This window comes from Apteryx mantelli, chromosome 1, assembly GCF_036417845.1.
Source record: "Apteryx mantelli isolate bAptMan1 chromosome 1, bAptMan1.hap1, whole genome shotgun sequence".
Classification (NCBI taxonomy): Eukaryota; Metazoa; Chordata; class Aves; order Apterygiformes; family Apterygidae; genus Apteryx; species Apteryx mantelli.
Window position 1 is genome coordinate 73,336,801 of NC_089978.1, and position 144,179 is coordinate 73,480,979.

The following is a 144,179-nucleotide window of genomic DNA, read 5'->3' on the forward strand; positions in this document are numbered from 1 at the left end:
AAGATTCCAGACTTTCTCTGGTGCCCATGAAGGATGAAAATATCTTCTGAAAGTTGAGCTTCTTGCATCATCGTATGATTCTTGCAATTGGTGTTTTAAGGGATACCAAATAGGTTGTATAATAATGATAATACTGCAGTAATTGGCAATACATTTTTCAAAGGCAGGGGCTATGATTAGTCATCAGTCTTCATAAAAGCAATGGAAAAGCTAATAAGCAGAATTTATTTCTTCCTCTGCAGTCAAATAGAGTATTGTTAAGCTCTGAAACTCTGACACCAGCCAGAGCTCTTAGGGGTGAAATCAGCTCTGACGATGTTGATAATTAAGGCTCTTGGTGCACAGTACAGAGCTGAGTAGGGAGTTAAACCTAAGTCAGAGCTGTGTTACAGGACAGTTGAGTTGCCTTCACTCACAACCTGCTTTTCCAATCTCTTGGCCCAAATTGTTGCTGCTGCCCCTCTGCTCCATTTGCCCAAGGTCCTTGGGCGATGGGATCAACATAAATATGGATCTGCTGCTCCTCCCTTTCCCACCTCCCCTCAGTCTCCCAGTCTACAGACTGCGAGAGGCTGGAAGAAGCGTCCTTGCTCTGCGCAGCCGCAGCAAAAGTTACAGCTAGTGGGTCTCTGCCGAAACCGTAGCCAAGAGCTTTGATGAAGGCCCACCAGGACAAGCTTCACCCACCATCAGTATGGATAAACAAATACATACATTGAAAAAAGAAAAAAAATGCTCCTTGCAAACAAAAAAAACACTGTGCAGTTCCCTGGGCATATGTGATCTGTAATTTAGATGAGGGTCCGCTGCTTCTGTAGCCTTGTTGCCTACTAGATATCTGCGTAACTGATAACTTGCCTGGTTTCTCTTATGTTGCCTCTCCCTGTGTATTTTTCCCCGTGAGAGGAGAATATTAGCTTGCAGTCCTGAGCAAAGTCCAGCATGGGCAATTATATTTTGCCAGCATAAATTACCCTGGCAGTGGGACTCTCTATTCTGCGCTGCTTGCTCTGAGCTGCGGGGTGGTGCTGCCATGGGCCCTGGTCAGGATCTGGTGTTTAAATATAAAATTGAGATTATGCTGCAGAGTCAAGCCATTCAGCAGCAATATTCTGAATTGCAAGACTATACAAAAGATCAGTTTTAACCTTTGAATAGAGTTCAAAAGACATCCCTCAGCACATTTTCACTTTCAAATAAGCAGGAGAATCAAGGGCCCTGACATTTCCAAAGCTCAAAACACGGGTTTGTTTTCTTTACAGAAATACACTGAATCTTAGCAACTGTCTACAAAAGATTATGATAGAATTTATCATAATAAAATGTGTTCTGCTGATAGACCTAGCTTGCAGTTTTACAGCACCTTTGGGTGGTTCTGATCCACTGAATAGGAGAATTTGGATGTATTTTGAGCTCTAAGGACACGTTCTTCCCCTCAATGTTCTTTGTAAATGTCATTGAAGATGCAGCAGTCATGCAGCAAGTGAGAAAAGCAGCTGTGTTACCGTCAGGCTGAATTAGAATCATTGTGCAAATATACTTAAGTGACTCAGCAGTAACTAATTGAGTATTTGGGATGTATTCTCCCCTGGTGGCAGTCATGTAATTCCCCTTTGTGGACATGGGAATCAAGCATATGCTTTAAGCAGAACCTATATGACCTGTGGGGATGTATACCCTTTCAGAACCAGATTTTGGGGGGAGAAAAAGCATGTTAACATTGCTTTCAGCATTTTAAAGTTATCTTAATCACAAGTTGAGAAATTTTCTGAAAGTTGTTATTAAGATGAACATTTTTTTCAGATTAGAAAGAATTAAAAGCTACCTTGTTTTTTCCAGGGTACCTAGTGCTTCTTTATCTCTCCATATTCTTAGTGGCAGAGAATTACAACACCACATATATGAATTGAGTTTATTATAATATCAACTTCTTTTAAAAGCAGTTTTGAAAAGCAGGAATAACAATTACTAAAATAAGTTAATTTAGATTTACGTATATTTTCTCTTCAGTGAACTAACATGCAGAGACAAAATATCTTCGCTGTCAATCTCTGAACTGGACAGTGCTGTTTTCCAGAACTCAGAAGGATGTTCTGGATCCTCCTTCTCAAACTGGCCTAACGGAGCCTGTATTAACTCATATGCTAGATAGAGCTGCTGCTGCTGCTAAAAAAAAAAAAAGTATCTGGATAAAGGCAAAGGTATTTGTGAAGAACAGGGAAGGAGTCCCACCTCAGAGGTGGCGATCATGCCCCAGCCACTGTGAGGTGTAAACATATCAGCGTTTCTTAGATCTGTAAGGCTGCAACCTGTGGCAGAGAGGGCAGCTGCATTGCCTTCCATGAGCAATCTACCGTTCCTCTGGGCACACAGTAAAGCACAGGTAGCATTACATATGAAACAGAAAACAGGTTGTCATAAAAAAAGGTAAAGATAAATAGGAAATAAAAGCCAAAAGAAAATACAAATTTTCAACCTCTTGTACAAGTTATGGGTAACAAAATGAACTGACTGCCTTTATGCAGTCATGGAGTAAGTCTGTCACACAACCTTTAGATTTGTTGTTTGATTGTAACCCTATTCTAGGCAGGAGTATGCAGTCGACTGCTTCTTTAACAAAGATGAAGAGAGATCTTTCTATTGCCTAACCATTTTCTCTTTTATTTTTACTATCCAGTTATAGCCTTAGGCTGGGAGAAATATTCATGCTGTTCTCTGCTGTGTATATATTTTCTAAGGACTGCACCAGTCTTATGCATATGCAAAAGTATATACTTTGCATATTTACTTTCTTTATACAAAATACTGTGCCCACTACATTATGTACTGCTTTCACTTCTATGCAGATTCCCCCAAGTTTGTCATCTGCTCATATTTAGAATTTAATTCTAATTCAGATCTTTTAAATAACAGATATTCCAGAGACAACAGCTAATTATGATATTTCAAAAAGTGTACATTAATATTTCAGTAGGCTCAACATTTTGAAATACTAGTCAAAGCAGCACGTTAGTCTTTTTTGCTGGTGAAACATACTTTCAGTAGAAAGGCAGTTAAAACACCTTCCAAAATACCATTCCAAACCCTTTTTACAGTATCTTTTGTTTGTCACAAGCAATAGCTTGGAAAACCATCTGTAATGGATCATTCCTTAATATAATTAAATATATTTAACAACAGCAAGCTTCAGGGTTCTTAAATTAGTTCTTTGCATGAAGACAACGTGTTCATTTAAATCACTCCTTAAAACATTCTTCTTCAATAAATCCTATTAGCATGAATCTGCTAAAGCTAGGTGTACTTTTTAATTTTTTTTCAGATACCTAGAAAGCTTTGAGATCGATTGATCGTTTGGTGTCTTATATTTCTGAACCCTTTCAGAGATCTAATTTAGATTGTAAACTCTTTGTAGCCATGTCATCTTCCTCTGTGCATCCTCAGCACAACGGTGCAGCAGAAAAAAACAATGAAGCAGAAGATTTCTGTATGATGAAGTTAGCAGGGAGTGGCAAGAAGGGACAAAACTGAAACTGGAAACTAACTGTATCTTATAAATGTAAAGTACAGCAGGGATAATTCATCTTTCCATTATTGCTCCCCACAGTATATTTTGTTCTGGCAACCACAGAGACTTATTCCTGAAAATCCTTGAGCAAACACTCCCATTTAAATTCAGAGTTTGCGCTTGCAGGCTCCAGCCTTAAGGGAGGCTTGAGCGAGGAGGCCTCACCCCGCAGCGAGGCAGCCCCCACCTGCGTGAAGGGGGAGCACAGCAGAATCTTAGATGCCATTCCTGGAACCCCAAATATTTTCTAAGCCTAAAAAAAGTGTTGTCCAATTATTGTTCAGAAAGGGAGATTAACACCTCTCAGACTCAAAGTCAAATGTGTTCAGGAAAAGGCTTGAAAGGAAAGGGGCTTTCTGTTCTTCCCTGAGGGGCATGCAAAGTCTTCCTCGGAGGAAACAAGGGACCACATTTTTCTTTCAGTTTTTTCTAAAAGGCATGCAAAAGGCAATTAGGTCTTCTGAAACCATCAATTAAATGTTGTAGGAATAAGTAAAAACTAACAAGGGGAAGAGGGAATTATTCAATGTCTTATCAACTATTAAAACAGGAACACAAAAATCCTCAGAAGAAGTAGTATTTTTTTTAAAACTGGAATGTTTAAGAGTTAAACATCTGCACACTAAGTTCTGCCCACTATTTTTTCCTTGGTCAGGGAAAATAAGACAGTGGTGTCTCAGTACTGCTGAATTTACTTTGGATTTAGAAAAGGTGGCATTGCATATTATTGCCTCCAAAGCCAGGAAAAAGACCTGAAAAAAAGACTAAAGCGGTACTGGTAAAGCACAAGTCTCTTCTTCAGAATAGGCATGTGTTGAAACTGGTTAATTGATTGCAAGTTTTAGGCTGTTTCGAAGTGACTTCCTTTCGTAGCATTGATTTATTTTCTAAACTCTCCAATTTACTCCACAAGGACAATTTTTTTCCCTTCCCCTAGAGCTCAATGACACTAAACCCTGCCAGAGGATCGCCTGTGAGAAGAGGAAGCCTGGTTCCTGGAAGCACGGCCAGAAACTGTGCCCTGCACCGTAACCTTTCTGCGCCTGGCAACCACACAAATAGGGTTGATCCGTTCCACGACAGATTTCATTCTCAAGGGCTGCTTTATTTTATTTTTTATTTTTTGGTCTTCTTCAACCATTTGCGGGAAACTCCTTTTTTGGCCACTCGTGGAAAATTCTTTCAGCGCCGACTGCGCCACCGGCACGGAAGGCGGTGGCGTTTTGAGAGGGGACGGAGTTTGCGGACAGAAGCCCCCGGCCAGGAGCACACCGCAACCCCGCGCGGCCTGCGCGCTGCCCGGGGGCGCGCCCGCGGTGCGGCTCCCCCGCGGCCCCGGGAGCCGCGCCAGCCACGCGCCTGCGGGACGGTGCTTTCGGAAGGAAACGCCGCTCCGGCGGGTTTCCGCGTTTAAGGATGCCCTTTCCTTAGGGGGAAAACACCTGGGCGGCTGCGTAATAATTGCGGTAAATACCGACCCCACTGATAAACCGGGCCGGAAGGCTGAAAGTTTACAGTGGGGCAGAAGGGGGCAAAAAATAATAAAAAAATCAGGCAGCAGGAGAGGGGCCCGCAGACGCTCGGCACCGCCGCGGGGAAGGACCGGGGCCGCGCACTGCGCTCCGCTCCGCGCCGGCCCGCGCCATTCCCGCGGTGACGTCACGGGCCGCGGCCAATGGGCGGCGGGGGCGCCCTGCTGCCAGGGCGGAAAGTTCCCCGCGCGGCGGCAGCGGCCTCGCGGGGGCGGCGCTGCCGCAGCGCCAGTTCGGTGCCCCGGCCAGGCGTCCCCGGCCCAGCCCGGGAAGCGCTGCCTTCTGCCACCACCCCCCTCCGTTTCCTATAAGCCTCTCGCCGGTACTTTCCCTGGGCGCTTCCGCTACCAAGAGGGCAGCCGAGGGGGATTTTCACTGGGGATGCCGGGTTTCCTGGGGTTTGGGGGATGTGGGGGGCGGTTCCCCCCACCCCCTCGGGCGCGGAGTTCCGCCCGGCGGGGAGCCCGCAGCGGCGGCGGGGGGCCGCGGGCCGGCGGAGGCGGCGGCGGCGCTCCCGGAGTGTGAGGGAGAGTTCAGGGAGCTCCTCCCGCGCGATCCCGGCAGCGGCAGCGGCAGGAAGGGCAGGGCGGGGGCGGGGGCTGTGCCGGGGGGGGCGGGCGGTTGGCGGGGGAGGGGCCGCCGCCGCCGCCGCCGGGCGCAGCAGGCTGAGGGGAGGCAGGAGCGGAGCAGCCGCCGAGGGCCGGGGCCTTGGACGCGTCCGGCGCGGAGCGGCGCGGCGGAGGAAGAGGAAGGGGGGGAGCTGGCCCCTCTCGGAGGACGCAGCCCGCATCCGCCCGGGGAAGGGAAGAGGGAAGGGAAGGAAAGGGGGGAGTGAGCGGGCACCGCCGCCGCGGAGACAAAGAAGCGGAGCCCGCCTGGGCTGGGAGCCTCCCCGCCGCTGCCATTACTGAGCGCCCCGCTGCCCGCCCGCCGGCCGAGGTAAGCGTGGCCGCGGGCGGGGCGGGGCGGGACGGGACCCGCCGCAAACTTGTGGTGGCCGCCGCGGACCGTTGGGGCGGCCGGAGCGGGGCGCGGGGGGGGAACGGCCGTGGGCGGGGCGGAGCGGGCGGGCGGGGGGAGGAGGCTCGCGCCCCCCCCTCCCCGGGGAGGGGGGGCATTTACCTGCCGTGGGGGGAGGGCGTTTGCGGTGCCACGTCCAGCCGCGGGAGGGGGCGGGGGGGGATGGAGGAGCAGCAGCGGCTCCTCCTCATCCTCGCTGAGTTGTGTGTGTGTGTGTGTGAGTGACAGCCGCCGCTTTGTGTCACCCGCCGTCCTGGGGTGAGGGCTGGGGCAGGGCGGGCCCGGGCGCCCCCCTCTGCGGGGGAAGGGGGGGCGGCAAGGGGGTGTCGGGGCCGGCCTGGCCCGGCCAGGGGCGGCTGCTGCCCGGGGCCAAAGATTAGGGAGATAAAAAAAAAAAAAAAAACGCCTAGAGGTTGGCACGGAATAACCTCGGCCAGTAAATAAAGTTGGCTTCGCCCGTGGGCTCGCGTCGGACATGGGTAAATCCAGGGGAAATGCCTTTTATTATTATTATTATTATCCTCACGACGTGCGTTGCCCCAGGAGGAGGGCAGGCAGGCAGCACCGTGCGGTACCGCCGTCAAAAAGCCCGTGTTTTAAAGAACTTTTCTGGAGAATTATCCATGGCATTCGGGGCACGGACAAAAGTGCTCTGTGTTCAAGAGCTGCTGCTGCGGCTCGGCCCGGGGGAGTGGGCCGTGCGCGCTAGAAAAGCGGTAGGTCGTTTCCACTAGTTAAATAAGAGAGACCGAGCGCCTGACACCGTCGGAACAAAATACGGGAAACAAATGAGCTTCACCTCCTGCAAGGTGGGAATATTCTGGTAACCACTATGCCACTATACTGTTGTTGCCTTTTTTGTTTTTTTCCTCCTCCTTTCCATTCATTGCTTTAGGCTTCAATAGATCTAAAAACTTTTTTTCCTTTTTTTTTCGATTTTTTTTGAGAAATAGACTGAACATTGGTATAATAAACCACCAGTCGACATTGATGCTAACATAGGTAAATGACAAAAAGCTAAAGCAGCACAACATGGGTAAATTACACCGTTTGTTCAAAAAGCGCCTCCCCTTTGGGGGTTTTGGGAGAAAAAATATTTAAGTTTTTGAATCTTCTTACCCTGGTTTTAATTAAAAGTGTGACCACACAAATAGATACCCTTCACTGGCAGGTTGGGCATAGTGGCCCACCTCCGATAAAGTTGTTAGATGAGGATTTGGGTCTGTAATTCAGGTTTAACTTGTGACCAGTTAATCATGTGTGCCTCTGTACTGTAGTTTGTATGCTAAGATATGGCCTTCTGTGTATATCAGAGTTATATTGTGAACGAGAAATAGTTTAACTCCACATTGTCTTGGGTTTTTTTTGTTAGTTTAAAACTTGAATGCTAATTAAAGCTCAACATAATTTAAAACATTTTTCCTCTTACTGGATTCTGTTTCTTTTAGTTACTCTGAAGCAATATTTGTTTCTGAGGAACATACTCGTGTAACTGCTTCATGTGGGAGAATTGGACTTCTCTTTAATGAAACATGGTAATGCCCTTATAAAAACAAATCTGCATGGCCTGACCACGCATGGTTTATATCATCAAGAGTTTGGCCTGGTGACTTAACATGGAGGAATTTGAAAGGGCTTACTGGGTAGGAGCTTACTAAGAACTTTTTTTTAAGAGTGCTAGTCCTGCCACTGCTTTTTAGGAATCCTAAGCAGTCAATACCTTGTAGATAATGGTATTGTGTTTTTGTTTTTAGGATTATAACTTATAAATGACTTTACTTCTTAGAAATACTGTTTTTAAAACTCTGGAAATTGAAATCTTCTGTCTGACCCAAGTAATAACAACTTAAGCTTTATTAACCCAAGGAGAGATCGTTTTGTCTTCATAACTTTGTCTTCTTGAAGCTTTGACAGAGGATGTCACTTTTGGGAACTGTGAATAAATGTAGAGATAGAAGGCACTTGTGCCAGTCAAGGCTGTAATTAGAAAATATTTTAATACAGGCCATGAAATGCATATAGACTGTAGTTCTCTCACAGCAATGTTAGCTGTTATATTAGCCTTTTACCTCTAATAGATGGTATTTCCAATTGCTGTTATGATATAGTGGTATACAAAATCTCCTTTTCTATATTTCTTCAAAAACAGGAGTGGAACTAGTCACTGACTGTCTGCGTGGTCCCCTACATTGTGTTCTCTCTACTGAATATCTGATTAATTCAAAACTCCAGCCCCTGGCTTGTTACTGCAATGAAAAGGGAACTTACTGTCCCTTTTCTCTTCTTGCACTGTTTTCTTCCATAGTTTCCTGGCTAGCTGTGTGAGAGTGTAAGGTATTTGCTATCTCGAGTCACCTCACATCTACTGTCTGCTACAGACAAGGGACGAGGTCAGCGGAGTCTCTTTCTTTTCCATCCTTTGTTTTTTGTATCCTCTGCTGTTGTTGGTATGCTATTCCTTTGCAGTACTCATGGCTTTCCTCAGTAGCAACTGTAACAGTAGCAAGTCAAAAAGTGATGTTCAGATAGCTTTGTTTGCTGGTTGTGATCTTGAGCTGCAGCAAAACTGGCTGGAATATCCTTGTTTTTCATACTACTTAGGCATAAGAGCAGCTTCCAGGCTCATGAGGACAGTGCTGTATCGCTTTGCTTGCTTTGGGTTCAAAATCAAAACCAAGAAATCTTTGAATCCGGAGCTTATGCTCTAGAAAATATTTTCCATTTGCATTGAGGGACTGATTGTTTTGAAGTCATGGCTATTTTTTTTTCCCCCCCACCTCTGTGTTAGGAGAAAGCAGGGTTGCTGCTGGGGCATTAATCAGGATGATTGAAGGAATTTTCAGGTAACTGTCTATGAAACCAGGATGCTGCCATGTTTCAGCCAGCTCAGTCTGAGTTGTGATGAAAGGTGCTGGACACGCTTCACTGGACATGTTGCTCAGCTGAAGTAGGTCATCTTTCATGTTCGGAAGGCGGTCCGGCTGTGTGGAGAGCAAGTTGAGGTGCTCTGTGGGAAAGCTGCTTTTTACTTCTACTGAAATAATAAACTTGAAGGCAATACACATTATTGTTGTATTTACTAGGTATACAGAAATGTTGCAAAACGTTAGCTTCCACAGAGTGATACCTCTCTCTGAAAGTCAAGAAGTCCTTATTAATTCCTGGATTGGAAGATCTTCATAGAAAATTGGGATAGGGTTTGTAATGTGGGAAATAGTATTGTTTCTTCTTCCTAAGGGATTTAAATGAGGCCTATGCTATTAATTCAGCTACTGCACTGTTGTCCAGTGTTCTGAAAGAGATACTATATGAGATCCTGGTGACTTCTGCCTTTTGAAAAATGACTTTTTTGCTTGTTTTTATTTGCAAATCTGTAAATGTTGGCCCAGGTATCCTAAGATAATTTCTATTTAAGGTAGTTCCATTCCATTTAAGTTTTTCTTGCAGATTCAATCAGACCCATTAGTTGCCTCGTCGTAACTTAGTCTGCTGTGTTCTGCCCAATTAAACCGTTGCTCTGTTCAGTGGTGGGTGAAGTAATTCTTTCAAGTGTTTTTTGTCTTTTCTTGGAGTAATCTTTTTCCCCATTATAAGGATTCTTAATTGTTTCATAAATGCTAATGAAATGAGTAAATTTGAAGTGTTGAAATATGAAATATATATTTTTATGTTCTATTAAACATATATGACACAACAAATGAGTTTGTTTCTCACTGCTAACAAAGTGAGATCATATTTTAGAACCAGCATAAATTACTTGGTGTGCAGTGAGGTGGCTTGGCAGAGTATATTTTTAAGGTTTAATAGAGTATTGTAAATGTTATAAATTCAGATGCAGAGGAATAAATCTTGATTAGAGAATAGCAACCCATTACATTTTAAATTATTACAAACACGCACAATAAGCCAGTGTTAGCAAAGTTTTAGAAATGCTTGTGTTCAGAAAAATGTCTCTTACAGTGGAAAATCAGATATGCTACTATATCCAGTATGTTTGAAATGGTAGAAACAAACTTTGTGGCTTTTAAGGCTTTCCCTTTTTAAGACCTCTGTAGGTTGGTTGTGTTGGTTTTGGTCCTGATTGCATTAACAAGTATTAATATGGTGACAAGTAACTAATACTGATTATTCTGTGGAGCAGATGGTGAGGTGAACATATTGATACCTGTATTCTTAAAAATGCTGCTTCTCTATGTTATAGTTGTGGCAGAATACAGGTGCAAAATACAATGCAATACAGATGCATTTTTAATCTAAGCTGCAGAAATGAGCCAGTTTTAACTCCTCCAAGTAATTATCTGCAGAGTACACAAAACTGCATCTGTAGTTATTGAGATAGGTATTAAGATACTTTGCAGACAGAGTATAGCTGAAACTTTTTTATTAAAGAAAACCTGTTGTGTTTAATATGTTTATGAAAGTGGGTAGCAACCTTCTGAGGCAGCCTTCTTTTCTAAATCAGATAAAGTATAAACATCTTTATTATTAAGATAGTGTTGGAAAGAAAGTAGTTGGAGGATCACGCATTACCACAGTGTTTCAACAAGCTGCTCTGTTTTGATAGTCGGGGCATTTTCTTCTGTTGCTCCTGAGGCTCACACTCTAGAAAACTGCTGATGTGCAAAGAGTGTGTTTGCTGTGCCAGGGCTGGGCAGTGTCCCGGCTTGTTCAGCTGAAGTAGATCAATAACAAAAAAGGCACAAGCAGGCCGTCAGGTTATTATTTCTTTGGTCAAAAGGCAGATTTTAGCTTTTCCTCTGACCTGTTTAATGTTTTTGACTTCTGGAAATGTTTAGAATTGTGGGTGCCTTTAATGAAGACAAAAATACAGCGATATGAAGGCAAATCTCAAAGTTTTGTGAGAGGGTAGAGGTTGAGGACTCTCTTTGTAAAGCAGGCGTACTAAGTTTCATCCTGTTACGATGTGAGTAGGTGCTTTTAGCTGAGTGCTGCAGGCTTCTCTTGGCTGTCTCTTTTTACAGGTTACACTGGATCAGCTTGATGCAAATAAGGAGCAGCAGTCCAACTCTGCAAATATACTGGAGGAGGGTTAGCAAAAACAGGTGCTTTGCTACTTATGCTGGGGCAAGATCCTGGGTTCTGTTAGCAGTTTACTATTAAAAGAAATACTATGCCTAGTATTAAAAAAAAAAAAAAAAACTGTTGTAAAAAATGAATCCAGTTCTCTTCCAACTTAGCTATATTGTCCTTGTTTATTTATAAAACTGGTCATAAAATGTAGTTTTAGACCCTGTCCTTCAAAATTAAAATAGGTCATTGCAGAGTGGAAAGGCTTTAGAAATTAATGGTGTTGCTTGTTAGTGATACAAAATATAAATTAAATGTGCTGGTATAAATATGAGATTTCCTAACTTGTCCTTCTTGTCAAATTTCAGTTGGCTAAAGTAATCCTTTTTGTATACTAATTCAGTTTTAGTTAATTATATAGTAAAAGGAAGCCGTTTTAACAGTTTGATTAGTCCTTTCACAGCAGTTTAGGACAGAAGAGGAACACTAAATCTAGTTGAAACTTATTTTACATATGGAGAATTAAATTGATATATTACTGTGAATTTCTTTAGGGCATTCTGGACTAATAAAACATTTCAAGGAACATCAATAAATTAAGACTCCCATTTGGCAAGCCCTGGCACCAATAACAGTGGAGAGGAATCTCAAGTATTGATCAAAATGACTTCTTAGTTTTTGTTATAATAAGAACACCCTCAGTGCAGTGTAGCAGGGTTATAAGGTCGGTCTTTCTGTTCTTTGAATAGCAGCGTATTCCATTTGTTTTCTCTCACATCCATTGTGCGTCTTAGTTGGCTATCAGTGCCAGCCTAGACTAGTGTTCTTCCACAGGGATTCACGTCTTGTTTGACATCCTAACGATGTTTTGGATGGCGACCAGGAAAGTATTTTTGAACTTTTTGATGCAAAAGGAAAGACGCGTGGTTGTATGATATGTTTGCGGGCTGAATTTGCATAGCTGTCCTGACGGCAAATCACATGTTCATTTCCCTGAACGGATGGTGTACCTCCAACATACAGTGTCATCAGATTTGACAGATCTTGAGTGATGACATGCCAAGGATGCTACATTCTATATTGACTGCTGAAAATGAATCTTGCCACCTGACTTAACAAAATTTGTTGTAGGTTTTTCTTGGTTTTGAGTTCAGGTAGAGAAACAGGTGCGCTTTGTAAAACCAGATTTAGTATTTGTTGAAAAATTAATTTGTAGTTTTAGATTGAAAGCTTGTTTTCCAGTGTAACAGAAGAGGAAAAATGTACTTAGACTTCATCCAGTCACTTTAGAGACCTACACGTTTCAGGTGCTTTCAATGTTTTTAGCAACAAGCTCAACAAAATGAGGAGGAGAAAAGTGTTGAGTATATTTTGGGCCAGAAGCAGGCATTTATTTACTGATTTTTCATTTTGTGTCAGTGCTGTCAGTCAGTAAGAATACGACTACCCCTCTGTTAGTTCTGCTGTGGAAAGCGGGGAAGGGAGCCGACACCTGGAGATGGGCTGGGAACAGGGGCAGTGGCACAGATGGTTTGTTTGTTTGTTTTATTTTTAGCCTTGGCTGTTGTTTATTAGTAAAGTTGTAGTTTCAGTTGGACAGCTGTTTTTGGTTTAACCAAACCCCAGAAGTCTTGTAAAGTCAGATAAAAACCTGTAAAAACTAACTGTGTATTTTGTATGGGAATGTTATGTTGAGTTAAAGTCCTTCAGTATCTAGCACTCTGTGACAACACTCTTGACTTGGACGACATGCAGACAGTATTTGTAAATGAGGATTTTTTGAGTTGTGCATTATTTTTTGTCAGCAGTAGTTTCTGGCTATTCCTTTAGCATAAGTGAATTAAAAATTAGTACCATTTAACTGCTGAAAAAAGGTATTATTTTGGTATCTTTAAATAATCCTTTCTAGAAGAACTTCTTGTAATCCTGTGAACGTAGTATCTTTGGTAATATAAGTTTATACATACCATTTTTCCCAGTGAGTGTTGAAATTTTGTAAAAGTCCATGCTATTTTTGTGGCTTGATAATTTTAATTAAAAATGTTTATGTTGCAGTTGTAAAAGAAATTGGCTACAGTATACTGTAGCCAAAATTTGTTTTCCTTTAATTATTATATGTTGGGGAAAAAAAAGAGAGCGAGAGAGAGATGGGATTTATGGGTATAAGAATTTATATTTTTATACTGAAAAAGAGTTAAAACCATTTAGAGTATAAACATATTGAGCTTCACCTTTTCTATCTTTCCAAAAAGGATTAAAATAAAAATTGATGATCAGTATCGCTCCTTTACATTTTCAGTTTTGTAGTCCGTCTTTCTGCTAGTGCTGCAGGGTAATATAGAAATAATTATATTGTGGAATCTTCATAAATTCACACTGTTTTGAATTCCATTTAATTCAAATAGAGAAAGAAATTAATGCTAATATCCCAAATAATTAATGCTATAATAAAGGATCTGCCTTCCACTTGACACTGAATGACTTATGTTCCGTTACATCAAAAGACTTAAATCATTCCAAGCCCTGAATATTAAAATTCTAGTTCATGAATATTAGAAATTTAATCAGATATCTCAGTAAGGACTGTGCAGATTGTATTGGGTTTAAAAATGGGTGATAATAAAGCTTGTGTTTAGTACAAGTATCAAAATATGACACATCATTTTTATGAGCTCTGAGGCTCTCTTAAGGGATGCATGGGGAATCATAATGAACAGAAATGTTATAGACCTCCTATGACAGAAATCTATTAGTCTATGTAATTTTATTATTAAGGCTTTGTGTGTCTTTCCATTAGTACCATTTTGTAATACTGTTGGTTGTATTCCTTTAGGATCTTTTCCATTATTGCTGGCCTGAGATCCTGGATTTTTATTCTGTTCAGCTGTTCCTTTTGTCCGTCTGGAATTTCAGGAAGAAACAATGTCATGGTAGTTTTAAAGCTTTGTTGAGGTGTTCTTGCTTTATTGCATATCCTAACATTCCTTTTGTTGCTGTGGTCCTGGGAAAACACAAGCATGTGCTTAACGAGTACTGGTAGTCTTACTGAAATGAATGCTTCTATTTACAAAACATAAAGCTGAGCCCATAAGTATGTCTTTTAAAGACAAGAACCAAAATTACATCGCAGATCAACTATTTTTTAGTTATACATTCTTTAACTGATCAAGACATGTATGTTAAATTACATGTTGAACTTCTGGCTGCAGTGTCACATAGCCAGCTTATTTTTACAGGCAGACCTTGCACCTATACATTGCATATTGAGTTAACTATAAACAGTCCAGTAAAATTGGTGGGACTGCTAGTTTAATGCTGTTAAATGTTAAATGTTAAATGCTGTTTAATGGATGCTAATATTGAGATATTAAAGACTAAGAATGGACCAGGCAGTGCTTGATGTAATGTCTGCTTAAGTTGGCGAAGAAAGGAAGTTGTTCACTGGGAAAACAAAGAATAGTTTAGTTTGGTGTTTAATTTTAAAATAATGTAAATCTAGAATTTAAACTAGAAAATTGTAACTATATGAAAGCAGAAAAAAGTTAAAAAATAAAATATTGCGCAAGAAACTCCCTTAAATACACGAAGGTTTATAATATCTTCATACCTCAATTCCTCCAAAATAGATAAGTGGATTAATGCAGACTGCTGAAATAATGAGTTTTTAAAACACTTTCCCCCATATTTTAATTGTAACATTGTTAATTTGTGCACTGTTTAATAGTGTAACTAGAGTTAGTTTCAATCTCCCATGATAAGATTTCTTTTCAGCTTATCCGTGTGATTTACCTGTTCTGTTCTCTGATTTTCTTCTTTCTGCATAGATAATTCTAGTGGTTAAATAGTTGGGCATTTGGATTCTTTTGAGATAATATAAGCAACATACTGATGGTTAGAAGTAGATACTTTAACTGCAAATTATGGTATCTGGGTTAATGGACATTGCCTTAATACTTGTGCAGAAATGACATACAATTTTGAAGTATACACAGCATTAGAAGCAGCTTGGTATTCAGCAGATTGTAATGCGCTTGCAAAGTAGGCAGTATAATTTCAGAAGTTTGATTCTTCAAAGATAAATAGTGATTGAGTGATGTGAGGGAATCATGAAGGCATGTGAGTTAAGGGGGAGATGGTGATAGTTCAGCTAGAGCACCTATTGCTATATTATCAAGCTACTTCAGTGATAGAAGAAACTGGGAGAAATTTGGTGTGTTGTGGCAAGTGCATCCAATAAAAATGGTTTCTGTTTCTAAATGTTCATGTCTCCAATGTACGTAAGCATTTTAAAATACAATCCATTGGTGAATTTATAAGGTAGGAATATGAAAGTGCTACGTATTTGCAATTTGGTAATATTATTTCTCTAGTTTTCACTAAACCTTTGTAAAAATACTTAAGTTGTGATTTACAAACATTCATATGATGTTTTCATAACCACCCACTATATCTTGTTTAACAGTAATATTTAAAAATGGAGCTAAAATGTGTTTTAGATGTAACTTCTTAGATCTTGTCTGGAAACGTACTTGCATATTTAAAATGCTGTTATCTTACTTTACATATATTTTCTATATCTGCTGTTAACTATAAAACAAGCACAGGTTTTTGAGATGCCAATACCAGCAGGAGAAGACATACTGTCTTCTATAAATCAACAAGATGATTCTCAACTAACTTATAATTGTAAAACCTTTCTTGCTATTGATTAGAACAACTTGGCATTTCTAATTCCAGATGCAGTTGGCAGTTTAAAAATGGCTTTTCAATATGTAAGCTACATGTATTTGATGAAGGAACTGCTAAGGATGAGTAATTATGTCTGTCATCTTGGGTCTTCTGTGCTCTCTAGTCACGTAGGAGGTGTTTGTAGAAGTTCAGGGCAGGGCCCGTCAACTGTTTGCAGCTCAAAAACAAAGAAAATGTAGCATCAAAGAGCTTCGGTCACGTCCTCCAGTCAGGTGTCACCACTAGCCCTTATCCCAGACTGACGGGGAAAGAAATCAGTTTTTGCCTTTTGAGCACCAGCCTTCAGGTAGAGCTTTCCTCACCTGCAGATGAGTCTGCGCTACATTTTCCCGTGCTATTGAAAATACAAAGGGGCAGGACTGACAGCTGAGAACTGCTGTCTTCTCTGTCACCCAGCTAGTCAGTGCTGCCTGCCTGCTGCCGTCTGGACTGGCAGTGGCCTTTGGGTCCAGGTTCTGTCCTATTTTCCTAGGACTGGCTTTTTGAACGTAAGAGATGTGTGCAATTTGCAAGAAGCCATGCCTGGTTTTAAACAGCTAGATTTCAGTGGGTCACTTAAATTGGTGACACTGTCAGTGAAATATTGTAATTTAGTTGATCTAAAAAAAATAACAAGCAGTAAGAATACTTGCATCTAGTATCAGTCCAATTCATAGTTTTGCTTATTGTGTAGGTGCCCATTTGGATTTTCTCAGGGAAGTACCATTTCATCTACTTCATTTTATGAATTTTGTAAATACCTGATCTTGACTTTAGAAAATCTTTAATTTAGTTAACACATCTTGATCTTTTTACCTGGACAAACAGTGATCAGCTCTGCTTTATGACTTGACTAGTCTTTTCCTTCTTTCTCTTTTGTTTTACAGTATTTTGTACATGGTTGTGGTTGGGAATAGCATCAATTGTGAGTGGATATTTTTTGAATTGTCTGTAATCCATTCATATGATAGAAATGTGTTTCAGCAATTAAAAAAAAATCATTAAACTAAAAAATTACTGTCTTTTCTGGACTAATGACATTCATTTGGGAGTAAAATGAGCAAGATTCAACTCAAACCTTCAAGTTAACAATGTGTTCAAAAATAAAATAGATGAGGCTTGTGAAATAAGGATAGTTTAAGCCACGCTTTTGAACCCTCATATACAGCATTTGTGTATAAGTGTTTTAAACTCTTCTTCCATTAATGTGTTCTAGCATTGCATTAGGATATTGGGTTGAGCTCAGCTGGGAGGTTGATTCCCATGTGTTTTAGTCAACAAATGCTTTCCACTAAATAAAAAGAAGCATTTCCATATTGAGAAAAATTGTTTTACGTTGTTTTTGTAACCTTTCCAATGTGATTGTTTTAAAACATTGTAAATTTACAGAAAGTTGAATGCTGTGTTTTGTGACAGTCCTGTGGAGAATATCATATGTTTCTGTAGCTGTTGTGTGAGAGCAATGATAATATATTGTCTTTTATTTTCCCCCCACTCCCCTCTCTTAAATTTCACAACCCCTTACTTTAATCCCTCTTCCAAAGCATCTGATTCAGTCTCCTTTTCCAGGCCCCCCCCTTGTGCTGCCGTTGCAGTGGTGACTGGAGGCCAGTACTGTGTGGGCGCTGTTAGGGGCCGTAGAGTTGCCTGTGTTCTAGGTAAGGCCCTTTCCAAGCAGTGCAGAGGCCGTCAGGCAGCTGAATGTCATCCTGCTGGTGTGCTGGGAAGCCCCTTGTGTAACAGTCCACTGGCAAAGTTACTGTAGAGGCTGTTCCTCATGAATTCTTCATGTTGAAAGAGACATTCCTTTAAATTAACAACTGTGAATAGGATTTGGAGGAAGATATTTTTATTCTCGGATTGTTGGCTCACTATTTGAAGCATGTAGTAGCACACCACTAGTCATAGAAATTAGGTTGTCTGCTTGCCTTATCTGTTTAGGCTGGAAGTAAGTATGTAGTGTCTTACAGACTGTTCTGTTGAATATTGTACTTTCATTTTCTACCTACCTACCTACATGCCTGCAACCTAATTTGTTAAATCTGTATTTACTAATATCACTGCAGTCCACACTGGGATAGGATTTACCAGTGTGAACTGGATTTTGACTAAAATAAATCATAAAAATAACACCATACTTTCCCTCCCTATGCAACATCCTACTCCTGCTTGTTCAGTCTTTATCATGGGAGGGGGGAATTGCCATAACAAGAAATTTTTGAGGTCCAGCTTTGGATATCAGTGTGTTTGGGAGCTGGGGGAATGACAAAAATCATATTTAAGTTTTTCTGTGTTCCAGTAGCTGGATATCTCTCTTTTTAGTAACTTTTCTTTCTTGAACATTGTTGGTATTAAAAGTCTTTGTTCTTTTGTACTCAAATGTAGCCTGGGGTTTTCAGCCTGTAGATGTGTTTTAACATACTTAGTGAAAATTGCTGATTCTGGGGCTTTTATATGCAACACTGATCTGAAACTTATAAATTTCTAAGGGTAGGTAACAGTAAGTAAGTTGGAGAATAGGAACCCTGGGTTTAAGTGCCTCATAGGAGAGTGAAACAAGGGATATGTGACTTACATTCAGTAGTATTAAATGCATGTATAGTTTATTTGGGCATACTTCTTAGAATTTATGATTAAAGTTGATTCTTGGTGTTTATCTGCTTGCTTTTGGTGGGAAGTGCACCTAATGCAGGTTGCTGAATCATTGACCCTTATAATCAACAGTTTATGTATCTTCAGCTTGTTTAGCTTCATACCAAGAAAGAGTAGAAAAGTGATTTTATATAAAAATCACCAGGTGAATAAATTGTTCATGAAGGAAGGGCTTTAATTTTTCTCTGGTATGTCTAATTTTTTATTACTATGTGTGGACTTAGAGAATGTGCTCAGCTGAGATTGATCACTGGTGTGTGAAATGACCAAATTATAACAATGGAGAGTTTTCTGAAGTGGGTAATATATTTTCATATGTAGCTTCCAGCAATGAGTTTAATACCTTGAAGGCCACATTTTCTATGCTTCTGTTATTGAAATGTAGTGCTCTGATCATTTTTCTGCTGAACTTCAATTTAGAGCTTTATCTGGAAAACATCCAAGGAAAAAAGCATCAAAGCAAAATAACAAGAATTGTCTTGGAATGCAAGAATATCTAAAAAAATAAAATATGCAGTGAGAGTTTAAAAAATGTGTAGAACACCTACTATCTTAAAGGCTAAATCTGTGAATAAAGAAAGAAAATAGCTTTACTGACATGTACCTTGAAGTTGTAATAGTTTGCTAACCCAAGTACAGGAAGTAAACTTTTACCTTCTTAATGTTTATCCCTTCATCTCCATCATGAATCTCGTGGACTTGCTTCAGCTAAAGGACTGTCACCAATTTAATCATAGGTGCCTGAGGAGTATATTCTTATTATCTACACAGCTCTGGTTCATTACTCTGCTTCAGTTCAAAACCATCAGTTGAACTCTTCCAAACATCCAACTGAGTTATGATACCCAAGCCACCTATGTATGAATATATTTAGTTAACTTTTTTTAAACTTGGATTTGTGACTTCAGCAAGAAAAATGCATCCTTGAGGAAGAAAACCATGCTTAAAAGGAGTATACATAATTAAGAATCCTTCTTCTATCTGTTAAACCTTTAAGTTCTGACAATGTGAGAACTGCTATCCTGGATAGTCCTGCCTGTCTAGGATAGATTGTTAGGAGCTATGCAAATCCTAGATTGCTATCCTAGACTTAGCTGCATTACTATCCTGTTATTGGCAGTGTTTTTTGTTGTGTTTTTTTCTTTTCTTTTTTAATCTTTTGCTTCAAAGGAAAGAAATCCTCCAGACTAAAACCTCCTTGTAATAGTAATCTGCATACTAGACGAGGGTGCTCTACTAATGTATTCATTAAATGTTTGTTAATACTGCTGTCAAAACTTTTGTTTTTTAAAAATCTTGTTCTGTAACTTCTTTTGGACTTGCCACTTTGGTTACTTTATGGAGCATTAGTATAGACAAGTAGCACTGACTTCTAGGTTAATTCTTGGCAAAATTAGTCGAGAGCATGGTTGAAACATTTGGTTCTAGTTACATGAACGTTCCTATGTGAGCAGCTAGAGCTCTATTGTTGTCAGTGTAGTATGGGCAGTGGGAAGAGGATAGGGTGTGTGTAACAATAGCATTTTTTTTCCTATTTTGTAGATCCAGATGTAAGAATAGGAGATGTAAGAATAGATGTTCAATTGCAAACTGATGGCCAGTAAGTTTTCCATAACAGTAATTAGAGAAGAAATTTCTTCTGATCTAGAAGCACCTCGATATGTCATGCTAAAGTCTTTCTCTCATTTAGGTTTCCCATTCTTGAAGTGGGATTTTCCTTTCTTTGCAGCAGGTCTGTACCTGTCAGAGATAGGCTTAGGTTCTTCTTGAATTGTTCTGGCAGCATCAGCAGGTGGTTTCCATGTAACCTACAAAACATATAGAAAGTTCTGTAAAGTGTGGCTTTTTTAGGTTATTTGTTCTTTCTTGCAAGGAATCTTAAAATCCTCAGTAAATCTAATATTCTTTACTTGTCTGCTGGGCACAGTAAAATTTTGCTGTAGCATGTGAAAACAGCTTTTCATCCCAACCACAAGCTCACTGTACCTAAAAAGCCCAGTTATTTGGGGGTGGGGAAGAGGTCTACACATCAACCAGATTAGCAGACATGACAATATTCTTCACTTCTTTTATTACAGAAGACTCACTTACTTTAGTTTCTACATTGTCTCTTCATCTCAGCCCACGTATTTTTCTTTCTTGTCTAGGAACAGATTCCCTAGATGGCAACATCAGCAGCTGGCAGCTCTGTGCATGTTATGCCTGGGGAAAAGCACTGGCTTTCTTAAACCCACTGTCTCTAGCAGCAGTACAGAAAACTAGTAGATACACTGTCATTGTTAGGAGAGGTAAGTGGCAGATACACAGTAATCTTCTCTGGACAGCTGGAACACTGGTCAGCTGGATGCAACAGCTGGATGGATCCCGGTTTTGGATGAACATGATTTAATATGAACATTGATTATTATGTTGTTCCAGTGTGCTGTCTATGTTAAATTTCTCTCCATTGCTGCTGCCATAGGTTGTCTTGGGCGCTCATCAGTATTTTCCCTCAGTGAGGGTGGAAGTGCTTTTATTTGGTAGCATCTTCCCCTTTTTCCCGTATGCATAGAAACCTTGCAGTAGTTCCTAATTTGATTCTGATTTTATGATAGAATCACCTGTAGTCTCTTTCAGTCTTTCCAATCACCTACACATTTTGTAAAAATTGTATAGATATTCTGTTTTCAAAACAAGTTTTGCTATGGAATATGCACACAGGAAGTTCTTTAGAAACTCTAGTAAGATTTTTCTTAATTCCTTTGTGTAAAGGGAGGGATGTTTGCCAAAACTGAGTACCATCGCCAAAGCAGATTTTTTTTTTTTTCCACCAACAGTTATTACTGCTAGTTTTCGTCCTTGAGATAAAAAGCTTTTTGCTAAGATGAGAACTTAGTTTCAAGAGGCAACATAAGGCGAAAGGAGAGGAAGATAAAACTGTGTGCCCAGCAGAAAGTTTGATAAGTCTATGTTTCTCTTTATCTTCATCTGTGTCAGAAAATACCATGATCTGTGATTCCAGCCTTGAAGGAAGAAAGCTAGGAAGAAACTCATTTCAGTCATGGACTGTAATTTGATTGCTGCTTGCTAATCTGCATTTTTTTAAGGGGGAGGGGGAAAAGGATCATTTCATCACAAATTACAAATAGTGGAAAGTAGATTCTCTGTAAAATAGGAACTGTAGTGGGAAGATGAATTAGTCGCTTTCTGCATGTGGCATAGGACTTGCTCATTTTGTCAACAGCAAAATGTTTTGCTCAGCTCAGCCAATTTTTTTTGAAACCTCACCCTAAATTGCTGAGTTTGGAGACTGCGCAATTGCTTCAGCCAGCAGGAGAGCCTCATTTCTTTTTTATGTTTAAAAAATATGTATGCTAATTGTTCTCTAATTTTTTTGAATGTTTACTTTATAATGTGCACCAGCGAACTACATATGCAGGAATGGGAAGAAGTAACTATTTCTTCTTCACTCAGTTCACACTGAAATAGCCGTGAAACTCTTGCTCCTGATTCTCCACTGTTCTGCAGCTTGTGAATCATTTACTTTGTGCTGTAAGTGCAACATATGTATATAATTCTAGTATTTTTTTAAATGTATTATTTCTGCTTCACTCTCATTTAAGTCAAGTGTAAATAACTTTATACAGTTGCAAAATACTAGGGAAATGAGCCTCCACAAGCTAATGCATTGGATTTATTTTCAGGGACAAATGAAGCCTAATCAAAGCCCGAGCTCTCCAATTGTGTGTAGTATAAACTATAAAGTTGGTGGTGTCTGAATAGAATCTGTTGGATTTAGGACTTTTTTTTAATTGGGGTTTGTATCTCTGGAACCCATATTCAACATATTTCTGGAAATGACAAATGCACTGCCATATGGTACACCAGATTTCAAGCCGCTCTGAGGTGCATGTGTGAATTTTAGAGTGCCTGGAAGAAATGAATGAAAACCACATTCTCAATTTTATCCATTGCTGAGCTCTGTAGGCAGACTGGGGTGAGGGGAGCGGAGGCTTTGAAGTAAATTTTGCTAGAGGGATTGCATGCTTATTTCCAAACTCCAGTCCTAATGCAGCAAGGTGTAGATGTAATTTATGGTTCAGAATACACACTGATTTTAGTAGGACTATCAGTTTACGTGCCTCGATGTTTATTGTTGGAGATGCTAATAAATACTGAACTGGGCCTTGTGCTTCCTTTTGCTACTGGTAACTCTGTTACCATTTTCAATCATCCATTTTCAACTATTTTTATGATTAAACCTCCCTTTCAGGCTTTAATGACTGAACTTAATTCTTATGTATTCTTGAACTGTTCTTTTTATAGATTATGATATTTCTCCTTAAAAAGTTCTGTATTGATTGTACTTCTTGAGTAGATTTCTTAAGCATTTGTTGGTTAGTAAAAGCTGAAGAAGCATTACTGGAGACATTTTTACCAGGGTTATTTTTATCCCTGAAGACTCTATGGAAAACTTATTTTAAATGTAAAGAAAGGATGTTTGGGGGGATTGATGTTACCATGTTTCTTGTTAGAAAAATAATCTCATTCTTGTGGAAGACAAACTAATAAGAGTTCATTATTAAGACTGGTTGCATAAATTTACACAAACTCTAGGAATTTTCTTCAGAATCAAAGACAATGAATTTTGAAATTTTGTTTTTATACTAAGAGGAAAAAACTCACTTCTTGTGACGTGCAACTTGAGTGATTAATATTTTGTCACACAACATGCTTAGCTGGTAGAATTAAAATTAATTCTGTCTGCCTGTATCAATAAGAGGCTGCTTGTTGGGGAAATTGTGTTGCTGTGCTAAATTGTCTCACAAACCTTAGAAAAAGTGCTGTAACTTTATACAGTAATTGTTCATAACCCATTTCAACACAGGACCTTTACACTCTTTGATTTCTATGAAATCCAAAGGCTTTTGTTAAGATGCTGAGTTTACCTTCATGTGTTAGTTTGACAGCTCATCTCCTTATTTCAGTTCAACTTGCTGTGTGCCAGTTAATTGCTGTTTCTGACCTTGAATGAAAGTGTGTTTCATGCACTCCAGCTGCAATAAAAATGTGACTGTGAAGGGATGGTATTTAGTGATGTAAAAGGTAATCGCATACACATGTAAAGCTATTCAACAGTCTTGCTGTTCTTATGGTTCATAGTGTTGTGATGGGAAAAATGTTTTCCTTCCTCCTGGAAAGCATCAATTCATTAAGCTTATGTTAATTAATAAAATGGTTTGATGAGGATGGGACTTCTGGTCAGAGTCAGAAAGGAGGAAGATGCGGTTGCCATTTGCTGCAGTGTAGGCAGGAGCCTCTTTTGGGGACATGCTCTGTGAACGGGGGAATTTGGTGTCTGCTTTCTTGCTCCGGACCACAGAGCACGTCTCCTCCATTAAGGATTGTAGTCTGGACTCTGGACATCTTGTATAGAAGTATGAATTGACACACAATTTGGTCTTCCTGATGGCACAAATGTGCTCTGTTGTGAGGTGCAATGGGACATTTTTTTCTGAAAACTCAGAGCTGTTTATAGGAGGGGAAGACTCTGTGCTTTTACTTGCTGATTGATTTCTGAATGGACTTTTATTTATCTATTTGTTTTTGAGTGAAATCCTTCAAATGTTCATGTTTTCTTACAAGTGAAGGATTTTTTTATTATTATTATTAAAACAAACTCTTTTAAAGGGTCTCAGTTCATATCTGTACCACACACAAAGGCTTGATCTTAATTGTAAATTCTAGGTACTGCTGTAATGTAAATTAAGAAAGTAATAAAACATTGCTGGTCTTTGCTTTGCTTTTGAAATTCTGTGAAACAATAGATAGTATTAAGCATGTATTCAGTGTAACGTTTATTTGTGATCAGTCGTTTCGTATTTCTGAAATGCAATCTTGATTTTTTCCATAGGAATAAACAAATTGTTAAAGATGTTAGAATTTTTGGCAGAATGCCTTTTGCACCCAAACCTTTTTAAGTGTGGTTAGTGGTCTGTGTAAGAATGAGATATTCCTCAAATTTCCATCAGAACAGAAAGTCTGGTTTTAGGAAATACTAATCCCTTGTGGATTTGTTAGTAAGGTCTCTTCCTTCATATCTTCTCTTTGAAAACTCTTCTCTTATTTTTTATTTATTCTTTATTTTTAGAACTACTGTGTAAACTTTTTAAAATAAAATTTTGAAATTTCTTCTGAAGGAAAATGTAAAGTGTTTGAAAATCACGAAATGAAGAGGTAGTCAGGCACTTTTGGAATTTGTGTATGCTGAATCCTTTCATCTTGTGTCATTGGTGGAAAAAGAGCAACAATCCTCACAACACTTCTTGTTCTGGAAGGTTGGCTTGAATTCATTAGCATTTTATGTTATAACTTTAAGGACTATATTTTAAGTTGTCAGGTACAAAGGCTTAACTAAAACCTGAGCTCTTTCGGTGTAATATTCAGTGTAGATGGATCATTTGGGTTTTCTTTATTGTTAATAAATTTATTTAAATTTACCAAGCGTGAAATTTCAGTGAATCAAAAACGATGTACATACCTAGGCTATTACCAGCCAACCTTATTTTTTATGAAAGTGACAATGACACTGAGTGACTTTGTTTCAATTACGGTGCTTTGTCATCAGCTTGATTAAGAAAATTAAACTCTGCATAGCTCCTCTATATGTATTTTTTTCTTCCCTGTCCGTACTGTGCTTATTGTGTCAAGTCTTTCTGCATCTTTTTCAATGTCCTTTTTTTTTTTTTTTTTTTTTGTTCTTTTTCCTTCTTACATTTTGCCTGGTTTTGTCCTGTTTCTTCCTCGGTTCTTGCAGCATGCTACCTTCTTGCTTACGTTATCTCCCCAGTCTCTAGAGCTCCCACTCTTTATTGTAGGCAAGGCCTGGAATCTTTACCAGTTGCTTATTAAAAGACTAAATCTGTTATCCAAGCACTCATTTTGAAGACATCAGTGAGAAGCAATTTGGCAAATCTCTCTGCAATAAAATTAAGATGTGATTGCATGCCCATCCACGCTTTAATCTCGATATTGCAGGTAATGGCAGTAATGAAGATGCGATAGCACAGTCTAGCAACCAGAATATATCCCCAGTAGACTTGAAATCTGGTTTACACTTTGGTGCTATTTGGAGAAGCTCCCCAGACCTGAAGCAAAACTCATGCTGCCTTCAGGCAGTCCATTGATTTACAGATAGTTTTAGTCCTGGAAGAGTTTTCTTTGAAGACATAGTTGCGGGATTTTTTTTTTTTTTTTAATGAAGAATTCTTTCGTATCATTTGGTGGTGACTAGCCTTAGTCAGTCTTTAAAGTTATGGGGGAAAATCCTGCCCTACTGAGAACTACAGAACTTTTGTGATTGATTTTAGGGGGACCCTGTGGTCTCATTCTGTTTTTCTGTGGGTTTATAATGGTTTGGTATAGGTATACAAGATACCTTCAAAGTTTACTGATGCATATTTATTAGCCTGACTGCTGACTCTTTAATTTAACATAATAAATCTGGCTGAATAATAGATGCCTCGAACTTTTAAAGCTTTTGTTTATGTTGGATTCCATACTTTCCTGCTTGCTGGTGCCTATGTTCTTTCCATAGCTTTCTAGGAAGTCCTCCAACCTCAGGAACTCTCAGGAAAGTACTAGTGTGAAAGGGGGTTTTTCACCTGTGGATATTTTGAAAGGACTGAGGAAGAAACAATACTGTTTTGCAAACAGTTTTTTTCTGCAAAATGCAGAACAGAGATGTCAGGTCATTGCTGATGTTTTACTAGGAACCTTTACTCTGTATTTATCAAGAAAAAAAGGACTTGTAGCCTCAGACGTCTGCGATATTGCTGATTTAAATGGAAGCCTGTTCTGGAACGAAAACTGTGTGTATGCTTTAATAGTCGACAGTGGGTTTCTGAGACTGCTACTCCAAGTTTCATGGCAATAGGCTTTGTGTTCTGAAGAACAGCAGATGTCTGTGCTCTTTTGCAGCTGGAGAGGTGTAACTTCCCAAGAGAGTAAGCGCCTGTTACAGGATCAGTATTTACCATCATAGGTTACAAAACGGAAGGGTAAAATAAAATGAAAGCAAATATAGTTAACATCCTGTAGAAATGAGAGGAACTCATTCCTCCCCTTTAAAAGGAAACCAGAGTTTCCAGAATTGTTAAAATGTACAAGTACCTTAAACTTGGTGCTTTCAGTTCTTTGTTATTAGATTTAAGAACTAGAAGGTAATACCCTTAGCTTCATTTTCAGGCAAAGACATTTGGCTCACAAAGTTGCCATCCTCATGTTGCTGTAAATGAAACTTAATGTTCATTAAGGCCTATAGTGTTGCTCAAAGTTGCAGGCAGAGTAGCACATTAATTCAGGGTCTGTGGCCTTCAGCTCTTGTCATGAGATTCCCTATTGTCACGTTCTTCTTCTGTAAGCCTGGCCATGGTTTTAAATATGAAGGGAAGGTAAGTGAGAGCGACTTAAATGGAAGCCAAAAAAACAGGCAATGGGGGGAAAAAATAGGCATTTTAAAAAGCATGCAGAAGAAACATGGAAATACGCTGGAAAAGACCACTTGATTCAGTAACATACATGGGAAGAATACCTTTGCCTTTTTTCCATTATTTTGACAATTTCAGCAAAGGTGAAAATCTGTAATGTCACTGCCTTTAGTCTCCTCTGCACAGGGAGAGCTCTGGCCCACATCTTTTGATTCTGATTGCAAAATTGGGGCATGAACCCTGAAATGACATAGAAACTCTCCCCCCCACCCCCGTTGCTATCCTCTCGGTCAGCATGGAACTTAGGTATTTCTCATGGTTTTAATGACTATTGATGGTAGGCATGTAATGGACAAAATTCCATAAAATCATTGCTAAAATTTGTTTGAGATTATCACTGAAGATTATCACTGTTCTTGAAACTTTGAAGCTTTCTGCCCTAGAAACAAAGTGTCTAGAGCTATGGAGTATGTTTAAAAGTGGACAGCACCTGATTGTTGTGTTTTAACAACAGATCATGAGCGTAAATGTCAACATGACATTTGCTTTGTAGCCTGCGCGAGGAAGATGATTTAGTCAAGTCAGCTATCAGGAAACAGCTATTCAACAAGTCTCCTGTGCACTCTTTTGAGAGAGCTTTGAACGTAGCAGCTGCTTACTGCTAGATGATGTTAAGTTTTTTGCTACGCTCCCAAAAGAAAGGGCAGACCTGTGCACGTCTAAAAAGAGTAGTCTCAGGACCTGTTAAGTATTGTAATGAAAGTAGAGGGATACGTGATTATAATATATGTATGAATTAAGTACACTTTAATTAAGTGAAATTTTCAAAGCTTCTGAAAGGTCTACAGATCTACTGTGTAACATTTAGTAGTGATATTTATTTATATCCAGGTAAGATAAGAGCTTACACTTAAAAACAAAAACAAAACAAAAACAACAAAAAAAAACCCTTTTCAGTACCCTTCAGATCTGTGTGATTTTGTTTTTGTACCCCCACCTCCCCTAAACCTGAAGTTACTTTGCGTCAAAGTGGTTCCTTACCCAGGAAAGTTAAACAGAAACAGTGACGCCTTTGGAATAAATGTTGAATTCACTAGGTTATGGTTTGGTAGGGTTTGGACTTGTTTTTAGAACTGCAAAACAGAATTGAGCCCTGTGACAAACTTCTCTGAGACAAACAGAATGGTCAACCATAAAATAGAATAGCCACCTGGTTTGTTAAGGGACCGGGGGTGGGGCAGAAATATTGTTTCTTAAGTCTTCCTGAAATGCATGGTAGGTAACTCAGGTAACTCTGAACTCTCTTTATAAATGAAATCTTATTAAGCAGTGGTTGCCACCTATTTCTTACTGTAAAGATGGCTGAAAAACGTGCTGAAGTTTTTGTTCAGTATATTGTCATAAAGTATGGGACTTAAATGAGACCTAATAGAGTAGTAATTGGATTTGTAGTGCATGTATGGCATAAAGCAGGATTCGTGATACTGCTGCTCTGTGTATTATAGACAGCAGATGCAGAAATGAAATCTCTTGTAATAAAGAACTGGCAACAAATTGATTCTTTCAGTATATTCTTGTTCTTTTTTAAAAAAAAAAATGAAAAAAAAGAAGCTGAGGCAATTTGTTCTTCAGGCTTTGCCAAAACATTTCTGAAAGCTCAGTAATTGCATGGTTAAATTGCAAGCTATTTTTAAATAAATTCTCTAGATTTTTCATTTTAAAATTAACTTTCTTCAAATATTTTCTTAACTTGTTAATAAGATAACATGTCTGATATTCTAAGTTTTGCCGTAATACCAGAAAATGTGGTAGGTCACTGGTTTGAATTTGGTCCAAGCTGGTAATACCCAAAATTGGCGTCTTGCAAAAGGATCTCTATTCATGCCTCTAAGAATGAATTGGGATTAAATGTGCTGAGCAGGTGAAGATCATAGTTGGTATTTATGGGCACTGATCTGAATTAAGCTTATGTGCAGTTCAAAAGCACAATTGTATCTTTGTGTAGTATGCATTTCTCTGAATTACTTTTTGAATTAGCTGAACACTCCAGGATTTAGCAGATTTTGACAGAAATAACTTCATGTTTTCAGACTTCTCTAAATATCTCTTATGAAGATGCTCGGGAAATGCTTTAAAAAACCCCTTTATCTACATGAGTTTTGGTGTAATAAGCACATCATGGAATGTGCAATTCTAAATATAGGCCCATCCATAATGAATGCTTTACTGTCCCCTGAATTTGGTATATTGATATGCAGAAGCACTCAAAATATAAATAGTGAGATAAATTTTTACTTTTGGAAGAGCTTCCTCCTGTATACAGACTGATCAGGGTTAGAAACTATGTCTAAATTGCAATCTGGTATTTTTCATCATCATTCACTTATTTAAAGGTTTATTTATCTATTTGTAATTGATATAAAGGTTTTGAGTTAGAATTTTGTTATATTTTGTTATATTGCTTCAGTTATTTGTCACCTGCTCATGTATTCCGGAAGGTACTTTAGAAGCCAATCTCTGAATAGTTTTATTTAAACAACAGCTAAACTTGTACTTATTAAAGTAATTGCTTATAAAAATACAGATATCTGTAAAGAAAGGAAAAATAAATCCTTTTAACTCTTTATTTGTTGAATTAAAAGGCTGTAGCTCTTCCAACTTGATAGTTGGATGTTCTAAACCCAAAAATAAACAGAATTCTTGGCAAAGTTCAACAAGGTGAAATTGCCGCGTAATTGAGTGGTAACATGGACTCTTTCAAGGTAAAAGGGAAATCAGTGGTTAGAGTAGTTTAAGGAAAGAAGGAGCAAAAGCAGCAAGAAATTGTACCCTTTGATTAAAAACCCTGGATGCTGCTGTCACTGCAGCTTAATATTTGAGTATGACAAAATACTATTTTCTTTCAGGTAAGTTTTAGATAAACTTAGTTTGTATTTCTGACAAGTTGATTACAATTAATATTCTACTACTAGTGTTTTTGCTGTTTATACTGTATCAAAACTTTTACTGTCTACTACAGAGCTTTCTAAAAATCTGACATATTACAAATCATTACTACAAATAGTTCTAAATAACAGCTTTGAAGAACACTGAACTGCATTGGTTGCACCTGTAGACTGAAGAATCGTATTTTGTTGGGAAAAAAGTTTGAAAAAATACACTGGTAATGAAGGATGCAAAAGTAAGCAGAAATTCTTTAATTATTGTAATCAACACACCTTGTTTCTGGAAAGTGAACCTGGAAGCTGTTATCCTGAGGGGACAAATTTGAACACAGTGATTGGCTTTGACCTTTTGCTAGATGTGTAACAGATTTTTTTTTTTTTTTTCTCTCTCTCCCTTGTGTCCAGATAAATGTCATGTGTGTTTAGATTTTAGTTTTCTTTTCTGGCTTCAGGTTTGGAGCTACATATATAGCTGCACTTAAAATGATTTCCGCTTCTAACCCTGGTAGGACTCTCTTTTGGAGTATTCAGACAGAAATGACATGATTGAATTTCTGCCCAGATACTGTATTCAGATAGCTTTGGAGATCTCATTAATTTGACAGCTGCCATAGGCAATCTTGTTTTTGAGAATTGTTATAGGGTTTACCGTATATCTAACTCTTGTCTTCGACACTGACTTAGCGTGATAAAGTAAGTCAAATAAGATGCCATCAAATGTGTACAAGACAAATGAAAGGGAAAAAATTCAGTGCTGAAAAGATCAGAAGTAAGGCTGTTGCCAAGTTTTGTTTGGGTATTATGAGATTCTGGAATATTTAGTTATCTTGCAAACAGCAATAATAGCAATGCCTATAGCCAAGGCTGCTGTGTGCTGCAGCTGAACCCAAACTATGTTAACATTTCTATTCTTGCTGTCAACCTGAAGCAAAGTTTCTGTGGCAATTCAGGCAAAAACTGGTTCAACTGTTTCGGAGTAGTTTTGGAAGAAGAAAGCAGGTGTTCTTAAGGACTCTGTGTTCTTTGGGAAATAGTGACTCAAGCATTAGTTACTTTTCTTGGATCTGAGGAACCTGGCAGTTTTGTTGTGACCTGCAAATTCAAGATGCTGACTTACGGACTACCCTTCTGCAATACCCAAAGACGAGGGTTATAGTATCCTACATCGCTGCGGTTAGTATGTATCACCAAAGTTGTGTATGAACCAAAGTAATTTCCAAGTTCCAAGGGTTTATCTTCCAAGTAACCTTGGCTGTTAGGCAAATTGTAAATCCCTAGTTACAGTAGTTTTGTACTTGAAACACTTGAAGTTCTTTGCTTTCCTTCAATTGGCTCATCAAAGGAGATTCAGAGAAACTTTAAATCTGGAATGTCAGTTTTTCCCAGCCTTTGATTTACAGATACGTCAGGACAGAAATAATCTTCTTCCTCACAAGGAAGATGATTTTTCGGTGTGTTACTGGAGTTTAACACCAGATGGTAATTGAGCATATTCCAATTTAAGGTAAAGTTTTTTGTGTTGTGTTCTTGTTTTCTCTTCCCTCAATTTTATTAATGGGCTCCAGTTTAATGTCTATATGTGCAAGTTTGTCAGCCTTGGAATTTGCATTATTGCAAAGCAAATACAGAGTTTGAGTAAACAATATATCATTGCCTAAACTACTCTTTCTGGTGGTAGCAGTTCTGAGAGAGATTTCTTCAACTTGCAGCTCCTTCAGCTGAGATCATTATAGATTTCTGAAGTCCGGGGACCTTGGCCCCAGGTTCTTTCTGCCGTCTCTTCAAATGGCTTTTTTTTGCTAACACTTTTTCAGATGTAGTTTGTCTGAACAGAGAAGGGCCAAGCTTGCATACTCTTCAGAAAGAAACATTCAACTTGGACAGTAATGCCTGCAGCATTGTCACATACCCAGTAGCTGTGCACCTGGAGGAAGGGAGAGTGCAGCAAATCAGACTTCCTCAGTAAAAAGGCTCAGGCTCAGCAAGAGTGATTGCTGCAGCTGTCAGTGATCAGCTGCTTTTATAGCAGGTGGGGTGTGCCAAAATCAGACCTTATGCTATCAAAATTACATATCAAGTTTCTCCTTTACTGTTTGAAAGTTATCAAGAAATTTCTGACAAAGTTTTCCTTGAAGGCATCGGTCAGGATCTGCTCTGTCCGTTTCCTCCAGTTCCCTTAGTCTGCCTGGTGGTTTCCAACATAACCATTGACCTGTCCCTTTTAACATCACCTTATCTGTATGTTTTAGCATTGAGACAGTAGTCTCTCTGCTATTTCAAATTCAGATGGTGCTGTTATAGCACAGACAGCTACTTTCTTGAATGTATACATATGGAAATAGGAAAGATTTTCTTTGGACTAAGGAAGAATGCATAATTTAGCAGAACAGGGGCTCTAATAAGGGCTACAATTAACTTTGAATTGCCAGTGGGCTAAGTGTGCCTTACTTGAGTCTACCATAATAATGATGTGAAGCCCTTCTGTAACCCTTGCTATAGTCCCTTTTCTGTTACATCTCAGTCCAAAGAAAATCTCTAATTGTGTAAATGTGATGTTAATTTGCTTATTTTAGATATATGTGTTCTGAACGAAGAGTAGTATCAAGGAGTCTCTGCTTCTTATTTCTCTGATACTCTGTCAGCAACTTAGCTACTGAGACAGATGCAACTTTAATTCATCCAATTCTGTGGTTTTCAGCTTTTCAAAAGGCATCTGTGTATGCCTTTTTCCAGTGGAGGTGTGCATTTTTTAGTAATTTATATGTGCACAGTACTGTAAAGATGACTACTGTTGTGGTCATCTTTCAAAGACCTGTAATCCACAGATACTGAATTAAAAGCTAGTGACATAGAGGATGGTGGTTGTGGAAGCAAATGTAAAAAGGCTCTCTCTTCCCCCTTCACCCCCCCCTTTCTTTTTTCCCCCCAAAACATGTCATGTACATACTAGAGTCTACAGAAAACATGCATTTGACTGCCAGAGTCAAACAAGAATACAAGTCAGCATAGTTTCCTTGATAGCCTGTAGACCAAGTGTGACCCAGTGTATGCTTTCTCTGTCTGTATTATTTTTTTTCTTCTTTTCCCCTCTGGAAAAGTATATCTATAAAAAACAAAAAAGTTGTTTGAGCAACAAGTAATACCTAAATACCTCATCATAAATACCATGGACAGGAGCTCTACTACAGCCTTTGTACTCCAGATAGAAATGCAGGGAAGATATTCATCCTTGTACCTGTGCTCTGTTCAGAAGAGACCAGAATTTCTGATGCTAGTCTTTACAGGCTTTGGTGATAGCTCCAAACCTGGAACCTTAAATAAACTATCTTTAAAACACAGAATTTTACCTTTGCTTCAAGAGTTGGTCTCATTTTCATAGCTGGCATACAGACTTAAATCCTTCCAGCATTTTAAGTATCTAGCCATCTTTTTTGCATGCAAAGTAGTGAATGCAGTTCTCCCCCCCCCCCCCAAATGTCATTTGCTTCCTTGCTGTTAAGGAAGTATTAGGGAGGAAAAGCTTAATTGTGTAGAGTATATAGTACGACTGGATTTAATGTTGTACAGATTGTAATGCAATGTGGCAATTTTCTGTTTTTTATTTGGAACCTTAAATACCATGTGAATGAAGCCTTGCTTTCCGTTTTCTGTTTGTGTCCTATGCTTGGTTTTCAAATTTAGTATTCAGTAAATGTATTGACTTATTTTGTTTAAAGAATATTTGCATTTCTTAACTTTACCATTTTCTTAGTTTTAGAAAGAGGTAATATTAAATGAGTTCTGTGAGGATATATAAATAGGAAATTAAAATATTAAGCATTTATTAGTGTCTTGAATAAGCTGTGTGGGTTTCTTTTCCCTTTAACCAAATTCAGGTTTTGTGCTCTTTTGAGTGGTCGCTGCTGATCTGTCTGCTGCTTTGTGGAACGGGATTGTGCTTGCCCAAGTGTCTGTGTAGTTAAAGTATTTTAAACGTAGAATATTTAGAGATAACTTAATTTGAAGTATCTGCCTAATGGAGCAGTCTTAATGGAATACTTTAATAGCCCAAAGTGGTTACCTGCAATTGCTCTAGTGTATTTCAGTCAATTACAAAGGAGGCAATATTTAATGTTGAAGAAGTTGAGCTAGATGGTGTAATGAACTGGCAGATTGCCAATATGATCATCTCTGCAGCAGAATTTGCATTAATGTGATGCTTTTTGTTTGTTCTCCAGAAGGTCACCATTCATACGTCAATTGTTGAATTTTATCATAGTTATCAGTCACCTGAAAGACATATCCTTTGAGTTAAAATCCCTAGTCTGTGCAATATAGGTTTATGGGCAGGTCATTGTTGTGTATTAGCATATTAAGTATCAAAGAGATTATTTTAGCTATTTCATGTCAGAATTTAATTCAGAGATGGTCTGAAGAGAGTCTGAGAGAATTGCCATTGCATACTCATTGTAAGACTGAATCTGGATTTTAGCCACAGGGATAAATAAATGGGGCAGATTTTAGAACTGTTAATGGAAAAAAGGCGGTTAATAACTTTCAATGTTACTTTTGAAATAATCATTACAAGAGCTCTAATATCTTACAGTTGTAATCTTTAAAGATTATTTTAACAAGGTCTACAGTTTCCTCTGTTACAGTTACATATAAGGTGTTTATTGATATTTTTTCATAGTGCTTTTGTTCAGGCACAAATTCAAACTCCTATTTTTAAGCTGTTTGACTGTTCAAAAGTGTTTTTGATTCTGAGACTTAAATAATCCTTGTGTCCTGAAGATTTTGGTCTAGAAAAACAAATGAGACAGACTGAGATTGCAGTTTGAAAGTGGATGAATGTGTCTTTCTACCTTGCATGTTTGTAATCACCTTTTCGTCTGATTCCTATACTCTGTATTTCTTATTCCTTATTGTCTTCTCCTATTCCTCTGTTCTGGATCTCATAATGAATATTAGCATCAGCTGATAGTTCATTTGTAAGGAACTTTGACATATTGCATGTATTAACATTGACACTGTTGCGGCTGTGAATGTATTAGTATTAAAACTGAGATAGTACAGATGTACATAACACCAAATGGAACTGGTATTAGGCACTGATACTATTGGATATGATTCCAGTCCAACTCTGTTTGGCAGCTATGGCAGTGGCTTGCTGCCTTTTAAAAAAACTTGGTAACTTTTTTTGTTTTTTATAAATTCTCTAGTGTTGCACTGATTTATCTTTTGTGTGGACAGTAAGTGTTTACCGTAAATGTTCTAAACCTTTTGGAGGTTTAGGGGGATTGTTCTATACTCTCAGGGTTTTCATGCCCCATCCTGTCTTTATTATGAAATATAGCCTTCTAGAGTTCTGACTGCTTAAAATTAAAATATAATTAAAAAAAAAATGCCCACAGTGCAAGACCTTTGACTCAGTGGCAGATAGTCTCCAGTCTTAACTGATGCTTCCGTTTACTGTAGTATGAGAAAGATTTTGAACTTCTAGAATTGAATGTTGTTTCACTGAACATATTTAACATATAACCTACTTCTCTGAGGTCCAGGTTTCCATCCGGAGTTTGAGTCACTTCCCTAGTCACAGTGTGGCCTGTTAGCTGTGGGGAGGTGTGATGGAAATTGAGTCGTGTTCTGCGGGGGAGGATTCTCAATACGACTCTACTCGTAGGAGAAAACATCTTTTGGCTATTCCATAGCAAGGTGACAGGAGAAAAGTAGAAATGCAACAGAATTGAGCCCAGAGGAAACAGAAGCCAGGCTACATTTTGTGCATCTGTGTCTGTTCATTTGTGTTTTATTTCAATTTTACTATCAAACTGTGGGTAGGAATGAGTTTTTTTGTGTGTATTTTTTTCCTGTGATTTTTTGCACTGTCAGCTTTAATGTTCTGAGTTGTTGTTAATGTATGTTAATTGAGCTGTGAAAATGAAACCTTTCTTGCTGTACAAAATGAAGTTAGAGTTCTTTTACTGAAATAAATACAAGTCTTTATCTTATGTGTTTAGATGGAATTTGGACTTTTATTCTCCCCAACAATACTTCCTCACCAATTGACTAATAAATGCTAAGATTTATTTTTCAGGTATTGATGATTAGCAATACTGTTTTTCTGCTCAATTTCAATGACAAGATATCATTAATATGCCTTTGTGAAAACGAGTTTTTCTTTAAAAAAAAAAAAAACAACCAATATCAACAAAACAGAGTCAGAAGCTTGGCATAATACTTTACTGAAGGATGTTAACGGTCAGTAGATGATTTAGATTTTGTGAAGTAGGATGGGAACAATAGTACTGTTTAGAAGAAGGTCTTGCAACAAAAAAACTGATTTTTATTTTCCTTCTGACTTCCCCCCATATTATTCAAAATTTCCTTGTATTGTTGCTAGAAGAGAAATGTACTACAAAACATTTAGCCAGTAGAGAAACAGATCTGCCCTCCCTCAGGGCTTTAATGTTGCTTAATTTCTTGAGGTATCCTTTCCATTTACCGTAGAACTGTCCTGTAATGTAGAATGTAGAGTCATTTTCACTGAGAATATAGTTATGGTCTTTAACTGGGTAGAAGAATTGATTCAGCAAAGTGTAGTTGTGCCTGCAGTCTGTATCTACTGAAAACTCTGAACTTGAAGCAGGCCTTTTAACAGGGCAAATGTTTTGTAATGCCTTGTAACAGGCATTTTGACTAGCACTTTCTCACAAAAAGAAAAAGAGGAGGGGATAGGCTCTTCTCTAGTCCCATCTGCTCTCTGCTGTCACAGGTGTATTTTCATTCATGCAGTGAACTGGCTCAGAAAACTCTTCTGTTTCTTCCCAATTTCCCTTCTTCCGCTCTTTTCCTTGCGTATTTTTAGGTGTTAGTGCTGGTTGGGTTTACCTGGCAGCTGCTGGGGCAGGGCTGAGCAGCCGGGGGAACTGAGGAGCAGCGATTCTCTCTCTCCTGTCACAGTTCTGGCTAAAATGTTTGTCCAACTGTGTCTTTTGTAGTTCTGTCACCCCATTTGTTAAAGGGTGGAAGTCTAAATCTTGCTTTTAAATGTCTAAGGTATTTATAATACTTTTACTGAAGTGTAGATAATCTGCATTTCCTTCATTATAATGCACTGGTTTATTAGATGAATGGCTCTTTTTCATGGAGTTGCCTCACAGGATGCTTTTCTAAATATAGCAACTGATTTGAAACTGTTCTGAGAAGATTTTGGTCAGAAATACTTGTACATGAGTGGCTTCAGTTGAATAAAAGTTGTAATGTTTCATTTTTGAGCCAAGGGTTACGTCACAAAAAGAAGCTCAGAAGAATTTTCTTCCTTCTTTGCATCCAGATAGAATTTCCCTTTGTGCAAATCTCTCCTTTTCCTGCTGTCTTTTTGCCGTACACCGTGGAGGTGAGCCTGTCTGCGTGGCCGCCTCCCACGCACGCCCTTGGCAGTGGGGAGTTGCTGAATGCCACCTTATTTCTTCTCCCAGCCTTCTCCAGCCCTCCCACCACCTTCGTGGCCTCCTTCGGACTCGCTCTTATTTCGTCACTCTTGTGTCAGGAGGCCCAAAACTAGATGCAGCATCCAGGTGGAGGCCAGTGGCTCATGCCTTGTGGATGGAAATAATCATGTCCCTCAAAGTGCTGGCTGTGCTGTTTCTAATGTACCTCAGTTTTCCAGGTGTAATGGCATTTTCCTTTTATCTAAGGACATATATATAAGTTAAGCTTATTAATGTAAGGGTGAAGGGAATATTACATAACTGTGCTTTTTTAAATGTCTTTTTTTAAACTGGCTTGAATTTGTAGTTCAGTTTACTGGCTGATTTCTCTCTTAGGTGGTGACGGCTAGTTTTGTTGTTGATTTTGGTTTTCTCCTAGACAGTCTGGATGGTCCCCAGTTAAATTGCCCCCCCACACACAAAAAAAAAAACAACAAACAAAATACCAATATTTTGTCTGTATTCATCAAGAAAAGTTAAATACAAAGAAGAATTCTTTTTATCCTAAAAAGGTGGATCAAATCAAAGCAATTTTGCCTTCCTTTCAAAATTTCCTAGGAGAGTTTGACATTAGGAAATCTGAATTACCTAGATAAAGATCATCATCTCAGTTTAGTGATAAAACTGAAATATGTGTTGTTTGTTTGTTTCAGATACTTGTATACATAACTTGGTTAGAGAGTCCTGCCTTTCACTGCCTGAATCCTTTTAACAGTGTGCCAAAGGTAAGTGATTCAGTCCTCATTCTTGTAACTAAAGATAAGGAGTTAACTGGATGTATTGTTTGGTTTATGCTTTCATGTGGTGCAATACTTGCAATTATTTTTAAACTGCTGGATAGATTATTAAATAGTAAAGTTTCTTCCTTCAGTGATCTGAGACAAATCGGTTTTAGCTCTTGCTTTTTAAAAAATGAATAGGGTCAGATTATTAATTAAGCACTGGATATTGCTACAGCTGTTTTTTGGCTACTACCTCTTGTTATCTACTGCTTTGGTTTTGGACTTTTTTCCCTGAAGGCTCTGTGGTAGGGAGGGGTATAGAGGAATAGCAGTCATTCATAGCCTGTGGTGCAGCAGGCTCAATAGTGTTCATTGATTTTTCTAAAAACCTGTGTAATAGTTTATAAGGTATTGAAAGTAAAGAAGTTTTGTATGCCTGGGCTTTTTTCTTATGTTTAGTATTGCATTTAGTATTACACTCAGTGTAAATTCAGGGTATTTAGAGTACCTTTCTGGACTGGCTGTGAAGACCTGAAGTAGTCTAATGAAGCTGATGTTTTCCATGCAATTCATTGTGTGATAGAGTCTAGCTATCTCCTTCTTTGTTAATCCACATACCCTGTTGTCTGTGTCCAGTAACTGTAGTTGATCCCTGTGGTTTAGCAGAGACTTTATTAACAGAAATTTTTAATAAAATGAAACCTCATTATGATCCTGCTAAAAAAGAAAAAGAAAAGGCAGAGCACTGAATGAACATGCTAGTCACTGCAGCACAGAACAGGAAACTGGGAATCTTAGTTTTATTCCTGTCTTTAACAGGCAAATTTATTATTTCTTACTTGAGTTCTTGGTTCATAAAATAAAAAATTTGTACCTTCTTCAGAAGAAAGTTATGATGGTTAATTATTGACAGTTTGTAGCCTTCAGATGGAAAGCAATGTATGAAGTCCTCATGTATCTTTATTTTGCTGAGGGTTCTGTTAAAAGCCTGTTCAGTGAAGTGTTACCAGATGCTTAAATTAGACTTTAATAATATGCAGGTGAACCAGTTAGAATTAAAAATGATAGCTAATGCAGTCCAGTCTTTAAATTTAAACGTCTGCTTATGGTTTTGCCAGTGATTTGGTTTCCTTCAAGCTAGAGCAGGAAATTCTGAAATACTAGGATAGCAAACTTAAGATGTTTCAATGGCCTTTCTCAGCACTTTTTCAAATCATTTGATATTTTTCCATTATATTTAAATACTCGTTTATAACCCTAGCCTTTTCAAGAGGTCAGAATATAACCTGAACATTCTGTATTTGTATTTAGAGACTAATGGTGAGAAATAGTATGTGGTAATTTTCTGGAGTGAAGAGTCCAGTAAGTTTTCGAATACTTTTTATATGTCATGTAGGTAGCGGACAAAATTAAAAGTTTCTTGAGAGGTCTCTTAAATACAAAATTAATACATAATCCTAAGGCCAGTGATTAATCAAGCTATGGACTTAATCAAAGTAGAACGGCTCTAATTTTTTTTGCTCAGAATTAAGCTTATGTTTTACTGTGGTCCACATTTTGTATTTATTTCAAACACGTAAAAAAAAAAAAATCCACAAAACAAAAAACTGTAGTTCATATGACAGTTTTTGCTACTTATGGGCTTCTTGTAATTGTTCTCTTTGCAGTAATTTTGAGGGACCACATGTTCTGAGAGCACTCAATTCAAACTTAATAAAATTATAATTTGGAAATTTAGTGAGACTTTATAAAGTCATGACATAGACAATATAGTTTTTCTTGTCCTTTTTTTATAATAGTTAAACTTGCCATAAAAAACATTATTTTGGTCAAGGAAATATATATTTGAAAGCTGGAGTCTGGAGTTAGAGTACTCTTAATTTGTTGAAATATTTCTGTGACACATGGCTTATGGAAGAATTTTCTACCCTTTGAAACAAGGACTTAAGAAGAAAAGAAAAGAAAGAAAAGAAAACATTGTTCTCTATACTTCCCCAAAAGCCAATAAATATATGTTAGTCCACTGAGAGGAGAGGAAGAATCTTCTCTGTATTTGGAATCTCAGGGTTCTTTTTCTTAAGTATGGGAACCCAGAATACTTTTTAAATGTCTGATTAGGCAACATTTCATTTCAGTAACAAAATGAAATCTAATTTCATTATTCATATATTTAGCATCTTTCCTGTCCTTATGTGCACGTTTATACCATGATGCATGTTTCTGATGGAATATAATCAACTTGGTGAAGATCTGATTCTGCAAAACATGGAGTGTTCCGATCCCTTTCCAAAAAGGGAATTAACACATAGGTGTGGCTTCGTTAAAGCCAATACTTGAAATGCTTTGTTGGATCAGACATACTAAATATTTTGCCCTTTGGAAAGGAAATGCACTTGGTCACAGAGTAAATATTCACAAATTATACTGCAAATGTGTTCTTTAAACTTCACCAAACTGCAGAAAATAATGTTTCCTCATACAATTTTGTTGAGTGTTTGAGTTCTATGGGGTAAATTAGTATGTGGTTATTGAGATCTGCAAAGTCATCTTTTATCTAGCTGTGAAAGCTAGCTTTTTTGTTGTGCCCCCTACCACTCCCCCCACCCCCCCAAGATAACTGTATGGATGCAGCCATACATTTTTTTTGTTTAAATCTTTCTCTCATTTCTGCAAGGAAATTAGTATGAAATTGCAGACGAAGTCTAATATTGTTCTCACAGTTATTGCAATATTACAGGTGCTGCAACGCTATCCTAACAGTGTTTAAACTATTTTAAAACATGATATTGCATGTAGTCATATTCTGTACTTTCCAACTTGTTACTCATTCACTTACGTTGTCTTTGAATTAAAAAAATGGGTCTCATCTTGTATTTTCACAATGAAATATTCTGTAAAGTGATTACAATATGTGCGCTAAGCAGAGGTGGGGTTTTTTGTGTTTTAGTGATACATGTTTAGATAAAATATTTGGGGAAATTTTCTTTAGTAGTATAATAAGGTTTTGAGAACAAGTCTGCCTTTCTTATGCCTTTATGGCACATGCTATTTAGGTCATTCAGTGATATGTGTGTGTACAGAAGGGAGATTGTTTGACAAGATCTGTGTTAAAAAGGTATAAAGGAGAGTTGATCGCAGTCTTTCAGTGTTCACCAGGCTTGCCAAACTGAGGTCAGAGGTCGGTTGTTATGGTGCCACAGTATTTGGTGCAGGGCCTAGTCTGTAAAGGTACGCAAAACACTGCTACTGAAATGCACTCCTCACAGTGTAAGATTGGGGACTTTAGTGCTCATGGCTTCTGAAAAATTGACCTTCTTGTTCACTTGAAATTTGTTGTGTTTTTTTTTTCTTTTTTCTTTAACTTGGTGGAACTATCTGTAATGCTGTATCAGAATATTTCCTGGTATTTTTCTGTGGGTCAGCATGATGCAGTTGTTAATGGATTTTTTGAGGAGTTAAACCTAAAGGAAAATATTAACTATTAGTGATGTTTCATATGAGTTAGTTTCATGTGAAGTTTTGATTATAAAAGTGATTAAGAGAGGGAAAGGTATGTACTGAGTACATGTCCAAGTTCCTTTTTCCAAAGCAGAAAAAAAAACACTTATTTATTTATGTCAATTATCCCAGGTGCCTGAAGTGTTTATTTTAAGCCTTTGAATGCTGCTTTTAGCTTTACTTAAAAAATATTCATGGAGTTTAGTATAATGATCAAATTTATAGAATGCTGCCCTTTATTTCTTATGCCAGTTGTATAATATTTTCTAAATTGTATTTGCGAGCAGAAGAATACTTTCCTCCTCTCCCTGCCCCCCCCAACCCACTAGTATACCCCAAAAATATTTTCACTGTGTTAATTCAGGGAAAATCAGTTCTGCAATATATTAAGTAATCTTAGAGACACTATCTTTTTTTTCAATTTTAACTATATTTTTTATGTTTTTTCCTATTTGTACTCATTGTAATTTTTTGCATGAAAATACAAGCATGCTTTTATTTACTAATAATCTCAAAACAGATAATTGAGTCACTTGTCTGTTAATTTTTCCAGCCTTGGTGATAGCCTCAGACGCAACTCAGGTTTGTCGAAATTAACGGTATCTTTTGTGGCCCACAAATGGCCTTTGTGGTATGCTTTATGGCTGCAATCTACAGGGATTCCTTGTCATAGAGAGCACTACACAGCTTTCCTCAGTATGTAAAAATTCAGTTCAGTAAAAACAAAGAGATGATCACACTTTTCCTGGTGGAAGGAGGTTTGTGGTTTAATAGCCAGTATGAACTTTGTCTTCTCATCCTGTGTGTCAGTTTTTCTGAGACAAAACCCCTTTTTTATGAAAATTCACTCAAAGCTGGAAACAGACCTAAGATTAAGCTTGTGCCCAAGTGTGTTGGGGAATTGCCGTCAAAATACTCAGTGAACAAATGTAAGTGTCTTGACCAGTGCTGAATGGAACAGCACTGGCAGGACTGGGTATTGAGGCCCTGTTTCTTGGGTTACTAGGGAAACATATCCCTACATTAAATCAATTTCTGTTAAAAAAATTGATTTTCCACTGGGACTGCTGATATAATTTAGAATATGATCTTTAGAAACTCTTTAAGATCGCTTATGCAGTTAAGTTACATTAAAGAAAGCATATCTTGAGTGGCTGAAAGCGTTTGATGGTGAGATAAATATTGTATATAAAAGCCTGCATCAGGGAGAGTCAGCTTGAGTTTTTTGAGGTGTGTCGGCTGTGAGCCGCTCTGGTGCCTGCACTGTGTAGCGTGATAAGGCTGTGCTGGCACAGGGGTGGTGGTTTAATAATCCAAAACCCTCCTGAAGGAGGAAACAGATTAGCAGAGCAGCCGAGGCTGGCGTTACCGCGTCGCTCCGTGCTCTCGCTGCCCATACAGCTCGGTCTTGCCCCACAAAGGAGCTGTTGTTATCTTCTGCTTGCAAACTCTTCCTGGAGCCTCCCCTGCCGTTGGGTGCCTGAGGTGCACCCTCCGCGCTTTGCAGCTCGGCCCCTCGGCAGCCTCGACTGTGTGCTTCGCCGAATCGGGAACGAAGGCCAGTGTCGGCATAGGTCGTTGCTGGGCGTGGGAAACTGGTATAAAATCAGTTGAAGATTTGTTCCTCCATTTGGTAATTGCTGGGAAGACAACCCTGCTTTGGAGGTTTTGAAGGAACTTTAAATGATTCATTGTTCATGTTAGAATCACCAGTGTAAAATAGAAATACAGTTAAAACTATAAACTTCTGTATTTCCAGTAGTGTTCTTGATGTATACCGTATAACATAAAATTCAAATGATTAATGGCTAATGATATTTAAAAAACAGCAATTCTGCTTGCTGAAATACTTCATTTTTATGAACAAGAGGAGATCATACATGCAGTTCATCTCATTTTATACCTGCTGAATGACATTCTGTGTGCTGAAGAGGCATTCTGGGTAACTTTGCTAATGGTGATTTCACAGAATAGAAAATACTTAAAGTATGATATATTTGCTGTGGAATTCTGTTTCTAATAACGTGGTTAATTAATCTGGGCTTGCAATTACTGTTTACACTGTGGTAGCAAAGCTTGAATTGTACTAAGTGGAGACTGAGAAGTGGACTAAGTGGACTGAGAAAATGAACTTGTCCTGTTGCTTATTTTTAAGGCAGCAGTGATATAAAGCATAGAATACCATGCATACAGGTAGAAATATTTAAAATTATATTTTTATTTTCCTTGTTTTAAGTTTGTTGGTCTCATTTGAAAACATCATAGGCTCCTTGCAGTCTTCTGGGTTTAAGCTGATGCCCCTTCCCCTTCCCCCCCCCCTTTTTTTTTTTGTTTCGGGGATTCCCTGCAGCTCTCATCTCATCTTTCCTTATTTTGGAGGCTCTTTCATATGTCCTCCTCTCTCAGTTGTTCCCCATAATAGAGACTCTGTGCAGCTCACTTTCTACCTGTTCTATCACACTCTTTCCCCCCCCCCCCTTCACTTAAGTGATCCCTCTCTTGCTTTTTGATTCAGCAGCTAAATGCTCAATCCTTCCAGTAGGTACCTTCCTACTGTCATTGCTACTCACACTGTTTTTCCCTCTACTCTGAGTCCTTGCATTTGCCTTTACCACTTCTCATCCCTGTGGTCCCTTGCTTCACCTCTTCCCACTGGCCTATAAATTTCTGTAGTGTGATTTTATTTATTTATTTTTTATTTATTTATTTTTAGTGTGTCAGAGAGATTCTTTGCCTGAAGCAGCAGGTGGTTGGGGGGAACCAGATTTTCCCAAGAGCCTGACTTTGAGTTCTCTATTTTTGCACCAAAATCAAAAGTTCTTTGTCCATGGGTGCTTAGAGCATTCCCTGATAAGTTGAATTGTCTCATACCGTTAATTCCCAGGTTATCACATATCAGCCAAAAAAATGCTGTTGAACTGAGGGTTAGACTTCTCTTTACATTTGGTCTCTGAATTTGTCTTTCAAGATTAAACAGTCAGTAACTATTAGTTTTCTTTTTTTAGTTCTCTCTGAAGGTTACTCAGTGGCATGCTCTTCCAGCCCTGGATTTCTGTAGGGTCTGGAAAGATCTGTTCCTCTGTTGCTAGGATAGTGTTTTATGATGGTGAAGGTCAGGGTGCTTCAATAAGCTGAAACATTTACCTCCAAAGAAAAGGGTGTGACATCCTTAGTTTTACTTAAACATTTTAACTAGAACTACAGACCTTCTATATATATGTTTATAAAACTAGTTTTAAAACTAGCTTGTAAGCAAGTTTTTGACAGTTGTGTTCTTCAGAACTTGAATTTACTGTCAGTGGAATAATGAAAATTTGCATTCTTTCACGATGACTTGTACTTTAGCCACTCTGGATGCACTGCTGATATAAGGTACTCTCTGACCGCATTGGGTTACTGAAACTTATGGAAGTCTTGAGAGCTATAAGCTGTAACCCTTCTCCCATGTAACTGGTATTACAGCATCAAGTGGCCAAAATGAAGGTGTCCCGTGTGTGTGCAGGGCTTATGCCCAGTTGTGCAAGGAACAGCTGCTCTGTGTTCCTCAGGAAAAAAGGTGGCAGCAGAGAAATTCATAGGGTGTTTGTTGTTTGCAGCCTGCTCCCTGGCAGTGGTTTAGGAGATACAGAGGCAAGCAATGGTAGGAAACTGGCCAAGCAGGCCACAGGCCAGACTAACAGCTCTGGCAAGTGGAAGCTGGGCATCTCTGCATCCTAGTCAGTAATCCGGCTGATTCTGTAGAGTCCTTAAAAATAAGTGTAACAAAAGATGAGAGCAGCATTTGATGCAATAAAACAGTACTACTTACTTTTATGGGAATAACACTTGGTTTCGCATTTGAGGTTTTTGAAATTAAATGTATTATACACTGGAGAAGCAGGAGCAAAGCATCAAACAGCACTTCAGTCTAAGACCTGTTCCTCAGGGCTTAATTTTCAACAAGAAGCTTAAGAACAAAAACAAACTAAAAATGCTTGGTATTAGTCACTTGAAGCATTCACAGGTTCTACCGTCTAGGAAAGGAAAAGGGGTTTTCTTCCTCTCTTGCAAGTTCTCTGTGAGGTCTGGGGGAGAGGGAAATGGATGCGTCCACCTTGCACCCCCACCTTAAGATAATCAGTGAATTTCTATATGCTTGCTTCTAGTCGTCGATGAGCTGCGGGATTGTATCTTGCCCCTCTTCTCATACACTTCTCCCCGCTTCCCAGTATTCCTGTACACATTTTCTTAAAAGGCCAGTCACTGAGGCATAATGCAGGATTGATAACACTACTAGTTTATTCTAACTCCTCTCTCTAAGATCTGATTTACACAGTGAAGGAGCTGTTTTCCTTCTGTTTTAAGGTTGCCCATAACAGAGTTGTGGGGTGTAGCTCTTGAATACAAGTCAAGGTACTAAAGTACTGTAAGAAGCTGCCAAACGCTAAATATTTTGTGTGGCTCTCAACTCATATATGAAACAATGATATCATAGCCACTCTTATTGAAACTGTCAGTACAAATACAGATTTTTATTTGTGTTTATCCAGAAGGAATGAGAACTCAGTAGGTAAACTTCCAAATTACAGACCTGTGTGGTTTTAAGCCTGTTTTTTTTATTTAATCTTGGTTCTAGTACAGATACTAATCCCAAAAGCATGTCTCAGTGTTTGGAAATTATTTGGCGACTGTTATTTCTCTTTCACATTTGTTGATGCATTTTATTGTTATCTGGTGAGAAGAAGGAAGAAAAGTGTCCATAATTGTGTGAGGGTAAAACAGCTCATCAGTGCAAGAGTACATAACATTTCTAGATGAAAAGGAATGTAATGTAGCACCCATAGCCAAGTGTTGAGTTTTGAAATCATTTGCTTATTGCAGTGAGATTTTATTTGGAAAAGTGGGCTGTGGAGAAATTTCTAGCAGAAGATAAAATAGTTGTGGGGGGATATTAGAGGAGTCTGGAAAAATTCAGTTTTGCTCATGCATATGAGTTGAGAGTAAGAATAAGGGAGGACGTGAATGCAGCATCTCCAGGAAATGTTGGTCTCTTTGTTGAATGAATATTTTGCTAGCAGAAATTTAGACTTTGTTTTTCACACTTTTTGGTTAGTTTCTATGGAAAAAGTCAGATGATCCTAGTCTTTATCTGGTGAAAGCTTGCTTTCAGAAGCTTGCTTTTTTGAGCAGCAGCCCTGGTGCAGTGGAAAACCGTGTTGGGGTAATGGTGGTGGAACAACTGTATAAGTTTCAGTGTTAGAGCGGCTGACACTTGAACTGCAAGATAAGAATTCAGAATAGAGAGTGTCTTATTGATGTGCTTGCAGAAATTTGCCTTGTCAAGCGTGTCTTGCAGAAATGTTTTAATAAATTCCCTTCATTCCTTATCCTGTCCTGTGAACGGTATTTTTTTGTTTGTTTTTTTTTGTTGTACCCCCTCTCCCCTCCCTTCCACTGAGGAATTGAGAGAGATTTGCTGCTATAATCATGTTGCAGAGCATTCACAAGTACTATTTTATGGAAGAGGAACTCATTTGAACTGGAGGAAGATATGTAAGAAATGATATTATTAAAATAAATGAATGCTGTCAACATTCCAGACCAAGAGCACAGTCTTGACTTTAAATTTAAAGAATTTTAAAGAGTTATAGGACAGGTGGTTTTGAAACCCCTCCTATCTGGAAAAGGGGGAGAGATGGAGTTTCATGTGTGTTTGTGATTTGGGAGCGGGAAGAGGGAATTCAGTCTGACTCCAAAGATTTGTTAGATAGAAGGAGAGCAGATAGCTTTAGTGAGAGACTTGGAGCACCCTTTCTTGCCTGGGCTTATACTTTCTGAGCTGTGCGGCATTAAAAGAGCAGTCATTGATGTGACCACCATGTGACTTGTGAACCTGTAGCATTCAGTTCCATCTTGTACAAGATCCAAGAATATCTCTTCATTTAAATTATGTGTTTTCTTTTGATACATGTCTTGTCAGGAAATTAAAAGATTAAAATTTAAAGTTTTCTGAGTAACTATCTCAGGATCCAGATTTCTGATAAGATTTTCTTCAGGAAGATGAACTGATTTATACAGGAATAAATGTAATGTAATTGGAAATTTTCACCTGCATTGAAAAAAACCTAGAGGATGAAGAACCATCATAATGGTATTAGATGCTTCTTGCTGGAATCTACAGCTATATCTTTTAAGCTGTCTCTTTGATTATGTACCTAAGCACGGAATCAAGAATGATGATATCTTATATCTGGTAATTATTTTTAACTGCGGTGTTCAAAGAGGCTGCTTCTAGAAAGTGGCTTTCTGGCTAGATATTGGAAATAGTTTTTGGTAGGTAACCATGAATTCACGTATAAGTCTCTGAAATTTTTCCTGGAGATTTGAATTGAGAAGTAGGTCTATGTTGGATAAAAGTTCTGTTCCAGGTGACTTGGTAACAAATCCAGAAGTATAAGAATATTTTTCAGTATTTGATATGACAGTGAATTGGAAAGCTCACAGAGCTAGGAATAAGGGTCTGAACTGGTCCTGCAAAATACTTAGTCCTCGGTGAACTAGAAAGTTAAAAATATTTTAATATGCATATTTTTCACAATTTCCTACTGTCATGAGACGGATTGGAGCAGGGTTTTTTAAAGTGACTGGTAAATTGCTTAAAACTATAAAATTAAAGTTGTCTAGAAATTTACTACTTTTTTTCTTTTAAAAAAAATAGCTTGTGTTGCTGGAAATAAATGTTTTTTTTATCTGAACAGTCAAACGTATCATCCTCTTTCTAGTTGAAAATAAAAAAATAATATAATTTTCTATGGGGAACAGAAGGTCATCAGTTCAGTTTTATTTTCAGCATTTTATAGACAGTTTAAAGTGAAATCCCTTGAAAAGTAGGTAGCGGTATTTCAAGGGATTAGCAGTAAAATGTAGCAATGTACTGTGATTCTGAGCTTTGTCCTTCTGTATAAGATCAAGGTTACACTTATGTTTGAGGACTGTTCTTTGTTTATACAGTGCATAAATGTACTAACACCTCTAGTGAAGTATAATTCATATAGACCACTGAATGTTTGACATGGGGGGAAGAAAGAAATAATGGAAGCAAATCATCCAAACACTTCTTAAAATGTGGGAGTTGTTAAATCTTTAAAGAAATTAAAGAATCTTTTCTTTATAAGATTTCATAGGATTCACCATATCAAGTATGAGTGTTTGAATATTTTAATTTAAAGGTGAAAAGAAAGATTTATTGACAGCTAGGATGAAGATGACACCAGCAGTAAGTTCAGACCTCTTCCTTCACAGAGTATGTTTTTTCAGTGTATCATGTAGATAACGTTATCTAAACTTTTTCTCAATAGTGTGTCTGTTTTTTCTATCTTTTTGTGTGTTTGTCTTTTCCTCTTCCTTTGAGAGGCTGTGGAGAGGTTGGTACATGTAAAATGATGTGTAATTTTCTCTGTATATACACTTGGTATGTGTTGTGTTCTTCCTGGACTTTCCCCTCTCTTCAGTCTTGATTTTGGTTTTCATATATTTCCTAAATGTACAGGTAGGCTTAAGTGTTGCCCACTGGGAGGGATGCAGAGTTAACAGCTCAAAGAAACACCAACACACACTGAGCTTATCCATGCCTCTAACTTGGTAGAAATGCCCATAAAGCAGCACTGAGATCTGGCCATTAATCACTGTAGCCGTTTTAGAGAAAACATGAGGTCTTTTCTTCAGAAGTTTCTTATAGTGTAGTTGAACTGCTTATTAGCTGTGTGGTTTTCCTAAAGCTGCTTTAAAAAGAATTCAGGAAAAGGGGGGTTGATAGTCTTTTCTGCTTGTCTTACATTTAGGTAAATACAGCAAGGCAGGGTTTGGTGTTCGGTTTTGTTTACCTCTCAGCCAAAAAACGTAAGCCAAAAAAGATACCTCCTCCATATCGTATTGTACTGTGTCTCATGTTTGCAGCTAAAGAGTCTGAAGATGTTCCCTCTGCATGGTCTTGATTTTACCATTGATATCTAGAATATGAAGACCATTTGCTCTTGACAGCAATGCATTCAAAATAAAGTGAGAAGCCACTTCTGCTGGAAAAAGTCCCCAGAGATCAGGTCCTCTGCAGCAGGTGCTTCTCTGTAGGCTCTTGACAAGGGCAGAAGGAGAGCCTGCCACAAGTGCTCACTGGGTGCCTGGCTGAGCCCCACCAGCTTCTGGAGCTTGTAGCAAAAGCTGCAGTGAAGGAGGGATGGCATGGACACATGGGTCCCCTCCAGGGTGGGGGAAGCCATCAGAAGGAAATTACAATGTGGCTGGGTATCTGTGGTTGGAATTGCTTGATATTCAGGCATTGTTTCTTTCCCCCTTTACAACAGACTAAAACCAGAGAGAACTTAATTCATATTCACTGTGTTTTCTGATAAGTATATGTTAAGAGGGTCTTATAGTTCTTAATTAAGAGGTGTGTGGAGAAATATCGTCTTCCAAAATTACTGGCTAGGTTGAACGAAGCCTTAATAAAATCATCTAACTACAAAAATCCTCTCTTGCTCAGCATTTTTTGTCTGGTCTCTAGAAAGTTGCCAGTACTGTCTTTTCATCTTTGTCCTGCTTTCCAAATGAAATAAAAATAAAAGTTTCTTAAAACAAAGAACTAAAAAACCCAAGCTGAAATATCCTTTCTTCTTTTCTTTTAAAATCCTTTAAGGTTGTCTTTAGACAATTTCTTAATAGTAATCTTCTGTTTACACGAAAGGCTCAAGACAGGTTTTTGTTATAAACTCTGCGCCCTGTGCATTGGTGTTTATACTTCCAGCTTAGCTAAGACCTGTATAAAATGTTTTTACATAACTCTATTATTTTTTTTCTTTTAAGCATGGGTAAGTTATAAGGCTCCTAACTAGTATCACTAAACTTTAACGTGCATTAATATAACAGCTTGTTTCTGCAGAATACCAACTTTTTGTCCTTTGAAATACAATTTTAAATTTCAATAATCTATCAGAAGCTAAAAATGAACAGCCTACTTCATAATAGGCTTGCTATTCCAGAAAGGGTGTAGAAATAGCCTTTTCTTCTTAAGAAGACATCAGAAGGTTTTAAAAAACTTAGCTTACCAAAACAGCTGAGTGCTTATCACATGAATAGGAAAGATAATATTTAATATCATGTGTTTTAAATAGTGTCATATTGATTAAGTATTTGTATCTTGACATGCCCCAGACCAGGAAATTTTGTCACAGCAGTATTACTAACAAAATAAAAACAAATTCTGAAATTGAGAAGGTTAGATTATGTGAAGGTCACAGCATTAAACACAGTGAACACCATATAAAAAATAGGCTATTATTGCATGAATTCATGCAAGTCTAGAACTTGTGTTCTTTTTTTGCTGCAGCAGCCTATCTTGTAACATCCTTGAGAGTTTTCCCCTTCTGCCACAGTAGAGGTAGTAGGCTAAAATAACATTTTTATTTGCTACTTTTTAAAATAAATATTATTAATTTTATTCTTGTCATAGTTTCTAGAGACTTACTGTTGTCCTTTTCTTGACAGCTTCAGTGTTTTGTATACTGTGTTCCTCAAATTGTGAAGCTGCATTAGCCTGAATAGTGGGGCAGCCTTGACTGTAGGGTGACTTTGGCTATGGGAAAGGAGGAAAGAGCTGACCTGAGGGAAGTGCCTGCTGTTTGCACTCGCTGTGCTAACTGCGCTTAGAAGGTGCATGCTGCCGAGCCATCCCTGCAGCCTGTCGCGGATCAGCTTAGTGGCAGAAGATAGCTGATAACCACAGTAATACCACAGTTCTGCATGTACCTGATATCAAATTCATTGTGTGTGTATCGTGGTATCATGGTACCCATGGTATTAGTCTTGTGTCCTGCTCTGCTTCTGTTGCAACGTGCTCTTCAAACCTCTTATTCCCTCTTGGCCAAACATTTCGAAGTATCGTGATGGGCAGCTGTCAGTATCAACACAGATAGTATATCAAGATAGTATATCCTTTGACTGCAGGGGCTTCAGTTTTATAACAGGTACTGAGAATTTGGAAGTTACATTTTCAAGTATGCTGCTGGAGTTCTGAAAAGTACTATGTTCAGCGTAATTTGAAGAGGGGCAAGACCCCCATTTTCCTTGTCTGATCTTGACTGTAGGCTAACAGGGTACTTACCAAGGGGAAAACACCTTACCAGCTACAATTATTACTTGCTTCTATTGCCTAGGAAGCATTGTTGTAACACCTTCATGCTTGAATGGGACTTACAGAGCTGGAAAAGGCCTAGTGATGAGCTAGATCCGCCAAAGACGGTCATCATTAAAACTGTGGGCTGCATGCAAAATATATGTGAGTCTTTGGAAAATTTCACTTTTTTTTTTCCCTAAATGGTGAGTTTATATATTAAAAGATCACTTAAATGAGCCCCTGATTATTTCATCTGGACACACTGATTCATGTCATAGGCTTCATGAAAGTACTGGGTGGGAAATTTTTTTTCAAACATCTTTTCATATGTTGTTATATAAATGTAAAGTGATTTTTTTTTTTTTTTTGGTTGAATGGCGAGTGGCTGCATTGACTCCTTAATAAGAGGAATATTTCTGGGTATTTTTAATCTGTGTGCTTTGTTATTTTATGTCTCTCTTTTTTAAAAGACTTCTGAACCACTTAGGTCAGAAAACAAGCTTAACTTTTGTGCTCTGTTGGAGCTACACAGAAATTCGTTGCCGCTAAAGTAGTCTTGAGGTTTCCTGTTTGCTGATGTTTTGTAACACAAGATACAAGGTGCTGTAGTGTAACTGCAGTTGTATTAGAGATTAGCATATCAGGTATATTGTAGGGCAGCAAGAAGCAAACATTGGTTAAAAGTTGTCAAATGCATCCGTTTGAAGAACAAAAACCAAAACCTCTCAGCATTGTGCCACTAAACAGTAGGAGATGATGAAACGACATGTGTGGGGGTGGGGTTTTGATAGAGTCAAGATAAAATTGTTTAGGCAGTATAGTTTGAAATTACTAGTTAATTAAGGCAGGTTACAATAAGAGCTGGTCCTTCACTTTTTTGAAGATATACAGGTCACTTACTGTATTTTAGTAGGAAAGTATTTTAGTAAGAATTTAGAACTATATAAAATATTAAAATATTTTAGTAAGAACTGTCATCTAAAAACGCTTGTTCTAGTGTGGCCAAACAGATTTTAAATCCAGAAGGGGACCATCATAATACAATCTGGTTTTTTTTTGTTTTTGTTTTTAAAGTAGTGCACAGGGCAGAGTATCTCGCATGCTATTAACCATTCCACCAGGCTGTATCGCCCTCAAATTTTTGTCTATAATTCTTTTTTTTTTCCAAATGACTCATAAGGAAGCTGAGTACTATTGAGGCAAAAACAAATGTCTCAGGAGCTGCTAGAAACATTCATGTTATCTGATGACCCTTCCTTTGAAGTTATTCCTGTGATCTGTCAGTCAGCTAGTTGTTAATCCATTCAGTAGAGACTATGTGGACTTTTGTACATATGTAGACCTAAATCAGGAGCTGAAAAGAAATGAAGAATATACAGAAAGTTAGTTTGTATGATCATGCCTATCTTCCCTAAAACCCTTTTGATAAGTATTAATTACACCTCCATAATCTGTTGCTGTGCTATGTGGGTTTTTTGGGGGTCTGTTGTCTCTTTATTTTTCTTAGGATTAGTGTTAGGCTGACTACCTGACAATGTTATCAAGGACACCTAATTTATGCTTTCAAATTAGTGGCACGTATAATTCTCCAGAACTTAGCTCCAAGTTTTCCTCAGAGTTGATACTAAAATTATAAAAGCTTTGTGGCCAGTTCTGATATTTTAGCATGAAAGCATGCATCTGCAGATTTAAGTGCTTAAATTTTTTTACTATTTTTACTACCCTAGTTAATGTCAGAGCAGAAAATAGTTGTCCGTGTGAAATAATGCCATAGCATAGAAGTGCATATTAAACATTTTTTTTGTTGCATCATGTTCAGGAAACTTACTGTTCTGTCTAGTTTTGTACTTATTACTAATATGTAATGTATTCAAACACATTTTAATAACTTTTTGTAGTTCTTACTTATAGGGACTGTACTTCTTTTGATACCTTTAGTTTGCATTTCCTGAGTTGTGCTGCTTGCTATCATTTTTTTTCTTAAAAAAAAAAAATGTGGTGGGAGGGGACACAGAAAACCTCTAGTCCTCTAGTGTTTGTTTGTTTTTTTACCTCATTTCTTAAACAGGCTATCCTTTTAACCATATAAAATTTCTTTCCTAACTGCAGAATTGTAAGAAGTTGGAAGATAAAATAAAACATTCTTCTTTCATAGATAAAAATTTACTTACATCTTTGTTCACATTCATTCTTTTCAGTTTTCATTCATGATTATTTTCAGATTTTGAAAACTGACCTTCTTAAACTACCAATATCAGCTTCTACTAATGTGTCTCTGTTCAGTTTGCACATTGAATTAAATTAGGTAATGATCATTTGCATTTACTCAGCTATCAGTTTTAGTTCAGTAGTCAGCACATCTTAATGAGACGTAATAGTGAAGTACCCCAACTTGATTACTACACTTATGTTAAAGCAGTCAGTAATTTTAGGCAGTCTAGGTATGTGTTTCAGTTTTAATACTAGTAGAACATGAATTGTTGAGTACGTATTCCTTTTATCTATCCCAATCTGAAACCCCCAAAAGAAAAAAAAAAAAAAACTTTGCTTTTGTTGTTGTTGTTGTTTGCATGTATTGTATGTTCAGATAGTGTTCCAGGAACTGCTTATGTGGTTCCCCAATTTTTTTTTTTTCCTATAGTATATCCATATCTGTAGTCATATGATGATTTTTTTTTTCCAGTAAGTAAGTAGATCCTTAAACATTCAAATTCTGCTCAGTTCCTCAGTCACTAATTGAAAACATCTGAAAAGAGGCCTTTGTTCAGTTTCAGCTTTTTCTCCACTCCCTTTCCTACATATGATGTGTCCAGTGGTTTTAAATTTTGAGTCCTTAGCCTGTTGTTAAATATTTGGTCTCAGTTGTTGAACTTAAAGCTTAAGAAATCTTAAGACAAGATTTCTGAGCTGAGGTCCACCAAAACTTCAAATTTGAGTCTTCCACGTGACTTGTGTTCTAACATGTGGCAGATTTTTCTACTCAAGTATCTGACGCTTCAAAATTGTGTAGATGGATGATGAATGTTTGGTCACTGTGGTTATTTAGCTGAAGCTCTCTTTAAAAAGAGGGAAAAGGTATTCGTCTGTAACTTTTGGTGCAGTGACCTCTTTCCAATGAAATGTGTCCCTTGAGGTGGGTTGACCCATATTATATGCAATATTGAAGTCCTAAACTGTAAAAGAGGTTAGAAAAGGTGGCCATTATGTGATCCATCTCCATTTGTCTGAGGACTGGCAAATAACCCAAGTAGCAAAGCATAGGAAGTGCTTTACCAGTTTTAGCAAAGGGCTAAGATTTGCCATAATTTGGGTTGGCTCATTTACAGTCTTTAAATCTCTCTACGTTTTGAGATTCTCTTGTACCAATCATTAGAAATACATGGTATTTTGCGTGGTTTGCGTTTCATGAGTTTAAATTTGACCTTTGCATTAAGGACGTTATATTTCCCACTTTCGTGGCAAAAAGCAAGCTCTCTTCAAATTTGTCAAATGTGCTTCCTTTAAGTATTAAAACTGCTGAGTGTTTTATTGGAAATAGCTAGAAGTATATCAAAAGGGTGTAATTGTCTTCCACAAATTTTCATTTCAATTCACATTGCTTTTTAATTCCTTCTGAGTGTAGTCTGTGAGACTGCTTAATCTCGTATGTAGAGCTACATTTTGAAACCTTTTTATATGTCAAAACTTATTCTTCTGCACTGAATTAAAGAACGAAGGCAAAACTTCAAACCTCATGAAACAGTAGGCAGGCTTCTTCACACAGATTGCATCTTCATAAATAAAAAAGCTGCAGACCTCAGTGTGTGTATCAGATAAAGTGATCTAATAAAAGCTCTTTTATTAATTACTGAGCACTATAGGCACATTCACTTAGTGTGAAAGAGACTCTGATGGAAAGATTTTTTTTTATTATTTTTTTTCCCCTCAATGGTATTTCCCTGGAGGACCAAATATCGCCTAGTTGTTGTGGTTTATGGAAGATGAACGGAGTGGATGTCAGATGACTTGGCCTGCAGCAGCACACGATGCAACCGTAGGGGGCAAAGCTCATTTTGGCTTTGGGGAGGAGCGGTAGGGGAAGGGATGGTTGTTCATTCTTCAAAACTTAGAGAAAACTGTCATATATCAGTAGTTGTCTTTTTATTTTTCCAAGACAGTTAACTAATATCATATAGTAATTATGTATCTTAGGTACACCAGTGTCATATAAAAGCCTACATATTGGTTAAGGATAGTGCCTTTCTTTCAGTGCGTCTTAGGAGTACATCCAATTGCAGAACAGTCTTTGTTAGTATCTTTGTTACTTGAATTATGACTTCCTATTAATAGAATTTTTGCTTGTTCCCTTGGTGAGAGATTAAATTATTACTGTCATTTTTCAGCCATGTTCATTTTTGCAAAATAAATTGTGAACAGCAAGAGCAAGTGCTTCTTTCCTCACTGCATCTTTAAAGCTCAACCTTAGTTCCTGTTTTCACCATCTGAACTAACCATATCAACCTTAGCCTTTCTCCCAAGGGCAGGAGAAGATGCTTGTTTTCTGCCCATTGGACCAGGGCATTAAATTAGTGGGAATTGTGACTTGTGTCTCAGTAAAAAGGAGATTTTGGAGTCCAGATGGTACACTCGAATGGATTCTTTTTTACTTATCATTGTGGAAGAAACACATTATCCCTGTATATATAAAAATATATATAAATGTATGTATATAAAATAAAGTTTTCTGGGTCTGGTGCCCTCAAGAGAAAGTAAGACCTATATAACAAGTTTTTAAAGTTTGATTTTTAAAATAAGTTACACATGTAAATCCAGGAAACTTTTGGTACCTTGTTTTTGTTCTGCTTTGTTTTTTTCCAATTCATTTGTATTTTAGTGGTAAATCTTTAAAAGTAACTTCAGCACATGTTTTTAATGAGTTTAAATTACTTCTCCTAAGCTTGTTATTCCTAAATAGTGTCAAAAGTATTTAAATGCTTTAAAATTAAAGCAAAAATACTTGTATATAATACTTGTTGGTATAAAGTGACTGACCTGTTTGTGTTAGCTTTTTTTAATTACGTAGTGAATAAGATACTGAGGTGGGTTTTTTTTTTACTTCAGCTCTTTATAACTACAATTTATTTTTAATTTTTTTTTTCAATCCTTCATACTGATCTCACTTTCTGTCTGTCTTCGTGCTTCTTAAAAAGAAAAAAATTATTGATTTAGTAAATGCTATCAAATGGGCATTCAGTTAATTCATTTCACATGAAAAATGCATCACAAGTAGCTGTACAAGTTTGTGGAAGCAAATTCTATTCAGTTCCTCTACACTGAAGTTTTGTACAGTTCAGTTTCAAAAGTATCAGTTCAAAATTGCACAGGTGGTTGTTTATCTTGTTCTTTTTTGTTTTTTGGGGGGTTATTTTCTACCTTGATAAATTCTTGTATCATTGACAGTTTATTGGATGTTACCCTTTCTTTTCTGGGGTTGCTTCTGATAAAGTCTCTGCAGGAGCTGCAGTGTTAGATACTGCACTGATGTCTGCCTTTGACCTACCTTAGGGCTAGCTAAAGTTCTTCTCCTGTTTGAGCAGACTTTCAGGACAGTCCCGAATACAGTCCAACCTGCGTTTACCCTGACTGGGTTTTTGTTCGCTGCCTTCCTTTGCTGGTAGGATTCTCAGTTTTTCTCTCTCTGCCAAGGGCATTTTTGTATTAGAGCATTTTTACGTGTCCCTGTAGTAGTGCAGCTGCCAGTGAAGACAGGACTTGTCTCCTAATAAAATTATCAGCTGGGTGAAATACTTAAGGTGGGTGAAAGCACCTGAGCTCAATCCAAACCAGTTCTTATACTCAGGTATTCCTAGCATTGCTGCAGTTTTTCTGGAAAATGGTTTAAAATTTTCCTTGTGAAAATTTCCACTGTTACTGATATCATTAATAAAACTTCCATTATAGTGCAGCAATCTGAGATCACCTTAGGCCCTTTTGTCATTTCAGTGCAGTGCTTATGTTAGACTTTCCCCTGCTAAACAGTACTTTGTACTCATTGGTTTCACTTTCTCCTTTTTAGTTTTTAACTTCTGGCTATAATATTCAGAAGAACAGACCACAAGTTTTCTGGAGAAGTTTTATTTAAGCAGTCTTAGTTTCTAGAAATAAATTAGATTTTATTTTGGGCCCTGGTACCAAGGCTCTGTCTGCACTCTTACAACTGTATTGGAAAATACAGTTAAAGCTTGCCTAGTTATTGTAGGCACAATCTGTGTTTCAGTAACTGCAGTACTTAAGCCTGAAGTGTAAATGATGTGTTTCTGTCCAGAAAGAAGCGTTTGTCTAGAGGATAGGATCTGCATGTGTCTTTTGGCTACAGATGTTCTGTTACCATTTACCATTGACTTTTATTGCTATATCAGTTATTATAGGATCTCCAAAGTCCTTGTCTGGTAATCAAGCTTGGCTTTAATTTTTATAGTCTATTAATATTCACATAGTAAAAGAGTACAACTGCTTGCTGTTTATAACTGATTATTTCTAACATTTCAGCAAATATAATGTTGGTAAAATTAGCAATGAAGGAAACGCTTGCTGAAAAGGGGTTGCAGGGATGTAGGATGTTGGGGGGGGTTGATTTTTTTTGTTTTTGTTTGTTGGAAAACTGCATTTGGAAGTTGCTTTAAATTAAAAGTAAAGCAACTAACCATTCATGTTTTGATACAGTAAGCCAAAAAACAAGGCGATATACACTTTCAAAAGTAAAACATCCTTTTGCAGTGAGAAATGACTGTTAGATTTCATAAATTTACAATTGTTTGCATAGATATTTTAGAGCTTTTTCTTGGTGCTTTTTAAAGTGTGACATCATTTGATGCCATCTTATTGTGATATGAGGAAATGATTCTCTATTTCAAACATAGCACTTCTGAGCATTTTGAGAATGAACGTGCCAGAAGGCTGTACACGCTTAGCAGTCAAAGATTTTCTTGATGTGGAAGAGTCATGTTCTACAGCACCCCTTCTGGAGAACAAATATGTCCTTACTTGCATCTAAAGTAATCTTAGCCCTGCAAATGTCACAGGAAGTATCTTACTGTCCTTTATGGGGCCAGTCTAATGATGTAATCATAAGCAAATTATTTTAAGAACTTCAATACCAGTCGTCCCCACATTGAAAACCAAACTCTGCACACGTGCACGCGCACAGCTTTAAATGTTTAACTGCCATTGTATGACGCATTTTGACCCTTTATAAAGTGACTGGTTCCCATCTCTTCTTGAGTAGGAATGTTTTTGCCATTAAACATTAAGCAGCACCTGCAGTGCTTTAGTGAATTGGGCTCTGTATGAGCATGCTGCATGAAAAACTTGGCTTTTCTACGTTTCTGAAAAACCTATATAGTGTAAGAGGTCCGCTTTTGAAGTGACATCATTTCTCATTGAGTGGCATTTCTACACTTGGGCAGTAGCCAGCTCCAGGCTCCCTGTCCTGAGTGAATTTCTGAGCACTGTATAGTTGATGGCGCCAAACGGGAAGTGTGTGTTCTCCCTTTGTTTCTGGCCTTGCCTCACATCTAGGGGGAAATCTTTGACTGTTATGGCAGGAGCCAGTTTCATGTTATAGTTTCAAAGGAATAGGAAGAGTCTAGTAGTTTTCCATCAGGCATTATTCGGATATTATGCCTAATATGCTCATTTTTATTAAGATACTGTAATTTAGACACGGAATTTTACTTGTTTTTATTGTGAATACAATGCTTCTAGAGGCGAAACCTGTGTGGTTGCAACATCAGCCAGCTGTGCTGCTAGTGCCCTGTTTCTTAATGTTCTCCATATCTCCAGGAATCGTGAGAACTGACCATCTCACAATTGCCGAGGTAAAATAAACTGATCTAAATTGGCAAGAGAGATTATATTGACGACACTGGCATCTGGAGCAGGCTTGACTGCAGTCTCTCTATGGCTACATCAGCTTATTGATCTGTAGACTGTGTCTATTTTATGTGAATCAGAAACCAGGGCAATTTCATTAGAGACTGTGTTCCAAAGCTCATATTCTCCTATGTCTTTGTCATTGTCAGACTGGGTTATTGTTTTAGGGTGGGGAAAAAAAAAATTAAAGGGCATAGCGATTTATTTCTTGTAACATCACCAGTTCTAAACCCTTCCTTGAATAGGTCACAGCCATTTTCAATTATAAGAATTCTGTTTCTTCTTAATTATTCAAAACACCATAACTGGGTTTTGAATTAATCTTGGGGCTGTCAGCTGTGTAAACTCATATTTGAATCTTGTTTTTAATTGCTGTATGTTCCTCTGTGTTTTCTGATTTGAAAGTGAGGAATTAAACCTCTTGATTTCAGCTTCACATTTTCAAAAATGTCTTTCTTTGGCTGTTGTGGCAATGTCATGCCTGCGTTGCCCATGAAAGACAACATTGTTAGTGATTTTATTTTAAGTGAAGGAGTGGATCTTCGGTGACAAAAAACTTAGCAACCATAATTCAGCTCTATAATGATGCTATCATAGAAACCAAAATGATGATAAAGGGAGGCTTCTGAGTTACACTAGAGTCCAGTATTGTGTTCTGTAATTAGAAATTAATTTTAAATAATAAAAACACTTTTTTTTCCCTTTGAGACACTGGACTGCTGGGACGTCTAGCATGTTGTTTTCACAACTTGTACCATAGTTAAAGGGAGAAAGTGTGTCTGTGTGCGTGTATACAAATTGTAGAAGCAAACCTTCTAGAGCATGAGTGGTATAACTTCTTTGCTGAACAGAAAACCTCTAAATGAGGTTTGGGGTTTTTTAATTTTATTTCAGTCACATAAGCTAGTAGATATCATACAGTTCACCCTAAGGTACTGTACTGTTAAGAATTAGACAACAAAGTCAAATCATGTTAAAAAGATCCCTGGACACTGGCATTTTGAAGTACTGTAGGAGTGTTTTCTACTGAATTGTAATTTATTGGACATCTTCAGTTTTTAGGGGTTTTTTTAATCTAGTATACTGATTTTGAAATATATTCTCATCTCCCTCTCTCCCACCCCCCTCCAAAAAAGCAGTGATTAGAAAAGATTACATAACTTCAGAGAAATTGTTACTAAGAATTTAGAGGACAAAATAATCCGTGGTTTGGTTAGCCTTATAACACATTTGAATGACTGTTACTTGCATGGGACTCTTCTCTCTTCCTTGCATACTGTTGTACTCTCTCACTGTCATGAAAATTAGGTTATTCCTGGCGTATTCCTAGATGTGCGGGAAAGTTATGTAAGGACACAGCTGCCTTTAGGCAGCTGACAAAGAGCTTTTCCAAAGGTAATGTCTTGTAAGTAGAAGAGACTACTCATTCAGTCTTAAGAGAACTTTGAATAAGTTTAGGGTAAGAAAGAAAGGAAGGAAGTCTGGGAAGACACAGCCAGGGCTGCTTGCTACCTAGTAGGCGGCTGCCCTGTGCCCGGGGCAGGACTGCTGCGAGCTGCTCCCTTCCTGGGAGCAAAGGGGAAACAAAGGCTTCTCCCAAAACGGCAGTCAGGTGCTGCCTTTACAAAACATTTTCAACAAAGGCTTACTAAAGACAATGCCTTCTTTTTGATGGCAGAGATTTCCCTGCTGAGTTATATTCCTTATTGAAGTATTTTTGACTTCCTACTTAAAAAAAAAAAAAAAAAAAAGGAGAATGTGTTTTGGGACAGAAAAATTTTAAATAAGATGTTAGCATAGGATTGATATATATTAAATATGATAACTAGGATGGAAGGAAAATACGTTTTTGGACTGCTGCTGTATTTTTTTCTGAAATCAGAACTGTGAATGCTAGATGTGGGATAGTTTTATAATGCTGTATACAAAAACTAAATGAATTTTATGACTTAGCCATTGTTAATATATATCTAAATAATATTTCATATGCATTCAGAGGAAGAGAACATAATACCATCTTATAACTAGAAATTGTTATCAACTATTGTCATATTTTAGTGACAGCAAAACCAAGAAAGCTGAATATGACACTTTTTAAAAATGGAGTTCTGTTCTAGGTTTTTTTTCTGTGCGTCTTTCTCATTTTCCCTTCCCTTTCCTTGCTTATTTCAGAAGAGAGTTTGAAGAAAATTTTGAGTAAGAATTACATGATGTAATTTATTGATGAACATGTTTTAATATTTTGTTGCAGAAGGACTCCATGAAAGATGACAGAAGAAGTTATTGTTATTGCAAAGTGGGATTACACTGCACAGCAGGACCAAGAACTTGACATCAAGAAAAATGAACGTCTTTGGCTATTAGATGATTCCAAGACATGGTGGAGGGTAAGAAACGCGGCCAACAAAACGGGATATGTGCCATCAAATTATGTGGAGCGGAAAAACAGCTTGAAGAAAGGTTCTCTGGTTAAAAATCTAAAAGACACATTGGGTAAGTCCTTTAGTACTTTGGAAGGAAGTACTTTAGTAGATTTGATGAATTTTGGATTGGGAATGTTGCATATATATATATATATATTTTTTTTTTAAGAGTGTGTGTGTGCGTTTGTTTTTCTTTTTAAGAAATGCTTGTATAGACTTTGTAATCCATAGTTTGAGGTCACATGTTGGATGAGGGAGGGATGGAGGGGAGTGGGGGTGGGGAGAATCATGGGGTCCGTAACCATTTTTCTCGTGTCTCGTATAGGAGAATAAGATTTTATTTTGTTCCAGTTTGCCAGTGCTTATGTATTTACAGTGGCTGGAGAATTGTTTTTTCATTGAGACATGAACTGCTGAATCTTCTCCTCTCATGCCAAGTCCTCTCACACAAAAACAGAAAGATGTGAACTGGATTGTCACAGCACAGATAACATAGCAAAGCTTGATCACTTTATGAAAAGGGTTGTATGGTGTCGTTACATACAGTGTCAGGGGTTAGGTTTCTGTGACCAAGATGTTCTTTCTGCTTCCAAGTTCTTAATACTTACTCTGTAATAGATTTGTGCATAAATTCTTCGCAACAGTATATCATCCATATAAAGCAATATACCTTTGGAAAATTTTGAGCATATTTTGAAGAAATATATTTAGAAGTCAGGCAAAAATAATTTTTGTTCTTTTTTCCTTTATTTTTGCAATGATTTTTAGTGACTCTGTCGTGGTTAAATAACTGAAAAATAGAGCTGTGCATATGGCTATAATAGATGGCTGGGTAAATGTAGCGATAACCCATCCATAGGATGGATATAGAGGCCAAAAAGCTACTAGTGTTGTTTTAGGATATAATGATTAAAATAGGAAATGTGTACACCTGGAGGTGTTTCAGAGGTGTTGGGCTTTTTTTTGCAGGTGTTGTTTTTTGCCTGTGTTTTGTCAACTCTTACCTAGGGAAAACTTACTCTGTTGCAGTTTTCTGTAGCAAATACTGACTCTCCAACAGAAAAAATGAGAATTTGGGGTTGAATTTGTTATAAAACAAAAAAGTTCACTTGGAAATAACATGGTTATAGCTCATGTGGATTTATTTCAGGTGTCCTGTGCTGGTGTTGTATCTAAGAGGTTCGATTTCTTGGTTGCTTTTTCATTACTGTGTCCTCCATTTCTGAGCTGCCATAAAGTACTTAGAAATGAAGGACTAGAGAATGGGTAGCAGGCAAACAAGGCTATCCCCAAATGTACAACTGTAATATTTAAAACAGTAGACATTTCTCTTGGAATATATTCATTAAAATGCAAGAAAATGCAATTATGTCTTTTCCAAGTTTCATGTGAAGAAGGAGCCTCAGTTTCAGTTAACTAGTTCAAATCAAATTTGCAGTTGTGATTTTAACCTCCTTTTTTATGGATTTTAACTTGTTTAAAATACACATACATTTTGTCTGAAAGTTCTTTTATGAGCTCATTGCATCTCAGTTGTGATATCACAGCAAGTGTTCTTGTAAAACATGGAAACATACTTGATGTAAAAATATCTCTATGGGATATAAAAGAAAGTGTATTTATTTAAGTAAAGGAACCAAAACATGTCCTAGCATAATATTCACCTTTACCTCTTTGATTGTAACAAAGCTGTATACTGCAGGGTGCTTCGCTTTGTTACGGTGGTGGCACATGAAACGGTGAGAAAAAACCTTTCGGGTTTCATGTCTGAACCTTAACTATTGTCACAATCTTTCAAACCTCAGCCACCTGCATATAGATTCACAGATTTTTAAGTTCTAAAGGACCTTTATTGTAATTTACTGTCTTTTCTGTTCCTAATTTAATGTTACCCCCTGCATTAGGTATATGTTATTTAGGTCAGGCAGAAAATGGCCGTATGTCAGTGATGAGGTTTTGCTTTTGTAGTGACCCTGTATACCTACTAGGGATATAGAAATCAAAGTAACTCTCATGCTCTTTTATGCTCTTGCATCCTGTGACAGTAAGAAATGGCCTACGTGTACCCAGCCCACAGATTAGCTCAAGTTAAACTTGTTAAGAAAAAAAAGTCTTAGAAGCTTAAGAGTATTCTTTCTTTATGGTTTTTAACTGCTGTGAACTGCTTAGCATAATCAAACTAATCACTTTGTACTGTGTTCTGCAGATCTGTACAATTTTCTTTTCACCTTTCCTGAATCAGAATCCCTTGCTAAAATACAGTTTTTAAGCCTTGTCTTGCTGTACAGTAATTTCCTGTTCAGAATAAGGAGAGCATGTGTCCTTCCTTAGAGGAGCCTCTGTTTTCAGCAAGTACCAAGATTTTTATTTATTTATTTTTTTAAACAAAGGCTTGGAAATAGCAAGACTGATACTTGACCTAGTGAAACAGCTTTTGAAAGTTCTCTTGTGCCCAATGAAACAAGCTCTTAAGTTCTCTTTATAGAAATCTAAAATGTGTCTAGTGCCTAATCCTTAAACCAAATCAGTCTCCAGCCTTGAGCTTGAAACTATCACCAAAATATCAGGTACTGAACTTGAAGGAAAAAAAGAAAGATCAGTCAGTCTTGTGAAATCTCAGGGCAGAACTAGCAGATTGCACTAGCTTTCTCATTGAAGGCGACTAAGACTTGAAAGAGGGGGACACTGTGACATACCCCTATCCATCTTTGATCCATCTTTGATACTTGCAGCACTCCATCAAATGGTTGCCTCCACAGACATCCACTTTCCCCTGTCACTTCCTTAATAAATTGTATTTCTTTGTATTCAAACATATTTCATTTGAAAGCATTGATATCACTCGAGTGATGTAGTGTTGCCTGTATGAATGCCCATCACTATCTACCACTCTTGTAGTCATCTACAACACTTACTAGCAGTTGATTTATGCTTACTTCCAGATGCTCAATAAATATAAAAAGTGTCAGCCATAGCTCAAATCATGGCAGACCCCAGAAGAACTATTACTATTTAATTAATAGTCTTCATAGTTGACTGTTGAAGATGCATCAACTAAACAGTTTTTAATCTGTTTAGTGTGTGTTATAATGAAAGTTTATGGCAGTGGTTAATAGATCAGTGTGTCATGTGTACAGAGCCAAATACACTACTGAAGTCTATTACATCTGTGCAGTTCCCTTTGTCAGGAAAACTTTTTATCTCATCAGAGAATGAAATCATGCTTGTTCAGCGGCAAAACTAATTTTCCTAAAACTACGTTGACCGTCATTAATAGAATTATATTAATAAAGTACTAAAAGACTGAGATTCAATCAGCTTTACTGTTGTTTGCCTTGGGGTTCATGGAAGGTTAATGGGCATGTGTGTACCTGGAAGACACAGCTTGCTGTTTTAAAATATCAGCCCATTTTCAGCACTATCCCATTCTTTAATTTCCATTGTATTTCAGAGTTTTTGAAAAAGAACATTAGCAAATAAAACATGTTCAGAGGCAGCTTTTATATGTACTGGATGCAAATTGAAAGGCTGATTAACACCTGTTTAGCCTATGTTGATTAAAATCAGTTACTTGTGGACTGAAAAACAGCTTACCTCAAGTCCCAAATGATCCCTGCTCATTTCTGAAGAGATACCCCTATATCATCTTTCATCTCTTCCCACGCAATAGCCTTTCTGCACCATTAACTCGTGGGGTTGGGTTGGTTGGTTTTTTTTCTCCCCCCACCCCGTCCCCCCAAGGGCTTATTCATTTGGGCTGTTTCTTCTTTTAGTCATGTCATCAGGGAAATTTCCAAAATTTTTAGCTTTCCTTAAGTGACTCTGAGATTTCAAGATTTGTAATTTTTATATTGATTGTTGTCTGTTTTCATCGGTTTTCTGTTTGGTATATATTACTCCTATATTCTTAAATCTCTTTGAACTAGAATAGACACATAGCTACAACTGTCCTTTTTTAATTATGGAAATCTAAAGTATAAGCCACCTATTAAGTTTTTTAAATGATTCAGCTTTTCATTTCCTTTTTTGTCTTAATGGCATGATGCTGAGAGTAAAAAGTTAATGGCAATTTAGCCATTTGAAATTACTGTCTTCTGTTTGTTCATATCGAATGAAATCTGGTAATTATTACTCTTCTTTAGGCAAAAGCCAGCTTCCAGGCCTGTGATTAAAATTTCATCTTTACTCATTATAATGAAGTTTAAAAGAGTTTCCTTGTGCAGTATTTCTTTTGTGGGGAGGGCACTTTTTTTTTTTTACATTTCAATTAAGTTTTACTAAACAAGAGACCTCCAACATACGTCTTCCAAACTGTAATTTTCTATAATAATTATTCCCATGCATTGGAAGGTTATAAGCAATTCTGATGATTATGTGCTTTGGATGGGTGTTTGCTAGTACCACCCCCAGTGCTATCTTGGAGTTCTTTGACTGTCTGCAGGATTCCTGTCCTACAGCAAAGGAGGTCTATGCTTGCTGGGTCATCTTTGTTATACTGCATGGAAACATTTTCTGAAGAAAGCAAAAAGAAGTAAAAAAAATTATTTGTTCATATAAGCAAAAACGTCTGCGTTTTTTCATGCCTTTGCAAGTTATTATCCTAGCAACAATGCCATGTCTCATACCGCAGTGTGCCAGAGGGGACTGAGGAGTGTGATCAGGAAGCGTTGGGCCATTGCTTCGTATGAATCCATGATTATCTGAACATGACTACTTTTGCCTCATATTCAGTAGCGCAGAACAGTGATTTCTTAGAGGTGTCCAGTGGTGTGGGAACAAGAGAGAATTCAGGGAGAAAGATAAGGGGGCACACGGGAAAAACAGTACGTGGCAGTCAAAGCACACCACCCTTTTGCAACATGAGTAACGAACTAGCTGGTGAAGGCCAGACAGTTTGTTCCAGCTGCACGGTGGAGGAGGGAGCGATACGGAGGTATCACGGTCCACCCCTGACCACAAAGGGTTGCATCCCAAAAATAATTGCTGCTCACAGACTAACTGTTGACCTATAGTACCCCCAGCCTCATTATCCCTGCTTACCATATTAAAAATCACGCCCTTTGCTGCATAATGATATGTAAATAAGGGGGGGGCATACCCCCAACAACCGCGCAAATGGCAATCTGGCCAATGAAGTATGTCTGCCGCGCTTCCACATCCCACCGTCAGCAACTATAAAACAAAGGATAATTCACTAAAGTTTTTGGAAGGGAAGAAGACTGAACCGCCGACCTGTTCACTGGAGATTGCTGACGAGCGAGCCTCCTTCTCCCCTCCCCCAAACAGGGACGCCTCTTTGGTAAGACTTGCGCCTCCAACAAATGTTGGACGTTACCCAGGAAAATATATTATTATTGAAAGCGCTTAATCGTTAGTTTGAGCTCATAGAAAGAAAATTTGTAGCAGCAGGTGCATTTATCAACGGCAATTCCGAACCTGTTGTATCTGTCGCTTTAATAAAATCTAATTCTTTTTACTTTGCGAAACTGTCTCAGGGAAAGTCCTCACACAGGGGGGCTCTGGCAGGCAAATGTAAATTACAAAGATTCTTTTTACTTTGCGAAACTGACCCAGGGAAAGTCCTCAAACAGGGGGGCTCCACCCTTCCAACAAGTGGTACTCCCTTTGGTAAGCAACCACAGAAGAAAGCTTGAAGACATTTTCATTCAGTTTTTAGTGTTTCTTGTTAACACATGGCCACCAGAAGAAACACCGCTTATTAAAAGGTAATGCAAGAGGGATTGGGCACCAAGAATATGGGAGATGTGTTTGCAGAATACTTAGGAATGTTAGAAATACACTAGAGATGAGTGTTGGTAATGATGGGAAATAACAGCAATCTCGATAGTATTTGACAGGAGTGGTTAAGTTGATAAGACTCTTCAAATTTCTTCTTTATTGAGATTATAAAAGTAGGTAAAACATTTCAGTAACTTACTAAATTTAATTCACTCAGTGTGCCAAATTTTCACATGGAAAGTAAGAATTGCCAAATGAGATGCAAAATACAGAAAAAAATCTGCATTTACTGCTTGTATCACTGTTCTAAGTGCATTATTTGAAAAGCATTTTGCGTGTATAGGGTTATTTCCTGAATGTGTGAACGCTTGAATTGTTACCTGTGTCAATCTGTAGATCTGTGCATCAGTTCCTGGGTGCTGTAGGATTAGAAGTTTTTATACCTTCCTCCCCCTGTATTTTATATATATGTGTATATACACACACGTGCACACACACAATTTATTTTGTGTGTGTGTGTATAAATATAATATTTTCACATATTTATATGAAAAGGTTTTCTCACATCTGTACTTCTCATTTTCCCATTTGAGAGCATTTATTTTTGTCTGAAACACCTTTGGCCTTTCTGGAAAGTGCCAGAGGAAGATCGCTCACGTGCTCTCACTCGCAGTCTATGGCTCGCACATGCGCTCTTTCCCTCCCTCCTCTCTCTCACTCTTGCTCTTTCTTTTTCCTTCTCTCTCTCTCTCTCCCGCTCCTTCTCTCTCTCTCTCTCTCCCGCTCCTTCTCTCTCTCTCTCTCTCTCCCGCTCCTTCTCTCTCTCTCTCTCTCTCCCGCTCCTTCTCTCTCCCCCCTCCAAAGTGTCAGAAGTATACACAGTGTTTCAGCCACAGACTTGGCTGTAGATTGAATCTTCCAGACTATTTCCTTGATAAATCTGTGTTTGTTTATCTGTGGACTGCCTCTTCCCTGTAAACTATAGTAATCATAGAGTACATGTGAAACTGAGAGCCTACCAGTATGGTCAAATACTAGTTTGGACTTGGTTTTATTAGTTCTTAATTAGCTCTTTCCAGTGTTAGCGTTTTCTGGACCCTGTGGGTGTAAAATTTCCTACAGAATCTAAGAATGGTTGAAATGAGAGCAAATATAGTGTCATTGTGTGATACATTGTTATATATCATGAGCTCCTAAACCTCATAGAGCTCAGCTTAGTAAAAACAGACGTGACTTATGAGACAACATAAAATATTTTAATCTCTTTAGTGCTTTGAGTTCCAAATGTTGTTCTGTGACTTCTTTGAAGCAGACATATAATAAATGATATTCTTTCTACTCAAGAGCAGGCATTCAATAAATTTGAATGTTAGGAAAATGACATTACTCCCTGGACTGTCTACAGTATGTGGCTACTTGTCAAATTATTTATCATATATGAAGGTTGAAAAGAAGGAATGATGTGTTCTGTTGTAGCCAAACATCTCTAGTTGAAATCAGCAGTAAAATCCCCCTGTAGGAGTTCAACATAAAGCATTGGCACAACAAAAGTATTTCTCCTGTGTCTCTTTCTGTTGCTTTTGTGCTTCCTTTCTTGTCATAAAATGGGGGCGTGACTGTAGTGGTATGTCTGTCATGTCTCTTGGAGCCCTGGATGAGGATAAATCAGTCTGTATTGGCACTTTTAAACAGTAATTATACAAGAATTTTAGTTCTTGGTTCATATTGATAGAGAGAAGGTAGTGGATTTTTTTCATATGCTGTGTATTCATATGCAGTACAAATTATTGCTAAGTTTCCTAGAATCTGTGTGTTAAAGTAGACTATTCCATAGTGAAGTTTGTTCAACAAAAGCACTTTTGCAGTTGTGCTTCATCCTGCTTTTCAGTTATGTTAACCAAAATAAGCATGCTTATTTGCAGGGCGTGGGGGCAAAGGCTTTGACTCTTCACTGATGATGAAATTGAGGAACACGGCTTTGTGGTAATGGTAGAAGCTGGTGGGGGAATCTGTTTAGGTGTGGTGCAAACGTCTTTTGTGGTTTTAAAAAGGAAAGCTGGAACAATTGCATTTCTTCTAGCTTCACAGCAATAATAAATCAGTCCGATTGCAATGGATTGCTGTCATTAAATTCTTGGAAGGGAGAAATGGGAGATTCTCACAGTGACTTCAAAACACAAGGAATATATTCCTTCTATTCCTACCTGAAGCATACAGAGTTAGGAGGGACCAGTACTGTTACCATTGTCATGGTAGATGATTTGTATAATAAGGAACTCAAATGCTTCCCTGTTCTTGGAAATATGTCTGCCTCATGATCATCATCTTACCTAGATTTGTTTTAGCAGCTATTTTCAGTTAACTGATAATCCTTTGAAGATCTTGAGTCATATTTAATAGCAGTAGCTGTGTCTATGGAAAATGGTACAGGAAAATACTGTTGACATGGTAAGGTCTACCATATCTCTCTATTCCTTTGATGTATAGATACTGGCAGAAGAACTTACTCATTTTGAATGAGTGTCGTTATAATATTGTGCATGTTAAAGAAGATACTGAGAATAAAAACGAAACTGACAAATTCATGGTTATGGACCTAATATATGCTTATAAAAATTTAAATAATTTCTATGCAAATAAACTATGTCCAATAAAAGTAGCATTAAAGGAATTGAAGCTCCTGCTCTGTGGAACAAAAATCAGACTTGCACAAAAATATTATGATTTCTAAAGGAACATGTGCTTTAGAAGCAAGAGAAATCTGAAATTGCAGAGCAAGTTAATGCAAAAAAAGCCTCAAACTCTTTTGATACATGCAGTAAAAAGTCTTGAAAGTAGAAGAAAAATCTGTAAATTTTCTGAAGAATTTATGGTACAGAGCAATACTTCTAATGCTTGATAGAGACTTGCACTGCCAGATGTGGAACAACTCTTATCTGATCGTAGGTGAAAAGCCAAAAGCAGTAGTGAAAGCAGAACTTGTTGCTTGATGCGCTGCTCCTGAACTTCAGAGCTAGCTGGTCACTGAAACAGAGCTTTTTTTTTTTTTTTTTTTTTCCGTTTACAATTGCATGCATTATATTCACTCTGTTGAAAGTTTGTTTTATATGAATTATTAATTGGGATTGATTTATTTAAAGATTTAAGAGTTTGAAACAAACATAATGTAAACCATAATATATCATACCTTTCAGCAGGTTTTGCTGATATGATGGCTACAGTCAAATGTTGCGAGGCTGAACGGTCGTGTTTATGAATGAATGAATTTGTCCTTTAAATTACGTTAGAAGCCTTTGTAGTAGGCACTTCCTTCTCCCCCTTCCCCTGCCCTTCCAATAAATGTGCGTGTACATGGAGGTACAATCTGACATTTAAAACTTACAGAACAACCCTTTATTTTAGGCATATGTATGTTTTGAAAAGGTAAAGCGATCGCCTTAACTCATTGCAGTTACGTGTACTGGTTTCTTTGGTGGCATTGCTGCCCTAAGCTGTTCCCATCTGAGGATCTTTTTACCTCTTTGCCAGCCAACTAAATTTCAGCATGTATTCATGTTCGGTCTTAAAGCAAGCCCAAAGTCATACACCAAAGTAGTCCTGTAGTTCCCTGTTCAAATGTCATCCTATTGCCCATAGCTCTCCTAAAACCCTATTCCAGTCATGGAGACTGACCCTTTGCTCTTTTAGTGTTAGAAGTTTGTCTGTTCCCTCAACTCTTTTGATGTTTCATTTTTTCATCGAATAAAATCCTTTAAGCAATCTGCTAATTTTGTCTCCTCTACTGAGAGTGTGAAAATAGTACATTTTTTTCAAGTGGTATTTTGTAGTGGATTTTGAGTTGGGTTCGCTTCTGCCCTAATTTCTCTCGAGTCCCTGGGAGTATTAATAGTCCATGGAAGAAACCTAACTTGGGCTGCAGTGTAGGCTGCATCACTGCAAACTATTGCCTGATTTGGATACTTTCCATAAGCATGTGCTGTTATCTTATATTGAAGTCACCAAAATACTTAGTAACAGGAGTTCTTTGGAAAGTTTTTCTTTGTTCTGCTTGCTTTCCTCCTCTGCTTTAGATTCACATCCTGGCATATTAAGTTGGTAACAGAGAAGAAACCTCCACCAGTAGCTGCTTTTGCACTCTTGCATACCTTCCGTTTGGTACATGGAGCTGTATGACTCTACAGGGACCAAACTAGCATTGCTGACAAAAATCTATGGCCTGCGTATGCAAAATACTTGGAGAGTGCAATCAGGGCCACCACTTTTCGTAGAACCAGTCACCCAAGGGAGGAGGCATCTCTCTATTAGAGTGACAGTGGCTGTTCTTTCTCTCATCTTGTCATCGTGAGAGGATTTCCTCTCATTCAGATATGCAATCTCCAATCTGCATCCCTAAAGAATTCTTTCAGTATTACTGGATCTCTTTCTGTTAAGGCCTCAAGCTGTCTAATACTGCGTCTGCCAGGGTGTCTCAGTCTTTTTTTTTTTTTTTCTCCTTTTTTTCTGCGAGGGCCCACTCAGGTTCCCTTGTTCTCTCTTTCTGAGTTCTTCTAAAGACCAGAACAACCGGGGGCCATTCTGTGACATATTTTCATAACCCACAAGCAAACTAAACTAGCATTTATTCCAAAAAATTTGGTGGTTTTTTTTTTTTTTTGGTCCCTTAGTGTGTACGAGGGAGGTTTTCTTCTTTTTTTTCCCAGAGTCTGAGAGGTATTTGATTTTTTTGGAGTACATTGTAAAGCAGGAATCTAGATCCATGTCACATATGTAGACATCCAGCAAATTATGAATCTGGTATCTAAGAGAAAGCACTGAACTCTGGGGAGGAAAGGGGGTCCTAATGGCATATATGGTTTTGTTTGAGATGTAGAAGAGAATATAATCTCTTCAACAGTAAGCATGAATGTTTACTTATACCTAGCTTTTGTAGTCTCAGCAAAGAGATTTGGACAGGCACCACTCTTAATCTAAATGAGCAATCAGTTTGACTAGCTGAATGTTCAGGGGCGCTGTTTCTACTAGGTGAGTACTTCTGCCTATATTTCGAACCAGAAAATTGATTTAGGACTTTGGCTACAGACTGTTTAAACTCTACACAATCATTGCCATCAATCCTGTTTAGCAGTCCTTGAGAGCTTTAAATTAAAGAAAAAAAGAAAACATTTTGAAATAGTGACAATACTATTCCTCTTATAGTTCCTCTACCTATTTACAGACTTGCAAGGTACTTTTTTGTTATTTACTACTCATTCATGAAGCTGTTCTCCAAGATAGTAACTAAGTTTATTACTATATTATTTATAATTTCCTTATCAAGTTTTAATCTACAGAAGAAATTGTTTGGGTTTGTGTGTTAGGGTTTTTAGGTTTAGTGTTTTGCTTGTGAGGGCCAAATCCCAGAGGAGATGAGTCTTGTTAAATGAAACACTTTTTCCTGTCACTTCCCGTCAGTGATGGAAAGGTCTATTTCTGCATATATAGTTGTAAAAAGCCTGACAGCCCTTGATAACTGAAGCTAGGGACATTGCAATTTGGAGAGGAAGTTAGTGGTGGGGAGGGGGGTGGGGGAGTGGGGGGGAGATAGTGTTTACTTTGTTTTTCTTTCCTTATAGTGGGCCTGAATAAAAATGCACAGTCTATGAGATACTTCTAAGTGGTCTGATATCTGCCAAAATTAAAAAAAAGTAGTAAACACCTTGAATTTTCTTATATTTAGTACTTGAAAATATTAGTATAGTATAGCTTTGTCATTCTAACTGTCTTATAAAATTACTAATGGCTTTACATCTTGCTTGGTTTTGATTATTGCGTCTTCAGGTTTTGGTGTAGGCCAAATGGGAATACAGTATTCTAGACTTAAAGACAAGCTAACCATGTTCAATTCATGATTCGCTCTCTTTCCTGTTTAAGTGTGCTTTTTGATGCTAAGAAATTCCCCTTCTTTAGTCAATGTTTGCATCGTTGGCTTTTTTTTGGGGGGGGGGGAATGGAGGGATTGTATAATTCATGTGTTATAACTTATTTGATTAGGTTTGGGCTTGATGATCTGAAATTTAATCTGTATTTGTAGTAACTACTAAGTCTTTCATTTCTCTGCTTAGAGAATTGAGACAAAATTTGAATAAACGATAAATGAAAATACTAAGTTACTATTGTATTCACCAAATCCAAAACAGAATTACTCTTTTCACTTATATTCAAGGGTTTTTAAATTGAATGGTCATCATATTCCATTCAGGGTAGTCTACCTTGTATTTTCTGTAATGTGTGATCAAGTGGGCTCATGTTAGCCAGCTGGATTTGTACCAAACCTGTCCTATGTGTCTGGAAGAAATGACCTCTCATTTCTTCATATAAATATGAGATATCAAATATAGTTTATCTTTCCTTTAAATGCAGGAGGAGGATAGGGGAAAGGTAAGTTGTTCTACAATTCCTGAGGGATAAGAGCTTGTACTGGGGCAGACACTTTGGAGCACTCATATGCATGTTTGTTTGGGTTTTTTGTCAATATTCTGATCGTGTTTCCGAAGGAGAGGCAAAACTCTCCAGCTCTTCTTCTCTTCATCAAGGGAACACAAGGCACTGGGAAGTGCTACAGGACCACTGCCTCTTCTCCCCATACCTTGTGAATCTTTTTTCTGAACCTATTCCTAGAATGATAGGGGCACCTTAGATTTAAGATAGTCTTGGATCTGATTTGAAATAGGAGATACCTGGGCATACAGATTGACATAAGCTATAAATAAAAAGGACCATATCCTGAAAAGCAGAAAAATCATACACTGGCAGGAAGAAGGAAGAGAAGATACAGACTTTGCTTACTTGTTAAGCCATTAATAGCTATCTAAACCTGAGTTAACAAGAACTCCCCAGACACCTAATGTTTTTAAAATCCTTCAGTAATAAACAGATTATCTTCCATGTCACAGAAAAATAATACAATACTGAATTAAACCTGCAGGATTTTTTAATCAAATTTCTGGTAACTTGACCTGGTTATTCTTATCAGGCCATCCTATAAAATCCAGCTAAACATCATTAATAAGTTTACAAAGTAGGTGGAAATAGTTTTAAATGATCTCTTTATTTGAAAGCAAAGATTATACATTGAAAGAAAGGTGCATTCACTTTAAGTTCATAGCCGGAATTTGGAACCATAGATCTTCATAACTCGAGAAACTCCTTTGATTTTAAATACCTGTTATTTGAAACTGTGATAACCTTTTTCCTATTCCTTTGGGGATTTACAGCACCAAGGCCATCCTAAATTTGCCTAGTAAGAATTAATCTACTTCACTCTTGCATTGGGGTAAGAATGCACACACAAGAGACCATTGACGGAAGCCTCGGGATTGTGTTTGACGCCTTTGGAAAAGCGTGTCCATATAATTCTCATTAGCACATCTTTCAGTTAAACTTCTTGCTCTAAAATGCTTTGGGTACAGGAAATTCATTATCTAATACTGGAATTCGAATATACTTTTCCTGTTTGCAAATGGGCATGTTTTAACACAGTCTAAATTACTAACTTAATGCAGTAGTTGTTTTGAATATGGTTGATGAATTGATTTCTTAGAGAAGCCTTGATACAGAATGGTGTTTGACCTGTGGGAAACTTTCACAATACTTTTTGCTATATTTGAACAACATAGTAATAAAGCAGCCTGGTTGTAGAAATGTCAGAATTTCACTGTGACATTTAAAGAAGAGTTTCCGTTTTCTGATTTGTTCTGGTGTGTCTTTTCTTGATAGTGAGCTTCTTAAAGAACGTGCTCGAAAATCGTTGTTAGGGCTGCAAGACTTCGTTTCTGTATCAGAAATTCAGGTGAAAATTTCTGGAATTTACAGCAGACTACTCTAAAGAGTGTTACTGATGAATATGTTGCTTCCAAAATACTGAAAATCTCATATGGATGCTTAGCAGTTGAACACTTTTTAGGACGGTGTATGTGTAGGTCGTTGGGGTGAGGAAGGAGTGGGAGGTTCCAGACTGAAAATGGGCAAAAATGTTTGTAGCTTTCTTCTTCTGTGTAACATAAGAAACTTTACCTTCTCCTAAATTCCTTTTGTAATCAAGAAGCAAAGACAAGTTAATATAAAATTATATAAATAATAGTAAATAATATAAAACTAATTTAATGTGTGATCTCTGCATATCAGCTGTCAAAAAGTTATCTATTTACCTCTGTATTGGGTGGATTAATTTAAACTGTTTTATGCTTTTTCTTAAGAATTTTCCTGAAAGAAGGTAATTATTCCTTCTTTAATATAATTCAGTTTTATGTCAAAAAGATATTATACATTCTGCCTACTTACTATTAACTGTGTATATTAATATGGACTTATTCAGAGCCTTTAGTATAAGGGAATGGATAACTTATACTTTTCTGTTTACCAAATCATTAATTTTTTTGCTACATATGTGTGAAGCTGGATGGAATTTCAATTCTATCAAAATGCACAAAAATCATGGTTTTAAGTACTTTATACAAAAACTGGCTAAAATGTTGAATAAATCTGTTAGCTTTAAATATAAATAGTTTTTGATAAACTTGCTTGTTTCTGCTGCACCTAACACGAAACAGTGAATCTAATGAGGATTCCCAGTTACCTTATCTTTGAAGCTTTTAGAACTAGTAGATCTTGTCTATAATATTTGGTTTTATATTTTGGGGAAAGAAAAGCTAAGTTTTCATCCAGCTGAAATAGGTTTCTTAACTTTATATAAGTCATTGAACCTAACTGAAATGATTAAAAACAAACAAACAAAAAAACCTACTCTTTCAGAAATTACTATTATTGTTCAGTATTTTAACACTCTCTTACTCTAGTTATTTATACCAGGAGTTCCACTAGCTCATTCATTTGACTTTCTTAAATTTTTCAGCCTTAAACATATTTTGCATGAATCTTTCTTCTGTTTAATGTAGGTTATTTTAATACACTATAGTAATGTTAGATTTTTAACTTTAGATTGCCTAGTTTCTATTTGAATTGTAATGCATTTATTTTTAAAGAAGAAAAACATAGTTTATTTTTAAAAAGTGATTTAAATGAAAATATTTTCATAAACATGTACTTTATTTATATTTGTTTGTGGTGACTACTATGACTGGATTTTTTTTTACCATAAAGCAAGTAGTATCGCTTAAAGCATTCTCCTCTAAAAGTAAACACACAAATTGAGATGTGTTAAAAGCTGTGTGAAAAATTTTACAAGGAACTTGAATAATTTTTTTGTTATTACTCAGGGGAGAATGGTGAGTTATATAAAGAAATTTCTGTTATTTGGGTATTTGTGAGGCCAGTGAGATATCCTTTGTTTTTTTCCCTGTAAATCTGTCCAAATTGTTATTCATAATGCATTAAAAATCTTTAATTTGATATCCTGCATGAGAATTGTGGCTGAGTGAATAAGATTTAAGGCAGAAGCCGTAGGAAACGTCTTCCAGAACTTTCTGCAATTTCTTCTCCTCTTTTCGTACTTAGACTTTTGTGTATTAGCTCAGTTTGACATTGAATAGCTATGATCTAAAATCTTGGTTAAGCACCTTCCCGAAAGACCTTGACATCAAGTCCAAATTGGGAGGCTGGGAAATGGTTGTAATCACATGAAGTCACTCAGTGGTGCAAAACACGGTACCGGACGCTCAAGACCAGTAATGGTGACTGGAGAACCAGGGAAAACGTCAGTATTTTTGCTGATGAATCAGAATTAGGGCTGCCTGATGGGACTGCATTGATTTCACTGAGATTATGCCAGTTAATAAGGAGCTTTTGACAGGACCTTGCTTAACAGGCTGATTTGGGATACCGACCTGAGCAGAAAATGAGTCTCTCGAAAGAAGGCAGGCCTGTTTTCTTGGCTGCTTCAGGGCTGAGAGAAGAAACAAGAGGTGGACAGCTGGGGATCCTCAATAACCTTGTCTTCCTTTCGTGGTGGTATTTGTTTCAGGAAAACTTAAAAAAAAAAAAAAAAACAAAAAAAAACAAAAACTTGTTTTCAAGAAATACAAATGAAACACACTTGTTTTCCATCCCTGTTTGTTTCTGATTGTGTATATAAGCATGCTTTGAATTCACTTTTAATAGCAGTTTCTGTGTTTTGATTAGGTAATACAGCATAATTTAATTTCTTAATTGAGAAAAAGCTTGCTGTATTTCTAAATAGGCGATGAAAGAAAATAGCTGGCAACGCTTGATGCACTGTTAATTCTGGATACCTTTTTGATGACCCTTATACTTCAGTTTGGTTTACAGCTGTATAATCACATGACTGATGGAAGACTAATTGCAAATGTAAAAGGATGAATACATGGTATGAAAATCAGTTCTGACTTCTTATGAGCATGAATCTATTGAGATATATAAATATATCTATAAAAGAAAATATATAGAAAGTTGATTTTCTAATTGCTATGGGGAGAGGAAAGGTAATAGCATTACTCAACAGCATTTGTTATTGTTGTATGTGTAGTCTTAATGACATTAGTTATCCCCAAAGCGGTACAGGATATTTGAGAGGGACACTATCTAGGAGAAATCTAGTCACTTAACAGAGGAAGTAGTTTCTAAGAACTTGGTTGTTTTGAGGCACTTCTCCTGTTGGTGCTGGTGTGTTTTGTAATTTTTTTTACAGTTTAAATGTTACTTGCTTGGGGGAAACAAAACAGAAAAAAAATCTTTCTTTAGCTGCTCTCATTTTTATAATAAGTTGTTGGAGGTTCCCTAAGTAATCATTTCTGGGATTTTTAGTGACTTCTGAATTGAGGAATTTCTGTTTTGGAAATTAAATTGTTTAGTGTGGCCATAATGATTTCAAAGCCTAATCTTTATTCTGTCAGACAGTTTTCCTGTATTGTAGCTTTTTATGTAAGGCCCTTGTTTAGATTTTTTGTTCCGTGAAGTCAATTTAATGCACAAGTAAGCTATAGAAAGTATTTTTGCACATGATTTTTTGTATTAAGATCAGACAAGTCAGATTTTAGAAAAAATAGGTTACAAGAATTTAGATGACTAGTTTTACTTGCCAAATATTTTTCAGGATTTGGCTTTGGGTACTGACTGACTGACTTTTCCATTCTTCCATCTTATTAAAAGAGACAGTATTTGTGGCATCAGACAAACTAACAGTTCCTTTAGAAAAGAAATTCAACTGTATTTAGTCCATTTAAAGATCTATAAAAGTCTGTTTAAAGTTTATAAAGATATTTAAAGATGCTCCCAGATAAAAGATACAATAAAATGTAGGCAACGGTCTTGAGCAGGCTAGACAATTTGACTACAAAGATTTTCAGTGTTTAATATATGTTATTCCTGAATAGAACTTAATAAAATAAATGTATTGATTAGCCTGGGGAGATGCATTGTACAGCCACATCAGTGATTCTGTTCTTTCACCTCAGTGGAGGAGCAAAAGCAGTTAAAATACAGAATGTGATAACTCCTCCGTGCCAGGGAGGAATACTAGCTTGCAGGAACATGAAAAGACTTAGTAAGTCAGTCTTAGTAAAATTAAGGAAATATATCTGCTTTGTAAATGGGCTTTTGTCTAGCAAAGATACTAAGTAATATAAACCATAATTAGAAAATGGAATATAAATCTGTAGAAAGGGATATATTTACTACTAGTATGCAAGTGTTGTGTATGCATTTGAATGCACATTCTCTTTCTTGTTACTGTCTCCTTAGAGCACTGCTGCAAGTGAAATGGGTGAATATACACTTTCTGATGTTGCCTTTTTGGATTTGTGTGCTTTTTGTGTCCTTTTGAGGCTTCATAGTGCAAGTAGTCCCTTGCAGTGGTACTGTCATCATTTTTCTGTTGACAGTCACCAGCTTTCCTTCAGTGCTGTACAGTAGTGAGATGTATCGTTCTTGTAACTGTATATAAACTGTGTAGCAGTTTAAAGTTAACCTGAATTATGGTGAGGTGTGGTGGTTTATGGGGGGTTTTTTGATACTTTTTTGGTACTTGAGGAGCTTGGTCTAAATCTAGTGGTTAGGACAGTCCAACACAAAATAAAACTAGGATTTAAGATGAACATGTGCTCTGTTTAAATCCTTATATCACATGGCCAAGTGTTGGTAAAAGATCATGCTTTTGAGAAAGATTATCTTCTGCAAGTGCTTTTTGAAACGAGCAACAGGTCTGTGAATGTCAGAACTGTAGGAGTTTGATATCTTGTGGCTTTGTGTCCAGTGCCTGATTGCCGCCTTGGTGTGTAGGGAGTTTTCAGTTCCAGCAAAAGCTTCTCCAATGCTGAAACATTTCTCAGGTGCATTTCCTGTGTGGGTTCTCTGACATGAGCTCCTGCTGCAGTTTTCTGTGTTGAAAGGGCTCTTGCAGAGTTGATCAAGAAGCTCAGAAATTCTGGCATGGAAGATGAGAAGTGTGTATAAAAAATCTTGAAGACAAATAGGCAATATGATCACATAAACTTGTTTTTCATGTGCAACAGGGCTAAAAAGATGGGCAAGAAAATAAAAACAGCTCCTCTTTTATGAGGGACCTTAAGGGTGCTGCATTAAAGGCTTTTATTAAGAACAACATATGTTTTTAAAAGATTTTCTGGCACATAGCACAATATATTTTAGTATGAAGGCCTACTGAGTCTTCTCAGGCTCTGTCTTTTTTTCATCCCTTCAATAGTTTTTGAATGAAATGGCTAATTTCAACCAAATTTGACATAGGAGGAAAAATTTTTTTAAATAACTGATTTTTTCTGCCCTAGCTACAAATTTTCATAAAAATCATAGCTCAATGGCCTTTTTTGAGTGCCTTCATTGAAGGCAGAAGAAGGAGGAATCCTTCTTTTGGTTTGAGCAGCAGAAAGCTGGATAGTCGGTGCATCTGTACTGTGTGGCCTGTCAGTGTAGCTTCGGGCGAGGTGCTCAGCCAGCAAGGCAGGAGTAGGTAAGGGTATGGGCACTAGTGGTGTTACAGCATTGCGTTAAAGGGGTTATCGGAAGGAGCTTCCTGCATTTTTCAAAATTTTAGGGGAGGGAGCTGAAGAAATTTTCTGTAGGAGCTTAAGGAACATGAGGGAAGGTGGGAAGTGTTGGGAGAGGGTGGTGGAAATGTGAGCTAGAGGACCTCTGGGCATTGCGGGACCTGCGGGTATCCCTACTTAGTCACCGGGACTAACATGCCATGAAAGGGTGCAGAGCTGGGGTTTTCACAATGGGGACCTAGGAGACCGGAAGCAAATTTATAGGAAACAGGCTTTCCTTAGTTGTGCTGCTCAAAATAACAATCTATTCTTTAAAGCTGAAACTAAGAGGAAAGGAAGAGGGTACTAAGTAGTGTGGGAAGCACATTTCTGAGTCTCCCTAGAAATAAACTCAGGGCCGGAGGATTTGTTTGGCTCCAGAGAAAAGAAAGATTTGAAAAGAAAGATCTCTTCTGTGTATGATTCTCCTAAAATGATGCTAATCAAAATTTTTATCTTGGCAATATATACAACTATAAATTAAACCTGCTCAGATTACTTGGCAGTTTGTTTGTAGGAAATAAAATGAACTAGTTTAGTATGTGTCAATTGTAGATTATGTACAATGTTATTTCTTACTAGATACCATAAAGTAAAATAGATTTTTGTCTGCTTCGTAATTTATCTGCTCCCACTCTTTCCCTCCCCTCACTTGAAAGCTAATCCACTGCTTTGGATTTCTCTTCACAGTGATTAGTTGCATTACAAAGGATTATGGCTTCAGGTGAGCTGTAACCAATGCAAGTGTCTGGAATGTGAAAATGTAGTTGTATTTTAATGAAAATATATCTCTTAATGAAATGAGGACAATAAAAACGCCAAATTTATGACTACAATTACAAGTATATTTGACTCTTCCAAGTGTGACTCCTGAAGTACTGAAATGTTTTGCTTTCTAGGAAATTCTTATGTGGGTTTCACTCTGCTGGGACATAAGAATAGGGATGGCCTTACAAATATGTAATAAAGGTACATTTTTATTACTAGCAAGTAAATGCAATGTTTACTCTTCTTGGGATTACTCATGGTGATTGTATTCTATCCCCCCCCCCCCCCCCCGGGAGTTCTCATTGTCATAGAGACATACAATGTTTATAATGGTCCTAACTTTATTCTTGCTTGGCTATGACCAGCCATCCTCCTAAATAATATTTTTAGACTCATTTCCTACGGAAATGAGGCTTATACAGTCATGCTGTCTCTGTCAGCTGTCCTTCCATCTGTCTGCCCTTGATAACTTGGCCAGTTTTAACCAAACTTGATGGACTTGTGGAGATAAATTAACCAGTTTTCTCCAGCTCGGTGTCTGGGAGGGTCATTGCCAGCCTCCCCCTCTCGAGGGAAAGGCAGGGCAGCCCCAGCTCTCACCTGACAGGCAGCAGCGAGCTGGATCCCGCTTGGCCGCAGGGCAAACCATGGGAGGGGGGGCAATGCAAGGGCAGCCCCTCTGAAGGCACTTTGGCGATTGCAATGGGGAGCCGAAGGTGTGAGAGAAACCTGAGGGAACCAAGGCAGTCATATGGTAAGGGGGGCTGTAACTGAGGATGGTGGGGGAGGCAGAGGAGGAAGACGGCCACAGGAGGTGCGAGCCAGTAGGAGCAAAACAGGAGCAGGTTTCCTTACTTCTGCTTGCAGAGCAACTTGTTTCCTGTTCTGTCATAGAACTGCTTATGAATACTGTAACCCTGCAGAAAAATGTTAGATGATGTCCATGCCCTTCACTGCGTGCAACACGCAAATGGATCTCTGAATTGTTAGTTACCTTCATCAAACCGGTTAGAAACAAAATCTTTGGTGCACATCTCTGCTATTTCAAAAGGCTGATCAGTAGTTTGCTACCATGCTTAAAAAGTCTGGTTAAATGAAGTATTTAAGCTCAGACTGAAAAAGATCTGCAATTGTTTGCCCTTACCAGCAAAGAAAAACGGTGAGGTTTCTGAGTTTTTCTAACTTTGTTATGGTTTATGCTTCAAATGAGAGGGATGGAAAAGTGTGTTTAAACCATGTCAGGCATGGCATTGGAAGGTTTGTGAGAAAAGATGCGGTTTATTAGACTCCTGGGGGAAGAAGAAGAAGAAGAAAAAAAGAGTTCTGAGATGATAAACTTTGCCTAGATGTTTAGTCACCTTTATCAGACTTTAGAAGTGTTTTCAGATTTTTATTTTTTTTTCAACTGTCCTGTCAACACAGTTTTCTGCAGATACTTTTGTTTATGGCATTCTCCTCTCACAGTTCATCCCTGTACTTCATAGTTATCTCTGTGCTCTGTTTTTTAACTACTTGTCTTCTGGCCAGCCACTACATCATCATCTCCTGTTTCTTTGGTTTTATTAGTTCTTCTACTGTAGAGCAGGAATTTCAAGAAGTGGTGCTGCATATCTCCCTTAAAAGCTTCGGTTTTGACATACTTTGTAATTTGGAAGTTTTAGTATTAGTGTGGGGCTTTATGCAGAATGAATCTGTCCTTTGAGATACAGTTGGTTTGGTTTTGCATGAAGTAATAGCAAGTAATTCCCTACCTTTTCTAACAAAAAGACCCTTAAATTGCTTTTGTTTATATTATTCTAATTTAATAGTCCTTAGTTCTGCTATCATCCATACAGTCTTTTGAAAACGATCTCTAAATTGATGAAAAATTCCAATCTTGGCAGAGATCAGACCCCAGACAACTTCCTATTGGAGCCTGCTTAGAGTAAAAATACTATTTTCCTGTGATTGTCTCCCCTAGTACAATAAGCTGGTCTCTGTCATTTTGCCTGAAAGTGCAGCCACTGGGTCTCAGCTGAAATGATGTGGTTAGAGCTAGATTAACTGGGTGTCAGCAGCCCCAAACAGGAAGCAGGTAACTACTGGGGAAGGTCAGAAAACATTTTAGGAATTTTCTGCAGTCTTTGAGGTGTTAAGACTGTAATAATTAATGTATTTAACTCTTCTGGCTATCATTGCTTATGGTCAGATGTGCACCATTTGTGTATGCTGTTCAGCTAAACCTGTGAAATATGCACATAGTTTCAACTGCACTAAATACTTTTTTAATACTTTTAACTTTAGCTGAATGTATTCGTTATATAAACATGTACATATATGTAAAAAAAAATTGCACATGTTTCAGCAGTGAAGTGGCCAGGTTAAGTTTTCCTAAGTAGTTAGAATGAAATCACTTTTGTCTCCTTTGATGAGACTATTTAAAGAAACAAAATCAATTTTTTTTTTTTAATTCAATTTGTCATACTTGATATTTGCTCATTTTGTCTCAAGTGAATTTCTCTCCTGTCAACAAGGATCTTGGAGCATGGAGAAAATTAAAAAAGCTGCTTTTTTTTTTTTTTTTGCATTCTGTCCATTGCGTTATGTTTTGAGGTGCTGTTTGATTTGTGCAATACTCAGATTTTGTCTTTTTTAATAGCTTCAAAACTTTATTACTGAATTTCAGAAAACAAGGCTATTTGTTCACTTTATCTGTTTGTACATATGTTTAAGCACTCCTTGCTGCAGAAGTCTGAAAAGTACATCAAAAGAATTGTGCATTTTCTTCCATACTTAGAGAAAACATATAAATACATGCTTAAAAAGAAAGGTTATGTAATTAATGATATTTGTTTCTTCTGCCTATTTTATTTCATGCTATCACTGAGGCCATAGCAGTACTACAGAATTCACAGCTTATAGGGGAATGCATTCAGATAGTCTTCCTCATTGTGAAGTTCATGATTTACAGTACATGCCTAAACTTACATGAAAGAGGTGCAGGTTTCAAAAGGAGACCTGTCAGTTGGAACTGGTTACAGCTGTAGCTGCGTGGGGACTGAAATAGAAAATGGGGAGCAGAGTGTAATCTATAGGGAAGCTGAGCTTTTCTCACTGTGCTAACTTTTTTGTAGATTTTTTTTCCCTGTTTTTGTTTTTTTTGCTCAAGTCCAGTTAAAGTTATCACTGAAATTAGATGGGAAATCAGTTGACTGGATTTTTAGGGGGCATGACACCCAGCTGTGCAATTCTTGGAGTGATTTATTGTTTTCATCGTGAAGAAACCACTATTTTTAACTGTGTGTTAAAATTCTAGCACTTTGGAGAAGCGAGAGAGGCATTATAATGCAAATTAAAACTTACCTAATGGTGCCTGTACTAAATGTTAAAAGATAAATCTCTTAAGTTTTGGTATTTCCTGACTGTCTGTAGTGTGGTAGATGTAAACTCCATCTAACATTTCTTGTTAAAACAGCACGAGAGCATGTCACTAAATTCAGCATTTGCAATACGGAGGGAAAAAAAAACAAAACAAAACATTGAGTGACCACTTCATGTTTCTGTCTTTATTTAACAGGTTTGGGAAAAACAAAAAGAAAGACGAGTGCGCGAGACGCCTCACCTACTCCTAGCACAGATGCCGAATACCCATCCAACGGTAGCAGTGCGGACCGGATTTATGATCTTAACATTCCAGCCTACGTTAAGTTTGCCTATGTCGCAGAGAGAGAGGATGAACTGTCCCTGGTTAAAGGATCCCGGGTCATTGTCATGGAGAAGTGCAGTGATGGCTGGTGGAGAGGTAGCTACAATGGACAAATTGGCTGGTTTCCTTCGAACTATGTGGTAGAGGAAGTTGAGGAAGCAACTGCAGATTCCCCGAGCTTTCTAAGTTTAAGGAAAGGCGCTTCCATGAGTAATGGCCAGGGCACCAAAGTACTTCATATTGTTCAGACACTGTATCCATTCAGCTCCGTCACAGAAGAAGAGCTCAATTTTGAAAAAGGGGAAACAATGGAAGTTATTGAAAAGCCGGAAAATGACCCAGAATGGTGGAAATGTAAAAATTCCAGAGGGCAAATTGGTCTTGTTCCTAAAAACTATGTAGTAATCATAAGTGATGGTCCTACCATTAACACTTCCCATCCACCTCAGATAAGCTACACAGGACCATCTTCTACAGGACGGTTTGCTGGAAGAGAGTGGTATTATGGGAATGTTACCCGACATCAAGCAGAATGTGCCCTAAACGAAAGGGGAGTGGAAGGAGACTTCCTTGTTAGAGATAGTGAATCTTCGGTAAGTGACATGCAATGCTTCGATCTTTATAGTGTGTGGGTTTTTTTGGTTTAGCAAGTATGATAGTTATGATAGTGTAATACAGGGCCTTTCATCCTTAAAGAAACAGGCAATGTTTCAGCATTGCAAATTGATACATTTGCTGTATATGAGAATGTCTTTTACAGAAATACAGTCACCTGTGCAGTGAAACTTAACAGTTGTGGACTGTACTGTCTAAGGGTTTTTTAACCAATCAGTGGGCAAGTAATTAAATATTTTTAGCTTCAGTTTGACCTTTCCTGTATTCTTCATATGCAATCCTCCTCAAATTTATAGTGCTACAAGATAAAATAGTTCTTGTGAACTGAAAATTTAGTCATTAATTTGGATTTAAAGCTAATTTAAAATGGGATCTTAGCATTGGTCAGTTTTCTTTTTCTTTTAATTGAATAACTGTGCAGGTTCTTTATTGATCAGAATCCTATTTTTTATGTATTTCTGCTCTGCTTAAATTATTTAGGTTGTAATAAGATGAAATTATTATTGTTATTATAGTTGTTGAAATTATACACTACAAAGAAGGTCCAGTCAGCAACTCATAACTTCTAAATTGAGACTTGATGACATCAGAGGGATATCAGTAATGCTGATTGAGGATCATTATAATTCTGAAAGTTCAAATTTAAAATTACACTGAAAGGCTTTTCATGTATGTTGAAGCATGGGAATGCATAGCTAAAGCACTCTATTCTTTGACTATGATTTTTAATTCCCTCATATGTCTTTAAAACACAACAAAAATAAAATATTTGAAGATGAATTAAACACAATTTATGATCAGGGCTTTTTTGCATTCATTGTTTCAATTGTATGACAATTTGCTGTTTAGTACCTGTCTATATCTACATATTCTGCTGCTCCATGTATAAAATTCAAAATTAGTTAAATCAGCTCAGTCTCTTAATATGGGGGTACAGTACTACTAATGTAAAGACACCATATACAGCTACAGACATCTATCTCTGTAAAAGCATATTTATATCAACTTCACTATGTCCATCTGGGCGTTAGGCTGGTTTACAGTGTAGATTGCAAATAAAAGTTACAGCAATGTCAACTGCATATAGTTTGAGCCATAATATGATCTTTAAAAGATTTCTTGGCTCTAACAAGTTTTCAAAAGGCTGTATTGATTGCACATACTTCTGATTAGAACTTGTGATAGTCTTCATCATTGCCTCCTGACAGAGGAAGAACTGTTCCCCTGCTTGTGGAAGTGATTTCATTAACTACTCAACAGCACATGTTGGTATCACTGTATGCTGGCAAACAGTGAATTTGCTTTAATGTGGAGAATTCAGCTTAAGCTCAGCTCTGGAAATGAAGGTTATTTTAGTTCCTGATGCTTTTCTGGAAGTATATTCCATGTTTTCTTTTGCTGATTTTGTTCTTCATAAGCCATAATTTCTGCCACTCAGAAAAGTCTCAGAATGAAGTCAGAATCTGTGAGGTAGTGTAGAGGCAGACTGGTTAGGTAGGACACATATCTCTGTAGAATAAAACTTCTTTAGTAGTAAAGCTCCTTACTAAACTCTAAGAGGCAGTTTTCTAGACTAGCAGAATCTATCTTCTGAATTAACTGAAGCTTGCATTTTTAATTTAGTGATACTGAAGTCTGGGACTGGCTTGCATGCTTCGTCTTGGCAAAGAGAAGGACAGTGGCTGCTAGTGACAATAGAACAACAGTTTAAAGACAAGGAAAAACTATTAATTGTGTAGGGTTTTCCAAATCCAAATGAAATATATTGCATTTTAATTTTTGAAACACATTACTATTGTATTATTATTATTGAAGTTAGAATGATTCAGGACTTATGTGTCTCTATTCCCTAAAATATTAACATCCTATATAATATTATTGATAACATACAATTCTGTAATATCTCAGAATATATTTTTCTGTATCTAATATTGTCTGATTAGATTTCAGGCATTCTTCCTCCATTGATTTTTCTCTGCAGAAGACATGATATCTGCCAAACTACTGTTTCTTCAAAGCTTTACTTATGTGTGTCAGTGAGTTCCTATTTCTGCTCTCAGTTAACTGTAACCACAAAATGGAGACATATGCAAATAAACCAGAGGAGAACAAGGAGAAAAAGAGATTTAGAAACATGATTTATGAACAGAGCCTGACAGGCTTAAGTTTATGTAGTCAATAGAACAGACAACTGCAATGGGGCATACAGTCTTCCAAAATGTAGAAAGTTACTAGGGGATTCTGGTAATCATTAAATTACTCTGCGGTAGTCCAGCTGTCCATCAAACGTAGCATCCTGCCTGTGACCCTGGCAAGAGTATGGAAAACCATGTACTCTTGGTACAGCTGTCCGGCAGAGAGAGACTTACTTTCAGATCTGGATATTTTGGGTTGTCCTGATAAGTAGTTACCAAATGTCTTCTGTCTTCTGGGACTGTGCCAGAAGAACGGTTTGAAAATTAATGTAGTACTTAAAATACAAAAGCATGCAGGCATTGCCGAGTGGCATGCCATAATGACCGCTGTGTTGCAGCTCGCTTCCTTGCTCTTAAGAGTCTGCAGCTTGAGTAAATGAATTTCCTGGAAAGAACACATTAACCTTTTAATTTAACATGACATCATGATGTTAAATGCACTTGTTTTCAGAGCAGTTTCAAATTGGCTGTCTTCGTTGTTGCTGGAGGAATTGTTGCTTGTGGAGCACAAAAAGGTTCATTCAGAATGTTGTCTTTAAGTTCTTTCCAGCATACAACATTTATTGGAATCTCATGAAATTTATTGAACTCCATGTTACAGCAGGTTTTTTTGGACAAAAAACTCGGGTGACTGTTGTCTGAATTGAGGAAGTCATTCTTTTTTCTTTAATCTTGATCTGGCCTTGCAGATTCTGTATTTGGCTTTTTTTAAACAATGAGAAATACTTTGTAGTTATGCATGTAAATACCTGCTTTGTTTCACTTAAGAATTTGTATCACTTAAGAATTTTAATTTTTGTTAGGTTTAAAGAGACATTTTACTACATCCCAAACTTATCTGCCTTAATCATTTTATACATCATATTATCCCCTAATTTGTTTATGTATGTAAATTATAAAAAACATTTGAGACTGTTAGTTTGTTTTCATTTTTTTTCGTAAGTACCAGGAATGATATAATAAGCTAATGGGCATAAGCGATAGCATCTGGAAAAAGAGATGGCTAACAAAAGATCTATTTCAAGCTTATTATGAAACAAAGAAAGAAGATTTTAGAAATAACTCTCAATCTTGACTGTTGTCACATTTCACATGCGTAACTGCAGCGACTGTGCACGCTGGGGCTAGAAGTCATCAGAAGTGTCTGCAAGATCAGAACCAAAGATCTTGATTAGAGGGACAAGGCTGAGGAGAGGAAAGCCGTCTGCTGTCCAGTTCCTCTCGTTTCTTCACGAGAGCAGCACTTCCCACTACAGTTTTATGAATCCGTCTATCAAAACTGTAGATTAGGGGTTGGTCCTTTCCAGAAAGACCCCGTGGATAAAATTGTGAGTTATCCTGATAATCTTGTGCCTGATTTTTGACCTATTTTAGGGTTTTCTTTAGCCCTTCATCACCATAGTTACTGAAAGTCTTTTGTATAAAATAGTTTTCCCTAAGTTTCATTGAATTTAGCACTTGTCTCTAACCGAGCTACTTGGATAGATGAGGTTTGTGATTCTCTGTTTTCAACTGATTGATGATGAGACATTTTTTATTTAAAACTTTACTAGGGTGCAAGGTTTTCCAGTGTTTCTGTAAGATTTAATTTAAAAGACTTATCCCACAGCTAGATTCCTTTAGCCAAAAATACTATCCTCAGTTACACTCTAGATCTAGGGGGTCAAACTGTGGTGAATACACTGAGATGAACTCTGTCATGTAGCTGGAAGTCTGGTTTTCTTAAATATGAGATAGTATTTATTAGAATCATAAGCTTGTCTATGTGAGCCATTTAAGTCCATCATTTATGCAAGAGGCACTGTTACCTGCTGGTAAAATTTCTGCCAAATTTCTGCCTAATATCTAGCTACTGTCACCTGAGTTCTTGGAGACGTAAAGGAGGAGATTGAAGTGGAATATCCCTAGTTACCATTGCTATTTTATTTGTTCTGTTGCAGGCTGCTCAGTTGATTTAAAAAAAACAAAGTTTGTTTCTTTTAAATAGCACTCCTGAACAAATAATGTGGCTTTAAACAATACAGTCTCTTTATAGCCACTATTTCTCTCTTACCCTTTGTGAACTGCAGGTTCTTTAGAGATTTTTGTTTGTTTATGTCCTTAACGCAAGGCAAATAAGTCTTGGCTGATGCTTTCAGACTGTGTTGGGTAGATGTTCTTCACAGTCCTGATCCGAGACTTTGATTCCGCTAGCCCAGGTGATGGGGACAGGAGCAAATTTGGAGGGAAGACTGTTCTTGCTCAAGTTTACCTCTGAAAGCAAGTCTGTGTGCTAGTTCCCTGCTGTAGCTAACAGGAAGCAGCAGTACTCGGTGGCCTGTGATGTGGGAGGGTGACACGCACCTCCGGCTCCTGAGCAGCTTTGACTGCTGCCAGCACCATGAGGCTTCAAAGGGAGCTTCTGTCAGGACCCTTGCAGTCAATTGCTAGTGGGTGTGAAACTTGTGATCAGACAAACAACACTGCTTTAAGAGGTCTTCACATGAATTGGGGAAGAAGCTATTTTTCCTCAATTATTTCTACTTAGGGGTTTTTTTTGGTGGGAGGGAGAAGGGGGAGTTGGTGTTTGGGGTGGGGGGGCTTTCTACGAGCAATTATTCATTAGGAGGTAAGGGCTAAATTCTGCCAAGAGTGTCACAGCTATGAAATTATAATAACACATCCTGGAACAGGGTGGCAAAGTGTTGTATTCAGATGATGCTGAGGTTGCAGGTGCGGCTGGATTTGTGTCAGTCATTAAGGCTGCATAAGGCTGTGTTCTTTGCCTGGCAATAATGCTGGCAGGGGAAGAAGGCAGATTTGGAGGACTTGTATGCTTTTGAGGGGCAAGTTCTGTAGCATCTGGGGTGTCCTATATTTCTGCAATTTTAAACCTCCAAGCTCCAGATAGAAGCAATGGCAACTCTTCAAAAACTGAAGCATTTGTCATGTTCTGTGGCATGCTGTGATTAACTACAGTGGAGAGAAGGAGAAACTTTAAGGACAGGTTTAAAATAAACTACTAGGATATATCCTTAAGTGGAAGAATAGAAGTCTTTAGAGCTGTATGTGAAGATCTAAAAAACAGCATTAGAAAAATGAATTAGTTTCAAAAACATGGTGAATGTTACATAGAGGAAGAGCTTTTAATATATATAAATAGAGTATATGGGGTGAGGTGGGGGGGTAGGTAAACAAATTGTTAACCCTCCCATATGGTTCTTTCCAACCTGACTTTAGACTTTTGAACTACGGTTTGTTTTTTTGGTTGGGTGACTTGAGTGGCTTTATTGTTGTTTTCTGAGCAGGAATAAAGGGAAGCCTGTTTAGGGAGCTTGAAGGAGCTGGGGAGCTGCGGGGTAACATAGCAGATCTGAACTCGAGGGGACTGGAATAACCTGAAAAATGAGTGCATGAGAAGATTTTTCATGGAGAAAGTGAAACTGGATTGAAAGGAAAAGAACTAAGTTACAGGATCAGTAAAAGGCATTTAGAGAGGATTATTTTTCCCAGCATTGCTATTTATTATAAAATTGTCTTGCATCATTCCCAAATGGAGGTTGTAAAGAGGGAACTTTTTTTTCCAGTTTCCCTTGTTTTCCCTTATATTGCTTTATACCTTGTCTTCATGGTAATCTTTTCCACCTTTTTTGAAAATATGATCAGGGTCATGACCAAAGAAGTAAAGTTAAGGGAGCGTGATTCTGCCTATTGTCTCCCACATTCAGTAGGCACTAGCTAGCCTATGGCCATCCTAGTCATAAACAAGAGTTAAAATACAGGAATTTGAACCAGTTTTAAGAAATAGTACAGCTGGACTGAAGAGTTGGAAATGCATATCAGATAATCTTCAGTTTGCTGCTTTAGGAATTGAATTAGCTTCAGATTTAAGTCTTCCCAATTATGACCGTACAGAAATATTCATAGGCTCCCTGCCATCAAGCTATGCTCTATAATTCTGCAGAATCATCAATGACTTTCTAGGGATTAAAGTTCACTTTTAATGTACCTTTATAGGGTGTATGAGAGGCTTCTATTCCTGGAATAGTTGGTGTGCAAACAACCAAATGTAGCAATTAAATTAAGATGGGGAAGGGAGAAAAAATGGTGAGCAGTTGAAACAAAATAGTTTAAGCAGTAATTAAATAAAATAAACAGACTTGGAACAAATCCAAGGAGGACAGCAGGGAACCAATTCAAGCTGCATTGAACCAAAACACTTCAGAATGGTAATGTTAAGTTTGGAGAGCAGTAGTTTATCTAGAAATTTTTGTTAAATAGTCTTTAACCATTTTGCTTGTTTGTTGCAGTGGGGAAGAACTAAAACAAAAGCAAATGCAAGTCCAGTTGTTTTTGCTCTTTTTTCCTGTATCCTGTAGACTTTACTAATCTGATGCCAGTAAAGGGTTTCAGAATTTTTGCAACAGCTGTTCAAGCTCTTCCGTCTCTTTGTGCCGGATGATGGCTCTCAAAAGAGTTAGATCAGTTAGATCAGCCTTTCCTTTTTTTTTATTATTTTTTTATTTTTTTATTAATTAAATTAGATCACCAGAAGACTAAACTTTGTAACATATATTCTGGAGAAAATGAACAATAATGATGTCTTCTATTTATCCATGGGTCTAATTAAGAGCTCTGAGGCGGGGAAGAATGGTCAGTGGTTCAGGAGAATGGTCGTTCATTAAAGCTGTAATTAAAATGGCAGGAAAACTAATGTATTGTGAATACCACCTCAGAGAGGTCTAAGTAGGGCCAGTGTATAGGACAAGCACAGTGGATCAGAGATCTAAGGTCTCTTTGAGCACCTATCTGTGTGTCATTAATGCATCTTTTCCGGTCTGAAGATATTGATTCTTAGCAAATACAAAGAGCTTTGAAAATTCAAAACTTTGACATGCTGAAAGCAGCTGTGCTTTGTTAGAAAACATTTAACTTGTTAAAGCATAAAGTGATTGTTTCAGCTGTTTTTAAACCTTTTTCATTAGATCTTTACCTATTTCAAAAACAAAAAATGCTTTGGGTTCAGATTATGACCTTCCCGTTTATAAGTTCTGTTTTAAATGGGGGCCTTTCAGTTACTGTTTTCTGTGCTGGCATAGGCATTATAGAAGCATCAGAATTTAGTCAACAAGACTTGATTTTGTTTATTCAAATCCTCATCATCTAGTCCTTAAGTACTCCTTTCTGTATTGTCCTTTTTGAAAATACTCTCCGTGGACCTATGTTGTAGTTCATGTTTTGAGCAGAGCGACTGGCACACTGTTCAGAGCCAGTGCCCTAAATCACTCATTGGCAATTCCCGAGTCCCAGAATTGGCTGCCAGACTTCTCACTGGTGCAGAGCTGTGCTTTGGTTCCCGCTTTATTTTATGATGATTTAATGAGTGTGTGTTAGGGCTATGAAGATGTCCCTTGAAACATGAGCAGATTCCAGACCTATGTGGTTGTGACTGCCAGAGGGTTTGTCTATGCTGTAGTCATATTGATCACGATGCAGTGTTGATACCACTGGGTTAGCTTTGAACTAATAGGGTAGGTACTGAAAACAGGTTAGCCTTGGCAGGAACTCCTTGCAGGCGTATTTCTGATGTTTCTGAGGTCGGACTTTTAGTATCAGAGCTGGCTGGCTTAAAATAGCAGTTTTCAAACTTGGAACCAGGGGTAGATGACAGGACTTGAAATGCATCTTGGGTGGAGTGTTAGAAACCCCAGGGATATTCTATCAGATATTTCTTACCCTCCCCTCCCCCCGGCTCCCCTGTTCTCCCCCCTCGGCAGTCACAGGAGGAATGCTGCACTTATTTTGAGCCAATGGACTTGATCAAGGCTGCCTGAGGCTGCCTTCACATGGGAGCGTGCTTTGTGTGTGTAATGGCCAGGTTTTGGGGAATGCTCTCCTTTGCCTCCTCCTGTCTCTCCTCTCTGTGCAGTGACAAGCAGAGCTGAACCAGGCCTGCATGGATATGCACTAGCTGGTTGCACCAGCTGCAGGAGCAGGCTTGTGGAGCCTTCGCCGGGCTCACAGGCAGGGTAAAAGCACTCTGACATTGGCTTGCACATCGAAGAAGTAATTCTGCTGTGGCTTTAAAAAAAAAAAAAAAAGTGCTCTTGGATCTGAGCTGTGGGGGCTTGAAGAAGAAGAGGGGAAGGCTCTGGATTAAGGTTATAGGAGCTGGCTGTTGGCTTAAGCAGCATGAGAGGTGAAGAGCTGCTGCACAGAACTGGGGTGCTAGACAAGGTCAAAGCCAGCTTAGCTAGATCTTGCGGGATATTTTTGTTTGCTTTTTGGAAGGGTGGATGGGGAATTGGAAGGGGAGGGAATAGAAGGTGTCAGTTACAAAACAGGTGAGGGCAAGATCTGAAGTACAAGATATTGGAATAGGCAGAATGTAGGGGATGTGTGTGGCAGAGGCCCCAATCATTGCAGGAAAACAGATAGGACAGCTGAGAAATACTGTCATTAAGCTTATTTGGGTACACATTCAAGTGTGTACCTGACCCTCAGATACAGTGTAGACACGTCCTTTGGCTGTGATTTTGTGAAATGAAGTCTAGTGGCAATACTGACTTTAGAGGGCCCCACTCCCCTGCTGCTCTTTCCCCTGCTGTGCCACAGCTGTGCTCACAGGACTGTTTGTAGGGTGATGCTGTGAACCAAATAGTCTGTTGTGTTTTTTGTTTAACCTGGATGAGTTTCTTGATCCGCTTCACCATGCTGACAGAATTGAAGAAGCAGCATGGTATGGGGGTGGAACAAGCAACCCAAGAAAGAGAATACCTGAAAACAGCATTTGCCTTCAGAGTTTTGTCTGAAGCTATGACTTCAGTGGGCAGAGAGCCTGCGGCAGTACCTCCAGAGTGATGTCAGGCATCACTTATATCCATTAAGGGCCAGCAGTTTGGCTCCAACCTCTGGGGTGTGTTTTTCATTTTTATTTTTTATAATTCAGTTTTCCTGCTGGCTGTGCCTGCCTGCTGCCACCTCTTGCTTTCTGGTTTCCCTGTTGGGTGGAGTCAACTGGGCTGCAGTGCAGAGTCTGTACTCCATCCAGTCTTTGTGGGCAGCCAGCAGTGGTCAAGAGGTGAAGATGAAGTTCAGCAGGCAGCCAGGGGTAGAGGGTGCTCCTTAATCCTCCTCCTTCTGCATCGCACACAGTTGCACAAATGGGCTCAGCCAGGCTGTTTGGATAACACTGAGCATTCTCTTCTTTAAAGCAACCGATTGCTAAGACTTTGAGGGATTTCTCATGTGAAATTGTTCCATTTTAAATCACTTCAGTGTTTAAATTTTCTTTTGTGGATGATGGTTTGATGGTGAGATTTGTATTGTATTTTTATTCTGTAGCTTTATCTTTTTAAATAAAAGGTGTATTCATTAAGAAATTATTTCCCATATGTGTGGTAATGACAATAAAAGGTGAATGTGTTTTCTTTTGCAATACAAAGCAAGAAAGGCCCTCTAGTGGTCATGGCTAAAAAAAAAAAAAGTGGTGTGGGGAATTTTCTTCATCTCACCCAAGCAATATTGGAGTAATTGCTTTCTCCAGGGCGCTCTCTATCAAAGGAACCATAAATGATGAAAGTTTTTTCTCTTCTCCTTGACATTCTCATGCTTCTAGATTGAGTTACTGAAATACTATTTGCAATTTAGTCATGTAATTGGCAACTTCAGACTGTGTATCTGGGGAGCTTTCACTTAACTGACTTAACTGTGCATGTTAATAATGATGGCAATTATTTATTGAATAATAGACTATTGGGTTTCTTAAGTAGTTAAAGCACTGAACTGTGGAACAAAGACTAGCATAAATTATGATCAACTATATTGCACAGTTTGTTCCTGAAACCACAAAATTATGTCTTCATTTTGTTCATTTTTATGTAATTCTTTTTTCCTTTTGAATTCTTCTCAACAGCCCAGTGACTTCTCGGTATCTCTAAAGGCATCGGGGAAGAACAAACATTTCAAGGTGCAGCTCGTGGACAGTGTCTATTGTATTGGGCAGCGTCGCTTTAATACTATGGATGAGTTGGTGGAACACTACAAAAAGGCTCCCATCTTCACCAGTGAACACGGGGAAAAGCTATATCTTGTGAAAGCACTTCAGTGACATTGAAGATGGACTTGGTCTCCTAGGCCTCTTAAAACTTCCAAGCCTTAGGTCCTAAATTCACTTTTTTAGAGCAGAGCAACCTACTCTCTGAAGCAGGCTTAAAGAATAGGCTCTTTAGAAAGTGTTTGCTCTGTTGGTTGTTATTGTCCTTTTTTGTTTGCCTATTTTGTGTTTTGATTCTGTTAATCTCAGATCACCTCCCTTCAGATTGAGAATTTCACTTAGGTGGCCATTGTAAGCACTCACTTCCATGACTGAGTTCTAAACTCCCCTCTTCTGTGTACGTTTACATTGTTAGTTCAGATAAAGGAGGGGTGTTTTCAATTCAAAACAGTGTTAATCTGTTCAAATTGCTCACGCTGACAGAACTCTTCATTAAGAGACATCGGGCACAGTTTGAATGCACTGAAGCTGCAGCTAATTAAGTGAGATATAGTAGACATACAGTTGTGGCTGTGAGTTCTGTAGCTATTTTGCTTACCAAGTAGTATATTACAAAAATTCCTAGTTCCTAGAAGCACTCTTTACACTGTACTCTGCTATTACATTGCCTCTTTGACTCTTTGTAAAGAGTACACTAATTAAAGCATTTTGTAATAGTACTTCTTAAACTACTATGGTAAGATTGTAGTAAAAAAAAATATCTAGTGTATTTTGGTCTGTAATTGCAACAAAGAGAAATTTTATTTGAAAGTTGATTACTAGAGAAAGAATCATTGAATTGTAAAGGCTGAATGTTTTGGTAATCTGCAACCAAATGTGCCATTCACATAATGCTTTTTCCTCTTGCCCTTCTGCTTGTTTGAATTAAACAGTTATGTATTTAATTCTCAAAGTAATATGTATCTGTAGCTGATTGTTGACACTAATACAGAAGATTAATAAAAACTGATCTTGGGATGGGGTGGGGTGGGCTACCAACACTATATATATATTTGCTTTACAGAGAGAAATCTTCAGGTTTTACAAAGGATGGTGTGATTGGTAGTAAGAGACACACAGAATGTTTATGAAGAAAATGCATTTTTCTCTTTTCTTTACATTTAAACTCCTTTATGGTTTAAATATACAGTCTTTAGATGGCACATTCCTGCGATTGAAGAAGGGATCTTGAGATCTCAAAATCTTGCATACTCAGTTTTTTGGATATTGTAATAAAAAAGGTATTATGTCATGATGGAGTACTGGATTTATCCTTGGGTGGTAGTCCTGCTGTTGCTTTAGCAAGGTGAAATAGAGTAAATAATGAATTTGTTTATCTTGCAATTTGTGTTGTCTAAAAAGAAAATTTTTTGAACTGCAGAGTATAGTTTGATATGAGGCAGTGACTAATGATCTCTGGTTGTTTCTGTGATAAGTCCATTTATTGCTTTAATGGAAACTGCATGGTGGAACTGTTTTCTGGTACCTTGATACTTTTGGCTATTAAAACGTGTTCCTTGCCTATTTTGTATTTCAGACAGAGGTAGTAGAACTGCCTTTGTAAATACCCCCAATGTAGGCAAAGCAGACACCGGCACAAACTGGTTTTTGATGTAAATCATACCTCTGCCAGGAGACTGTACTGGTACGGTCTTTCTCAAACCTGAGAGGCAAGAATAATTTTTGAAATTCTACAGACTTACTTTTTTTCCACCACTCTTGAAGACTTATTTCACTGTGCTGTATCTTTTTCTGTATCTGAATTAACAATTAAAAATAGGGCACTGAAGCTTCTGCTTGGTCCACCTTAATGAAGGAAGGCAGTGATTCAGAGCAATCCAGAGTAGTTATGTATTATCATGAAGAGCACCTACCTATAGCTTGGTATTTTGAGACAGTGATATTTTAATTTCAAAATATTAAGAATACAGAAGTTTTCCTTGGAAAATTGATGAGAAGTACCAGTTGTTTGAAATCTACCTACTGAAGGACCCCAAAGTGGGCGTTTATAGGTGAACTCTCCATGGGAGAGGTTTCTTCTTAACCTTCGTAAGTGAATTCTGCAGAGAATGTAGTTTTATCCCATCTCGTCTCCAGTTATTTATTTAGGATGAATCTAAGCATTTTCCTTGAATGTGGCAATGACATTAAGTCAATTATACATTGGATGGGAAGTATTTTCAGTTTTGAATGAATTGACTGTTTGTATTATTTCGAAGAATGATATAAAGGAATGTTCTTTTCAGTAAACAGATTACCGTAAGTCCCCTGCCCCCTTTTTAACCTTTTGTTCATTTTTTCAAAAGATTCTCCATATTTCCTATCCCAAAAGTCTTTATAATGCTCCTTTGTCTTTTTCTCTAGATTCTTTTGACAAGCTGTTAGTTCCTTACTCCTTTCTAGTGTTGATTGCTCAGAACCAAATCAAATAAACTTCTGAGTGAAAATTTCTTCCACAAGTTTTATACTTCAACAGGTTTATAATCTCATACTTCTTTAAATCTCATGCCTTTTCAAATGGCTTTTGTGCATTGAGGTGTGAATTCTTGAAGTACTTTGTTTTGGGAGCAGTTAGTTAATTTATGACCTAGCAGTGTGAATGACTAGCTCAAATTATATTTTAAAACGAGCTTCATCTTGTTTTTGCCCATACTGTATTTAATCAATATGCTGCCCATATCAACAGTCTTACGATTAGTTCTTCAGTTGTTCCTAGTCTTTACTGATTAAGATAAATTTCCATAAGTTTTGCTGCCTTTTTGACCTCATTTTCTGGATTGGGCCTAAGCATTAGTGATCTTTAGTGCTAACTGCTTAATAAAGGGGCAATATAATGTAGGTTTTATTTTTATTTTCCCATTTCATGCCTACTTTTTCTGTCTTTTGGCAAAGCTGCACCCTTATTTTTTACCTGCTTACAGCTGCTTTGCCAAAGCCTGGGGTTGGGGTGTGTGGGAGGAGGGAGTTGTGTTTTAAGACTAGAGGAATTGTGGTTACCTGACTGCAGTTTTCATTAAAGGCTCAAATAATTTCTGATGGAGTAGAAGTGATGGTTTTTCTTTAAGCTATTCAGGTTGGCTTTCCTCATGGTATCTGATTCATACAGGTACATTAATTCTACTTTTAAGTATTACTCCTGTACAGCTGTATAATGTTTTCTTGCCTTGACACTGTTTATGTAGGAATGTGAGGGAACTCTCTGAATCTGTAGCAGTTGCTGTAGTGTCCATACAAAGATAGGAATTTGAGATCCATGGTTTTGCTTTTAATTCCAGGAGCTTGTTGATGAGCTCCCTCTTACAATTATCTTGACCATTTGTGTAGCACCAAATAGCCCTAACATTGAGTAGGTACTGTACACACAGAACAGAAACATGGTGAAATCCTGTCACGTCTGAATTTACACGTCATAGCTTTTCTGTTCTATAGCACTCCTTTCCTAAGGATGTTAAGCTTAAAGGATGCTGTGGTTGCCATTCTTCATAAATATCTGCAGTTTAGTCCTTGATCCTTGTTGTATGCCGTTCAGTCTTCAAAGTATGTCTGTATCAAAAGTTTCTAAAGGGGTGGGGAGGAGGGCCCTTTCTATCCCTGGGGTTATGCAGACCACTTCAAAGTGGCACATAGCCCCACACCCAGCCAGGAGCTGCTGCTGTTTGAGCAAGTACCTACACTGCCATGCTACAGCTACTGAGGGGGATGTTTGGCAAAAAATGTTGGAAAGCTTCTGGATTTACGCAGTTTTGCAGATGAATGCATGCAAGCCTCTGATGAGGTCCCAAGCCGGGCAGTTGCCAGCCAGATCCAGACTGGAAAAAGTATGAGCCTGTTGTACAGGGCTGAATCTGAGCCTGAAAGGCTTGCAGAGAAGTACATCAGAAAATGTTAATGCAGCTATGCAGTGTTCAGCTGCTTTGGAGTGCAAGAACAGCTTGCTTTTGTTTGCCTACAGTACAACACAGTTAGGTAGCCATGGCTGACATGCTCTAATTTCAAGGGTAGTCACACAGCAGGTGGGGGACTGGACTAGGTCCAGAGGTTTCTCCCCACTGACATTTCTGTGAACCTGGAGCTGAGAAGACATGTGCCCCCTAAGTGCTCTAGATCTGTTCCTGGAAACATTTTTTTAAAGAGAAGCAGGGTTTTTTTTCCTACTGTTAACATGTATCAGTTGGCCAGTATGTACACAAGTAGATCAGATCTTGTTTTTTTGCTTGTTTTTGTCCTCTTTTTATCCCTTTAGGTTGTTTACTCAGTGTCAGTTTCCCAATCATACTGATTATAATTACTTTTAATCTCCTATTATGTATTATTGTGACCGATATGGAGACAGAAAATATTAAAGAACTGAGCTAAGGAGTGAACTGAGAGCGTGCCAGGTAAACTTGCATGATCCTACCGTATGGTAAATGCAAAGGGCCATTACTTTTGGGGAGGGGAGAGGTGAGAAGAGGGATTAAAGATATGCAGTAGGATTATTAGCCTGAATATAGTCAATGGACTATAAAGAGAGACTCTTACTTTCAAAAGATTGTTTAGTGTTCTCTATTCAGATATTTTTGTCTTGTAAATTTATGTGAAATCCTTAAAGTTTACTGCTGTTCTTCCAAGCCTTTATTGTAGCTTTTCTATGTTGTAAAACTTATTTTCCAGTTTAATAGTATTACTAAGGGGAAATAGAGATCTTCCACATCCTATGCAGCCCATGCAGAGGAGGATTTAGAATGACAACTTCTGTTATAACAAAACAAAAACACTTTTAAAATACCAATATACAGTTTTGCCCAAAAAATGAGCTGGGTTTTGCCTAAGTGATACAACAAAAACTAGAAAAGGGATCACACTTATTTTGGATTAGGTCTTGCAACTGCCTTGGCAAAGGCTGCTGAATAACTATAATGCCTTTTGTTCATTCTTGGTCTTAAACTAATTCAGTAACTTAGAGGTAAAGGAAAATTTTTATCTTCAGTAACTGAATCTGAAGAGTTCTGTTTTCTTACTCGAATGGGATGGGATTACTCATTTTTAAATGGAAAATTGTTAACATATTTATGCCGATTTCTGAAAGGTGTGTTACTAAAGTAACTCATAGCTCCTAAAATGTGCTAGGAACTGTGAAACTTTCTTTTCCTTTCCTTTCAGTCCTTACAAAATTGAATGCCTTTTTAAGAGATGAAAGAGTGTAAAACAGGAAAAGTGTAGAGTGCACAGTCCTGATTAGTAATATAGATAACCTGGACCACTTGGAAAGAAGGTTGCAGAGTAAAAGGTAAATGCTGCTATTCTATTTGAAAGTTACTCCTAGGTGGAAAAGGCTTTTAAGTAACAAGTAAATCACTTGTGCAATACTATTCTTGCAAGTATATTGCAAATCTGACCAAAATGTTCACCAACTATATTATATAATAACAATGCCTAATATTTGTATATTCTTGTGATAGTGTCTTGCAAAAGCAATAGGTTATTGTCTTTTTCTCTGGTTTAGTTGGTTATTCATATCTATAGCTGTGTTAAAATGAAAATCCAACAAACAGTATGCTTTTGGACATAAATCAATTTAATGTGAAATATAACTTCTATATCATATATTTAAAATTGTAACATTTTCTGGTCCTTTGCATGCCTCTGGAACCGTATGCTACTTTTTATATTTTAAAGTACATGTTTTTCCGTGTTATAAAATAGATGTCTCCTCTGTTGCTGTTTGAAATGCCTACCCAAGCTTGTCAGGAAGCTGACTAAGACAAGTGGCATGTAACTGTTCACAGATTAGACAAGTTTTTCCTTGCATTTTCTTTCATATATAGTAATATTAAGTGTTTTAAGAGTAGGAGATAAGAAAAAAGAAAAAAAAATCTTTAAATTGACAGATTATCTTCAGCAGTGGGAGTCCACAGTTATTAGGAAAAAGTTACAGGTAAGAAATGTTCTTATGTTTTCTTAAGTGAATTGAGTGCGGAATTCAGCTTGGCATCATATGGCACCTGTCTGTGAAGTGTTAGGTTAGCAAGTTAATGTCTCGTGTTAAACCTGTTGTTACTTTTCAAGCATCTGTAATCGAAGAAACTAAACTTTGTGTGATTCTTGGATTAATCCTGGTTCCTTGAAAGGTGTTCTTTTGCCCCAGTAGTGACCACTAGCTATATTCCACATATCTAATCATTCTAGGTCTAAAAATATGATACAGAGAAAATTGTTCATCTCTGGAGAATAGTGGCAACCCTCAAAAGAGGAAAAATGGGGCTTCCTTTTTTTAAGAGGGAAGGCTGAAAAAGCAGTGTCTCACTTGAGTTTTCAAGCCAAATTTTGCTTCTGAGCTTTTTCTTGAGAAGTATTTCTTTGGGTGTGAGCCAGTCCACAGAGAATATATTAACTGGAATTAGTATCCCTACTGTAATTGAAACTGTGGTGGTGAATAATTTTTTTATTTTTATTTTTAATTTTGATTTCCATCTGACAGGATACATGCATCTATATGGTAATTAATCAGTGTGTACCTTGGGTTAGTGACTTCAGCTTTTCACCTGGGTTCAACTCTGTCAAGTTAATATACACTTTTTTTTTTCTTTTTGGTTCCTTTTTATGTCACGGACCCAGTAGTGCATTCAGTGCAATTAATTTGTAATGCAAAGTCCTTCAGTTGTGGGCTGCTGGTATGTTTGGAATACTGAGGCCACAAATGATGATAATACTGCCAGAAAGAAGAGTAAGGGCACCAGCAGGTGGGCAGTGTGAGAGGCTTCAGGGATCATGAAGCAAGTATCTGATGGTTACTCTTTGGAGAATTAGAATGTTTATTTTCATTTGAATATGCACAGCTAATTTGTAAAAGTGAAACTTAACCCTTTTTTTCCTGTGTACAGTCTGTTTATTCAGAAGAACATTCTAGGAATAAGAATTTCAGGAGAGAGTGGATGTTGAGGCATTAAGAAAAGTGAAGTGTGCTGGCATTTGTGGCAGCTTTCCTGCTGAAAATCCTTTTATGTTTATATCTCAGTAAAAAGTGGGATACTGTATTCTGATGTGCTACTTGATCCTGCACCAGTGCCAGCCTGTCTTTGTTTTGTGATAACCTGTCTCTCCTGAGAATAGAGTAACTGTGATTATGTTGGAACAGATTTCCGTAATGTAGACAAGGCACTTTTACAAGTGGTTTGGGCTAAGCAAAGAGCTCAAGGTGAGGAGCAGGTTGTTGAATGACTGTTCACCGATAATGGATGGGTGCTATAGAAAAATCTTTTAATCCAGTTATTTTTCAACTCCTTTGCCATTACTAATTCAGCAGCATGTGCCAACATTATTGGTGTTTGACTGTTCTGTGTTGGTAAGGCAGAGTTGTTTCTTATGCTAATAGGTAACTTTGATCAGATGCGCCACGTCTCTGGCTTGTCTCTGAAATCATTATGTCATTAAATTCAGGACACTTGAACAGAAATTGTGTCCTTTCTTTTTAACTGGAGTTTCTGACACAGTATATAACGCGTGTATGTTTTCAGTCTACTGATGCACTTTGGTGTAGCCCCTTCTGCAAAAGGGAGAAGTCTGAATATGCTTCAGAGGTTATCCCTGTGCTGTATGGTAAATGTGAGTCAGATTATCTTGGAATCGTGGTCCTCTCAATATCTCATGGGTTTTTTGAGACACTTGTGTCCCTAAAAGCCTGTCTTTTTTTTCTTTCCCTTTCCCTCGAAAATGCACATGCACCTGACTTTGGTGTTCCTGCTACTTCCTTGAAAGCTCGCTTGGCTGTTCTGAATTTTTGTGGACTGCCTGGAATGATGGACTTTTCATTGAATGCTGGCTTAATGGGAAATAGTCCCATTCTTGATGAATGGCATGAACTCATGGTGGGAGAATAGGAACTGAAGATGCTTTCCTAGTTTTTGGTAAACCTTTTGAAGTGTGTCGTGCTAATGGAGTGAACTCTGGGCATCCTTTAGGAGAGCAACAAAAAAAAGGACCAAGTTACAGTTCTGTTTAAATCATATCATTTTTTAAATACATGTGAATCATTTTGAAATGATTAGAATGGAGAAACTTGTTATATAATGCAAAGCCAGAAACTACTTTCCTTACTGATGAAAGAAGGAGGCTACTTTCTTCAGCATTAGCAGAATGTTAATTCTACGGAACAAGTAAGATTTTTGAAAAACAAAACCAAACACCTTCAGAAAACTGTCTAAAAACAAGCTGTGTGTGATAAGTACAATTCTGAGCCAAGGGTTGGGGCACCATGCAGTCATCAAACTTGCTTTTTTTTCTTATTTTTCTGTTACTGCAGGGATTTTAATTTTCTGATGACTCAGATGAGTGAAATTTTCTGTGTGTTTCCTAAGGCAGTTCCATGTGGTCTGGCATTGCTTCCATGCAAGCTGGTTGAGTTTCCAGGAATCCTGCTTATCTCAGGCTTTGTTCTTCTGTACTGACTTCCTGCCTGATTAGCACTTTGTCTCCTACTCCACCTTTTCTTCTTTCCTCCTCTACTCTGTTTTATCTGCCTTGCTGTAATGCTTCTCAACTTTATTTCAACTCCTTCTTTCTTTTTTTCGGTTATCTGGACTATCCCTGCCTTTCCAACCTTAATACTTTCTAGACCCTACCTTATGGACAGGAAAGATTGCTCAACTCCACACTTCTCCCTTACACATGCAGGATGTAGAGTACCAGGCCCGCTCCCCTGGGTGGATCTGTCTTGGTGTTGTGGGCACAGCAAGGAACAGATCATAAAGTGACTGCATTGCTTGAGCAAACCTGTTCTCATCATTCACAGAAAAGGTTCATTGGCAGATAATTCTGGTCTAAATCAGCAACTGGACTTGAGAGCTTCAGTACCTGTGTGCGCAGTTGGGCACTTGGTGCTCAAACAGGCTAAGCAGCCACAACTCTAACCAGGGGAAGGGAAAATGTGGTCAGTATTTTTGCATATTTACCTCAAATGTCTCACAGTGGATTCATCAAAATGGGGGCAGTGAAATTCTTAAGCTATGTTGGGATTTTAAGGAGAGAGGGCATGCAGCTATATGTGCTTTTGTTGTGAAGAAAGGAATTTCTCTCTCCTCCCTGCCCTTTCCTGCTTGCCTAAGTTTCTTCTCCTGAACCTACTGGATGGTGTTCTCCAGTGACGAAAAGACAAAATATAAAGGAGTCCTCCAGAAAAACTGTGATTCAGCAGTAGCTGTTTTTGTGAGGAGACCTGATTTACTTGAAGTGCATTGATGCATAGTTAGTCTGACATACTGGAGGCATTGTGCTGGCATATAAATAACTTTAACATTGTATTGTTGCTGTAAATGACATTTTGTACAGTTTACTGGGACTATTATAATTATGGGGTTTGCTATAAATCTTCATTCAGGAACCTTATGCTGTAAACAAAACCCTTTAATTAAAAAAAGAAAAAATATACCCTCCAGCCCACATACAAAAGTAAGGAACAGTTCAAACTGAAGAGCAGCCAAAATAATTGCTGCGTACCGTACAATAATGATGGAGAGCAGACAAAGGGGTTACACCAAGGAGCCATTGAGATGAAGTATCATAAAAGGACTGGTGACAGATCATGCTATTAGGAGCTAGCCCACACAAATGTGATGATACATATGTTGGCACCGATGAGCAGGAGGGAAGTTGAAAACGATTGCACAAGGCATTTGTTAGGAGAACTGGCTCCGCAAGCCCACGCAGGAGGAACTTCGGTTTTGCTCTGAAGCAGTTCTTGCTCTTTCTCTTGAGATGCAGAGACTGGATATAAACAACATTAGGCTTGAATAAGCAATCAGGCTCTGCTTTTGCAACAGGAAATGAAGATGCCCAAGAAATCCCCTTCGTCCCCAATAGGCGCGTGTGTGCTTGTGCTCACTCTCCATTTAAAAGACTTCTTCAAATTTGAATTACCCCAGAAGTAACTTGCTTATCCTTTCAGACTCCTTACGCACACGGCCTGTTCCACAACAGTGTGATTGCTGGGGAAATGTCCGATTACATTTGAACATGTGTGCAGGCCTGCCCTAGACTGCACATGGGTGACTAACCCTTGAGGTACTTGGTGCTCTGTGAAGTGAGAGCAAGTGTTTGAACTATTGCAATTGGACCCATAATTGCATTAGAAGTACTCCACTCTTCTACCTTTCCCACCAGTCCGATTGCTTGAGGAAGCATATCCCTTTGCCTTCTGTAATCTGTTTTTGTAGCCCTGATACTTGTCCAAATTTACTCCAACTTTAAGTTGAAAATCTGATACTTGGAAAGAATTTGATCCTGTTTCTCCCCATTCCTGTTCATCTCTCCTGTTTCTCCTGCCTTTCCCATTAGATATGGAAAATTCATGCATTTGTGTGTTCATACACATACCAACTAGAGAACCTGGTTTTCCACTCCCTTTACCCAGGTGTGCATGTTGTCTGCCATCAGCAGCCAGAAAATACAGGATGCCCATTGCCAGTGTTGTTGGAACAGCGATATGGGGCTCTGTAGAGCAGTATTGCTGTCATTCCACATCCACATGGATTGGAAGCTGATGGTTTATAAAACTTGATGAGGAGAAGTAAAATACAGAGCATGTTGTTTCTGAGTTGACTCTCTTCGATGCAGAGGTTTTAATGGCCTTTCTTGCCCTTTTTAATCATACAACTGTAATAGTACACTTACGAGCATACATATGTTATGGCAGTGTAAGGTGTGAAAAGTATTAAAATTCACTGTGGTGCTTCTGTTTCTAAAGCATGAGAACATAATTGTTGCAAAAGCAGTGAATCTCTTCCGTACCTGCAGTTTTCCTCTTCTTTCCTTTTATTTATTTATTTTTTATTAATCCATTCACTTCTGGGCTAAAATATACCTTTCTTGTCAGTGATACTGACCTACTTTGTCTCTTTGCTGGTTGCCCCTCAGTTCTTGCGGGGCCTTCTGGCTTGCAGATGTAACCCATCTCCTCCCACGCAGGATGGACAGAAGTGAGTTCTGAACTTTCAGTGTGGTGCTCCAAATTAATCTTTCCCAAGGTTGTGGACTGTTAACCTCATTTCTCATGTACCAACCAGCAATAAGAATGAATATATTTTCTTGTAATCTTGGATCTTTTTCAGCAGGAATCAGGAAAAACAGTATTTTGAAGTTAACCTATGATAAAATGTGATCTAGCCAATTAGAGGTTTTCATGCTGATCTAAGATGACACATAACCAGGTACTGCAATACTGAGAACAGTTAATGAAGATACAGCTTTCTTTCTGAATGTTGTTCCAATAAGCCTAGGCCTTGGCCTTTCCAGTCTGTATAGAAATTTGTCATTGCTTCCTTCTCTCCCTATTATGTGCCCCAAAATTCAGGAAACTGGCTAATGTCTTTTGGTAAATGCTTACAGTTTACATTTGTTGCATTGAATGTGATTGTGTAAACTTGTTAACATCAGCAAGATTCTTGCATAATTATTCAAGCATAGACACAAAAATGCTAACCCACAGTGGTGCTGACTACATTAGTAAGCACATATGTACCTCTGGATATATTTTTGAATTGTTTTTTGTGTTAGAATATGATAGCATTTACTTAATATTTTTGAAAAGTGCTTCTAGACTTCTACCCGAACTTTGTATTCTTGACTGATTTCCATATCTAGATACTGCACGCAGATTCATATCCTTTATCTGGCACCTTGATTGTTAGTTGGATAACTCTTCAGTTTTTAATGGAGTGAACTTAAGCTGAGATGCAGAAAGAGAAAATAGTTTGCAAAGAGCCTCAAAACATTATGCAATAACTGCAAAGAGCATCAACGCTTACTTTGCATGTTTTCTAAGGGCTTATACCAAGGCAGGTTGAAATTTAATGGAAAGATCAAAGCAACTAGGGTTGGCTTTGGATCAAACCCTAATACAATTCATTTCTTACTGACTTCTGTTTGACATCAGAAAATATTAAGGTGCTTACCCTTACAATTTTAAGAGGCCTAATTTTAGAGGACAGGGGATCAAAAATGTAAACCTCTATTCCAGGGAAGCTGACTGAATTACACATCTGTATTTTCTTAATTACCAGAGGTAAAGCATATTCACTTCACCATTCTTGCAAAAAGGATAAAAACCGGAGATGGTGCCAAATCTGCAAAGAAAATGTCATATGAAAGAGGATTTCATGCTTACTTTGGTGTTAAATTTTGCACTGCTCTTTACCTGAACCTGACTTTCTAAGTTTTCTGCTATAGAATCATTATGGTTTTTGCAAGATTTTCTAGTTATTAAAATACATCCTTCCTACTCCAAAGCTCCCTTTCATAATGTTATTTGTCATACCTAAAGGGAAATGTTTTAAATGACAGATATATTTTGAATGGTCGAAGCCTTATCATGTTGAAGAATTTAAAGAATATTAGACCTCTTTTGGACTTAAAAAGCCTCAGAATGGAGGAGAAAAAGATGCTTTCATTTTCTTGTTTGCCTGTTTTCTTTGTTTTATTTCATCTTTCAGATGAAGCTCCAGTTCTCCAAGGAATGCTACAGTATTACTGTGTCTGTGCTCTTGGGCCTTACATTCCCGTCCCATAGGGATTTTGCATGTGTTGTTCATCTATAATAAGCTAACATTTTAAAAAAATAAATTCTGTGTGTAGAATCATACTTTCCATCAGCCTTCAGGGATTACAGAGGAGACAGTCCCTCTGGCATGTTCTCGGTTGTCAGTATTGACTTGTTTTCGAGATTGTCACTAGCTTCATCATTGTAGTGTAAATTTTATCAATATGTGGATGAGCTAAAAGGGTAGATTATGAATAATTGTCTTCATTTGTCTCATGGACTTTGATTTTATCATTGCTGTGGTATATTAATATAGCAGAAAATTTAGCCAAAGTTCAGCTGTTTCAGGGATGTTCTCGTTCTTTGTTTCAGCTTCTTGGTTCTTGCTGCTCAGAGATGCACCTTTCTTCTCTTGCCTTGGAGCTGACTGGATTCACGAACTTAATATTGCAGTAATTACTCTGGAGTTCATTATAGGTTATTTAGTATCAGGGCTTGGCTATTTAAAGGAAAGAGCAATGAGTTCTTATGCCGTTCTTAAGACAAATGCTTGCAGAAGGATTTAGCTACTTTACACCTGTTTATCTTTTGCAAACTGGTCCTCCCCCCCCCCTTCTTTTGCTGCCATTTTCCCATGTCTTCAGTGATTCACGGCCTCCTACACTGATGTCCACTGGGACTACCAGAGATTACTTTGTTATTAGATGATGTTTCTTGGATGACCCAAATTTTCCTTGTAATCTGATTCCAGCAAAAGAGATGGTGTCAGGCCTCTGGGTCTTTGGGGAATGGCTTGAATTGCACATACTTAGGGAAGAGAAGCTTGTTCAAAATGACCTAAAAGCTTAAAAGTCTCAAAGCAATCATCAGTTTTCAGTTCTGGGTCCAAAATCATGAGTCACCACCGAAGCACTGTTCTGGGCAAGTCACCCTGCTCAGTGCTTGGCTCTCCTGCTTGCCTGGTCACTGATTCAAAGCTTCCTGCTTGCAAGCAGGGTCATGGTCCCACATGTACGCTAGTCCCGTGGCAAGCACCCTCAAATACCTGTCCTTCCCCTGCTGCTGTTACTGTTGTGTCTTTCTATTGTATCTGTGTATTCAATATGTGAGATCTTAAGATCGTGCATAGAACTAAAAGGACAACTTTGGGGGCCTGTTTATGGACACCATAAAAAAGCCTCTATGTACTTTTGCTTGCATCAGATGTTTGAAGGTTCACCTTTTTGATGAGAGGTGTGTTTTCATTCTCTGTTTATGAAAGTGAATGAAATGAATGATAGCGAATAAAAATATGATGAGATCATTTCTGTTCACTGTAAAAGCTCTTTGCAGAGTTAAAGAAAAAAAAATGCCCAAAGATAAAGGGATTTAGAATAGAATTAGGGAATTGGAAAAGTGGTACTATGTGTTTTTTGACACCTGCTTGTTAGAGCTCCCATTTCTTCCACATTCTTTGCAGCACTCAGAAGTGTAAATGTGTCTAACATCTTCCTTTCTTCATCACTGCAGAGCCAGTGTATCCCTCTGCTAGTCAAATTTCTTGAGAGAGTTGCCTTCAAATTATGCAAATCGCAATAGTGAGTGGATATTTATTAACTTGGAAATTGCACTGATGCTGCAAACTTGTTTCATATTAGGTCACTGATCAGCAGATCACTCAGATGATTAACAGTGTTATTAACCACTTATTTTTGTTGTTGATCTGGGCCACATTTTAGTTTGTGAAGGAGGATTCGGGGGATATTCAGTATAAATCTGAACTGTGCAATTTTCTCTTCGGGTATATATCTTAAAGATGGAAGGGAATGCATTCCTCTGCTGCCTCTGCTACAAATGGGAATTAACGTGAGCTGAGCAACTTTAGCTGAGATTCAGTGTTTTAGTGTATGTCAGACAAACTCAGAAACTTTCTCTGTGAGGACAGTGTGTGCTGTTGACTGATGAAATATTTTACCCACTTCGGCAGTGGGAGGTTGTTTTAATTAAAGAGAATAGGTAGTACATACTACATCAAACACTTATTTTAACTCTGAAAACTTTGACATGAGAATTAATAGATTTGTGCAGAAGTGTACTTATGGGGGATTAATGACTTTTGTTAAGCTGGTGATTATTCATTTCCATTTGAATACATTACTCAGAAAACACACTTGGAATTAAAAAACAAACAAAAAGGGGGGGGGGGGCAGGGGGGAGAACAGGCCTTGAAGGCAGGAAGGCCAGGACTGAATTGCTTTTCCCTTGAATGGCTTGGAATTAGAAATCCTTGGCTGATACTTCAGGTAATTATGGCCGTCATTTCAGCCCTGCGCTCAGGGCAGACAGAGCTTATCAGGTACGGTATGCTCTGTTTTTAAATATAGCATACAGAGGACAGGACTTAGAGAGCAGTAAAAATAACAGGTGTCAAATATTAAGAAAAGCCCCTGTTTCATTCAGATGATTGGGACAAAAACACAGTGAAGGTTTGCATGATGTTCACGTGGACTCTGGTGTCATCCAGCTCTCACTGAACTCCATAGCCCTCCTATGGGCTTTGAGAGTTGGATTAGACTTACCTTACCTGCATTACTGGCACAACCTTTTTTTTCCTCATGTCTTGCCTCATCCAGGGTGAAGCAAACTGCCTCCCAGCTTTAGGACTGGGATTCAAAACAAATGGGCAGCAGTAAGAGTTATAAGCCCCTTTCAGGAGGTGCCCTATAGAATGGTATTTGAAAGAAAACTAAGCATAGGGATAGAATAAAAGAAAAGCCAAGGTGTCCAAGTGTAAGTTTTTGATGCAGCAAGGATAGGGAGGTGACAGGAAACATCAGGAGGAAGAATAAGTCTCAAATGATACTCATGTGTAAAGGGAAGAGTATTAAATCCAATCTGTGGATTGGAGTAATACCACTCCATTAAGTGCAAGCCTGCTGTCGCAGATACTTGGTTACTAGTATCTCCTAACAAGGAAGTTACCTTCATGCAAAGAGGTTGTTCTAAACTGCATATGTAGTTGAAGCTATGCCATATTCTCAACTACAGTAACCAGATTTTTTTTTCTAGTGTTTTTTTACATATTTATATTTTCTCTCCTGAAGACTTCCATTGATAGATTTCTTCCATAGTTACTGCTCACATTAAATGGTAATTATTGTAGGGAAATATAAAGACCTGAATGGTTATGATGGGAGGCTATTTTCACCCACTCTTGAAAATCATTATTGGCAACAACTGAGATCAGAATGGGGGATAAGAATGAAATTAAAAAAAAAAAGGTAAATGAGGGGTTAAAAAGACAGCGTAAGTGGCTGTAGAATGACATCTTCCTCTATCAAATAAAATGTTTTCATCCACTAACGATCTATCTCAGTCCTCATTAAGTATAGTGGGAGCCTTTCCATTAACTTAAAAGGGTATTGGATCAGCCCCAGTTGGATCACCCACCATGCTGGGTGTAATGGATGCAGTCCTTAAGCTCAGAGGTGAGCTGAAGTAATTTCATGATTGAAGAGCCTGAGCAAAATCCCAACCCCATTGCATCCCGTGGTAAAACTCACATTAATTTCCTTAGGTCTGAGGTTTTGCCACTAGACTCAGCACAAAATGAAATCAGTGCTGTGGGAGGCAGCGGGATGTTTGACAACAGCGATGCTAGGTATATTTTATCTATGCCTGGAATGCCAAAGCATAAACTACTTTTGCTGTTAAAGTTTTCTGCTGGTGTTTCCTCTGATGCATGAGAACAGCAGAAATACAAGTGAATTAAGCACGACAGCAGATGTTTGCCTTGTACAGAGAGAAATGCTGGAATGGCACTTGGTAGAGACTTTATTTCCAAAAATGCTCCCTCTGGAATTGTCCAGTTTATCCAGAAGCGTCTATATCTACTATGCAGAGGATAACCAGAACATGGTTCACATCTATGCCACTGTCATCCAGCAGCACAAACCACACCCATAATGCATAGCCTGATGAAAGAAAGCACAAAGCAAGAGTTAAACTAAAAATAAGCAACTTGGAAGGAAAGAAGCTTGTAAGAAAGTACCCATCCAGCTGTGCTATCTGCAGGAGAATGATGTATTTTTGAATTGGAGAGAGATGCATGTGTAAAAAGGAGAGGAAAAAGATTGAAAACACATGTGAATGGAAAGGATTTTCACCAAGCTCTCCCCCAATCTAGAAAGCAAGCTGCCCATTATTATAATTGCAGTGTAAGCCCCAGAACTATGTGCTACTCTGTGAGGCCAGATCCCTCCCTGGGGAGCTTGCAAGCAGAGATGAGTACAAAAGCAGGCACAGGAGTTCAGGGGTAGGTCAATGCAATTATTTCAGTTTTTAAGGGGCTAGTGCAGGATTTTTTAGAAAGGGCTGAAAATCTATTTCCTTTAAGCTGTTAGAGTTGAATTCCAAAACCCGAGGGATCCTGAAAGCCGGGGTGCTTTCGTAATTCTTTTTGTGGTTATCAATATCTAATCCAAGCCTGCTTGCCAGGCTTGGGCTGCCTTTGAAGTACTCTGCTGAGAGCTCCTATGTGCCTCTCCTCTACCCTAGCCCACTCCCTGGGCAGGCTCCAAAATTAAAGTGGTTGCATCCATGTGATTCACCTTTCATTTCTCCATGTTGTCTGCTGGTATTGACAGTACCCTCCTCAAAAGAGAAGGAGGTGGTAACAAGGCGTCAGTCCTCTTTTCAAATGGCACCAATGGGATGGTCCCTGGGACCCTGCAAATCGCAGGAGCATCCGCTGCCTTTTGGGCTGCCCTGCTCGATGTCGGTGACGTTTGTGCTGGTCATCGGTATCTGCTGACGCCATCTCCTGGTTGTCCTGGCGTGCCCGGGTTTGCTCAGAGAGAGAAATGGCTGGGGGAGGCTCTGAGCCTTGCTTTCATCACAGCTAATGCTTAAGTGAGGCCCCTAAAACAGGAACTTACTCGCTTCAGGCTCCCTCTGTAGCCACCGAAGGTCTTTATCCATTCTCCCAAAAGACCGCGCAGGCCTAAATGCTTCATTTTGGTGCCTACGTTTAGATGGACTGCATTTGAGCCTTAGTCCTCCTTATGTTTAAATGGCTCATCCCTTCAAATATTTTTCTGGTAACTCCAGCTGTGATGTTTGTGTATGGAATCATTAAAAGGGGAAACATTTTTTCCCCTCCTTTTCTGTGTGGTGTAATACTAAACACATTCCCACACACACACACATACGCCATCCATTTTTCTTGCTAGAGCATCTGACTGCATGACTTCATCTGCTTGGTTATTGTGAGTCTGGGGAATGCTGGCTTCGGCTCAGAAACCACTCGAATGTGCTGAGCAAACATCATTCATAGTCAGGCTATATGAAGGCTTACGTTTAAAGTCTTCTATGCAAGAAAAAACTTCCCAGGAGTTGCTTTTCTATGAGATCATCCTTTAATGATACAGGATTGGCTTCTTTGGTTAACTGGATTGAACATGAGGGCAATATTACGGCCAAATAAAAGGGCTGTTGTTTCAAAACATTTTTGTAACTTTCTGGGATTGTGTTTTTGCACAAAAGTGAGCACTCATTCTTTCTTAGATTGCAACTTCCTGATCTTTTGGACTGGCAATGGTGGTTCCTATCTTTGGAAGTTGGTTCCACTAAAGCCTTCAATGGATTTTAAAGAGTTATGGGGGGTGTTTCACAGAAAGGAACAAAGAGCTGCATCTTTGACGATGCAAACTTTTCCCTAAGCAGAGCAACTTTTTTTTTTTTTTTTTACTCAAGTCATTCTTTCTATAGACCACTGTTGTTCTTGTTTATCAAGTACCTGCAATAAACTGAAGTAATCAAAAGGGAATGAATTCTTGCAGGCATCTAACATGAGCTATTCCACAAGAACTCCACGGCACTGTGAGGCAAGTGCAGGAGCAGTACGCACCGCATCTAAAAGTTGTTAAAGGACGTATTTGTTGCCATGGCCATTCTGACATTGTGCAGACTGCTGAAAGAAACAACAGGAAATTAGGATGGCTTAGATACACCTGGAATACCAAGGAAAGGTATTATGTTCCTCTATTAGCTGATAATATCTAGGCTATGCAAATGCAAACTTTATGGTGTACTAATATCCCCTTCTGCTCTCTGTGAAGAAGATATGTTTTTGCAGTTTGCTCAAACCTTCAGAAAAGATCAAGATGCGGTTTTATATAGTCAGAAGTAATCCAGAGGAGGATTTGAAAAAAAAGAGTAACTTGTCATGTACCCTGAACCTTAGCCTGTGAGGGTGGAGAGACTTGCAAACATTTTGAATTTCTTCCTTTAAGATTCCCAAAAAGTGGGCTTGCCACTGTTTGTACATGAGAGGCAAATAATGCAGATGGCAATCACAAATACTTTTCAAATCTTAGTCAAGCATGTGCTTATTAATCTGAAAAGTGTCAAGGTCCCAGCTTTTTCCCCACCAGGCTGTCAAACCCCTGCAAGTTTAGGAGCGGCCAGCGCATGTGAGGCCACTGGCTGTTTTCTGTTATTATTCTTGTGATGTGCATGAAGCTGAGCGTTACCCTGCTCTTGCAATGATTGCTGCCAGCACAGCTTTTTGGGTTGGATAAATCAGCCTGGTCAAATTAGGAAGTGATCCAAAGTCTTGCTAATAACCCAAACTAAATAAAACAAAGCTTTTATTTTATTTTAATTTAGAAGAGGTTTAAATCTCTTTGGCATGAAGCCGTCTATACTCCCTCCTAGTCCATCATGCAGAAGTTGTTATAGCTCGGCCAGAAACGCTTAGCAAAGAGACGGCTCTAAAAGAGAAGTTATCCTTATGGACCTGAGAGGATGAGCTTGACCAGAGCTGTAACCCGGCTTCCAGGGACTGTTCAGATGGAAACTTTGAACGCTGAACCTGGAGGCTGATTCACCCTTGATCGTTTCCCTTGAGACTGGTGTTCAAGCCAGCATAAGTGTGCAAATCTTTACATGTCCCAGCAAATAGAAAATGTAGCTGTATCACAGATGATGAAATTGAAATATTTTTCCATTGAAACAGCAGGTAGAGAAGGTTATACAGGGCAACTACTGATTCTGGACATCTTAGAACCAGTAAATCCAAGAAATCTGTATCTAAGTTTTTAAAGAGCTAGAGGAGGAGCTTTCTGGCCCTCTGAATGTTGCTTTTTAGTCATTGAGTGGAAGAAAAAAAACCTTATTGTTAACCTGTTATGTGAAAGTAAATCAAGTGATTGTGGTAATTATAGGTCTGTCAGCTTGACCTTGATCCCAAGCAAAATAATGGAACAACTGATTCCAACTGAAATGTGCGTGTTCTTTAATATAAAGAATTAAAGAGGACCACATTGTTAATGTCAGTCTACCTTGGCTTAAGAAAACAGGTCTTGTCAAATTAGCTTGATGTATTTTATTTTATTGAGGTTACCAGCTTGCTTGATAAAAGATGCAGTAGTCTTTTGAATGAGACACTTTCACATCTTGATCAAGAAATAAAATTTAGTGTCTAACAGAAAATGGTTGTGATACCCACAGATCTCAAAATGGAGACTTATAGAGGGAGTCATCTCTGAGCTGGTGTATGTTTAGCAGGGATCTTCAGGGATCAGTTGCTAGCCTTTCACTATTTAACACTTGTATCAACAGCTTGCTAGAGAACATAAAATCGTTACTGATGTTTGCAGATGTGCACACAAACTAGAGAGTGCTGAAGTAATGAATGAGTCAGGTCACTGGAAGAATTTTTTTTTTTTTTTTTTTTTTTTTTTTTTTAGTGCATGTATGTGTGTGTGGCCCAATATAGGGACTTGTATCTAGGGATAAAGGCAGCAGGTCACATTTGCTGGGGCCTGAGGCTCTCATCCTGCAGAGCTGTGACTCAGATGTCCTGAAGGATAAAAATGGGAATATAAATCCCAGTGACATTTTACCAGAGTTTGTACTCTTCAGTGTAGGCTTTGATAATGCACAGTGGTAGATGTGGAAGGAAACATTAGAAAAGTAAACTCAGTACTGTAGAAGGAAATGGATTGTTTATAAAATCACTGTATGTTGGATAAAATCCACTTTTGTCAGAGGATTAGCACAGATAATATCACTGTTTTGAATAAGACTTTCGTCTTAGGCTGCCTCTCTGTGCAGGGTTGGATTTTCCCTTCAAGTCTGTATATTTAGTTGTTGAGGATGTGCTACATCTGGATTTAAATTCTTTATTTACTGTTTTCCTGGCAAACATTTAGGTAAATGTTGCGTTAAGTGGACATTTATTTTTAACAACATTGATATTTATCTTGCTTTACTCCTGACATTTTTAGCATCTTCACAGATTTATATCTGCATAGCCATTTCTGTTCTAAAATTTGCACTAATTAATTGCTTTTCTGTGTATCTATGGGAGCAGCTATCAGCAAAGAGAAAGGAAGGCACTACAGTTTTGCATTTTGATTAAAGATAAATTGAAATAATTAAAGATGTGGTATTTGACTTAGATGTTTTAAGGACTGAAAACCAACATCCTGATACCTACAGAGAAACATCTTACTCCACAAATAATTCCTGTTCTGGTAATTTTTGAAGTGACTAAGGGTAGTACTGGAATGTGGCCTACAGTAATTATTGCTTTGAGACAAAGGGGACGCTTTCTGTCCACCCAGAAGGGAATTATTTGGATTGCTCTTCTCCTGTTGCAGTGCATTGTATGTATATTACAAGAGGTACAGTGCAGCCAGGAAGCCTTGGAGAATGATAACATCCTAGCAGACAGCACTGAGAAAGCTAATGCAAGTGATGGGTGAGCAGATAAACACCACCGATTTCAGGAGCAGGCTAGTGTCACGGATGCTGCACTGTGTTTGCACAACTGAGGGGGCCATTCATCTTTTGGTCCCTGGTATTGATCCTCTCAGGGATGAGACCCAGCTTGCCCAGATGTGATTGAGCTAAGGAAACATCCCAGAATTAGTGTTTTCTGAACTGCCTGAGAGTGCCAACTGAAGCTGTGATCGCGTCAGGGAAACTGGTCTGCCACGTCAAGTGCTAATAACAGGAATTAAGTCATTCTGCGAGCACGTTATTGAAGTACAAACATGTGCAATCAGTTCGGTGTCTCTCTGTGATGACCGAGTACCTCTGGAGAGTCTCAGAAAAGCTCTTGGAAAGGAAAGGAAGAGTCTGTAGCCCCTTTGTGAGGGTATTTGCTGCAAACAGAGGGCTTTCTTTTTGCTGGGAGAGGACTTGTTCCCCATGCACGTGGGGGTGTTCCCACAGACCAAGCTGTTTGTTGTGTTATTAATTGGCTGCTTTGGAAGGTTTCCTAAAAACAACTTTTTATTCCTTGGACAGCATTTGAAAAACATACAGGCAGAAACTACTAATGTGCTTGTATCAATTCCCTTTCTATAGTTGTATCTCCTTTCTTTGGTTTTGGATCTGAAATGCTTTGGGAAGTCTGGGATCTTTGTCTGTCTGTCTGTCTGTCTGTCTGTCTCTCTCTCTCTCACCCTGCTCTTAATTCTTTGCACCTTGGCCAAGGCTATAGCTAAACGGCCCTTTCTCACAGTGCTGCACAAGCCGGTGTCGCTCGGTGTCTCCAGAGCATTGCTCGCCGGCAGCGCTCCCACCTCTGGTGTGCCAGGGCAGGGGCCAGCAGCCGCTCTCCACTTCCTCGTCCTAACAAGAATTGGAAGAACTGCTTTTCCTGGACACCCACCCGCTTCTTCCAGGTTTTCCACCAGAATAGGCAATTGTTAAGACTCGGTATCATCCCTGCTCTGTCTGATATGAGAGATGAACAGTGAATTCCTTGTGTCATGGAGTATTTGATGCTGTGGCAGTTTCATGACATCAATCAAAGTTCATGGATCCAGACTAATGTTGTGTTTTCTCTTCTGGCCCAGCTGAGAAGCTGACTTGGAAAGCTTAGTAAAAAGTGTTAAGTAGGCCGCCAACATCTGCCTCAGATAAAATTGCTCCATTGTCTTCTATGGGTTCATTTGAAAAAGCATATAAATGGAGTTTGTATGTCTAATGCAACTAAAAGAACCAGAAAAAGACTGAAAAAGGATGTCTTTCATTTCTGGAGCCATTCTACTTTTGTATAAAATCAGCATTGTGATTGAGGCATTCTTATTATAATTTTGGAGATACATGTTTGTAATATGAGGCATTACAATGTAGGATCCTACACCCCATTTTTTTCCTTTATAAAATTCAAAGCTTTCAATTCTGAAGTAAATTCAGGTTTCAGATTGACAGTTCCAGATGTAGATGCTGTCTGTTCATAAAGCAGGAGCTGTACGGCTGCAGAATCAAATTGCCTATTTAATTTCACTTGAGCACCTTAGCTCTCATCCAAAGAAACCCTCATGTCAGGAGAGGACGCTAGCAATTGTGACTCCAGGATAAGTATGAATCTTTATGATGCAGAAGTTGTGCAGCTGGACTTAAGTGACCTAACTGATAGTATTGCTCTTCTGTCTCTGTCCTTGCTTGCTGATTATAATAACCTGCTCCTTTGTCCCAGTTCATAGCAGCAACTCTACTTCTGAACCTGCCGGGCTTCAGTAACCTGTTTGAGAAAAAATCCTATTGTCCGATTCTTCAGCTTCATGCATTTTCTTCTCATTTGTATGGGAGGGAAAGCCCAGTCCTAACACAAAGGGTATTTAAACTGTGAGTGTAACGTAGAGGCTAAATCAAAGCTTTGCCTTTTGAATCATTCCAAGAGTGGTGCTACTTTTTACAAGCACACGGTGCCCCAGATACATTTATAATTCAAAATTATTTCCAGCAATAAGAATACAGATGGAGCCAATAATCAGTTCTTATTTCTAGGCTTTTTCCATCTTCTGATGGGGGAGGGGAGTCTTTCCTCTCAGCCTCCTTTTGAAGCTGTGATGCAAAAATCAGGCAGACCATTCAACTTTCCTCTGTCCTGATGCCTGACATCTGTTGTGTTGAACCACGGGAACAGTGGCACGGATCTAGTACCTGGATCCAGATCCTTGCAGGATCACAGGGCTGGGGGACAGATTGCAGCACAGCCTCTTTCATGCAGGACCCTTGAAGGGGCTCATCCCAGCTCCAGCATGGCGGAAGAGCAGTTGCTGGGAGGCTAATGCAGACGCTGAGCAGGTCTCTGCGTTGCCTTGCTCCAGGGCTGGATCACCTCCTCTGGGATGAGGCTGTGCTCCTGAAAGGGAGGTTTGGCTTGCAGCTGGTGCAGAGATGAGACCCAGTTGCAAAGCAGAGCTCAGCCTCTGTGCGCTGGCGCACCTGGCGCTCGGTCCGACCTGCGTCTGTTGCTCATCAAAGCCTGTGGAAGGTTGTTTTTTTCAGCAGCCTGACGGGAGATGTTTCAATCTATTCTAATCAAATATTACTCCAAAACAAAATGCCATTTAAAAATCAATTTCTGTCTGTACACAGCTGTTCTCTCACCTCTCTTACAATTTTCGAGGCATGGAGCTGAATTACAAGTTCTGCAGCACTTAGGTAACGACTAGAAATGGGACACATTCACAAGGGGCCAAGTCTCGGTCTTGCTGAGACCAGTGGAGTTTAAAAACAAAAAATTCTCCTTTAAGGAAATCTGGCAGCTAGAACAGACCAGCACAGTTTCTCTGCCCCTCATCACGTCTGTGGCCAGCCACTGGGCAGGCGTGTTTGTGGGGAGCCCTCCCTACCCTCCTCCTCGTGCGCGCACACATTGCTGGGCACAGTCCGTCCCTCTGTGCTGCCTGCCTGAAATGCAAGCAGGGGCTATTAGACAAGGACCTGCCTGTACAACTGGTGTGCTGGTTCTCAGATGGAAATGACAATGGCTTTTTTTTTTTTTAACTAAATCATTTATTTGATTAGATTAGACAGTAACTGTGCTCTGTCTTCAGAGTCATTTAAAACCAAATTAATGGAGTGCACTTGTAAACCATGGCATAGTAAAGCAAGTAAATCCTTTTTCCCAGGTCTCAGAGGAGCTACTTTTTCCCTGCAGTATGTAAAGACTTGTGCATGCTTAATATGTCATGTATCAGTTACAGAGCCTGCACTGCTGTTCAGATGACACCATTGGTAGACATGCAGTTTTCTTTTCCCCTTCGCCTGGTAATATGTTTGCCATCTTGTCATAATCCCCCATTTCATTTTAATAGGGACTCAGCTACACCATCAGCATAACAATGTTTCACTGAGGTCTCTACTCATCTATGGATGCTACTTAGAAAAAGGCTGGGTTTGGACTGACAAATGGGAAATTACTAGACCAAGGCTGGATTGTACAGAGTCTGGCCTAGCCTGTTCTGCATTCAAACCTAATGCTGCTGTTGCTTTTCAGGATTAATATCTGGCAGAAATTCATGCTGTGTGCAGCGCTGCTGCTGTTTGCAGCTGGAGATGCAGGGAGAGGTTTGCTGTTCCATTATGCACTGCCGAGCACTGCTGAATGCAGCTCTGCCAGTGGGAGAGCAGGAGATGCAGCTCCTTTGGACCTCTTTCCCCACTGAGATGAGGCATGAAGACTTGAGAGGGAAGTGTCCTAATGAGTAAAAATGCAGAGCAGCAGCCCCTCAGGTGCCTCTCTGAAATCCCTACCCAGCCCTCACAAGAATTGCGGTGTTTTTCCAAAACCTGCTGACAAGAGCCCGTGGGTTAGGTGGCATCTCAGCCCTTCAGAAAAGCAGGTGGCATTGACTTCTGGAAGGCTGAGATTGCCCTTGAGGCAAGGGAGACTCTCAGTTTCCCCAAACGCCTCTCAAGTCCATAGGAGCAGTATGAGATAGGGATCCCCCCTGTATTGCCACACGATGGGAAGCCTTCCCACACCTGGGTCTGCAGCCCAGCATGCTCTATCTGCTGTCCCCCATAGGGCTGACTTGGTGTTACCTGCTGCTAATGCACTCAGTACAGTTGTCTACACAAAATCAGTAGTGCAGGGAAAGGCTTGGGGGCTCTTAACTTGCACAGGTCCTCGTACTTGCTGCTGTTGGCTCTTGGTCACTGGAGAACCTGGCACATTGCTTCTGATAAAGCAGTTACTCAAAAATATCCCATACAAACGGTTGAGGATTGCCCCCAACAAGGGCCTAATCCAAAAGCCTGTTAAAGTCAATGATAGTCTGCCGAATAGTGATTTCTGTTCATTAATGTAAAGCCTGAAATGATTAGACACAGAAGGCTATCAGTCTCCAGTTCTCCTTGAGCAGATGTTTCTGGCTAGGATAACATGCCTCTTGGGGTGGAAATGAATAGAAATTAGTTGTAGGGGGTTCCAAGAAAAGGCAAAAATAAAAGCAATTTCATTATAAAGTAAAGGTTTATGTTGCAGAAATAACTAATGGGTTATGAGCAGTAGTATTTTGGGGACATAAAATAGAAAATGAAATACTTTGTGCAAGGAAAAGCTTTTCAATAGATTTTGAATATTAGATTTTATGCTAGAGTAAATTTGTACCATCAGTTTTGTCTAGAAAAATGAGATTCTTGTAATGAAAATGATAGCAGGACATTGTCCCATAGAGACCATGATGAAAGAGGGGCTTTCTCTCACCCTGGATTTGCACGCAGAAATCTTTGTTTTTTTCCCCATTAATATCTTGACCAAAAACCCAAACATTTTTAACACCCGCTCTGAACACTTCTTTGCAGTGTACTGCACAGAGTATGGGTAGCTGACTGAAATAGACTGATGGAGAAAGCATAGAAATTATTGTATGAAGAGAGATTGTTTAGATATCTTTATTTAGCAGCACTGAAGTATGTTGCCAATAGGAAGGAAAAAAATGGAGACTCAGTTGTGTTTACAAAGGCAAAAGAAATTTTCCTGAAGTGAGGCCGGCTTTGATGTGAGCTAGTAACTTTGCTTGATGTTGTGAGGCTAATTCTGAATGCGACTTGGATGTCATGTTTCTGAGTGAGGGCATAAACAATTTATTTCAGTTCGAGTTAGCTTTGCATTTGTGCTTCTAAAAACTGATATTTGGTTTTGCACTTGGTGACCTTGTAATGTGGCTGAGATTGCAATGGACCTTGAAAGAGCTTGCACCCAGTCTCAGCGCTGTGCTGTCCTGCAACCCAATGCACCACGAATCTGGCTCGGCTAGCAACCGTTCTGTATGGTTTTGAGGAAAGCAGGAATCTTTGTGGCTCCGAAACAGATTCTTGATACTAACGCTACAAGCACTAAGTGCACCGTGTTTTGATTGTGTACTTTTTCTCTCTCTTCTTCTATCCCAGTAAACACTTTCCTTGTGGCCTTGATCCAACAAGCCGTTTAAATGCATGCAGAACAGTAAGCACACGATGGGACTACTAACACATCTTACTGTGTACTAAATTGTGTTTTTAATGAACAACAGATTACAAAATGAAACAACCTCTTTGCGCCCACCTCTCCCTTCCCCAGCATGAGTCCTTGTTGATACTGAGTTGTGAACATCTTTCCAGAGCACCAAGCTCATAGTGATAAATCAGGAAGCATCAAATTAAGGTACAAGCCCATGCAGTTCTATCTCTGACCCTCTGTAGATGGTTATAGCTGTTGAGAATTACCTGCAGCACTTTAGCTTTATTCATGAGAGTGGTTTTACTAAGCACTTGAGGAAGCAGCTGAGCAGCATGGCAGGGCTGCTCCCAAGTCTCATCTCCCCATGAGCTCAGTTGTCCGAGTCATGAGACCCCCTGTGACACTTGTGCTGCTGGTGATCCATGCTGTGCGGATTGTCTATGGTGTTGCTCCTGAGATTGCTGTTGATGAAAGCTAGATGAAAGTGGTCTAGGAGGTCAGTGGTGGGCACATGATAGTTTTCAGGTAAAACAAAATGGGGTGTGAACTTGAACAGTGGGTGATTTTTGCCTTGCTCCTCCAGCCCATGGAGTGGGCTCAGTCTGTAGTTGGCCCTTGGCATAGGTGATTTCTGTTCAGGAGGGGTCAAAAGCAGGGTATGACTGTGGGCACAGGGAGGCCTGCTCAAAGAGGGCATGGTTAAGATTGTGGGACTCTTTTTTTTTTTTTTTTTTTTTAAAGATAACGTGTGAATAACTTCATTCTTTGTGCCTGGCCTCTCAGAATGAATTTCACAGATGACCTCTTCAAAGGGAACTGAACTCACCACTTGTTTTTAATGCAAAGGTTTTTCTGACAGTTTTTCCAGAGGGTTTGCTAAGAATTGCTTTTTTTTTTTTCCTGTTACCTAAGATCATTTGGGAAGTTGCTGTTGTTATGTAGATGCGTGCTTGAGTTACTACAGTGGCATAGTGAAGATATTGATACTGTGTGATTCCTAACATGTTTTAATAGTGGTCATGCCCAGCCTTTGAAATGCTCGGAGTGTGAATTTCATATAAAGAAGTCCTAGACCTGTTGCCTGCCATGGAAGCTTGGCATTGTTATTACCTGTTATTACCTACATCCCACCTCAGACAAACACCAGACATGAGTCCCAGTACATGACCTCCCTTTCTCATCCCACCAAGCCACTCACACTCCAGACCCATTAACCATCAGCTCAAGACTCTTGCTTTCTGGCACCTTTACTGCTGCATATGTAGGTGAGAAGCAACAGCAGCTCTGATGGATATCCTGTATCTCACCCCCACTCTCATCACTATCCCTTCCCTTTAACTTGAGCCCTTGGCCTCTTCCTCTTCCCCACACCTTTCACTACTTATTCCTTTCCCAATAATTTCCCCACCACCATGATTCCCCCATTTCTCTTTAATCCCTATTTTTCTCCCAGAAAGAATTTATTTAACCTTAAGTGCTCTTTGAATTTCCTGATGTACTCAAATTACAGCTCCTCAAAGCAAGCCCTGCCCCCCATCCCACACCTTCTTAACAGAGCCAGATTGTAAGAGTATACCATTATTTTACTTCTTTCCACTCCCTCGTTCAAGAACACATTTAGTAGGTATTGTTCAGATTTGAAGGCTATTGCACATCCTATTAAATCTATTGAGCAAAAGAGAAAAATTGAAGGCTCGAAATCTTCCTGACCTAGTTGCTCAAGCATGCATGCTGTGACCTGTTCGGCTGCACCCCTTGTACGGGTGACTGCCCACCAAAAGAGCTGAACTATTGTGGCAATATGCTGTTGAATTCTCCGTACTCAAGGTGGGAGGGATTGGTGCTACTGAAGTGTAAATGTCAACAGGTTTGCAACTATGAAGTCATGACCGAAATCTGCCTTTAAACAGGCTGTGGTAAAATCTGTCCACCTTAAGAAAATGATGAATTTGCCTGAAGGTTACAGCCTCTGACCTGCACAGCCAAGAAGCCTCAGGCCCATTGAGTTGTTTGATGATGTTCGCCTCACATCAATGATATTTTCCTCCTGTGGAGTGCTGTGAGCATTCATTGGATGAAGCCAAGTTTGATAGATTTTGGTGAGAGTTTTATTTCAAAGGAGGGCTTAAATCTAAAACCATCTAAATAAGGTTTGATTAGCACTCTACTGAGGAAAGTTTAACAGACAGGCAATATCCAGTTCCCACTAACTTTAAAAAAAAAAAAAAAAAAAAAAATCTACTGACATCCTTAACAAATGGACTTGGCTGAGTCTTAGCCAAGAACCCAAAACCATGGCCCAAATGAAGCTCCCAAGGGAGAAATCTTTTTGCAGCTCATCCCTTTCTTTGGCATTCTTAAGCCAATAGAAGCTCTAGGCTTTGTTCCTCTCCCAACCCTAAACCTAATCCCTGACCACAGCTGATTGTTAGACAAGGTTCACTAGCACTGATGACCCAGATGAAAGAGTGCTCAGAGGAGAAACCTTTTTGCAGCCTGCACCTTCCTTGAGTAGCCACTTGGTAGCCCCATGCCAAGTGGAGCTCTGGGCTTTGACCCTTTACCACCCCAGCCCTTAACTTAACCCTAACACTAGGCATGGAATGAGCTGGGCCAAGACCCCCAGCTTTCATTTAGAGAAAAAGTTGCCAGGGAAATCTTTTTGCTGCCTACTCCTTCCTCTGGTAGCCCCTTAGTAGTCCCATGCTGACTGGAGCTCTAGGCTTTGTCCCTCCCCTAACCCTATCCCAAAATCTTACTTCAGCTTATCTACAGCCAAAGACCTGCATCCATGGCCCAGTTGAAAAAGTTGTCAGGGGAAAATCTTTTTTTCAGTCTACATGTTCCCTTGGCAGCTACTTGGCAACCCCTCACCAAATGGAGCTTTACGCTTCATCCTAACACTTCCAACCCTTAATATTACTGTAACTCTAACTTTAACCTTAACCCTATCCCTGGCTTGGGCTATTCAAGGGCTACCAAGGTTATTCCAGTGTTGAGATGCTGACAATTTCTAGTCTTCATTGTAGTTAGAGAGTGACTCCCTTTTAAGACCAATATTCCTTTCAACTCTTTCAGTATCACAACTATGCATAGCACAGTTAAAGATCATTAACAGAGCTATAGCTCTGTGTTGGTAGTGTTTTCTTGAGTACTATTTATAGTTCATCCTCTCTAATTAAAAAAAAAAAAAAAAAAAAGTCTGCTCTGCCAGGTAGCACTGTTGCATCTGTGATTAATTATAGGGAAAATGGAAGATCAGATGACATCCTTGTGAAAAGGAGTACATTTGTCCACTGATGTACGCAGACTGATAACGGTATGTGATGAAGTGGTGATGACATGTAGTCTAGATGGGAAAGATTTTCCTGCTCTTTCACTTGGTACAGGGCAAGAACCATTTCTCCCCCTCTTGAAGACCCTCTTCTGGCATTTAGCTGGCCAGAACAGAAGGATCAATCCAGCTCCTTGTTCCTTTGCATCCGGCTCTAGTTGTTCCTGCCAATAGAGCTGAGAAGAAGACAGTGTGTTTATTTTCACATCACATCTCCCACCCATAAGCTGGAGCAAGCCATGGATCCCCGCCATGTGAATCCTGAAAGCATTTCCCTTTCCCCTCTTTGACTCTCTGTACCCATGTGGGGAAGTAACATTTAAAAAAAAAAAAAAAAAAAAAAAATTCCCAGGTTTGGAGGGAATAATTATTTTCTATAGCTTCTGGTACAATATGTTCCAATATGTTCAAGGCACAGTAGTCCAACTGAATGCCTCTAGATTGAATCCACCATTTTCTCTATTCCACTTCAGTGGTGAGAAGGCCGGTGTATCCATCCCAAGGCCACGTACTGAAACCTCCCCTAGACCGGCAGCCACCATATCTGTGTAGGAGGAGAGGGCTGATGACATGTAATGCTAGAGGATGGTCCATAAACACACATCAAAAATCACTCCCCTGCCCACAGGTAACTAGCCCATGGAGAAGTTTGGGCCTTTTTGAGGTGGAAGAAGCTGGTAGGCAAGAGCTGTCATCCCCAACAGGTCTACTTATGAGCTGTGATCCCTCTTAGCTAATTAGACTGCTGCTTTCCTCCAGTCTGTCTCCCTACAACCAGAGAGGTCCTCTTCCACACACAAGCAAATCATAAAACCTTATGGACCTCTGCAAGCAATGTCATTTATTCCCCAGCTCAAACTCTGGGGCCATGGGGGGGTACCTGTTATCCTGAATAAAGGAGAGGGTGATGGGAACCAAGAAGACAGTATTGGGTGGCCAGAAAGAGAAAGCAAGGATTAAGAGACATATTTCACATCAGCAAGGATTAAGAAACATGTCCAGGAAATGGAACTGCAAATGTTAACAAATCCTTGCCCTCTGGTGATTATTATTTTAGATGCCCCCAAATGAGGTTTAGCTCTGGTACCTTCTCAGATCCTTAGCAAAACAAGGACACTCTGCTGCATTTAAAGCTGTGAGTTCTTAATCTGAGTCACAACACAGCTTTAGGAGTGACTCTAGACTAAAGTGGTGGAAATCAAGGTAAATCTGCAGCATGTGTAATTGCTTTTTCAGCAAGTTTGAAGGTTTGAGGCCAGGAAGGTAGAATGAATCTGAAAGTTGGAGGGAAAATGGAAAGACTTGCTGACATGAAAGAAAGCTCTACTGTATTAGGAATTCCCGTAGGCTAATATCAGGTCACGACCTGATGAATGGTAACTGACTATGCCTCATTCTTGGGTTATTGTGATGTGGGAAATAATAGATGACCATTGAGCATCTTCATTCAGCAGGGAGAGCCCTGCTGTACTTTCACTTGACACACAAAGACTTACCTAAGTGGTTTTAGTAGTGCTTTAAATACATTAGTTATAATTAAATCAGGACAGCCCTCTGGTATGGATGCAGTTACAGGACCTAATTCCTGCATGTCTACCAGAGAAAGCCACATGGACATGAACAACTCTGAATTGATACAGCTACAACCCATATGAAGGCTTGTACTATTGTGATGACACCAGTGGTAAGTCACATCTTTCCACCCACAGGTACTAAATTGTTGAAATAAACAAATAAAAAAACCCCCAAACAATCCACGTATCATAATTAAAAAACGCAATTGTTGTCTCACTGCATTTTTAGCTTTCTAGCTCCTTTGAGCCAACAGCCAGAGATATAGGCAGATCCACACAGAGCAGAAGTGGGGAAAGGCAGGGTAAGGTAGCAGTGAAATGGCTGCAGCTTGGTACAACACACAATCATGCCGTGCCTACCACAGAGCTGTTATTGCGGAGTTTAACAGGCAGTGCAAAAGAAAGAGGTTTCAAGGGAGGATTTGGAGAGGATGGTGTTGCTGAAGGGCTAGCTACGCGAGACAGCAACAGAGAAGGCATGGAGTGGCATAATGAATGATGAAGCAGGCCACGGGTAAAGCAGTTGGCAGAGTGTTGGAATGCAGTAAATCTTCAGCCCTGGCATATGTCTGATAGTTTCATTTGCTTGTTATGTCAATGACAAAAGGCTTGTTCATGAAACTCTTGTATCCTGAAATGTGCCACATGTTAGTCAAATAACACTTTGGAGTGAGATATATTATTTATTCTTGATCCTTTCAGCACAATCTGAATATTTTTTCATGGAACTTGAGTGAGTTAACAGCAAAGCCATGCTCTGACAGAGCAGTGGTTTCTGCCATGGTGCTCAAGGATAGAATTCTCCTACCCCTGCCTGCACAGGGGAGCTTGACACCAGCTCTGCTCTGCTGACAACAGGTAGGGACAGGGCTGTGCCACAGGGTCAGAGCTTGAAAGAAACAGCTAGGAAGACAAAGAGGGTTTTGTTTTTTGTTTTTTTTGTGTGTGTGTGTGTGTGTGTGTGTGTGTGTGTGGTTGTTTAGGTGGTACAAATGAGCAGGTTAGGGTGGGAACTTCAGCTGGTTTTGCCAGTAAGGCTATGATGTCCTCAAGAGTGAGTAAGCAGTGATACGTACAGACTGGAGAGAAATAGATGAGAGAACAGGCAGAAGGAACAGTTTGCGATAGTTGATGTGACACATTTCAGTTAATAGTGTCTGCAAAAGCTCACAAAAGATGACGCACCACTCAGGACTAAATCAGCCAGGCAAAATTTTTTTCTAGACCAGAAAAAGAGACTGAGTTTTCTGGATTATATATTCACAACAAACAACATGACCATTCTCAGTACAGAGATCAGGTTTATGTCCGAATGTCCTGTATATCCTGTTGTCCTGCTCAAGCTGCGTTAGGTTTAATTGTTAGGAAGCTTAAAAAGTGCACTTTCAGCACGACACATGAAGGACTTGCATGACCACCACTCATGCAACAAACTGAAAGCATGCTTTTATGTTGTGGTCTTCCCTGCACACAGCATTTGAGGTGAAATTCAGAAAGCCAGAGCAAAGCTCATGAGCCTGGGAAGTGGCTGGCTGCATAGAAGAGATTTTACTCTTCCAGGAGTAAGTGATAATTGATTTACAGAAACCAGTTACATTCAGGACAGATCCATTCTTTCTCTATGTCCCAACATTTCTGTCTCTAATTTCCCCACCACCACTACCCTCCTGTAAAACAACCCATCCCTTAGGAAAACTCCACCTGGATACAGAGGTCAGGGCAAGAGGATTACCTCAATGGATCAGACCACATGAGGCCAGTTTAGGGAGATCTGCCTCATATTCCTCACTGCACAGGTTTCCTCTTTGCCCAGCAAGGCTGTCTGTGCTTCACACTGTGGCGCTCTGAGGACTGTAAACTCTAAGAAAATTATGATAAAACACTCAATTTGATCATCAATTTATCTAAAACTATAAAATTATTGTTAGAGTGCTCTAGCTGTTGTCAATGAGCTGTGCAAGATAGGAAAGCCTGCAGGGTGCTGGAGAGTGGGTACCGGCAGGCCTTTTTCATCTACATGGAGTTTGCACTCAGTGTTGTAGCATCATGGTGTTACATGCCCAGTTCCCCAGTGGTCTTACCAGGGGGGTGATCAGGATCCTGTTGCAATGCGGGAAAGGGGCCAGACGCCACAGGAGCGGACCCTGCTGCCCAGCCTGCAGAGCAAGGAGCTGCCAGAACTAGCCAACAGGAAGCAGTGAGGGAAGGGGTACGTCTTACATGTTACCGCCTGTAAGAAAAGGTCAATGTCTGATTCATAGCCCTGATGCTGGAGCTAAATGTGTTCGCTGAGTATTTCGCAAACAGGCGGAAGAAGGGGGTCCCCTCCCCACAGAAAGCCCTAGTGTTTGCGCAGGATGTGGCAGACACGGGGTGATTTCCTCCTCTCTCTCCAGGGCTCCCTGGGTGGGTCCCTCGCACCTTCCTGTTGGAGCTGTTCCACTTTGCTTCAGTAGTCACTTGGCTAGAGAAAAAGAGCAAATGCAAGGCTGTCCCTGCAGCCTGGAGCTAGGGCTTTCATTAGGGTCCTGGCCCCTTTTCCCATGCTGCCCCCTCCCCAGCCCCAAAGTGTGAGCTGCGGGGTGGGAACCTGCCCCTGCCCCTTGACAGCCTGGCCAGACAAGGAAGGCAATGCGAACAAGGCTGTATGGTCGCCTTGGAGAAGAGAATCTCTTCTCCTTCATGGTCAGGACCCTTCTAGTGTTGCAGGTTAAACAAAACAAAACCAAAAACACCCAGATGAAGGCCTAATGTCTCCAAACTGCCCCAAACAAGAATATTGTAGCCATTGACAGCTGCCAGGGCCACACTGGTATATGACCACTTTTCCAATCAGTTTTCCTCTTGCACCTACGAGGGAGCAGGAAATTTGCTGGCCCTGCTCTCCACAGGCGAGGCAGAAGGACACTGAGGAAGCAAATCTTCATCACCCAAGTCACAGCCCAGTGCCCCTACAGGACCCTTCTTCCTCTCTGTCAGAAATAGAAATGAAGGGTTACAACCCATCCAGCTCTGCCGGGGAGAGAACAAAGCTGATGCTCAGAAATCAGGATAAAGATGCCTATGTTAAAGGCACAGATTATACCATTCAGGTATAACATGTTTAATACAGTATAAATTTAAAATGTAGGAAAGGGATCAGAAAGAAAGACTATGAAAAGGTACTGAAAAATTTTTGTATTTTCAGACACAGAACTTTCCTAATCAGAGATGTGAAGAGTTGGGCTAAGGTCAAGGCTGAGCTGAGAAATAATGCGGAAAGCATTACCAGTGAATGTTTTCCTAGCTTTGCTTGTCGCCACTCTGGATTTGAGGAGGGAGCAGGTGAGGAAGAACTGGCAGTGGCAGCTGTCATGTCCAGAAACAAAACCAAAAGAAACCTCTCATAAAAGCCTGATCTTTCCTTGCCCTCGTTCTGAGATCACTAACCATCATTTGCAGCTACTCAAGGTTCAAAGGGGAAAATGCTGAACTAGGGCAACTCCTCTTGCTCCTGGAGATTTATTAAACCAATGTCTTTATTATTCAAAATATTTGAACAAGTGGTAGTATGGTCACCTCCCTCTTTTGGAGGCCTGCTGATGCCAGCCATAACACACAAGAACAAAGCAGGACACTTTTGCTAAGCACAACATCTCTTCTCTTTCCTCTTTCCTCCTGTGTGGAATGACCTCTGAGCAGGGGCAGGTGAGGACCTGAGCTTTAGAAGAGATTATTTTGTTCACCATTGGAATTGAAAGAAAACACTCCTGATTCTCCTTTGATGCCAGCTGACCTGAACCAAAGATCTGAGACCTCTAGCTAATAATGTTTACCAGATGCAGCAGTGAAAAGGGTTTTCCAATCTAGCTTCTAGTTTGTTAGACTTCCATACTGAAAATATAAGTGCCCCAGGACTTATATTAGAAGGAGTAGGAGTTGGCTGCTGTGATAGAAAGCTTGTGCACTGGAAGAGCAAATGAAAAATGAAACAATGATCTTTCAGCACAGCCAACGTTCAGGTACTTGTTTGATGCCTTGTAATAATCAGTGAAAATACAAAAGTCCTTGCTACAGATTCTGCAGCACTTGAGTTTGCTTGTAGCTCAATCGGTATTGAAATGTAGTTTGCCATTTCAGGGAGCGGGGGAGAGGTCTGTGCAGCGCATCATAGACATTGGCAAAAAGGCAGAGCTGAGTGAAGGAAAGGAACAGCAAAAGCAACATTAATGTTTTTGCTGACAGAAGCATAAGAAAATGGGAAGTGTCACCTGAGGGATTCTCAAGGGCTTATACAGGCACTGGCAGGGTTTGAAGGAGTCAGGAATACAGACGTCTCTGTCGTCTGCTGCAGAAAGAGAGAGACAGTGACAGCTTCATGACCACCATGTGTTGAATAAAACAACATGATGCACATATTACTTCGTAACCTGCAATCATTTTCTCCAGCGGGCAGTGGAGAGACCAATTCGGTCTGCAGCTCTGCCAAGACAAAGCATATACATGTTGGTACAGGGGGATGAATGAAGTTGTCTTAGGAGAAAAGCAAACAAAGGCACACAAATGCCAGACTTTCAAAAAAGCAATCTGTTATGCAAGCACTTCAGCTGAGCCTATTGAGAAGGGGAGAAGAAGGAGGAAGGGGGAAAATATATGCATTCATATTTCAGAGGCCCAGCTGCCAAACGCAAGCCAAGACAAAAGGCACTCTTGTCCAATTGCTCAAAATAACAGCAAGATCAGGCTTTTGGGGCAGCGGGAGAAAGCCAAGCATTGCATGATGGGACACACTCTGTTGTTATGAGGACTGTAGCACTGTACGTACAGCTTTTTGTAAGATATGGAAAAATGCTAAACAAAAGAAAAAAATCCAGGCCCCCTTTCCTCCCCCACAACTTCTGCATGTCCTTGTACTGTGCATTTGTGCCTGTACCCCAAGGACACAGAAACTTGCCAGTCAGGCAGTCACATCAATTACCCCAGCCTCCTGGGAATGCGCTGTCCTAGGGGATAGACGTTCATTTCATAAACTGCCTTAAAAAGAAACAGTGGGATGGGGGCAGGGAAAGCCGCTAAAAGATGTAACGTAGTATTGAAATCTTCTGGACTCATTTAGCAAGCATAAGAGAACAAGGAAGCCGCTTCTGCTAAACAAAGGCTTGCGCAGCTGGACATGTGTGAGTACAACCCGCAGCTTGTCTCAGGGTTCAGGGTATCAGCAGACAATCTGCATCGCTTGTAATCTGGCACAGCTGTAAGTCATACATCCGGGGAGATGGGACATAAAACAGGGCTATGTTTGAGTCTCCAGGAATGCCCTCCCATCCCCCTCCTCTCTCTGCCCTTTTTTTTTCTTTTTTTTTTTGTTCCAATCACTGATTGATTGTACTTCCTGAGAGACCAAGTTAGGATAGTTTGACCTGGGACAAGATCTCTTGTCTCTCTCCACTTTTTAAAGAATTGTAGAATAGCCACATCGTAAGGCCAGAGGGCATTGCACTGCCCTCCTTTAGCCCAAGCTTCTCTGTGTTTTAAAAATCATTACCTTGTTCTTAGCTCTATAAGCCTTTGTATCTGTGTCAATCCAAAGGCCAAAGACCACTGTGCAATATGTGTACAGCCCCTCCAGAGGTTGAAATGACTACTACGTGGTAGCTATGCCCTCCTTGAACTGCCAAACCTGCACCAGTGTTACAGCCACTGGGCGCTCCTGTGCCAGTCCTCGTATCATTACCAAACATGGGCTTTATCCTCTTCCCCAGCACTGGCCCCAGCTATATCCTGCCACCATCTTCTCACAGAGTTTTTCCTCTGATATCCTCCAGCCCCTTTGACTGAACATATGCATACAGGACCCTTCTTGTCCATGGCGTGCTGGTAACATATCCTTTGCAAGGACTGAAGGGCAAAACCCCTCTCTCCTCCACACATCTCCTCCCTGCTCTCCCAAAAGTCTGCTTTCTCCTCTCCCCACCTCATTTCAGAGCTGGGACGGCGTTAGTGCAATGTCCAAGCCAAAATCCCCTAATGGTCTGATTGATGGTTTTGTTCCTGCCAGTTCCCTCTGTGCGTTCTGCCGCCGTCCTCCACAGCCAAGATCCAAGCGTTGTGTCTAGGGTCTTTTGGTATTTAAAGGTTTTTATTCTGAGCCTGGCCTACCCCAGGCCACAGACTACGTACTTTGAGAGCGTTACTGAGTCGATGCAATCCTTGCTGGGATCCTCTGTAGTCAAAGTACTGTGTGATCCCTCATGTGCAGGTGAGCGAACAGGTTGGGGTGCTCACTATCTGATCCTGAATCCTAGCTATTTTTTGCCAGTTAGCAGCATAGGAAAGAAAAAATAACTCCATCACCTGGACTACACTTCTCAAACCCAAAACATTCCAGGTCCATGGTCTGGAAAGCACCACATAACACATAGCTTTATTATATTAAATTCATGCAGCCAGTTCTGCCCTGTGTGGGTATTGCATTCCCCCTGATGATGAGAAAAGCAGCTAATATTTCACCTCCCAGCTGGCCCTGGCAGCAGTAGAGCCACGATTGTGTGCAGACACACCTGAATGCGCAAACTCTGGAATAGGGAGATGCCAACCTGGAGCCAGCCCTGGCTGTCCCTGTGCCATGGTCTATCCACAGCCTGGATCATCAGCCCTGGCTGAAGGAAAGCGTCTGTAATGCGTGCAGAGGGAAAGAGCACAGTTGGTGGCTAGAACATGCTAGGGTGCTTGCCCAGGTGTGTTTTATAAGAATTTCAGTCTCAAGCTCATGCGTAAGGCAAGCCCAGCCCAAATTTGCCCTTTCCCAGTCAATGCAGACTTTTGGTTCAGTCTTGGGCTACATGACCTGTGGCAGACGCATTTTGATGTGCAGCCTAGTTCACTAAAGACAGGGGAAATCCTACATCCCTGCCTTCCAAAATTGGCCTAGAGATGCCTCGGGAAGAGGTTTCACGCATCGTAGCTGTGCCTGGCTGCTTTCCCAGTCCCTGTGTGGGGCTCTCCACATCAGCCCTGTACCAAGTGGCATGAAGGGACTTCACACTTGGTGCCCAGCCTGCCCAGGGCAGGGAGGGCTGGGAAAGATGCGCCGTGGCAGCTTGAACCTTGCATGGGGAAACACATTGTGCCAGTGCCCAAGCCTGCATGGAGCTGCATCACACTCTGCGAGCAGTGAGAGGATCCCATGCAAGTGTTTATAAAAGTGCTCTGAGGTCTGTCAATAACAGGGGTGCTGAAGATGATAAGAATTTAAATATTTTTTAGCATTTTGTTTGTATTCAGTCTAGTCTTTGTTTCAAAGAGCAATGTATAGGACGAGAACTGACAATTCACATTTTTAAAGTCCACAAATAGATATAAAACCGAGCATTCAAAAGTAAACCAAATCACTGATAAAGGAAGAGCTGTGTGCCTTTGCTGCAGGTAAGCAGCCAGACATCTGCTTTAACAAGTATTGTTTAAAGGCCCCCAGTGAGCACACCCTTGCTCAATCTCCTATCAAAAGGAAATTCAGTCACAGGAGGATTTTTCATTCCTTGAGAAGTTTTCCAGCCATATGTTACAAGACTCAAAAATTCATATCTGAATCATTTATTTTTAATAAGCCAATATCTTCCTTCTGTTTCTCTCTTATTCTGCCTTCCTTAGAGGCAGCACAACAAAAAGATTATAACATTTTTGAAATAGAAGGGACAAAGAGCCACCCCTCTTTTTCTCCCTCGGATTGTGGAAGTTCTTGTTTTAGAAGTCTCCTCAGAAACAAAAGCCTCCCATGCTCTTTTCCTTCCATGGTGCTAAATGAGGAAGCCCAGCTCCTCACCGCCTTGGTATGCAGTACACAGTGGCAGGCAAACTTCCTTGCTGATCAGGATGTTATCAGGGGGATCCCATGCAAAACTCGACATCAGGTGCTTATTCTATGGCTGGATTTTTTTTGCCTCAGCATCTCCCCTCACCACACACATCTCCATCTGTGTGAAACTCTTCCAGATATTCATGTAAACCAATGCTAACGCTGGTCATACAGCTAGTAGGCATAAAATGAACTATATTTACCCTCAAAAGGCAGGGGGGTTGCAATCACCACCTTCCTCTTGGGGGTTGTTTTTAAGCAGCAGTTGTTGTCAAGACACTGTAATGTTCCCTCTGGAGAAAAAAGGGAGAGAAAACAAAGTGGTAGGGAGCCAAGGGGGAGCAGGGGAACCATGCAGGCCTGGGGCTGCCCCATTCAAATCAAGCAATGCCAAGCTGTGTTCCCCTGAAACCCTAGGTAAAAGGAACTAGTGCAGTGGGTCTGCTAACCATTTTGCCCAGGTTTCCTCGACGAGCTTTTGGTCTACGCAGTGCCTGATTGATCACTCCTGGACAGCACAGGTAAGTTCCTCAGAAATTGCATTCATGCATTAATATATATTGTATTTACATCCATATGTGTATATATATAGCATATATGTCTATATATATATATACACATATACACGCACATCTATATAATTTCATTGCAAGTCTGGCTCCTCCTATAAAGTTCAGTGTGGTTTTGTTCTCTTGGCTGTATTGGAGCACCTTTGGAAAATATGCTTCATCGCTTCGGTAATCTTGCTCTCAAACTTCCACAATCATCTCTTGCAAGCTGGAAGTGAAACTGTGCCTTCTATCTCTCCTTTTATCTATCTCATGAAAGCGAATAACACAGATTATGTATGCCTGGGAGGGTGTGGTTGCTTAAAACGTGTTGCCTGTTTGGTTGCTATTTACTCACAAAGTAGCTGAGCAAGAAAATCAACACTGCAGCTGTCCTACTCCTGGTCTTCAACTTGCCTCTGTCATTTTAGTGCTAAAATATCCTCACAACAGGGGCCTTAAGGGAACTGCGGGAAGGTGCTCTGCACTGAACCTTATGTGCTTAGTCTAGGCTGAAGAGTGGTATACTCAGTGGAGTTTTGCACAGTGCCCAATTTTGAGAACTATGCATCTAAATGTCATGTACCTGCAAATACATCTGAATTACATGCTGGAATTGGGTGCAGGAATTATCTGCAGGAATTACATGTGCACTAACATAGATAAGCAACTGGATGCATGCATCCTATTTTGGAAATTATTTTTAAAAGGCAGCTTGGCAAAGTCCTTTTGGTTTCTCTCAAAATTAGGATTTTCTGCTTTACTGGTTTATTTTTGGAAGCTCACACTGCAAAAAAAAAGGGGGGGGGGGAGATTCTGTTAATAGAGCCATGCAGTGTCATTTGTGAAAATAATTTTTCTTTTCTTAGAAATATGAGAGAACATTGTGCTGCCATGCTTAAATCTATACATGTTTTGCTGACTTGGAAGTTGGTACCATATTTCAAAGACTACCTCACTAAGCCTGATTGGTGTCCTTTATCTTTTGATGTTTAAGAAGCTTTACTTCCCAAAGTCTCCTTTTCTTTCAAGGCACTTCAATGAAAGTGTTCTTCTGCCCATCTTCAGATCTGCATGTAGCGTATTTCTGTTCTCCCTGATTTATTTTATGTATTCTCTTGACTAAAGGCAGATCATGAATTTGCCCTAATTTCAGAGCTGGTGTTTTTCTTTTTCCTTTTTTTTTTTTTTTCAATTTTGCCATCTTTTGGAGACATTTATTTCATGCTAATGAAATTATGTATCTACTTGTGGGTGATCATCCCTCTGAAAGTAAAAAGTATGGTGTTTTACCAATACAGTAAGGACATCAAATGTACCAACTTGAAGAAGAATCAATTTATTCCTTGCTGTGATTTCATCAAGCATCTGTACTTTTTTTCTTAAACTATTACTGCTTATGTTCAAATGCAAAAAAGTATGTTTAAAAATAAAGTGAAGGGTCAGACTCTGACCTTGTCTTCTGTGGGAACTGCACTGATACAGTGTTTAAGCCATGTTCTATTCAGGATTCCACATTAGAAAGAGAAGCATTTTTGTTTTGTTTTGGGTTTTTTGGGGCAGCAATAGCTACAGGATAAAAGACCCACTTATGTCTTGTTTCAGGGCTTTAAAACAAACCATAGTCTTCAGTGACAGTGGACTTGTGTATCACTTCATTTCTGTATTTCTCTTCTAGCCTTTTGTTACCAGAGGTGTTTGCAGAAAATGAGACTAATAATTAATATTATTTTGAAGGGGCCATCTGCTTCTGCTTCATCTCTCTCTTCTGAAATCATTATTTATTTTCTGTTTGTGACATCAAAATTGTTACTGTGGAAATGTTTATCATCTCAAAAATAGAAGAACATGACAACATGCAGGAAAATAACAGCAGGAGATGAGGAACTTCGAAAAGTGGCCTGATTTCTGCTTTTATTTTTTTAAAACTCTGATGTAAACTGTGTCTCCCTGAATAATTGAATTTAGCAGATAATAGGCCTCCTAGCTACCATAGCCTTTGCTAGCATATATGGCTTTCTCAAGCTTTCATGTTTCAATGATGTGAGGTGATCAGAAATGGCTTAAGACTTAAACTTCCAAATCAGGGTTAATCAAGAAAATGCAACTAGATCCTCAGCAACAGATGCCCTGGCAAAGTCCTCTGTTGGTTGCAATTCTCGCCAATTTGGATAAACGCTAATTAATTCCATGCTTCTGCTGGTCCTTTGTAGGGCCTACAGCACATCACTTCTTCCATTAACGATCAGTTTAGCTTTGGGGAACAAGGCAAGGTTTGGACAAGAGGCCGTGGTTGACATGTCTCTTCCTTCTGGGTGTCAGGGACTGGCTACAGCAAAAAGGGAGAAGCTGGACGGAATGCAACAGGTCTCCTTGCAGGACCAGGCAACCTCTCAAGTAGCTGGTTAGGCTGTCCAGTCCTCAGACTCAGAATTAAGATGATCACCAGGTTAGAAATCAGAATCAAATCAGGAACAAACAGGGCTTTTGCCTCCTTAGGTAACGTATGGTGCAGTCCACCTTTGAAGACCATCTGGGAATTTTACCCCAACAGACTTCTTGCTCTGGCATGGTCCTAGGATACTGCTAGTGCTTTTTTTCTCTCCTGCTATCTTTCTGTGGTCCTCTAACTTGGTTGTGTGGGGTTTTGGTTTTGTACTGAGGATCTTAAGTTTGTCATGGGTTAATGAAGTGTTTTGTGGCTAGACAAAGAGAAGGTGTGGATCCTTCCATTATATAGTTGCCTGTGACTGCCAAAGACTGGATTTAATGACTCAGCAGGCTTCTTCCAGTTGCATTACTGATACTAGTTGTTCAGGACAGGCTTGTAGGAGAATCTGGAATATTGCCCTGGCAATGCTTTACTTGCATTTAGATCTGGGTTGGAAATAGGACTTTTGTAATGAGTTCTGGAAGTTGAGAGTTACCCCAGAGAAACGAGGTGAGGGGAGTATTCTATTGTTTGAAGTCTGCAGCCTTCATTTATTTGAAGCCCTTTGAATTTGAATACAGTACTCTTCTTAATTTCATTTTGTGAAGCAAGGATTTATCATACTCCATGCAGCAATAGAGTCCCTCTGCTGCATATCATAGACCTAAACCTGTCAGGGACCTTTGGATGCTTTAATAATCAAATAGTAGTTCAAGAAACAACAGTAAAGCCTTTTTGCAGTCAATGCAATTCTGCAGACCAAGTCACCTCCTTATTCAGTGTACCTGCTTGCTGCATAATTTGACCGAACTTGTTATGGGACAGCTTCTTCATGTCTGCTTTTCTTCTGGGATTTTTGGAGAACTCTACACAGTTGTTGCTTCTTAACTCTACCTCCTTGGCTGCTAATCTGTTTGTTAAATCTGGTCCATATAGTGGGATCATGCGGTCATTCAAACAATGGAAGTCTAGAAGCTGTGTGAGTAGCAAAAAGTGATTGATTACATCTTCACCTGACAGATTTTTAATAAATGTGCAAGGCTGTATTACCATCTTGACCAGGAGACAAGAGGCTGTCAGAAAATTCACTGCTTTCTAATCTTAGGCCTAGCTTCTTTCTGTCCTTATTATGGCACAGGTACTGGAATGCAAATTGTCCGAGTACACGCAAGGACTGAGGCAGAGGTACACAAATGACTCTACAAAGTTTTGCCTTGGATTCACAGGGTGAAATCATCTGAATGTGGCATTAGCCATGACAGACAAGACTTACCTGCTATACTGCACTCCCAGTCTCTCTGGGCATCTCAGTGGCCTTTGGAAAGTCAACAGCACAGGGAACCATGCTGCAAATTTGTCAAGGTAGCTTCACAGAGAGTCTAACGGAGACAGAAAGATCAGTGCTGGTTCAATGATGATGAGCCCTGCTTGGCTTCTTGACTGATATCAAAGAAAGGAAGCTAGCAAACAATGTTTCTTCTAGCAAACAACAGAAGAAATGAGGAGGCAAAATGTTGTCACAGCAATTTTAGGGGGCTGCCTTAGAGAAATCTTGATAGGAAAGCAGTCCTAAATACACACACGGTTAATGGGAAATGGAAGATTTAGAAAAAAAACAATTGTTATGTGGAGATAAGGAGATGCCACTAGACTGGATTTAACAATGGGAATTTTATCCTCATCTTTTTATTTAATAGAAAAGCTGATTACATTCTCTTTCAAATGAAAAATAAAACAACTAAAAAGAAGGCAATGGTAAATTGTTAGCTGCCTATTTAAAAACACAAAAGTTGCAAAGAGTTATTCCAAACACATTTTCTTCATGTTGTTCACTAACTCGTAACTCAAGTGGAATAGCTAATGAATTTCAGACATTCTGAAATGCACAAGTACACTTCACAGAGTCTCCTATAATTGATCGCTCTATAGGGAGAGGATTAATTTGTCAAAATTAGAAATACTTGATAGAGCTGTTTCACACTGCCTTTAACTTTAGTGTGGAAAAAAAACCGAGTCAAACAAAAAAAGAGAATTTCTCCCAAAAGACAACTCCCCAACCAAATTAGATTGAACCGATTGTGATAATGAATCAGTTTTGGCCCTGATAAGGAAGTTAGTGAGCTCAGACGTTAAGAATCATATATAAATACCTTGCCCAGAAACTCTGTGAACTAGACTGTTACTACATGATTGGTGCCAGGTCTCAGCATTTCATTCTAAAATGTTCAGCAACACTTTGAAGCACATGCTTAATTTTAAACTTGTTGGCTCACAGACTAACTGCTGAGAAGCCCTTTCACTGGACAAATGGCCACAGCTATTGGAAATGTCACCAACCACTTGCTTTGCTGTTTGATATCAGTCTCCTGCGTGCTGGTAGTCACTGTCCCCACAGCAGTCCCTGGAGTGAGATGTGACCTTTCTCCTCAACCATGTTGGCGTGGAAGCCACTAACTCTGAGGCGACTGAGCATGACTGCGGGACTCCAAACATGGCGGGTGAGGAACATCACACATGCGGTTCCACAAGCTCCAGCAGTTATTAGGTGCACATTCGCTTACAAAACCTGATGTCTTCATGTACGTTTATCCTGTGCCCAGCACAATGGGATGCTGGGTTTGGGGCTTTTGAGTGCTACAACAATGCAAATATTAAATAATAATTCATGACAAGCAAGACCAGGAAAATAAACAAAAGCTTGGTTCAAACTCAGTAGGATATTTCTTTTGAGCTTCAATATTGAGCTTCAAATTTGGACAAATTACATTTTCCCAACAAACAAAAACTAAAAATATGTTTGTTGTTGCTGTGTTCAGACTGTGGGACTTGTTCACATTTTCTTTGCATAATGAAGAATTATAAACTCATTCATAATCATTAACAGCATGGAGTAAAGAACAGATTTTATATAGTAGATATTATCATGGAGATGATGAAACCCAGATGACACTTCATGAAGAACTTTGAAATCCTTTTTCTTTAGATAAGCTACCTGTAAGCAAAATTGCTGGGCTACTTGTTTTCCTTGGTTTTCATTGACACGACCATTTGCATAAAAAACAAGACACTCATTTCTGAGAAGTTCACATTCTCCTGCTGCTTGTTCCCCTCCTGAAGTTTTCATTCTCAGTTACCAGCCTGAGAAATCACTTCCACTAAAGCCAACTCTGATGTCACCCACAGGGGTTTGGCACTTCAGGTGAGAAGGGAGACGCTGCAAGCATTGCCAGAAAACCTGCAAGAGTACAGATTATGTTCCCATGTCATTAACAGCTTGTATTGCGTGTTTAAAAAAAAGGAACAAAAATTAGACATGATGGCAGGAGATTATATTCCTTACATACCTCAGATGTTTGCAGCTGAGATGATAGATAATGCATAGATTATGAGCCTCAGGTAAGGCCTTCTGAGCCTAGTGGAAGGACTTTCATCAGATGCAGTGAGTTTCAGGTAGGGCTGTGCATTTGGGGTGAAAGAGAACCACTATGCAATTGACACAGGCAAAAACCTGGGGGGAAAAAAGAAGTAAGAGATGAAGATGAAGATGATGAGAAGGGAAGGGAAGGGAAGGGAAGGGGAGGGGAGGGGAGGGGAGGGGAGGGGAGGGGAGGGGAGGGGAGGGGAGGGGAGGGGAGGGGAGGAGAGGAGAGGAGAGGAGAGGAGAGGAGAGGAGAGGAGAGGAGAGGAGAGGAGAGGAGAGGAGAGGAGAGGAAAGGAGAGGAGAGGAGAGGTTTTAGGCAGTTTTGCTGGCTTGGATATAAAGGTTCACAGTAGAATCCATTGAAGCCCAAACAGATCCATACCTAAATAGAAATAAGGGAATCACTTCATTTGAATGAGATTTTGCTGATCCTGTCTAATTAACATGGTAAATGTTCGGTCACTTTAGTAATTAAACTTTAACTTTAGAAGTTAAATTGCTGTTAAAAAAGCTGCTGGGATCTACCTTTGGCATGCAGATCAAGAGTCTTCTCTTCTACACTGAAAGAGCCTGGAGCATCATTATGACAACAAGCATTATAATCTAAGCCAGTACCAGAAACAGATTTGAAGATAAGCCCCATATTTAGCTGTAGTCAGGAACACCTGCAGGAAAAAAAAAACACAGGAAGTTTAACCAAGAAAATTTCATCTACTATTTAAATCATTAAGTGTTACAATCAACCTATTTTGTAACATAAAATTTACAGTGGAAACGGTAGTGGACGACACTGATGATAAGGGACAGGCTACTAAGAAAGGATAATGTCTAGTTAAAGCATCACCATCCAAAACATGCTTGAATATTTCTAAAATAGAGGCAAATTTCAGCTTTGAAAAATTTAAGGACTCCCCATAAGACAGGAGAGTCTGTCTTGTAAAGGCGAGAGTCATTATGAATAACCTTCTTGACATGACTTTCCAAGGTAATGCTGTGGAAAGCCTCAGTCACATAAAAAGAGGCATATTGAACAGTAGTAGATATGTGACCTTGCCTCTGTATGCAGCGTTGGCAAGATCACTTCTGGAATAACAGGTCCAGTTCTGGGCTCCACTGCATGAAGGATGAGGATATAATGGGGAGTTCACAGGAGGACATTCAGGATGACCCTAGGTGTAGAGAACAAGCCTTTCTAGGTGTGACTTCAGATTAACTTTCTCACTGAGGAGGAAGTTGAGAGGTGACTTATGTTCTTACACATAGAAAAATCTATCCGCTAAGGGAATGGAGAGTTGCAGACAAAGGCATAACAAGATCTGGAGGGTAGAAATAATTGAAGTCATACACATTCAACCTTGAGAGTAGATGTAATTTCCTGCTGTCGAAGTTAATGGGATGTCAGAATGTCTGAACAGGGGAGATGGCCATTCACGACTACACTGAGCAGCCCTGTAACTTTATGATAACTCAGGCCCCTTTCAAAATGCTGCTTTCTGAAAATCAGAGTCACAAGACTTTAACAAAGTCACAGTAAGAGGGGCAACTAAGCAAGAGAGAGCAAGCTACGGGGCATCAGGTGCACAGGGGCAATTGCAGTAGAGGAGATTTTGGGACATTGTGGTACTGACACATGGATATAACTTGCACTGCTGTGGGTGGCTATAGACATGAAAATAGGATGATTCCCCTGTTTGTTCCTTCCCTCTTCACCATAGAGAGGTTGCAGAGAGCTCTGTTGCTATCAGAATGTGGGTAACACTGGCATATGCTGTCAAGACCATTATTACAACGAACTTTCATGCCTTCAGGCTTCATGCAGTTGCCCAAGGGGTTCAGGAGAAATACTTTTCCAGTCATTGTACAACTGATTAGATGCATATTGAATATGAAGGCAGAAATAAGAAATATAGCTATGACTGGGCACAATAAATCTGAACAGGAAAGATCACAGGACACCCAAACAACAATGTGGTGCTGGAAGATGGTATTAAGAGTCCTTTTACATACGTGACATTTTATCTAGCCAATTACCAGATGTGGAATTAGACCAGAAGAAACTTTTGGGTAACTTTTGCTGGTCTCTGTGATATAAACCACAGATTATCTGCTAGTATCTCTTCCCACTTGGTTCCAGTCACGGCAGGGACCTCAGGCATTGGGATGCAGTGCCT

At 39.1% G+C, this 144,179-nt stretch overlaps 1 protein-coding gene across 7 annotated transcripts; it reads left to right on the plus strand.

Annotated features, from left to right (window-relative positions):
- Nucleotides 1–5,754: 5,754 nt before the first annotated feature.
- NCK2 (NCK adaptor protein 2) lies at nucleotides 5,755–97,374 on the plus strand. Of its 7 annotated transcripts, none has more exons than XR_010883960.1 (6): nucleotides 5,755–6,036; nucleotides 38,064–38,135; nucleotides 61,940–62,181; nucleotides 85,170–85,891; nucleotides 89,215–89,436; nucleotides 96,003–96,083. XR_010883960.1 is itself a non-coding variant. In XM_013954183.2 (6 exons), the coding sequence occupies exons 4-6, from the start codon at nucleotides 61,956–61,958 to the stop codon at nucleotides 96,195–96,197; spliced, it is 1,143 nt and encodes a 380-aa protein (XP_013809637.1). In that variant the 5' UTR covers nucleotides 20,673–20,813; nucleotides 21,979–22,056; nucleotides 38,064–38,135; nucleotides 61,940–61,955; the 3' UTR covers nucleotides 96,198–97,374. The 7 variants fall into 7 exon arrangements, 6 of the variants coding, with proteins under 6 accessions (XP_067151096.1, XP_067151075.1, XP_013809637.1 ...); XM_013954183.2 differs by lacking the exons at nucleotides 5,755–6,036; nucleotides 89,215–89,436 and adding exons at nucleotides 20,673–20,813; nucleotides 21,979–22,056 and having other exon boundaries at nucleotides 96,003–97,374; XM_067294995.1 differs by lacking the exons at nucleotides 89,215–89,436; nucleotides 96,003–96,083 and adding an exon at nucleotides 86,429–88,966.
- The last annotated feature ends 46,805 nt before the right edge of the window (nucleotides 97,375–144,179 follow it).

Excerpts from the sequence above, each read along its gene's own strand:
- NCK2 (XM_067294974.1), top strand. The coding sequence starts at position 61,956 with ATGACAGAAGAAGTTATTGTTATTGCAAAGTGGGATTACACTGCACAG. Across the intron at positions 62,182-85,169 it reads AAATCTAAAAGACACATTGG|GTTTGGGAAAAACAAAAAGA; the intron begins GTAAGTCCTTTA and ends TTTATTTAACAG. Across the intron at positions 85,892-96,002 it reads TTAGAGATAGTGAATCTTCG|CCCAGTGACTTCTCGGTATC; the intron begins GTAAGTGACATG and ends TCTTCTCAACAG.